The following is a 144179-nucleotide window of genomic DNA, read 5'->3' on the forward strand; positions in this document are numbered from 1 at the left end:
AAATGTTTACTATTTAAGGGGTCATACCACTTGCATATATATTAAAATAAGTAAAACATGCTAAACTTCATCTAAAACTACCTCGACCAAATTTTTTTTAATGAAGTGGGACAGGCGGACGAGACGGACGAACGGACGACCGAACAAACGAACGCACGGATGCACAGATAATGCCCATAATTGGGGCATGAAAATTTATTGTTAAAAGGGAAAATAGTGATTTGGCAAAAACGAAAGTTAGGTAGAGATTAAAGGAGGCAGAACCTTTTTCGGGGTGTCGGGATCGGGTGTTTTTAAGCGGGATTTGGGATTGATCCTTACGGGATCCAAGAATATATTTTTCAATTTCGGGATATGAATTTCTTTAAATTCTGCATCTCGGGATATCGGGATCAGGACCCCTCCGACAACCCCTCAAATTAGCCTTAGTCGGTATTAGTCATTTATGTATATACATGATTCAAATCCTACCATTGGCATGTTAATAAGGCTCTCAAAACAAAATCACTGATGGATTTTCATAGAAGCATATGTTTTAGACTAATAATGGTCTATATATAAGCAGTTACATTTATTTCATGTTTGAAACGGTGCAAATTTTTAATTTGATTTGACTTTTACCAAAAGAAGCAGTGTAGCAAAGGAAAAGAATAATTGTGGTCGTAGGCCAGAAACACGAATATAATTGAATTTAACAGAAGGAAACAAATATCGGACTTTGGATAAGGGAGAGGGCTTTTGATACCTTTTATGTTATTCTCCATGCATAATATCTTTTACAAAAAATCATCCTACAACAGTTCACAAGCTGTATATGCCCGCGATTTCGCGGGTGTCTTCTAGTAATACTAAAATTACGAGGTCCAATTTGTCAGCCGTCATCACGTAAAAACGACGAATCAAAGAATTCAGCTTTATATATAACTAATATAGTACAAAGGTGTAGATTCAAAATTTCACCACTCCAGGCCCTTTTGTTTTCCACGTAATTAATATTGCCAATAATTAAGAAGTTCCGGGTCGAGTCCGATACCGATACCAATAGTATATTCACCTGTTACCGATTACCTTATCTCTACGTTCCGCATCTGACAAGCGCACCACCAAACAATTAATATTATCAATACTTGATAAGTTCCAGTTCGACGGGTTCAAACAGAAAGATTTGAAAGCAGAGAAAACTGTCTATCTTATAATCGGCATGACTTTATCAGATGACAATACTAATACTAAAATAAGGCTTGCGCATAGTTATACACTTTAATTCAGTCACGGACCCGCGATATCATGGGTGTATTTTAGTACTTATTAAAGACACCAGGATGAAAAATGTATATGCCAGGCCCGTGCATGTCTACACAAGACTCATCAGTGACGCTCGAATAAAAAAAAGTTGAAAGGGTCAAATACAGTACGAATTTGGAGAGCATTGATTGTGGAACAAAACTGTAGAAAGGTTTTGCCAAAAACAATAAGGTCATCTTCTCCTGGGGAAGAAATTCTAATATTCGAAAATTTAAAGTTTTGTTAAACAGGTAAAAATAAGATAACAAAAATACAGAGGAAAAATGGCAAAATCAAAAGCCCAGCACATCAAATGAATGGAAAACAACTGTCATATTCCTAACTTGGTAGGAGCATTTCCTTATGTAGAAAATAGTGGATTAAACCTGGTTTTATAGCTAGCTAAACTTTTCACTTGTATTAATTTATAGTTATGATCATATCAGTAAAAATTCATATCAACACAAAAGTGCTGACTACTAATTTTATGTCATGATTTAATACATCCTAAAATTTCATGTTATTTCATCTCAACTAGTCATTCTTTTTTTCTTCATTTTCTTCTAAATATATCTATAATATATAAAATATTTCAACTCACCAGATACCAGAATCACGTGTACAGTTGAAGAAATTAAAATTAAACCAACACTTCCAAGCCTAACCATTTTCATATGAATTCATAAACAGTTTTTGATTAATTGCTATTTTCGGTAATCCGAATTATCTATGATGCGGTATTAGTTTAGGTACGCGTAATTTTGTTTCTATAGACATAGTGTAAAGATAACATCTTTATATTCGATCTTCACTTTTAATATACATACTGTTACTTCCGTGTTAATTTTATCTGCCTTGTCTTTAAATTGTATAATTTCATGGGATGTTTTGTTGGAATTCCCCAATCATGACTCAGATCCAATACAGTTTGGATTGGGCTTCCAACATGCATGTCTAACCCCGTCGCAGTAGTTCTTATATGCCTGTCCCAAATCAGTCTCTAATTTAGTACTTAAGTGGTTGTTGGTGATTTCATAAGTTTTTCCTTTATTCTGTTTTATATAATTCAGGTCTTTAGTTTTCTCATGTCATTGCGTGACCAAATTGTGTACTTCTTATATGGGGAAGATCCCTATAACTGGATAGTATACACATACGAAGATGTGGTATGAGTGCCAATGAGTGGAATCATAAGTTTTCATTCATTGAAGTGATTCACTTTTATTCAGGTGGTATCTTTTTTTTTTTAATCATGATGTCTTTGTGAGGAAGTTCACCTGTATATACATCGTGTCCACCAGAACAGCGAAAATTCTAAACATCCAAAATCAAATTTAAATCGGGCTATTGGTACTTTACGGAACGGAACGGAACGGAACGGAACGGAATTTCATTTAATGTATCCAAAGGGGGCATTTATCAAAATTTCGAAAAATCTTTAAAACAAAACAAACTTTAGAATTTCTGTGTTTTACGGTTTTCCATATACAAATAACACAAATGTATACTTAATCTCATCTTCACAGGTGAAATGTGTAATAATGTATAACATCGGGAAATATTCTGTAGATGAATATGTCGGATTGTCCTGATAAATTATCATGAAATTAACGCATTTTCAAGTCATGCATTATGATATCTAGACTGACCTTACGTCGTCCTTGATTCGTTCCGTTCCGTTCCGCAAAGTACCAATTACTCTGAGGAATTGGTATTTAACGGAAAAAACGGAAACAGACATCTTTAATGTAATTAAAGCAGTATGATAAAAAAAATTGTCTGACACCTCTTTTTGCATGAGTGGTATGTTTTTTAGATAGCATTTTCGACTTGATCAATAATAAAAAATTTAACACAAAGGCAGGTTACCCAAAAAGTCTTTCTCCTTCCATCGGTAATTATATTTTAAAAAAGAGGCCTTCAACAGCCCGTTCCGACGATGATTAGAGACAGTGATCAAGTTGAATCTGATGTAAACTTTTTAATTTATTTTTCCGTTCCGTTCCGTTCCGCAAAGTACCAATTGCTCTGAGGAATTGGTATTTAACGGAAAAAACGGAAACAGACATCTTTAATGTAATATTAAAGCAGTATGATAAAAAAAATTGTCTGACACCTTTTTTTGCAGGAGTGGTATGTGTTTTAGATAGCATTTTCGACTTGATCAATAATAAAAAATTTAACACAAAGGCAGGTTACACAAAAAGTCTTTCTCCTTCCATCGGTAATTATATTTTAAAAAAGAGGCCTTCAACAGCCCGTTCCGACGATGATTAGATACAGTGATCAAGTTGAATCTGATGTAAACTTTTTAATTTATTTTTCCGTTCCGTTCCGTTCCGCAAAGTACCAATTGCTCTGAGGAATTGGTATTTAACGGAAAAAACGGAAACAGACATCTTAAATGTAATTAAAGCAGTATGATAAAAAAAATATTGTCTGACACCTCTTTTTGAAGAAGAAATAAGTGTTTTAGATAGCATTCCCGACCAGATAAATAATTAAGAATTTAACACAAAGGCCGGATAGACAAAAAGTCTTACTTCTTCCATTGGTAATTATATTTTTTGGTAAACATATCTCATGTCAAGGACCTTTTTCGCTCCATAACCTTTTTACTTATATATATATATATACATATAGGATAACAAGTATTTGTTGAGTGACTGAAATTTCCCAAAATTATACAAATGTATATTTGAAATACAAATGTGGGGATCATTTAAGTTTAAGAAAATATTTATTCCATTAAAATCCATCAACAAGTTTTAAAGGTTTAAGGTGTACAGTGTGGTTTCTCCAATGATTCTCTACATATTTTTTTAATACATCAAGGATTATTAAGATGTTATCCTCCCTCTATATATGTCCTTGGACCAACTTAAAACATTTAAAGAAAAAAAAACGTAGAACCCATGTTTTTATTGCTTTTCTTTAAATTAATTTAAAAGTCACAATAAACTATAATGCTTTAAAACAACCTAAAATATACCTTTAATACATGTAGCTACATGTACATGTTTAAGACTGCCCCTAGCACAACTTATAGCAAATTTCAAAAGACAAAAAGAAATAATACATGTATTTCCGCTGGTATGCTGAAAAATAGGGTAAGTTGTGGGTAATATTATTTTATTTATATACAAACATTTTTAGCTAATAACTACTAGTTATAGGGAACCAGTCTGACTTTAATAGAGCTGAAGGGAATCTAAGACAAATGTATTGATTATTTAGGGAATCACGGAAGCATGACTAGATCTGGCTACCTCTTACGCAGCCAATGCCCCCCCCCCCCCCCCCCACCCCCAATTAGAAATTCTGGAATCACTGGGTATGCACTACAAATTAGGGTTAGCTGAAACATGCTGGTATGTATTTTTTTTGTATAATTGATTGGGTATTTAATGAAGGTACAATAACAATTAAGGGCATGCCTAGGCCTCATGAGGCATAATAAAGGTAGTTAGCCATTGAAATTTCAAATACAACTGCAAGAATTAACATCTACATGTTTGTTGCCTATTTGGTGCTAAAATATGGAGCTAGAATATTCATTTTCATATTTGCCTAAGCTAGCACATTTTTAATTAGCCATTGTTGTTCTCTTACATCGCTACCCTCTAACAGTGCACACACATTTTGATCTTTTTTTGTACTGAATCTGGTATTTCTGTCACTTTTGACTGAAGTTTAACCATTCCTTTTGAGAAAAAATAACAGATAGGGGTTAACACTGTCAAATGCCATTTCACTGATTATTCTAATTTACTATCCATACAGATCTGTGTCCACACTTGTAACAATGACAATAAATTCTTTTCATATTGAGTCTTGTGTATATATATATGTTACTCTCTCAAACGTATCCATCCCCCCAAACGTGTCCGATTCGCCAAAACGTGTCCATTTCGCCGTATCGTGTCCAATGTTGTCCTTCGCACAAAAGTGTCCAATTTTTATCTCGCCGAAACGTGTCCGATGAAGAACGTCCGCCGAAACGTGTCCATTTTATAACGCCAAAAACGTTCCAAAACTTTTAGTGCTAAAACATCCCCATGGACGCCAACAAGACAACAATCCATCGAAACCCAAATATTGTACACACAATACACTATAAAAGGACACCTCATCAAAAATATACAGTTTTCTTTGCAAGACATTTTGTTAATTTCTTAGGCAGCAACCATTTGATTTTCTGGGGGGGGGGGGGGGGGGGGGGGGGGGGGGGGGGGGGGGTGGGGGGGGCTATGGTTTTTTTTTCTGTGCAAACTTTTTTAGCATTACATATAGTGGCAGCTGAGGGTGAAACAAACAATTTTTTTTTCTCAGGGACCAAAACAAATTATTTTTTTCACCAAAACCTGGAAACAAAACTTTTTTTTCCAAAAAAAAACCATAGCCCCCCCCCCCCCCCCCCCCCCAGAAAATCAAATGGTTGCTGCCTTATCTTCCAGTGGCAAATATCTTATGCAGAAATAGTACTATCATCAGCCAAAAGATCACTGATATGATTTGGATTACACAAAGGCAAAAAATTAATGAATAATAAGAATAATATGGGACCTTAAAACGAACCCTTGAGGTACACCTGTTTTTACTTTTAATACACCTGAAAAAGTATTTGAAATGTATACAACCTGCTGTCTATCAGTTAGATATGAAGTAAGCCAGTGCAGTGAAGAATAAGAAAATCTGTATTTTTGTAATTTCTGGAGGAGCAGTTTATGATGAAGAACATCAGAAGCTTTACAAAGATCCAGAAATACTGCTCCTACTAATTCGCCTTCATCAATTGCTTTTAACCATTTATCTAACAAAGTTGTCATGGCAGTTTGACAGGAATGGTTCGAACGAAAACCTGATTGCAGGACATACAATAGATTATATGTGTCCGTATAGTTCATTAAATTAGTTTTTACGTGTCTCTCAAGTATTTTAGATACTAATTGTAAAAATGCAATTGGTCTGTAATTAAATACATCATTTTTTAACATTTATTTTCAAAAACTGGTATGACTTTAGCTAGTTTGAATAATGATGGATAAACTGATTTTTTAATGCTTGAATAAAATTTGACATAAGGGAACTGAAATAAGATGAGAAGTAATTTTAAAAACTTTGCACTGATATTATCAAGACTGCTTTTATTGCATTACAGATGCCTGTTTCCGTTCGATTCCGTTAAATACCAATTCCTCAGAGCAATTGGTATTTTGCGGAACGGAACGGAAATCAGATTCAACTTGATCACTGTTTCTAATCATCTTCGGAAGGCCCCTTTTTTAATTTATAATTACCAATGGAAGTAGAAAGACCTTTTGTCTAACCTGTCTTTGTGTTATTTTTTATACGTCCGTCAATTTGGACGGGACGTATTATGGTATACAAATGTCCAGTGTCCGTCCGTCCGTCTGTCCGTCTGTCCGGTGTAAACATGTCGCACCGTAACTTGAGAACGACTTATCCAAATTTCATGAAACTTAACATAGTTGTTTCTTATGATGGTAAAATGATCTGTATACTTTTTTGTGAAAATAAGATTACAACTTTTTGAGTTACGGCACTTTGTAACTAAAACAGGGGTGTGTTTTTTTCACATGTCGCACCGTATCTCAAAAACGATTCTTGATTATGGCTTAAAACTTTAAATACTTCTTATTTATATTAATCTTAATATCTGTATACTTTTTGGTGATGATTCAAAATTTCATTTTTGAGTTATTGAGTATTTTGTAAAAAAGAAAGGGGGGTTTACATGTCGCACCATATCTCAAAAACGATTTATGATTATTGCTTAAAACTTTACACACTTCTTTGTTATATTAATCTAAAGATCTGTGTACTTTTTGGTGATGATTCATTTTTATGTTTTCGAGTTATTGAGTTTTTTTGTAAAAAAAGAGTTTTTTTTCACATGTTGCGCTGTATCTCTATTGCTTAAAACTTAACAGGCTAATGTTGCGTCGGGTTTCCAAATACATCTTGTACAATCTTCCTATTGAGCGGGAATAAGGAATGAGTCAGGATATACTAAGCATGACATCCTGTACAACCCTGTGTAATTCAAAAAAGATTTATGTTTTTTTCACAAGACGACGGGCGTATCAAGCGCTCATGGCGCAGCTGTTTATTTAAATATTGATCAAGTCGAAATGCTATCTAAAACACTTACCACTCATTCAAAAAAGAAGGGTCTGACTTGTTTTTATCATACTGCTTTAATTACATAAAAGATGTCTGTTTCCGTTTTTTCCGTTAAATACCAATTCCTCAGAGCAATTGGTACTTTGCGGAACGGAACGGAACGGAAAAAGAAATTAAAAAGTTTACATCAGATTCAACTTGATCACTGTCTCTAATCATCGTCGGAACGGGCTGTTGAAGGCCTCTTTTTTAAAATATAATTACCGATGGAAGGAGAAAGACTTTTTGTGTAACCTGCCTTTGTGTTAAATTTTTTATTATTGATCAAGTCGAAAATGCTATCTAAAACACATACCACTCATGCAAAAAGAGGTGTCAGACAATTTTTTTTTATCATACTGCTTTAATTACATTAAAGATGTCTGTTTCCGTTTTTTCCGTTAAATACCAATTCCTCAGAGCAATTGGTACTTTGCGGAACGGAACAGAACGGAAAAATAAATTAAAAAGTTTACATCAGATTCAACTTGATCACTGTCTCTAATCATCGTCGGAACGGGCTGTTGAAGGCCTCTTTTTTAAAATATAATTACCGATGGAAGGAGAAAGACTTTTTGTGTAACCTGCCTTTGTGTTAAATTTTTTATTATTGATCAAGTCGAAAATGCTATCTAAAACACATACCACTCCTGCAAAAAGAGGTGTCAGGCAATTTTTTTTATCATACTGCTTTAATTACATTAAAGATGTCTGTTTCCGTTTTTTCCGTTAAATACCAATTCCTCAGAGCAATTGGTACTTTGCGGAACGGAACGGAACGGAAAAATAAATTAAAAAGTTTAAATCAGATTCAACTGGATCACTGTCTCTAATCATCGTCGGAACGGGCTGTTGAAGGCCCCTTTTTTAAAATATAATTACCGATGGAAGGAGAAAGACTTTTTGTGTAACCTGCCTTAAAATTTTTTTTATTGATCAAGTCGAAAATGCTATCTAAAACACATACCACTCCTGCAAAAAGAGGTGTCAGACAATTTTTTTGTATCATACTGCTTTAATTACATTAAAGATGTCTGTTTCCGTTTTTTCCGTTAAATACCAATTCCTCAGAGTAATTGGTACTTTGCGGAACGGAACGGAACGGAAAAATAAATTAAAAAGTTTACATCAGATTCATTTTGATCACTGTCTCCATGGTCTCTAATCAAGGACGACGTGAGGTCAGTCTAGATATCATAAATGCATGACTTGCAAATGCGTTAATTTCATGATAATTTATCAGGACAATCCGACATATTCATCTACAGAATATTTCCCGATGTTATACATTATTACACATTTCACCTGTGAAGATGAGATTAAGTATACATTTGTGTTATTTGTATATGGAAAACCGTAAAACACAGAAATTCTAAAGTTTGTTTTGTTTTAAAGATTTTTCGAAATTTTGATAAATGCCCCCTTTGGATACCTTAAATGAAATTCCGTTCCGTTCCGTTCCGTTCCGTAAAGTACCAATAGCCTTTAAATCGCTGTAAACCTTTGATTGATACCTTATTTGGGGTAATATATCAACAAAAGCAGAGGAGGGGACACCCCCATAATTTTATAAAACTAATGCAAATTAAAAATGAAAATGAGAGAACAACTTCTTAACTAATGATATGATGATTTCTAGATGTGTTGGTTTCAGCAAGGAATTGTATATTTATAATTCCTTGGTTTCAGTTAAAAATTGCATGTCTGTTTTAAAATAAGTTTGCCCCCTTCCCTCTATTTTCTACTCCTATGGCAGCCCAGACCCACACTATCATAAAAAAAGGGCAATTTCCAATTCGTAAGATGTGCGTATATATATTATGTCTATGATGAGAGTAAGAATGTGACATTGATTAAGTAAAAATCGTTTAATATATAGAGTTCCCAGCTCTGATGATAGTATATAGAGGGGCCTGAAGGGTTATTTTCGTTCTTCGTGATCGGGTGCATTTTCGCTATCGTGATTCGTTTATCTACAGATATTTTTTTTAAATATTTTCGTGATCCGTGATCATGGAAATTTATTTTCTGTGAATCATGATTGACAAAAAATCCTTGATATAAATACTAACAAACAATACATACATATGGATCAGTTAAAAAAGGGGGGCATTCCACAACCGCCTGCGAAAATGAGGGAAAACTACATTAGACAAAACGATGGTACACTATTTAGACTACTAGTACTTGTTTTTCATGACAACGCTGCAACAATTTGTTTGATAAGTTTTCATATTTCCGCGCTAAAATAGGCTACAGTTATCTCCCATTGTATAGTCATGTGACCCGGAACATCAACTTTCTCCATGTTGTAAAATAATAGCAAAAGAGGAATTGATAAAAAGAAAATCCTGTTTCCCCAACAATAAGGCTTCATGATTTGATAACACGCCACTAAACTTTATCAATGTCTAATAGCGGCACATTACAGGTACTTTTAACCAACAAACAAGTCAAAGAAGACGATAGATTTTACCATAAATGTCCTCAATATTTTTAGGAAAAGAAGTTTTGCCGACCAAAATAAACAAACTTGATAGTGGCAATGCACATTCACTTTTAAAAACAAGCAAACCCGGAACCCACTTGCCATAAGTGCAGAAAACTGATTCCATTCTAAAACCACAAAACGTCTAAAATGTACTCATGTGATCATGAGACATGACTAAGTAAAGGTGTGACTATGAACCATAAATAAACATTGTATTATCCCTTACTGTAAGTCACAAGAAAAATGGTTATGCAGGTAATGTAGTTGTCTTATTCCATATGAATTATAAATAGAACTATAGAGATAATTCTAAATAGAATATTCACATGACCATTTTAAATGAAAAGCCAACTGCATATATAAACAGATGGTGCCTCCATAAAAATCAGAAAAATTAAATAACTGTATAAAAGCGGAAGTGGTATACAATTGTATTGCTTGTATTCTATCTTAACTTTTATTTCATTACGAAGATGAACAGGGATCTTTTTAATTATCTGCCAAATCGAAGGGCCTATATACCTGGTATGGGTTTAATGGTAAGAGGAAACTTCTACACATTTATCTGTTATCCATTGTGACATATAATAATTTAACAAAATTATGCTTGCTAGGGTGTTATAATAAATCACCATTAGGAAATGCAGTTTAAGAAAAAATTTAATATTTCCAGATTATTGAAAGGGACACTAGTTTGTCAAAGTCATGTTCACCGATTTGACTCAATTTCTCATATTTGATTTATAACAAAGTATAAAATTTATCGAAGCTATAAAATTAAAAAGTATAAAATAAACAATATACAGGGCTTGAAGTTGAATGATAATATGAAGCTTCGTTTCCTGTGTATTTTAGTCTAGACGCCATCTAATTAACCATGGACTTGACCTCTGATGGTCATATAAGCAATACAAACATGAATATAGATATAAATAGATTAAGCGAACTGGTGCTACTGGATTTTTCGTGTTTTTTTTTATTCATTTTATAGATGAAAGATATGATTTATATATCATGTATATGTTAATTATTGTTTTTACTTGTATATGAATGATTTTTTAGTGGATCTAATCTGTAATCAGTCAATCAAGTTCCTTTTAATAACTGATCAGGTACAATTCATGTGTTATCCATCTCTACATGCTCTCCATGTAGCTAAGGGGTTGAATTGAAGTTCACATGAATTCAAATTCAATGAGGTTGAATTATTCACTTTCAATTTTTCTTAGCTTAGCCATTCTGGCTGCTTAAAGCAATTTAATGTTTCTCTATTTCATTTATTAATGACTGAACAAAAACTAAAAAAATCATATTTTAGGTTTTTATGACCCACCTACGATAGAAGAAGGGTATTATGTTTTCTAATCTGTCGTCTGTTCGTCCGTCTGTTCCGCTCCAGGTTGAAGTTTTTGGTCAAGGTAGTTTTTGATGAAGTTGCAGTCCGATAAACTTGAAACTTGGTACACATGTTCCCTATGATACATGTATGATCTTTCTTATTTTAATGTCAAATTAAAGTTTTGACCCCAAATTCACAGCCCACTGAACATAGAAAATGATAGTGCAAGTGGGGCATCTATGTAATATCAGTCAGGGGACTTACTTAAATGAGTGATTTTCTAAATCATTGATTCAAGTAACATTAATTCCATAAATGTTGGAAGTAAGAGTTGTTTTTATTTAATAATCACCTATTTAAGTACAAATGTAGTACACATTAATCACTTGAAGAAATTTTTATTGCGAACAGTAGAATTTTATTTCATAATCTGAAAGATGAAACCTTGAACTTTACAGGAAAAATACTCCCACTGCTGGGGAAAATCTGTGAAGAATTAAAGTATCAGTTCATCTAGTAAAGCCATTATTATAGCATTTTTCAAGTAAAATAGAATTTACAGCAAAATTATAGCATTAAAGGCATAAACCTTGCCACTTAAAGGAAGCAAAAAGTTCATTTTTTTCAATTTTACTAATGAAAAGATATTGATAAAACCTATATAGATGTGTTTAAAATTTTGGTAAAACTACAAAATCACAATTTGTGACAAAATTTCGAATTTGCTACTCAAATAAGTGATTTAAACATCACTTATTTTAGTAAGTCCCCTGACTGAATATGGACACATTCTTGTTTATTTCTCTCCTAGCTAGTGTCGCTTTAAGGCCTGTACTCATGGCTATGGGCCAATGTTCCAAAAAATAAAGTCGATTATTTTCACGAGATGATGGAATTTCTGAAACCTTTTCTACTGCGCAAGCCTCAGTATCTTTTTATACATTAAATTATGTTGGTGTTAGAAAAGATGAGGTTGCAACTCCTTTAGCATGTATAGTACATGTAGTATAAACATGTATATTAGTAAATTTACAGATTCAACATTGTTGTGCTGATATTGAGAGTAATTATGAATATAATACATGTGTATAATTATTCAGCCATGTATCACCTTCAATGGTGATCAAATGGATGGATCTGTTGTAAAGTTGTCACTTGTTTAGACTTATAATTTAAGTTCACTCTTAACAGTTTTTGAGGTTGTGTTTAAGCACTTCTAGTTTCTGTTATCTCAATCATTATTTTTAACATTTTTGACTTCCCAAAACTTGGTCTTTTGCACACCTATTAAAGGTTTTTAAAAAAATGGTTGCGACCAAAATTACTTTTAGTTATACACTTTATACATTATAAGACGTTATACACTTTATACATTTTAAGACATATGATTTGACTGAGTTAAATGACCATCAATTAGTTAAGTAATCTGCTAATCTTTGAAAATACCAGGTATTTTTTATGTCTTGTGACAATAATGCAATTTTTATTTATAGTAACACTGACATGACTGGTATCTTGTGATTCAAAACAAACAAAAATGTTTTTCTTGTTCCTTAGTTACAATTCCAGAACAATGATTCTATGGTATTGGAGTCTTGTGATTAATTACAAATTAAGCAATTTCAGTTCATAGTAAACAAAAATAATATGATTTTAAGCTCTTAATATAGATTTATAACAGCAGTTGTTTTTATGTTGAACAGTTCCATAGTATTGAAATGTGTCAAAGAAAACTTTTTTTTATGCCAAGTTAGCAATTTCTATTTATAATTTCAGTCATCACAGTCATATGATTTAAAAAAAATCTCTGTCATATGATTCTAAAATAAATGGTCATCAATAATGCAATTAGTTTACCTAATCTTTTGAAAATACAGGAATTGGTTTGGTTATTTTGTTCAGTAAGTGAAATGTTAAACTTGAAAATATGGGATTGATTACTTTTGAGGTAAATTCATTTTGACATATATACATGTAAGGGTATGCTTGAAATTTCACGTAATACATGCATGTGACATGGATTTACTTATATTCATGATATTCCATACCATATACATGTTTATTGTACATGTACCAATTTTTCATGAAGAAAAAAAAATATTTAAATGGATTTTTATTTTTTTTCTTGTTAACAAATTCTGCATGCAAATCTATACATTGATATTTTATAAGCTTTTAAGAAATTTTAAATGTGTAAAATTAAAGTTTGAACATTAAACACTTGAATTTGTGGATTATACTCACGCAAAATTCACAAAAAATTGTATGATACAAATCATAAAGCATCCAAATGAAATAGTTTTATTTATACCTTAGAAAATAAATGAGTTCAATAAACAATTTTGAATCTCACTGTAGTTTGATATATATATTGCAAGTTGAACATGTTGAAAAGAATTGAAAATGTTGCTAACTAAAAATAGATATATTTAATGTTGGTAATGGTAAGTCACAGTGATTGTTATTCTTGAAAATCAAACAAAAATATGTATTGATTTGAAAGGCAGCAACTTAAGGTTTTCATGAGTAAAGATAATGATCCAATCCAATCCAATGACTGTTCGTTTTAATTATACATGGTTTATCACTATACCATGTACATGCTGTATACCTGACCTACTTTATTTGAGATTTCAAAGTACCATTTCTTGGTCCCATGTATTTTTTTGATGGAACAACCCTTATAACTTTTAACCAAGAAAATTTATCATTAATTGTATTTATTCTTTTTTCTTTCATTAAAGGAAGTTTTATTTGTGTATATTTTTAGAAAGCTATTGACTTGGTGACAAAAGCAACAGAGGAAGATAAAAACAAGAATTATGAAGAAGCACTAAGATTATATGAACATGCTGTAGAGTATTTTCTACATGCTATGAAATGTAAGTAGTTTGTATACACATGTAGTTGTATGGAATCAAATTGTCAAAGATAGAAGTAGCCAAATAAAGGAATACTATAGATACAATGTAAACAAGGTGTTTAATAATGGACATGTAGTAGTGTGTAATATTTTATACCCTGCCTAGATATTAAAAGTTGCATCATGTTTATTATCTATTTGTCCCTGAAGGCCTACAAGAGGATTTAACATTGCCTAAATAAGACAAGTATATATAGTATGCTTGAATAGTTCTCAACTAGAAATTAAACATAACTTCTTGTTCTGAAATGATCTATCTCCCCAGACTGATATATTTTGAAACAGAGTTAAGAGTCCATTAAAAGCAAAACATTATACAAGTAACATTTACTTATCTTTTAATGTCCTTTCTAGACCATGCATGTTGTATGAAACATTTCAGTGCAACTATCAATTTGAGTCTTTGATCCTTTTTTTAAGATGAAGCACAAAGTGATAAAGCTAAAGACAGTATACGATCAAAATGTGCCCAGTACTTAGACAGAGCAGAAAAATTAAAACAATACCTTGCTAAAGGCAGCAAGAAAAAGGCTGTTCCTGATGGTGGTACACCTGGCTCAAGTAAAGGGTAGGTACAAGTTACACAAAGTTATGGTCAATTGACAGAAGACATTTATTTACTGAACATGCAAATTAAAAAAAAATACACGTCAGCAAAAAGAAATTTAGAAATAGCTGTAAATCTGAAAATGAATAAAAGTTTTTACACTTATTTGCAATTTTTACATCAAAAATCATCAGACTTGTATGAGGGTCAACGCTAAAAGTCATTGATTTCTGACATGAAACTGTGTGCGACTTAAGCAAATTGACTTTTACTCAAGTACTAACAGTAATTAAACCAAATATCTATAAATATTAAGTATCTCACCTGAAAAGGTGTTGTTTGTAAACTGCTTTCTTTACAAAGTGCAACCTGAAACTTTAATTGAACTTTTGATTTATATTAATTTTTATACAACTAGTACTCACATGATATTAATTGTATTCTTCAAATACAAATTGTTTGCAGAAAGAAAAACGGAGAGAAAAAGAATGAGAGTGACTCTGATTCAGAGGAGGATCCTGAGAAGAAAAAGTTCAGTGATCAAATTTCAGGTGAGTAATGCTGGAAGTAAGACCAGGGTTGGTCTCTAGAAAAATACAGTCAATTTATCAGATCTAGAGGTTCTTAGGTGTAAATTCTAGTTTCTTATTCCCTCCAGTCATGGATTACTAATTATCACTTGAACATTTTGAAGGACTAAAATGATCGCTAGGTTTGATAAGATAAAACAATATCAGTACATTTTTTAAGCTTCTTTTTTATTTAATTGTTTACCTAAAATAAAAAGAAAAACTTCTAGAATATTAAAACAAGCTTCATATCTCCAAAGTTAGGAACAGAAGGCATTTACAGTTGACATTTCAAAGAAGAAAATTAAAAGAAATGTTTTTGGATTTTTCAAGTTTTTAAAAATTTCATAATGAATCTCTGAAAGAGAAAGGTTTAGGATACATTTGTTTATCATATGTTTAGTACTAAATACAGCAATTTTGTATATTTAATAAAGGTTCTTTTTTTCAGTCTGTATCTCCTACCCTGTATCGCATAGCTAAACCCGTATCGCATAGCAAAACCCGTATCATATACCTGGCATGACGTCAACGTTTGATCTTTGACGTCCAGTTGCTGAATTTTCTAGCAAAGGAAAAAATGAGTTCCGACTAAAAAAATGTCCTATCATTTCAACTAAAATTGATAACTTTACGAGCAATTTATATATATATAAAAGACACAATAAGATGTATTATTTCAACTAAAATTAATATTTATCAAATAAATATAATAAGATGTAGAAATGTTTAAAGTTTTATTGTTTATTTGGTCATAATTTTCCTGAAGTTTGTTTTCATTACCTGATGGATTAAACACAAATGCAAACTTATACAATTTTAATTTGTTTAGAATAGATAGCAAACTTTTCAAGACATATTTTTCTTGCTGTTCACCTTGTCAGAAAATTAAAATGATCATGAATAATATCATCGCCCAATAAACTATAAAACTTTAAACATTTCTACATCTTATTATATTTATTTGATAAATATTAATTTTAGTTGAAATAATAGGACAGTATCGTTAGTAAATGCATTTTGGTCTTTAACATATATTGAGAATGTAATGAGGTTATAGCGAACATTACGATGTGGATATTAAGCAAATAAGGAAGTCTTTAAAAAAAAACAAGTCAGCAGGAAAAATACTGGAAAATCATAATGTTCTCTTCTAGCTTAGAATTTCGAACGATTTAAAAAAAATGGTATCCCATGAATCTGAATCTTTTAAAATATATGATAAACAGAAAAATACATGGCAAAATCCATATCGCATGCTGTATCACCACTCGACCAATATCAGCCCTCAGGACTGATATTGGTTTCTCGTGGTGATACAGCATGCGGTACGGATTTTGCCATGTATTATTCTATATATATTATATGAACTATAAGTTTCAAGTTTTTTAACATTAAGAAAATCATTATAGATTTTAGCAGATTTAACAGAGTTTTTATGTTTTATTTGTATTAGAGCTGGATATTTCAATGATTCCCAAGTTCAGATTTATGATAGTTAGGTTAATAAAAACATAAAATGAAAAACATAAATATTTACATAAACAATGATAAAGATTGAAAGAGTTTGTAATTATATTTGTAGGAGCTATTGTAATGGAGAGACCCAATGTTAAATGGGATGATGTAGCTGGATTATTTCAGGCCAAAGAAGCATTAAAGGAAGCTGTGATTTTACCTGTAAAATTTCCTCACTTATTCACAGGTATGATTCTATTGTCTGTCCATCCGTCAGTCTGGCAAATTAGTTTTCCACACTTTTTTTTATTAATTCTTGAAGATATTGATTTGATATTTGTTATTATATGTTATTCAGGTCTCAGACAGGGTATATACTGTGACATTCCCGGCTTAGAGTTTATATCCCCTGAGCCGAAGGCAAAGGGGATATAAGCCCTAAGCCGGGAATGTCACAGTATATACCCTTTCTGAGACCTGAATTACACATATATTACGGATTACCCCTGACTTAATGTTATTTTCCAGTGCAGGTATTTGTTCACAACACATATTGAAAAACCCAACCTGATATGTTCGGCATACGTGAAGGATTTTCTAATTTGCTGTGAACAGAATTTTATCGTGTATGTAATAATTTATAATAACACTTTTAACATTAAATTTAAGTATTAAAAGTGTAAATTGCGTGATTTTGTATCAAAAATGTATTATTGACTGAAGCACGTCATTATTTTCCCTTTGTGAGCCTCTGACAGTCTGATAGCTTTTGACTACGTCACATAGTAACCGGTGTTATGATGACGTTTTTGAGGTTCCAATTGGGGATAAAAACGTCGTATATACCCCGGCAGTTTCCTGAATATATACTGACATCTCTGTGTTGTTATCCAATCACAAACCTCGACACATTTGTAATCCGTAATATATAGTTATATCATGACAAGTTACAAGTCAAATTCAGATTTTGTTCCTGTCTAATGATATTGTGGAGAGTTATGGTCCTTGGACTTAAAAAATTCTCTTAAATAATCAGTTTTCATTCTTGAAGATATTGACTTGAAATTTGTTATATAGTTCATCATGAAAAGTTATAGATTAAGTTAGAATTTTGTTTCAATTCAAACACGTTTAACAAGAAGGGGACTATGTTTTGCCTTGCAATACTCACAGATGCTTGTTAATCTTGAAATACATTAAAGATGTGTTAAAAAATCTATATCCAGTGAACAAAACATCAATGATATAATTACCTATCAAAAGCAATGAGCAAGTTATATGGTTCATAAGCTTTAGGCAGGGGATTCGGCAATAAAAAATATTAATGCTTATGCAAAAAAAGAAATCGGCTATATTTTAAAGGAAGATTGAGGAATTTACTTTTACAGAAATATTTTTGTTTAATAGGAAAACGACGGCCTTGGCAAGGAATTCTACTGTATGGAGTAAGTATTTTATTTTAAAAACAAAAATTTCTTTTTCAAGTCAAAGTGTCAGGCAAAATGTTTTTGATTTTTATTGACTACATTATACATATTTGTAATACTTAAGGAATAATTCATGGCAGTTGTAGATTTGTTTTCATTTAACCATGGGTTGGGCATTTATATTCAATTATTATACCTTGAGTGTTAGCGAGGGGTAAAATATGAATATTAATGCTCAACCCATGGTTAAATTGGATTTTTATAGGTCTATTAAATTTTAAATTATAGATTAAAAATTTATGTTTATCGTTGTTTTTACCTTTATAAGAATGATTTTGTGTGGATGAAATCAGTTAAAATTAATCCAATTATTTACCTTTGTTTCACTTTCAATGTTGACATTCTTTTCCTTTAAATACCTGTACACGGACAATGCATGCGTAATTCTACCTCTTTCTACAGGGTTAAATTGGAGTTCAAATGAATACGGATTTAATGAGGTCGAATTATTCACTTGCAAGTGAATAATTCATTATCAATGTTTATTATCTTAATTTGACAAGATTGAACCATTTTAGCTGATAAAGGCAAATGATTATTTCCACTATTTCACTTTCATTAATGATTGAACAAAAAAAAAAAACTTTTGATTTTTTATATATCTCGTAGCTAGTGCCCCTTTAAAGTCATTGAAGGTTTAATATATAACTTTCAGAATATTATTTATATTTGTTCTTTCCTCTTGATATTAATTTTACATACATGTCAATATTTGTTTCCATAAATGTATATATTTAAATTACCACCCTTTTAAAAGCTGTGACTAGCTAACATTTCCATATTCTTGCTTTTAGCCTCCAGGTACAGGGAAATCTTATCTAGCCAAAGCTGTGATTAACAATTCAATTTCCTTGTTTTTAGCCTCCAGGTACAGGGAAATTTTATCTTGCCAAAGCTGTGATTAACAATTCCATTTCCTTGTTTTTAGCCTCCAGGTACAGGGAAATCTTATCTTGCCAAAGCTGTGGCAACAGAGGCTGATAACTCTACTTTCTTTTCCGTGTCATCAGCTGATTTAGTATCTAAATGGCTGGGAGAAAGTGAAAAGTAAGTCTGCCTAAGTCTACAATTAACCTGTTTAAAAACAAAATAATTCAACCAAAACAAGTGTATAAAACCAAAGGAAGTCTGAAAAGAAAATGGCAAATGCACTTATCTTCAAGGCATTAAAAAATCAATAGGCAAATATACAGTCTACTCTGAAAACCTTTTTAAATGAATAGAATAAGGAATGAATCTCCTGGCTTCGTGTGGACACTTTTAATTACTTAAAACAAAACATCCAAGTGTGTAGCAAGTCGTTTATGTTACCATTTACAAAGTTCAACTTAAGCATTGACCAAAAGGCATATGAATTTGGTCATTAAAGTCATGAAAAATAATTACTTCCTGAAATAAATTACTTAACAGTAATTATTTGTTATGAAATGTTACAGTTGTCTCAACAACCAGAATTTGATTCATTTTGTGAGAACCATTCAAATTTTTAAGTGCAAAAATACAGTTTTGTGATAATGGTGTTGGAATATATATAAATAATAGATCTATACATACACTTGAACTTTCAGACTTTCATGTAGGCTTCTTTATTTATTGAAATTAATTGAAAACTTTAAATCTATTTCAGATTAGTACGAACATTATTTGCTACAGCAAGAGAAAACAAACCAAGTATAATCTTTATAGATGAAGTAGATGCATTGTGCGGATCTCGTAGTGAAAATGAATCTGAGTCAGCCAGGAGAATAAAGACAGAATTCCTAGTCCAGATGCAGGGGGTGGGGGTAGATAATAAAAACGTCCTTGTATTAGGAGCTACAAATATACCATGGGTGTTAGACTCTGCTATTAGAAGAAGGTATATTTATCAAAAACTTTTTAAGTTCAATAAACATGTTATTTTTGTTTTGTTCACTATAATGGCTTTCTGCATTTTCAATCATTAAGTGGGAATGAGATGTTTTAAATGTTATAATTCTAAATTTTTTTACTTTTTAAAAGGTCATTTATACAAATGATCTGTACAAAAACAATACAAAAGGCTTGAAGCTCTAGATCTTGATTGCCATATTTTTTGAGCTCACCCCCTTTTAATATTGTGAGAGCAAAGAAAAAGTCAAAATTCATTCAAATACGATCGGAAGAAAAAAGTCACAAAGTAAAAAAGATATGTTTATCAAATTTATAGGTCTACTCGAAATAACTATAAAATCTTGTTTTGTAGATTTGAGAAGAGAATCCACATCCCACTACCAGAGGCTCCTGCCAGATCAGAAATGTTCAAATTACATTTGGGTAATACACCACACACTATATCAGAGGAGGACTTCAGAGAGTTAGGAAAAAGAACTGATGGGTAGGTTTATACTTATGTATGAAAAAAATTAAATTATTTTGAAAAATAAGAAGATGGAAATATAGTACACCAAGTAAAGATCATAGATCTATTTATTTTCGTATTTCTTTGATGAAAGTTCATTTTGTAAGAGTGTAATGTCATACTATTATTGTTGGTGTTGTTTAAAAAGCAAATGCCAACATAAACATGTCAAAATAATTAATTTAATATTGAGATTTGAAATTTATGACATAGACAAAATTATGCATCATTTATGATTTACCATGTATAGAAATACTTAGTCTATTAGTATTATTTGAATGTCAGAAGAAAAATCTATTAATTCACAGGATAAAGAACATTAATATTATTTTCCTGTGTTCAAATTCTCACACACAAAAAATATAAGTTTGCTTGTTAGAAATTTTAACAGCTAACTTGCATTACAAATCCTTCTTTCTTGATTTTCAGATTTTCTGGAGCTGATGTATCAATTGTTGTTAGGGATGCTTTAATGCAACCTGTCAGAAAAGTGCAAAATGCAACACATTTCAGACGGGTAAGAGTAAAATATTATCTTGATTCAGGTTTTACTATGCAAAATAAAAATACAAATGAATCAAGTTTATGGCAGTTGATCTTATATTTATTTATTTTAAAAGCAAATGACTAATAACTCAGTGGACACCTCACTTATGATTTTTTAAACACCTTTAGCTTTCTAGAATAGCGATTAAGAATTTAAACAGATTTGCAAATTCTTTAAAAATTTATAACAGATTAAATGGGGAAAAAATCTCCCGTATCCATGGTATGTGAAATAGAATTTCTATAACCCATCTATTATTAGGTAAAGATTGCATGAGATACAATCAAAACCTTATGGGACTGACTTGATATCTAAATGTAACAAGGTTTATCACTACCATATTTGAAACACAAAATATAGTGCATTGATCATAACATTCTATACATTCCTATCCATAAACATTTTCAGAAATTTATCAATGTAATATATTCTCAGATATATAAGGCACAGAATGATGTTACACTTGCCAAGAAAAATAAATAACTTTTGCAAGGTGCAGGATTCTAATATCTTTTCTAAAAATAGAATGATGTCATTGTTAAAATCATCTATGGAAAAATGGAGTTAACTTCCTTTGTCTAGAATTGCTGTTAAATTATCTACAACCAATGCCATCATTAATTTTACTTCCCACTTATATTACCTTTCAGTGTTTACAAGCACTTTGGTCACTTTTATTTTCAGTAATTTATCTAAAAATGCTGCACTCTGCATATCTGTTCTTGTATTAAAAAAAATCTTATTACTATGTTAAATATTGGTATAATTGGTAAAGCAGTTGTATTATTTCAATAGTGTTACTCCTAGAAACATAACTAAATTCAACATTCTTGTGTTTTATTTAACCTGTAGGTACGCGGCCCATGTAGAAAGGATCCAGATAATATAGTAGATGACCTGTTGACCCCTTGTTCCCCAGGAGCTCCAGGAGCCATTGAAATGAGTTGGATGGATGTACCAGGAGAAAAGTTATTAGAACCTATTGTGTCTATGGTAAGTCGATAGGTTTAATTGCCTTAAGAAGTGTTGGCGGGTTAAATGGAAACTTAAATACTTTTACTGCCATTGTAAAAGTTAAATTTTTTTGTGATTTTACTTTTTGTTGAGATCATCAATCAAAACTGGAATTTTATATTAAATTTGTATTGTACTCTTGATTAAGGAGATATGTATTTTTGATTCAATTCTATGGCACCAGTCACAAATAACAGGGGAACATAAAAAAAGATGTCAGACATTCTATCATTGTTTACATTAATTGATAGACCACAGAATTTCCACTGGAACCATTCCTTATCACATTAAAGCTTATGTCAGTTTAATTAGTAATAGATTCATTTCTTTAGTGTGAAGAAGCTGTGTTTTGGTGTTTTCACTAACGTTACGTGAATTTTTTCCTACTTAATTGAAAACAAAATGTATTCTTTAAATAGAGAAGATAGAAATAGGTAAAGTGGACTATTTAAAAAGTGTTGGGCTCCACATATTTTTATATGCATCTTTCTTGTGTTTCAGAATGACATGCTGGCATCACTAGCAAACAGTAAACCTACCGTTAATGACACTGATTTGAAGAAACTGGAAGAATTCACACATGATTTTGGTTCAGAAGGATAGTTGTTTGTGATAGTTGTTAAATTATTGACTTTTATTTGACAAATCTGTAATATCTTATCATACACCATTATTTATCTAGTATTATTTACTGTAAAAATTGTATGTAAAAAATAAAACTGCTGTTCAGTTTAGTACAAAGTTACTGAATATAGTCACATGGATATGGAATACAAGCCTTGTAACCTGATTGTCTTTATTTAAAAATAATTTGGTTTATGTGAATATCACAGTTCATGCAGTTTTCTCAATTTAACAATTGTTTCATATATTAGACCATTTTTCCTGACTTTTTCCTTTAAACACATATTCAAAGGATTTTAATTCCTTACTGTTTGCATGTCATGCATGTAGGAAGTTGATTTTTTGTGAAAATTTATCAGTTTTAAATAAAACATGAGTAGCAATCATGATGCTTTTTTCAATTCAAAAGCCAATTGCAATAAATAATACCGTTTAACAAAAAGGTTCAATGTTATTGCTGTTAAAAGGGAGATCATTCATCAAAGTGCTATTTACACACTGTTTTGTTTTAGTGCTGTAATGAAAAAAAAATGTACGTCTAGATTATATTTATTTGTATGTGAGCTATGAGTTAACCAATATTTAAAAACACTTGGGTTATTGATATTTTTATGTTTGTCTTCATTTTATAGCATTGTAAAACTTTTGTGACTGTTTTTGTTCTGTTGAGTTTCAATAGGTTTTTAAACATTCTAGAGTTGTTGGAATGTAACTGGGTGTTCTATTCATTATTTTTGAATCAGATGTGTAGATTTTCCAGAAATTAGATTGCCTACGGTGGCATATTTTTTTTAAGCAACAAAGACTGTTTTCATCTTAGAACTAACAGAAATTCCCAAATATGAATTAACCAATATATTGTAACGGTATTGTGTTTCATTTAACCTTTCAAAGCCTTCTTCATCATCTCCAAATGTTGCCTGTCAAATGCATGCAGTGTGTCTGGTCTTTATGACATTATCCATTTTCTAGAAGTAAAATTTCTACATCTAGTCGAATTTTTTCCCCCTTAAACATGGATCTTACAAGTGGATTGATACCCTGAGTTTGTCACTTTCAAACAATAAAGTGCAGGTTAAACCATGCATTCTTTAATGCCCATGTTCTAACTTATATTTTCTATTTCTTTTTCTGTCATTATTTAGTCTATCATTTCTTTTTGTCTGGTTTGTATGTACAACAATATAGTTTAAAGACTTATTTGTTTCATAATTTGTGTTCTCAGCAATTTTAAATACATGTACAATCATTGTTTTATGAATTTATGAAATGAAGTAAGAAATTTTACTTCTAAAATTTTTCAGTAATTTGATTACACTCATTAATTGGTTGTTTAATAAAACAATAATTGTAATTCTCTGTCATAATTTAAAGTTTAGGATCAATGTGATTAAAATATTTCATTGTTAGGACGATTTCTATTAGGTCAAGTCAAAAATTAGAGACACCATCAAACTCCATGAAGGGAGACAAAAAATAAACATTTGAAATGGTGGAAATGAACATGCAAAGCGGCAGTTAAGGGAGTGATGTTTTAGTTATATGGATATTTTTGAAGCATTTTAAGTTTTCTTTGATTAATGAATGGTTCTAAACACTCTCATCATACAAAGAATGAATTAGAAATATTTATTACAGTAAAATAATCCTACAATATTTAGACGGAAATTAAATGGGATGGTAGGTTGAAAAAGGACAATGTGTAAGATTGTGATATTTTGGCGGGCATGTAAATATCATTTATATATCTTCCAATTACTGAACCTGTTTTTCTAATCTTTGTAGACAGTTCAGATTATACTGTTGTTAATAAATTGATTCTGAAATATTTTATAGCGAACCCTATGATAGTTTTCCATAGATTCACCTGCAAGTTACCTGTCGATTTAAACTTTTCTAAGTTCTATTGTCCCATCTAACAAATACAACAGGTATTGTTCTCTGTATAGTTTATTCACCAGGACCTTTAAATTTCTTCCAAGAGAAATATATCACTCATTGATTAATTTACCTGAACAAAAAATTGAACTGTCAATGATGGAAATACATGTACAAATAAGTAATTATGAAACTGCATGTGATGTTGTATTTATTCAATCAAAAACACATTTTCAATTTGTTTGATATAAACACTGATTTAAAAATTTTAAGTTGATTTCTGATCAAATTTCAACATTTTACCTATTAAAATTTGCTTTTTTTTTAGTCTGTTCACAATTTAAAACTTGAAATGATAATGTTTAAATAATGTATTCTTTATAACTGAACAACCACAAAAAACATGCAAATTCTTTAAAACATAAACGCATGCAGTAGTTCAAAAAAATCAGAAATAAACTTTTTTTAATTAAATCAGTGCTTATATTGAACAGATTGAAAATATATTATTGATATTGAATAAATACTGTATCACATGCAGTTTATGTGAGTTTATACATGTATTTCAGTGAACAAAGAAGATATTTTTTTGGTCAGGCAAATTAATCAATGAGTGATAGATTTCTCTTGCAAGAAATTTAAAGGTCCCATCAAATAAACTATACAGAGAACAATACCTGTTGTATTTGTTCAATGGGACAATAGAACTTACAAAAGTTTAAATGGACAGGTAACTTGCAGGTGAATCTATGGAAAACTATAATAGGGTTCGCAATAAGTTATTCTATTAAACACGTCAAAACAATTGAAGGTTTGTACCATGTCCAGAAGGTTTTGATCAAAAACTTATTTAATAGTCTCCTGAGTGTTTGTTGATACCAATAGTCTGAATTAATTTTGAAGGCAGATAATTCACTCATTGGACAGCCAATTGGTATTGACCTCGAGCATCACTAATGAGACATTTATTGTTGAATTGTGCATCTGGTGCAAAAAAATTAACATCATTTATGACTTTACTACCTACACTGGGTGGATGCCTTTGCTGTTAGTCCATGAGGGTAACACCAGTCAAGTTCCCAGTACCGAAGTACATGCAAATACTGATACTGATTAATTAAAATTTGCTGTTTTAATATATTACATATTCTTATGTTGTCCAGTATCACTGAAGAGTAGTTTATTGCCGAAAGGCACATCTTGTCAGAATTTATGTTTTATCAAAAGGGGAACGAGGACCTACCTAAACAACTGGTAAAATTGTTTTGGTTTTAGTAGAAGCTAAAAGTGTATAGAATTGTTGATGGGATCCATTATTTGTGGATGAGAACAAATCATCTTCAGGTGTTACCAGTAATATATACAAAGGCAACAGTAGTACACCTGCCAGGCGCCCGTTTCGTCTTAAAAGGACTCAAGACTTGCGCATATATCAAAGATTTTTAAGGCAAAATCAATAATGAAAACGCCAAAAGTTTTGCAAAATACGTCTAAAGTAACTTTTGTCATATGGTAGACACACTTGGTGTTTAAGTTCGTTCTTGAGACAAACCTTATTAGATTTTTTTGTTTGTTTTTTGTCTCTAACGATTTATTAAACAATAATAAGAATTTGTTAAGCTATACGCACTTCACATTTTCTCCTGTAACACACATATTGTGATCAGAATGCGATGTTGAAAACATAGAACAAGGTTGATAGTAAAAAAACATTTGGAAACAAGAAATTCCGAAAAGTGCCAGTCTTATGCTATTTATGCTTGTGGGTAGAAATACCTTGCTGTTACTAATTTTTTCAATACTAAATTGATAACATTTAAAGCATTCGCACTTCACATTTTCTCCTGTAACACATACCTTGTGATCAGAATGAGATGCTGAAAACATATTGTTGATAGTAAGAAGTAAGGCAATAAAAATACCAAACTCTGAGGAAATTTCAAAGCGGAAAATCCCTTATAATATAGTAAAACCAACAGCTCAAACACATGAAACGAATGGATAACAACTGTCATATTCCTTACTAGCTATATGCATTTTCCTATGTAGAAAATAGTCGGTTAAACCTGGGTTTTTAGCTAGCTAAACAGCTTAATTATATGACAGTCGTCATATTTCATTATATTGATAAAAATGAGTGAACCGAAACAAACAGACATAATAGGTGAAAATGTCAAAAATAGGTGTACAGCAGTCAACGGTAAAATTATTTCTTCAATAGATTGTATTTGGATCCGCCCAAAATTGACATTATCCGAATTCAAAATGCAAATGGTTATGTTAATTTATGTTGCAATTGTCGTCACCTTAAAAAAAAGTTTCATTAATGATCTTCCTACTTTCCTAGTTCTAAAGTTGAAACCCTACTTTTTCATGAACAACAAGGAGAAACTTATTGGTTAAAAAGAACCGCTCACCGACACACTTGAGTTATTCGTATAGCATGGAGAAGATGTATTAAATATGGTGTTCATAAAATAACTTTTGCCATAAAGAATGTCAAACAATATTTAAGCATGTTTAATTTCAATGTACATTTTAACAGATATATAACATGAAACAGCTAAACCTCCGTCATGAAAACAATGTAAGGTAACAAGTTCTACTAATGCATTTGTAGTGTATATTTTTCCCTATCTAACATAAGTTGATATAAACAATGGAATAGTATTGCAACAAATATTCTTTTCGATTCGTGTTATGAGATTGAGCTTTTGATTTTGCCATTTGATAAGGGACCTTCCGTTTTTCAATTTTCTTCGGAGTTCAGTATTTTTCTAATTTTACTTTTTACCATTTTTTACGATATGAATCTACTAACTTAAAAGAATATTCCTTTCATTTATAAATACATTGTATTATATTAGGAGGGAACTTACAATACATGACTGGCATCACATGATCATAGAAATTGAAAAAAAACCTAAACAACAATAATACAACCGATTGCATATATATATAAATATATATATTTGTTTGTTTCATGAACATGAGACAGTTTCTAGACTAATTACTGCAAACGTCATATGATTCAACAAATATCATGTGATCCCAAATGAGATTGACATAATTCTTAAATACGAATATTATAAAGAATTTAAATGACTGAAATAATGCCAATAAGTAATATCTATTTTAAGTGAATCACGTGATCCTTCATGTGACTCGAAACAAAATTGTATCGATTGATCTAACATGTCTAACATGTCTAATGCATGAAACTTCCCAAGCTCAGTTGTAAGATTTCAAACCAGAAGCCCCTAATAGATTTACAACATCAGTTTTACCGAATATGTTGGTGATGTGTCCATAAAAAATACATGGCGATAGTTACTACCGGGTTCTCTAAATGAATACAATGTTTTTGTAAACAAGAAGGATTATAATATTTTTGTTAATAAAGGTATGTTGTGAGTATAGATTGTTATATCACCTGTCCAGTAATCAGCACTTCTGCTGTGATATGTCACGACTAAAGTTATTAATTATATAGTCATAGTAAAAAGTCTTTATATTTTTTTTCTCTCCGAAATATGAAGGAACTTCCTTCTAATAAGTAGATTTTCTTGAAGTATCTTTCGGAACTTTGGGTTCTCAATGCTTTTTAACTCTGTACTATAGCCTCTTCAGATTATTTCATTCGAGCGTCACTGGACGTGCATGTGGAGTTTTTAAATTTAGACGACACCAGCTTCTAACGTACAAAATTTCAATACAGCTGGAATATATAATGATTGATGGATTGATTGGTGATCGCTTTACGCTGCATCATCACAAAAAGGCTATATCCCGGCGAAGTATATATATTGAGTTTAAACTAAGAAAACACAATGAACAAAACATTGCTATTTTTAATTATTTATAACAAAATAATATGGTATCATTTATTGATTTTTTTTATCGGTTCATATCCATGCATGTACATTTTAATCCTTGGTTTTGAGTAGTTTTTCCTCAGTTGTTTATATAAATTTTATGTATCTTATGTATTCAAGTAGACAAGGCATAAATATTCATATTTATTAAACTAGTGTTTATTTGTACAAATATAATCAGTTTATACATTTATGCGAAAAAATGATGTAAACTAATATCCAGAATTGAAATAAAGTTATAGTTATCAAGAAAAGATTGCAATGAACACGGCACTGTTTTATGTTTTAAACCTCGGTCACACCTTACGGATAGCTCAAACGGATGCCTAAAGCCTCGGTCACACCTTACCGGATAGCACGAACGGAAGCCTAACGGATGAAAATAAAAGTTGTCCGTTGATAAAATTGTTATCCGTTAGGAGTCCGTTGATGTACTGACCAAATAAAACGGACGCGTGACGAATGCATAACGTACACACAACGGATATGCAACGTACGAGAAACGGAAACGTAACGGACAGAACGGATGTCGAACGTACATCCAACGGACGAGTACCGCAAAACCGGACACCTAACGGAAGCGTACCGGATAAAACGGATGAACAAGATATACGGAAAAATTAAAGGCGACAATTATAATAATACATGTAAATCGCATAAATATTCAAAATGTTTCTGTGTAACTGGGTTTGGTTTGTTCTTCAAAATGCCGCCAAAGGGCAGTGTCTTGCCTGAATAAGAGCTTCAAGATTGCGAGGACGTGCCCTTACTCTATGATCGACTATGAATAATAATGATAGATAGGTATTCTCATAATACTGGTAACATTCCCAAATTATTGCCCTAATGAGATGTAACCTACAGATCAGAACTAGGAATCAGTATGTAAACAAAATTAATTATCTATGAATATTCTATTTCTCCCAAAAAGAGGTGTGGTTTGAGAAACAGAAGTGCACAAAATAGAAGAATGCATTGCTCATATCAATTATCGTTACCATGCAATCGTTTGATAATGAAAACATCTTTGGTCTACTTTGAATAAACTATCACAGAATAATGTCTCATTATGAATAATTTATATGAAATGTTCTTAATGCACGCTTCTTCTTTGAATTAAAAAATACCACAAACAAATTGTTGAGAACTATATATTTCCTACTTATATATTATAATCTAAGATATGCTATAGTTTTATCATACTTATTTGTAGTTACATACATATTAGCATGGTTTTTGGTTTTACATGAAGAGCCATGACAGAGAAAACAATGGAGAAAAGCGATGTCAATTCAACAGAGCCAACAGGGGAAAACATCTTAAATGACCAAATGTCTGGTGAGTGGAACTCGTCATCAGTACAAAAACGATATGTCATACTTAAGATGTTCATAACTGTTTGAGCATAAGCGCCTCTTCTTGTTTTCAAGAAGCTCCCAAAAAAGTATTTACAGAAATTAAATCAGATATCTAAATAGAGGTGAAATAGGAGGAGGATTATATACCAAGTATGCATATTCATCGTTAAATGAGTAAAACACACCCTTTCAAATATAAACCTGGTGATGTTAAAGTCAATGCACAAAGAGAACAAAGTTGTGGATATGAAAAGTAAAGCATATACTTGGTTATTGTAGTATTTATATTCCAGTATGGTCAATTTAGTCATGAAATCCGAAGGGCTGTCAATAACTTGACTGTTTGAAAACATTGATTTCAAGTAATTGTTTAAAAACCTCCTGGTAAGAAGCAATCATATACCAAGAAAATATGATCGACAAGAAACGTAAAGTCTTAAAATATTTTTTTCGGCCTGGAAAAAAATGTACCTTAGTCTAAAGATATTTATTTATAGTGGATTGGGAAGCAAGTTTTTGCAACTTATTATAATTCCTTTCCACTTTGCGGGTGCGAGTGCTGCCTTGTAGCGGCATTAACCTACTCTTTTTCGAAATCTACAAGGGTGTCTTTAACGTCCAAGAGATATGACTCTCTTAACACAGGTCAGCCATGTATCGTCCCCTTCCGACGGACTATCATCGTTTCCTCAAGACCATACTCGCAAATGGTGTCAAGAGAGAGCCGAAAATTCATTCCCTGAAAATTTCATCCCGGAACGGGAATCGAACCAGGAACCTTTTTGTTATTAGTCCGATGCACTAACCACTTCACCAAATGTACTTTATATACATGCAGTGCAGGAATCTGTTTACAGACAATTGGAAGTACTCAATAGGAAATTTTCCATTTTAGTTAAATTTTTACCGAACATTAGAAAGATGATCTCTACGTTTTAGTCCAGACATGAAGATCATATGTATTTGTGGTATTCTTTATGTTTAGTTCAATATGATAGATTCAATTAACACTTCCTCAAACCTTTCATTTTTTCCAGCTTCTTTTCATGCCCAACAAGAATGTCCGTAAATTAAAACTTGTCACAGGAGAAATAAAATTGAGACCCAGATGACAGTCAGATATCATGCAAATCAAGCAAAAATTAGACTGGTTTTCGGGCTAACAAAAACAGATTTATAAGACTGGCAAATGCATGAATGTAGCTAAAGCTTTTACGCTAATCAAAATGCGATGAAACTGATTTCAGGTACACCGCATTGACAAACGATGAGATTCTTCGCATGTGACCCTTTTTGAAACTATCTTTAAACATGGTAATTGTGTTACAACTTAAAAAAAAAATGGATGAGTTGATCACCCTCGAACTAATCTTATAAACATAAAAGATGCCATTTTCGATTTGAATGTAAATATTGTTCCTTTTGCAGATGCTATTTTAATGGAAAGACCTAATGTGTCCTGGGATAATGTTGCTGGATTAGATTCAGCAAAAAAGACATTGATAGAAGGTGTTGTTTTACCTCTCAAATATCCAGATTTGTTTTCCGGTATGTATTTACTTTTATTCATAGTGGGAAAATGAGACGAGCATGATCAAGTCACTGTCATCTAGATGTTATCTGAAATAACTTTTGAATAACATCCGATGCAAAATAAAAAAAACGTTAAACTGATAAGTATGAATTTTTTTACCAACCATTATAATCAAAGGCGTTTTAGGCGTGATCCTCTTTTCCTGTTTCTATTTGTTTTACCGAGATGTAGCGTGTAAACGAGTCATAGCATAACTCATTTTAAAGTGTGAAAATGAAAAGAAGAAGAGATTTGCATGCATAAAGTCCTATGTTTCACAAGGAATGAAGAGGATTAAGTCAAGTCGCATGCATAAACTGCTGTTATCGTGATGTTTTATGTGTAAAGACATTTTAAATAAGAAAATAAATAGTTGAAAAACTAATGAATATCTACTTTAAAATTCCGATCTAGTAAAGTTTGGGTTCGCGCCTCATGCTCATGTGATATCGTTTAGCTATCGACTCCACCTTGTCTATTTGTACGAAGAATAAGGACGACAACGACAGACAAATAAATCCAGGCTACATTTATAAACTGTGCCAAACAGATCTGTGTTTGAAATAATGTAATGAATTAGATACATATGTTACACATAACATAAGTAAGTATATGAAAGTTAAAAATAAGCCAACAATCCACATTTGTAAAGCAGCATTGAGAAATATAAACATGTAGGATGCAGATCATATGTAAAGATACACATACAGTTGTTTAGTTTTTGATTGTAGATTATAATATGAAAACTTGCTTTATTTTAGGAAGAAAAGGACGTCCTTGGCAAGGAATACTGCTATATGGGGTATGTATTCCCTTAAACGAAAAATATGTCTTTTATTCATAGTAACATTTTCTTTTTTTTTTTAACTGAAAACAATTTTTTTTTTAAATTTCCTGTTACAAAACTTTGAATTTTTCCAAAAACTAAGTATTTTCTTATCCCAGGAATAGATTACCTCAGTCGTATTTGGCACAACATTTTGAAATTTTGGGCCCTCAAATGCTTTCATATTTGTACTTGTTTGAATTTACAACTATTTTGATCTGAGCGTCAATGATGAGTCTAACGTAGACGAAACGCACATCTGGCGTATGCAATTATAATCCTAGTATCTTTGATAACAATTTGATTAATTTTTGAATGGCAATACAACAACCAAATAACGTGATGAGAAATCCCAAACGTATATTTATAAGTAAGGGGAGAATGTTTTCGTCTGAAAATGATGACCAGCAAACCTTTTTCTAAAATTTTGTAACTGGCATTTGAAACTCCGAGAATTGTAGAGTTATTACAAGTCTGGATCAAATATCAAAATCAAAAGGTGCATATATGACTATACACTCATAGATATACAAGTCTTACAATTTTGTACATCACAAAAAAAAACTTACGACTAAGACTGATCATAGGTCAAGTCATTAACAATTAAATACTTACGATCAATCTTACTCATTTTTTTTAGAAACCGACTTAAGACTTTCATTTTGTATGCAAATTCATGAGGGACGATAGAATAAAAAAGTTAAATATTCCAAACAAAATGAAAAAACATTTTGGACCCAATATTCAAAAAGCTTAGATGAGCTGAGGTTATTTATATTTTTAGTAAAACATCCTAACTATTAAAAAAAACTAAATATGTGGCAACAGTGAACTCACAATTGAAACCATATCGATTAAAAGTCATGTCAACATGTCTTATAGGAGGAAAATATTTTAATTACACAACAACTGAACACAAATTAAAGCTTTTCGATAATGGCGCTTTCATAATTAGGGTTGGAATCCTAATTTTAAAACAGATATCTTTCTTTTCTTTGTCGAATTGCAAAGCAATGTAAAGTCCACATTAGAAAATAAACACTCTTGAATTACTTTTTTAAATATTTAATTAGTTTTTATGATATTCAAGTCGATTGGTAAAACATCAAACGGTACTATTTTGACTGCAACAGATGCCCCTTGACAACATATCGTCTTAGTGGTACTCGATTCAAAAGATGTATAAAATGTTGGCATGCTAATACAACAAAAAGGAACAAATGTATAACAAATGTATAACCATTTCTAAAACATGAAATTTGAAATTCATGTAAATAAGCTTCATGTAAAATGTACGTAGAATTAATTTAGATATTTCAAAGCAATTTTAAATTAATTTCATATTAATTAACTTGATTTTTTAGATAATTATATACAAAACATCTGATTAAACAGTTACGTTTAAGTCTATGAGCTTTGGCTAGCAATAAAACCAGGTTCAAATTACCTCTTAATATCCTGCACCAAGTCATGAATATGGCAGTTTTTATCAAATAGTCCGTTTCTCTGTATATTGGCGTTTGTTTCAGTGTTTCTGTCATTTTGTTGTTTTTCTCTCATAAGGTGATGTGTTTCCCCTCTGGTTTAGTTTGTAGCCCAGTTTCTGGAGAAAATTCTTAAATTTGTTCATATTTAGAAGAAGTTTACTTCATATGCATTGCTTCCGTCCAGGAAGCAATTCCCCGATATATTTTTCGTATGCAAAGTGACCTCAATGTGACCCATCTCGTAAAAATCCGGTGATCGCAATACGCATGGATGTCCTTAAAATAAACTATTATCTGATTGTACATGTTAACCACGTGCTCAATGTCCATACTTTTTGTTGGTTGTTGACAAACAGGGGTTACAATTGTTAAACTTCGGCTTCAAAACACGAACTTTAATTACCTGCCATGTTTTCACAACAACACTGACCGATTGACAAAAAATTGACGATTATATACGAAATTTAGGCGAAAAAATTGATAAAATCGTGCACAGAAGACTAAGTTTATGATGTTTGTATGCATTGGTTCAAGAATTGAAATAACATCATTTTTCACCGGTCACTCGTTTCTTATGACTTTGAATAAAAAAATAAAATCACAAATATACTGAACTTCGAGGAAAATTCAAAACGGAAAGTTCCTTATCAAATGACAGAATCAAATGATAAAACACATCAAACGAATGGAGAACAACTGTCGTATTTCTTTAATACACCACAGAATTACCTTCCGTTGGTGCTAATATTTTCCTGTGCTTTCAGATAAACATTTTTACATTTTTCAACATTACCTCTTCTTAATTTATTTCAGCCACCAGGTACTGGCAAATCCGATCTCACCAAAGCATTAGCCACGGAGACTACCAATACATCCTTCTTTTATGTGTCGTCACGCAAGATATCATCTAAATGGTCAGACGGTGAAAAGTAAGGGCCGAAGCGGATATTCTTTCAAATAAACTTTTAATGCTTGAGCAAAATGTTTTTTTTTTAAAGACCTGTTATTTTAGGAAAACAAACATACTTCAAATGAAACGCATTTTTTTATATATACTAGGAGAAACAAAGTAGAATATCAAGATTTTAAACAGAAAGGCATATATAAACATGACCAAAAAACTAAATATAAAAGGACAAAGAACAAAACACAAAACACTTACCCCATAAAAGCGTGGTAAATACAATTTGCCCTGGAAAATAATAACTTACTCTGACACCAATGCTGACACATTAATTTATTTTTGGGGATCAATAACATTCGAAGATGTTAACTGAAAGTTGTGACTATTTGCATTTGTTTTTCTTGTCTTATAAGATATTGTATATTCAAATCTGCAGAATGAAAAAATAAATTTGAATATACTTTTGTTTTTGAAAAAATAATTCAAAAGGTGAACGATTTGACTGGTGAACTACAATTGCACCGACGATAACTGTACCAATTTATGAGTTGGTTGGGTAAATGTAAGGCGTTTTATGAATTTTATGATTTTCAGATTACTTCAAACATTATTTACTACAGCAAGGGAACACAAAAATAGTATAATCTTTATTGATGAAGTTGATGCTTTATGTGGGGATTGTAGTGAATATGAATCATTAAGGAGAGTAAAAACGGAATTCCTAATCCAGATGGGTGGTGAAAATAAAAACGTGCAGGTATTAGGAGCTACAAATACACCCTGGATGTTAGACGCGACTACTCGCAAAAGGTATCTCAAAGTCCAATTGTTTAGCGCATGTCAAATATTTCAAAATTATTGCATTTTTCTAAATGAAATTACATCTTATGAACTAGTCGTTCGAAATTCGGAAAATTCTTGAATTGCGACAGACAAGTAAATAAACTCATCATAGATATCAGGAGTGCAATTTTATATTTACGCCAGACGCGCGTTTCGTCTACAAAAGACTCAGTGACGCTCGAATGAAAAAAAGTTAAAAAGGCTAAATAAAGTAAGAAGGTGAAGAGCATTGAGGACCAAAAATTCCTAAATGTTTTGCCAAATACAGCTATGGTAATCTAATCATCAGGTAGAAAAGCCTTAGTATTTCAAAAATTCAAAGTTTTGTTAACAGTTAGGTTGTATAGTATTATTAGTTGTATTACCTCAACATCAGATGACCTACGCTGATGTATATATATATATATATATATATATATATACCTTGCTCAATTGCAAATCACAGCAATTTACGTTATCTTTTAATAAAATAGTACAAATACCGAACTTAGATGAAAATTAAAGACGGGAATTGCTAATCAAATGGCAAAACCAAAAACTCAAACACATGAAACGGATGGAAAGCAACTGTAATGTTTCTGACATGGTACGAGCATTTCCAAATGCAGAAAAATGTTGGATTAAACCTGGATTTATAGCTAGCTTAACCTCTCAATTTTCTTCACTTTAACATTCTCTACTTGTCATATCTATATAAAACTAATTTCATGTTGTGTCAAATTTTAACTGCCACACTAGAAAAATACGTTTCGTCTCGGAAGATTTGCTAGTAAATTGTATTAATTTTCTTATACATTTGTTGATCCAAGATTTATTTGGTTCGACATAAAAAAAAAATCGGATTTGAAAAATAATACATGCATTAATATAATGATTTTTAGATTCGAGAAGAGAATATGCATCCCGTTACCAGAAGCCTCGGTCAGATCTGAAATATTTAAAATACACTTACGCAATGCTGTTCACTCTCTAGCAGAGGAAGACTTCACAGAATTAGGAAAAAGAACAAATGGGTAGGTTCAAATTGAAACAAAACTCCGAGGCATTGTAATTATTATAAATAGTAAATATTTTGGCTGACTGTACATTCTCTTTGATGCATGTAGTATGCAAAAAGAAATGTTAAAAAGATCAAACATCTTCATTGTGAGGAATATCAAAGCGCCGGGTAATCCGCCCAAAGAGTGTGACGGAAAGTTGAAATGGAGACACTAATAAAGCAAAAGTGTTGAAGCACACAAACATCATATCTAATCGTATTGCTGATTCTAGAAATCATTATTTGCATAAAAATCATATGTTATCAATATTTTCAAATAAGCACAAAAATGGACTGCTGATAATTGTATTTATGTTCAGACTAGAAACGCAACGCCCTTATAAATAAGAAGATCATATAACCTACAGATAGTATTAGTTTAAGAAACACCAAAAATCCTAAATAATATAATATCAATTAAATGCAGTTGAACGTTAAAGAATGTTTATTGATTAATGGTTAATAAAATGTAATAATTTATCGATTCCTTATTCAAATGTAATTTGTTCATAATGTGCAGATTTTCTGGATATGACATACCAGTCGTTGTGAAAGAGGCTTTGATGGTCCCTGTTCGAAAATTACAGACTGCAACACATTTCAGAAAGGTAAATGTATATTTAGAGAAAGTTTCACGCAGTTCGTGTACCAAGTCAGGAATATGACCGTTGTTATCCATACGTTTGATGTGTTGCCATTTCTTTAAGGACAGAATTTTCCTCAGAGTGCGGCATTTCGTGATTTTACTTTTACCTGTAAACACAAACTTTGTCGAGATAATTGAATCTGGAAGACTTATCAGAAAGGCATTGCAGGTGTACGTCCCGAATGTATCACCAGCAGATGTCCAGATTTTCTTAACAAGAATTCCTCGATTCTGTTATGTTCTGCAAATGAATGTTAAAACAAATCGTAACACCGATGTTTTTCTACCTCAGGCCAAAGATAGACTCCGTAGGATTTAACACAATTTTCCAATTATTGTTTTTTTTCTTCAATTTATGGTAATTTCGTCGTTGATTTTATTGGTCAAATATTTGGTGTTAGGTCTACTGGTTAGCCTTGTGTAGAAGAGAAAGGCTCACATACAGGTAAATATCACGTGCATTTAAATCCATGTGAATCTCGAATGATTCACGTGCATAGCACAACTTTCTGGATCGATATTGCTCATTTCTCCTAAATTGTGTTGTGGGTTGGGTGTTTGGAATACTTGATTATAAGACATGCATTTTGTAGTTTTAACAGTTATAGGTTACACCAAAATTCCAAAAAATTGACACCGATGTGGTGACACGAATTATCAATGGTAAAATCACTTTATATAATTTTACTGCTCATAACATTTTTTCATTCTTTCTAATTAGAATATAAATTCTAATATGCACACTTTGCTCTTGTAACATATTTTTAAATGTGATTCACGGAGCAGGCAAAAACCAGATGGTCCGCAGGGTGCATCTTTATACGACCGCAGAGTTCTAACCCTGAACACTTGGGGCAAGTATGGACACAACATTCAAGCTTGATACAGCTCTGAATTTGGATTGTGATTAAATAGTTGACACAACATAGGTTTCTGACACAGAATAAATGTGGTCTAAGAACTTAAACTTAAAAACTTAAAAAAAAATTAAATTGGACATTTACCTATTATGGTCCAATATCCAAAATCTAAATACATGGTTAGATTCAGCATATATCAAAGAACCCAATATATTGAATTTTTGTTGAAATCAAACAAAGTTTAATTTTGGAACCCGATTTGGACCAACTTGAAAACTGGGCCTATAATTAAAAATCTAAATACATGTTTAGATTCAGGATATCATAGAACTCCAAGGATTACATTTGTGTTGATATCAAACAAAGTTAATTTTGGACCCCGATTTGGACTAACATGAAAACTGGGTCCATAATCAAAAATCTAAGTACACGTTTAGATTCAGCATATCAAAGAACCCCAAGAATTCAACTTTTGTTGAAATCAAACAAAGTTGAATTTGACCCCGATTTGGACCAACTTGAAAAATGGGTCCATAATCAAAAATCTAAGTACATGTTTAGATTCAGCATATCAAAGAACCCCAAAAATTCAATTTTTGTTGAAATCAAACAAAGTTTAATTTTGGACCCGATTTGGATCAACTTGAAAACTGGGCCCATATTCAAAAATCTAAGTACATGTTTAGATCAGCATATCAAAGAACCCCAAGAATTCAATTTTTGTTGAAATCAAACAAAGTTTAATTTTGGACCCGATTTGGACCAACTTGAAAACTTGGCCCATAATCAAAAATCTAAGTACATCTTTAGATCAGCATATCAAAGAACCCCAAGAATTGAATTTTTGTTAAAATCAAACTAAGTTTAATTTTGGACCCTTTGGACCTTAATGTAGACCAATTTAAAAACGGGACCAAAAATTAAGAATCTATATACACAGTAAGATTCGGAATATCAAAGAACCCCAATTATTCAATTTTTGATGAAATCAAACAAAGTTTAATTTTGAACCCTTTGGGCCTCTTATTCCTAAACTGTTGGGACCAAAACTCCCCAAATCAATCTCAACCTTCCTTTTATGGTCATAAACCTTGTGTTTAAATTTCACATATTTTTATTTACTTATACTAAAGTTATTGTGCAAAAACCAAGAAAAATGCTTATTTGGGCCCTTTTTTTGGCCCCTAATTCCTAAATTGTTGGGAAAAAAACTCCCAAAATCAATCCCAACCTTCCTTTTGTGGTCATAAACCTTGTGTTTAAATTTCATAGATTTCTATTTACTTAAACTGAAGTTATAGTGCGAAAACCAATGTGTCTTCGGACCACGACGACGACACCAACGTCATACCAATATACCGCCGCAATTTTTTTTTGCGGTCGTATAAAAAAACACTGCCCAAAATATAACATATCTCCTGTTTGCACAAAAGGTAACCAGAGCATCTAAGATATGCCCGATTTTTGGAGGGTTCATGTTGCCCAGTCTTTTTATAAGTTGTGCTTTGTCTACTCTTGTTTGTCTTTTTTTTTGGCCTGGGCGTTGTCAGTTTATTTCTGATATATCGGTTTGATTATCGTCATTTTCATTTAGTTAGTTTCTATTAAATGAAGATAAATAAACTGGTTTTTTTTTTTATACATTTATAGGTTGAAGAGGTGTGTAATAAGGACCCATTGGTAAGCGATACAATGAATCACCTTTTGATCCCATGTTCTTCGGAAGCGCAAGGAGCTATTAAAATGAGCTGGGTAGATGTGCCTAAAGACAGATTGTTTGAAACGAACGTATCCATGGTGAGTTTATTTCAATGATTCTATATCAACAAGTCATCTGAACATATTTTAATAAATATACTTGTCTATTTTCATTGTATGTGTTTTGAAATGTATTAATACAAACTCATTTACAAAGCAAATTATCTGGTCTCCTTGCAATGCAGCAATTTTCCAATTACCTAAATAATTATTTGTGTCTGCAGTTTACAAATGTGCAGAATTGTTATGAAAATATGAAAACATACACACATTGTCACGGTCACATTATCATTGTTCTATCCAATGTCTACTGGAAAATTCCAATAAAGATTAAATCATTCTTCGAGATGTTGATGGTCTTACAGTAGGCATATAATCAAAATGTTAACAAAACATGTGCATCACAGGACGATCTAATTATCTGTAGTTATCAACTGCCTTTTCGTCTTTAAATTCTGACATACATGATGATTTGGTTTCAGGGTGATATGCTTGAATCTCTAGTCAACTATAAACCGACAGTAACTGAAGATGATCTGAGGAAACTAGAAGAATTCACAAGAGACTTTGTCGCCCCAGTATAAATATATATGGCGTTGTTTTGTTTTATTAGTTTTAACATCTTCATTTAGTTGAAATGACATGCTTGCAAATCAATCAAACATTAAATCTACAAAATCCGATGATGGCCTGCAGAATACGGAACAATTTAAATAAACTCATCATAGATACCAGGATTAAAAATTCATATTTGTGACGGACAAGCGTTTTGTCTACAAAAGACTCATCAGTAATGTTTGAATCTCAAAAAGTGAAGAAAGGCAAAAAAAAGTACGAAATTCAAGTGCATTTAAGAGTTTGATTTAATTTCAGTTATGTTTTTATCTATAATATATATTTTTGTTTTGTCTTTCTTAATGTATTGGTCATGGCTTTGGTACTTTTCCCCACACTGTTGTGATTAAAGGCAAGAGTTTACTTCTTGAGACATGATATAACACACGATTAAATCATAAAAGTTATAATTGACAAAGAAGGTTTTCACTGGTTGATATATAATTTATTATATAAATGTTATCAAAGCTATATAAAGGTTTATAAATAACAACATAATAGAAAAATAAATAACAAAGTAGGCTGACAAACATAACATACATGCTTCATAGAAAAAGTGAATACATTGATTTGATTAAAACTACATCAGTTCATAACTAAATAACATAAATTACAGTGTTCTATGTAGCCCAAAACAGAGGGGTGCAACTCCTCTGTTCCCTTTGCAACTGTTCGAAAAATCTCTTTACAACACTATAAATTCAGCAAAAACACATAACTTTATTCAATCATTTATTTTTCTATATCTAAAAACATAATCAATTCGTCTCTTGTCAGTCAAGATACAGCACTAAAGTGTCCATCATCAAAATACTGTGCCCCTTTGCCCTGAAATCCTAGCTAGAACACTATATATTTAAAGGCAAAATCAAGTTGTATACATAACAGACTTATCAAAGTGTGAAAATCACATGCAAATGGTAAAGTACTTTATATTTTTGAATCTATTTACAAATATAACAGAAATTAAATATAAATGAGTAGTATTAATGCTCATTAAAAGGAAGGTTGGGATTGATTTTGGAGGTGATGGTTTCTTGAATGAATTGTTGAATAAAATAATACATTTAGAATTCAAGTTTGAAATTGTATATACATTATGTTTTGTTATATAATAAATAATTTACATTTACTAACAAGATTTGCAGATTTGAAAGATAAAGCCATACCATATCAGACTTATTTTCCTCTCTTGTCCAAATCTGTTGAATTTTAGATCTCATAGTTTTGCACTAGCTCTAAAGAAGCTTATCATTTCTTGATCTCCATATTTACTAATGTAACAATGTTGATGTAGAATAGTTCTTGTATAAAACGAAAAATTTCTTACACTATAATTTCTTATCAAACTATGTCCATTTTGACGTGCAATTCTAGTTGTCTTTTCATTAAAAATAAACCAATACTTCTGTCTTAGGTCTACTTCATACTTGGATATATTTTATGAATTAAATGTGTTTTAATATGCAATACTGTAAATCATTTATCTTAAATTAGACAAAACTGTTGTAGTTATAGGTTTGAATTCCTTTAAACATTCTTTTTACAGCAAAACAATTTCAATTATCATTTTATTTGCTGAGGACATACAGTACAGTTCCTAACAAATCAATAACTTTAATTGGCAAGCATTTTTGTAAATTTGTTTCCTTTGGAAACCTGTGACTATATTGTTGGTTGAAAATAAAAATAAAGATCTTTTTGTTTTTCTATTTGTAACATTCATATTACACTGGGATTATGAAAAAACAATAAAATTACCTAATTAAATTTGGATGGTAAATTTACTTCATTTAAACAATACTATCTTATTTGGAAGGTTCAATGAAATAATTTCTATGACTGGCTACATATGTTAACTGTCTTCATTCCTTGGGTAGAGGTATTGCTTGTTCGATTGATTCTTACTGAGTATCAATCCATAATTTGATAACTTATTAACTATGACATATTATTATAAAAGACAATTCACTCCCATGTCTTTACAAAGTCATTTAATTTCTTCAGATAGTCTTCATCTATTGATGGTTTAGTTCCATTCAAAGATTTCAATATATCATCCTGAAAGCAAAAAAAGAATAAAGGTGTTATTCAACATGTACTAAATGTTACTCTTATCAATCTTTAAGAATTATTTGTAAAGTTATTTAGGTTTTCAGCCAAAGAACAATTAAGATGCCAATCAAGTAATGTTACTTTTTATAATATTTAAAAATCACTTAAAACACAAATTCCTCTCATTGTGACTGCAACCAGATACACATTATGTGATTTATCATTCAGAACAGATGGACAGTCAACCTCAATCAATACCCTTTACTTTAAAATTGAGGATTCATGAATAAAATTTCATTGCAAAACTTTTAATCAACTGAGAATATAACATTACAGAAATTGTAAGTACATGTACTATGATAGACTTACATTTGTTACTGTAGGTTCTGACAGTTTATCTTCTGATACATCAAACCAGGACATTTCTATAGCCATGGAGTCTTGTGAGGCACAGGGTGTCAAAAGGTCATCCACTACAACTTCAGGATCAGTCAAACTTGGTCCTTGTACCTATATAAACAAATACACAAGGGTTCAAAAGGTCATCTAATACAACACCAGGATCAGTCAAACTTTGTCCTTGTACCTATATAAACAAATACACAAGGGGTCAAAAGGTCATCTACTACAACATCAGGATCAGTCAAACTAGGTCCTTGTACCTATATAAACAAAAACACATACAAAAACTTCAAGTTAATGTCATTTTGAAACAACACTTATTTTGGGGTCAAAATTTATATTGGTTGCATCTTCTACAAATTTTTACTTTCTTTATATTTTTCTGCTTAACTTCATCTAAAATTGAGAATGGAAATGGGGAATGTGTCAAAGAGACAACAACCCGACCAAATAAAAAACAACAGCAGAGGGTCACCAACAGGTCTTCAATGTAGCGAGAAATTCCCGCACCCGGAGGCGTCCTTCAGCTGGCCCCTAAACAAATATATACTAGTCCAGTGATAATGAACGCCATACTAATTTCCAAATTGTACACAAGAAACTAAAATTAAAATAATACAAGACTAACAAAGGCCAGAGGCTCCTGACTTGGGACAGGCGCAAAAATGCGGCAATGTAGTAAAGTAAACGCCTAGCATTAATTCAGTCCAGAAATCATTTGTTACACAAAATTACAATAACTATTGGTTTCATAAGATTTGACATCATTTACGTTCATTAACTTATCATGTGGGTACCTATCCTCAAAGGCTGAACATAATAATTAATATCCTTTTTTTATGCCAGAGAAATTTTAGGGTACATATTCATCAATATTTCTTACCTTTTTGAAGTGTGTAGCATTTTGAATTTTGCGTATAGGTGCCATTGCAGCATCTCTTACTATAGAAGAAATATCTGCCCCTGTATATCTGGAAATTATAAATTAAAATTATAATAGGAATTTCTAAAAATACTGGACCAATCAACAAACCATATCAACCACCAACATTGTTTCTTAAAAAAATCTAAATCAGATATAAACAAAGAGAAACAACACACAGTACAGATACCCTGAATTGATAAAATTGGGTAGGTTAACCCTTTTTAAGTTTGCCCAAACTACAGCTTTTGAAAAAGATCTTATATTTTAAACTAAATATGCATCAAGGAAATGTTGCTGGTTGGCTGTACATACCTCGTCTTCAGCAAGTTAGTATTGGCAGGGTGTAGGACCATAACTGCTCATACTTGTATAGTTACTTATTATAGTGTGTTAAAACTGAATATGGAAATAAAACGTTTAAACTTATTTGTAGCCATAGCCATTTAACTGTTATATGGGTCATATTTCCTTCATCTTATGTGATATGATTAATCTCTCCAAGATGGATCTGAACAGAAAATTTGTAGGCTTTAATTTGTATGTCTTAAAACTTTGCTGTGGGCATTGCCATAGATGAGTTAAGGATGTTCCCTACTCTTTTTTTGATTTATGATGGATATTCAGAATCCTCTGGTTTTATGAATGAAGTGCATACAAATTTTGCCCACTAATCCTTACTTTCTCCTCATGTTATAGCATAATAGTTTTAAAAGCCATATTTGAAAATCCATAAAAGGTGCCAATGTTAAATCTATGAAAAATCTAGAGATAATCATTTCCAGCCAAAATATAAATGGCTAATATCTCCAAAACAAGCATCACTTTTTCATTCCTTTATTCAAGTACTATCAATTTGTAAGTCTTTTAATAAGCTTGTTATTTTTAAAGAGTAGCGACCATCCTCAACAGTGAAATCTGCCATGTGAACAAAACAAACACTTGACTTGAAAAGTAAAATAGTTTTTGGTTAATTATTTGACTAGATGTACATACTATTAGACTTACCCTTCAGTTTTATCAGCAAATATCAGGTAGTCCTCATCCTTCACATCATTTTTAAGAGGTTTTACGTTTTTAATAAAAATCTGTCTTCTAGCTTCCTGATCTGGCAATGACACAAGCATTCTTTTATCTAACCTAAATAATAATTTAATCTTTTAAGCTTTTTTTGTTAATACCATATACAAGTTTTATATCAATTGTAGACTAGTTCATTTATATACAAATGTTTGCATCATTTTCAAAAAGCCAGCAAATTCCCAATTCAAATTAGAACTGACTTTTTGTGTAGTGGGTTTGCTGTCTCAAGGACTTATATATCCTCTCTCCTTGTATACATGTGAAATTACGTAAAATAAACTTCTGACACAAAAATTCTAAAAATGACAGAATTCTGAGAAGTACTGTTAAATTCAGAAATTATTGGGAGGTTTTTATTAATGGGAATAATGGGACTGGATAGGGATCGCAATTATAACAAGCATTCTGAAATCTGATATGGAAATATTACTGGAATCGCAATAATTAATCCTACATTTTTTGTCCATTCTTCAAAAATCACAATAATAAATGCACGCAATAATTTCTGAATTTACAATATTGTCCTTTTCTATATTTATTATATGAAAGATTCCTTTTTCAGTGTTGATTACATTTTCTCAAATTGAATTTTTGTTCATGGATAATTTTTTGCAGATAATGTTCATAATAAGCTTGTTTTGCCTTTTAGACATCATTCCATTAGATTTAATTGTGGAACATTTTGGACCAGTTGTTCTAACATACTATTAAAAATTATTGAAAAATTAATATAGTGTTTAATTAGGTTTTGCGGACTTGCTTGTCTTTTCATAGTTTTTTTTGTTTTTTGCCTGTCATTGTCAGTTTCTCTTTAATGTATGTGTTTTAAATGTCCCCTTGGTATTTTCTGCCTCTTTTTAAAATCCATTGATATAGATATGAAGTGCGAATAGATAAAGAAAAATGTGATGTGAGTGCCAATGAGACAACTCTCCATCCAAATAACAATTTATAAAGTAAAGCATTATAGGTCAATATACGGCCTTCAACACGGAGCCTTGGCTCACATCGAACAAAAAGCTATAAAGCGCCCCAAAACTACTACTGTAAAACCATTCAAACGGGAAAACCAACGGTCTAATCTATATAAAAAACAAGAAACGAGAAACATGTATAAATTACAAAAACAAACGACAACTACTGTACATCAGATTCCTGACTAAGGACAGGTGCAAACATTTGCAGCGGGATTAAACGTTTTAATGGTACCAAACCTTCTCCCTTTTTCTGAAACAATAGCATAACATCACAACATAGAAAACCACATGATAAAATATTAATTGGAAGGCTTAACTCAATCAAAAAACGTAAATTAACACACTATGCACGAATAAATTTGATCTGCAATACCTGAATGCAAATGCACAGTTAATAAAATATTAGGGATGTATATTTCAGTCCATTGAAAGAGTAAACAAATTGTGGCTTTAAATGGTTGTTTTATTCATAATTTGAAAATTATTTTGTTGTTTTATTGAGAAGAAACAGGATAAAATAAGATTGATACACTATGTCTAATTTTAATAATATGTTCACTATAAATTAATCAATGAGTATATGTCTATCATCATGAAAACATTGTCAGATTTACACTCAATCTTCAAGAAAAATTCATTACAAAATATTTTGTCTTACATTTCTCAATATGGTTATGTTATTTAATGCTGTGCCCTATATGTGTCAACCTCAGAGGCCTTTTCAGTGGAAATCTGTCTGCCAGTGCCTCTCTGGGGATCATACAATAATCTCAATTGTGACGGGGTAAATCACAGGCCTAACTCACAAAAATAAGGGCATTTGACAAGTATGTGTAATTTATATTGAATTGTTCAAAGCAGGGGCAGATCCTAGGATTTTTGAAAAGGGGGGCCTAATTCTATAAAACATTTATAAGGTTCCATGTTGAAGGCGGTATTTTGACACTATAGTTGTTTACTTTTTACACATTGTGACTTGGATGGAGAGTTGTCTCATTGGCACTCACCATCTTATTTCTATAGATATAAAATTGGACAATGTTGTGCTAAAAATACATATAAATCGTGAAAAACATATGCACAAAAAAAATTGCAATCAAAAAGGGGGAGTTATACCCCCTATATGTCCCCTGCTGGATCAGCCACTGCAAACTTTTTATTTCACAAGAAGTTTGGTGAAAATGGCTAAATTTTTTTTAGTTGGGAAGAGAGGGCAGCAAGAAGCGAAAAAAATAATATTATGTGGCATCTTATGAATAGCATGCATAATGTATCACCTTTTCAGAAAAGTTGACTGAATTATCCAAGGTTTTAATGTTCCTGCCACTATATAAACATTCTCTGCACAGTGATCAATTTGATACAGAAGTTCTGTCTGAATTTTTGGTATACTAATATTTTCAGTCTCCTCATATTCAAACAATTGTTCAAAGTCATCTAAAAATAAAATACATGGCCCACTCTGACTCTTGGCCCTTTTAAATAAATATTGCACCATTCTGAAAATACAAAAAACACTTTAATTTTAAAATTTCTGACAATGTTTTCATCAGGTAAGGTATCTTGTCTTGCTTTTTGACTTATCTGTTCTTTTGTACTGACATAATTCAGTTAGATTGAGTCATTCATAACTAAAAAAGTAATTTGAAAAAGTTTTTTGTGGCATTGACCATATTAAGTTTAAGGAACACAATTGTTTCTTAAAATTCAAGCAATAATTGTAGAGAAGAAAAAATAAGTCAGCAAGGAAGACCAGATGTAAAATAAGTAAAACATTTGTAACACAAGTATAAGACTTGACTGCAGCTCATTAGTATTACAGTATAAAAACTTTCACTTGGAAGTACCGTCAAAGCAATGAGTGACAGAGCAGCTTTTAGCATAAAATTGAAAAAAATGTAATACTGGTAATAATAATTATTAATGATAGTCAATATTACCGATCTACAAATTATTTTTTTTCATGATTGATCAATAATCCATTTCAGAAATATATGAACAAGGGACAGGATTTAATAGGGTATAATTAAGCAGATATCATATATAATATTCAGGAGGATTGGTTTTGAAAATTATCCTTCCTCAACATGTAACACCTGTTCAAAATACTTGAATGAATTAGGGATATTCCATTTCAGTTTGAATAAATTTTATGCTGTTGTATTCAGAAGTTTTCAAAATGAAAGAGCTCTATAATATCATTCATGCATTTATGGTTAAACCAGTGATGAAGAATTTATAAAATATAACCTATTGAAGCTGCAGTGTCAATGACATATATTATATACTTCCTTTGTATCTATTACATGTTAATTTTAATAAGACAGTTCCAAAACGTCAACTTTCACTTAAAAACCAAGAATTGTAAACTTCCTATACAGATAGAAAACAAGAAAAAAATCATAAAAATCACATAAAATCTTTGAGTAATTTGAAGCAACAATGAAAAATGCCTTTAACAAAGGAAGCATAAAATATTGCCATACTAGAGTACCACAAGTTCTGTTGAATACCTCCTCAAAACACTCCTTTGAATGGTCCAAGGTTTGATAGCACTAAGTATTACATGAATGTCTTCATTATCAAGACCAATCCCCTGTATATGAACCATGAGTTCTGTCAGAACTATACGATTTATCACTAATTCATCTTCATTAAATAAACAATCAAAATCTTCTATGAAAACAATGCATGGTTTCAACCCTCCAGCCTTTCTAAATAATTGTTTAATTAATCTGAAAGATAAGCATTCAAATTTTGTGGATTTATTAATATTGGTGGGATGGTCGTTTGACATTTGCGCCGATTTTGAAAATTTTCATTCTTTCATTGGCGCCAATTTCATTTTTTCATTTGCGCCGATTTTATATTTGCTCCTAATTAGATTTACAGGTAAGTTAAAACTTGTACGTGTACTGTGCTATACCATTGGTAAAATCTGGTTATAATTGTTTTTCATCCATGTTTAAGTTAATTTTGATTCATATTGTTCTGGAACTTCGTTGTAACTTGATGGTCATATTGCACATTGAAACGGACCGAGAAGTTAATTCTTTAATCATCGAGGGCCATACATATCGGAAGGTCAGTGTTCTCAAAAGTCAGAGTTACCACGGATTCTATTGTCAAAACACAGATCGAGCATAACCATGTGGTAAATGTCCGAAAGACAGATGCTAAAGAACTACGGATACGGTCAACAAGGGAAAAAAGTCTGGAGATGTATCTTGTAGGCCTTCTTCCACCTCCCAGTGGTGAACAGGGGACAACAGTTATATACACGTTGTGATTGACAATTCATTACATTTGTACAAGTGGCAAATGGAAGAGGTCTATAATGATAAATGAAAAATAACATGACTTGGATGGAGAGTTCTCTCATTGACACTCACATCTTCTTATATCTATTCACCTGTAATTTACCTGTAATAAAATCGGCGCAAATGAAAACAAAAATCGGCGTAAATGAAAGAAAAAATCGGCGCAAATGAAATGCAGATCGGCGCAAATGCAAAACACTGGGTGGGATACCACTGTTTGTGGATTTCATGATTACAGCTAATCTACAAAATCAAACAAAAGACAAATTTTGTATAGATTTGTATGCAAACTTTGTAAAACCACAAAACTAAATATCCACAAAAATTACAATTTGTTCTTAATCCATAAAAATTAAATGAATCCACTATAAAACACAATATTTTCATGTGTGTGCCGTTGTATTTTGATTTTTTTAAATGTAAGGTTGCTTTAATGAAATTAGGAATTATGCCAGGATAACATTAAGCAGCTAAAATTGATCACTTTGGAAAAAATAAAATAATTATTTGCATGAAAATACAGTATGTCTATTAACAAGGAGGACATTGAGCTGCTTTCTTAATTACACTGTTGACACAAAGATATGTCTACCCTGCATTGCATCTACATCAAAAACAGTTTATGGACCACAAGTTCTGTCAAAACAAAAAATATAATTTATCTCTTGATACATTTTCCATTAAATAAACTCACTATGAATTTGTTTAAAGATTTTTGTCTGAATTTATTACATTTTAGTTAATTCCGTATATTTAAATGTTCATTTTAGAACAACTCTCCATTTTTTAAACCTTTCTGTGCAACCTGGCCATTTGAGTCCCAGATCTTAATTTTTATGCCCCACCTACGATAGTAGAGGGGCATTATGTTTTCTGGTCTGTGCGTCCGTCCGTCCGTCCGTTCGTTCGTCCGTCCGTCCGTCCGTCTGTCCCGCTTCAGGTTAAAGTTTTTGGTCGAGGTAGTTTTTGATGAAGTTGAAGTCCAATCGACTTCAAACTTGGTACACATGTTCCCTATGATATGATCTTTCTAATTTTAATGCCAAATTAGAGATTTTACCCCAATTTCACGGTCCACTGAACATAGAAAATGATAGTGCGAGTGGGGCATTCGTGTAAAAGACACATTCTTGTTTATTCATGTTATAGATACTGGATTTGAAATAATTGCATTTTTTTTTATTTCAAACAAGTCCTACAATAATTTGTTTTGTGTTGACATGATGTTAAACAATCAATCAAATATTCTATCAGTCGTCAATCAAGCCCTTCAGGAGCTATCACTGCTATAACCAACCATGTAATGATGTTATACATAGATATTATTTTTTTAATTTTTAGAATACTTACTTTTCTTGGTGTTCCAAGTATTTACAGACTAAATCGGAACAAACTATTCTGAGGTAAGCTACATCAGGATTTTGTCCAGCTAAAGCTTTCCCAATCATTGTCTTCCCAGAACCTGGAGCCTATTTAAATAAAAGAACCCTAATTTTAGTTATTACTATGAACAGCAATGATTTCAAAGAAATGTCATGTTTAAGATGTATTTAGTTATTATTGTGTGTTTGTTTGCTATCTTATTGAACTATAATTAATGCATTGCCAACATTTGTTTTAATTCATGACTATTTCAATGTTAATCATTTTATGTTTTACTGATGCCAAAAAAGAGAAACAAATATTTTTAAAATTTCTGAATGACACCTGTAGAGCAGGATCTGCTAACTATTCTGGTGCACATGCGATCACCCCTGTTTTAAGTGGGCTTCATGTTGCTCAGTCTTTAGTTTTTTATGATGTGTTTTGTATACTATTCTGTTGTTTGTCTTTTGATGTTTTTTTTCGTTTCTTGCCATGGCATTGTCAGTTTGTTTTTTAATTAAGTTTGAACATCCCTTTGGCATCTTTCCCCTTTCTTTTCTTAGAATATCAGGAATTTGAACCTGTTAAAAGACTTTGTATTTACAACATGTACAATATTAATATTCAAACTGAACTCATAACAAGAGTCAGACAAAATGACACCAAACCAGATTTTAATTACATTCATTGAATTTATTTATTTGCAAAAAGCATTTACATGCTATGGCAATCAAAACATATATTACATATATGACACGAAAATAAACAGCAGAAAACAACACATCGTACAAAGTTAAGTAAGAATTTGACATCTCATTTTCCATGCTGCCTTAATATAATTACATAATTTTATAGTTACAGTTTTATTGACAGCTTTTAACAATTGATCCAGTTTATAAATATTTGGCCAAGAACAAAAGTATTTTGGTAAATAATGTGACCTTACAGGTCTGTATACAGGACAAACTAAAACAAAATGATATTCGTCTTCAACAACGTTCATATTACAACAAAGACACAATCGTAATTCTCTTGGCGTATTGGTATATCTACCAACTTCGATATTTAATTGAAGTGTCCCACTACGTAGTTTCGTAAGTAATCGAACATCACAAAAGAAATTTAAGTAATTTTCAAGACAAAAATTTGTCTTGATTCTTCTATACATGCAAAGTTTTTCACAATCACATAAAGATGTGGACCACTCTTGTAAATATTGATCAGTAATACGTTTTTTAACAATATCAAAAACTACATTAGTTACATCCTGTGAAATCCACAAAAAGTTCAGGCCAAGATTAGACAATAAATCTCGTACAAAAGAAACCCAATTTGTTTTACCATTAATAACATCTTTATACAGAAGCATGTAAACATCGTAAACAACACTTGGTTTTTTCAATAAAATATGAAACCAATATTTTAAAATTCTAATACGCCTTGAAACATACATAGGCAAATGCCCAAGTTCACCACATAGAAAAATAATAGGTACATTTTTACCAACCTTTACAAGAAATCTACAAAAACGGTTAAAAATTAATTCAATATCACGAGCACGATGAAAGCCCCAAATTTCTGATGCGTAACTAAGAACGGAACCAACCATACTGTCAAATAAAATACAACATTGATCAGTTGAAATGTAAACGCTTTTGAGAGTATTCATTAGTGTTGATAAGGCCTTGGATCCTTGCTGAGCCAGACGTTTCTCTGTTTGTAGAAATTTGCCATTAGAATGCAGTAATATTCCGAGGTAAACATATGAATCAACTATTTGGAGTTCGTTGTTGTCATAGAAAAAATTATTCTTAACCCGCTGCCAGCCATTTCTAAATACAATCACTTTGGTTTTTTCAGTGTTTACTTCAATATTCCATTATAAACAATATCATATGTTGACAATTTATTAAGTAACTGTTGTAAAATTTCAGGTGATTTCCCAAACAAAACGGTATCGTCTGCGAATAAAATTAGGTATATCAAATATTCGTTCAGAGTTACGACATCATCAGTTGCATCAATAGACAAATCATTGACTATATCGTTTATGAAAAATAAAAATAACAGAGGAGATAACGGTTCTCCTTGTTTCACACCAAGCCGATTTTCAAATGAATCAGACAGCAAACCTCCAGATTTAACACAAAGTTGCACAGACGAATATATAGATTTCACCATAGCTACAAATTTAGTGCTTACTCCATTTCTTAATAATTTGTATATAAGAATTCTTCTACTGAGTTTATCAAACGCCTTACGAAAGTCCACAAATGCGCAATATAATCTTATTAGTGTCATTATTATAGCAATGAAGGGCAATAACTCTGAACAGCCAATGTGACAATTATCAAAATGGAACTTGACCTCAATTATGTATCAGTAACAACATACTGAAGTTTGAAAAGCATTCTTAGAACAGTTTCCAACTTAATGCTGGGAAACATACTTAAAATGCAAATTTTCAATCAATCAAGGACCTTAACTCCTTAATAGCAGCAGTGCAAATCATCAATGTCAAGCTTTACCTCAATTTTGTCCTCAGAAACAAAATATTAAAATGTGAAAGCCATTGTTGGAATACAGTTGAACCTCGATGTGTTGAACTCATTGTGTCGAAAACTTAGACGGGTCGAAGTAATATCTCGGTCCCAGTAAAGTTCCCGTTCGATCAAAGCATAATTACCTCTGATGAGTCGAACTTGGTTGATTCGAATACTCAGTTAAATCAAGTAAATTTTATAGTCTCTTCAATATAAAACTAATGTTGATTGACCCCGATGTCTCAAAGTTAGAAAGTAAAAATTTACGAAATATGCAGACCTAATGTTAATTTTCAAATTGGATGTATTTCTTAATTAACCTAATCACTTTTCAAAAGAGATTAAAGCTGAGTGAACATACTTGTTGGCATAACAGTTAAATTGACATGTTTATGGTGACACCTTTGTTGATTGTCCAAGCGGAATGTTAGTGTGTTGAACATATTTCACCTGACATAAAAACAAAACAAATTTAAATGACCCGACCGAGATTAAATGAATCGTTAGAATAAAAAGTCATTAATCAAAATAAATAAAAGGATTAAGACAAAAATGATAAATTTATAATAATTTAATGTAAAGCAGATGACCTAATCATAGACCTTCAGAACCTGTTTCGTTCCATTAGTGATTTCATAATTCATAGTGATTGACCTTTGTTAATATTTGTGTAGACTACTGATTTTATTTGTGCATGATTTGTATCTGTATTTGTGTGTTTAATTATTACGAAGGACCAAAAAATATGGAGATTGAGTACACAATCACAAAAATTTCATATCGAAAAAAGTGCACACTGTTCAAAGTATTTATTTTACAAAAATCTCATATCCTATTTTATGCATTTCAAATTTATGAGGACATCCTCGACCTCAGATAAGTTGAATACTTTAGTCTAGTCCCTTTGACTTCGACATAACGACATTCAACTGTAGTTCTTAGCTTATTACACGAAACAACTCAACCGGCAATTTTCCAATCAATCAAGGAACATAACTACTGAACAGCAAAAACAAAAATCATCAATATCCATTTATGAACTCCAATTTGTCCACAATAACAACATATTAAAAAAAAAAATGAACAGCATTGGTTGAACAGTTCCTAAGTTACTGCATGTGAGCATCTGGAGCAGCCCACCAAACAGCTGTACATGTATAACCAAAAATCTATAACTGAATTTCCATCTGAAAACCAGGTTAAATTTGGAAAATCAGTTTAGCCTTTGGATTTATTTTTACAAATTTTGATTCAAGAAGTGATGAAATAAGCTAAGAAGATTAGATAATGCAGAGATTAGAATGATATTTACCCCATATAAAAGTATTCCCTTCCAGGTGGGTCTTCTTCCTAAAATAAATCGCCAGAAAAAAACTGAAATTAAAATCTATGACAACATGCAAACTGCCAATGTTGGATTAAATTATTGGAGAACAAGAATGTGTCCTCAGTACACGAATGCCCCACTCGCACTATCATTTTCTATGTTCAGTGGACCGTGAAATTGGGGTAAAATCTCTAATTTGGCATTAAAATTAGAAAGATCATATCATAGGGAACATGTGTACCAAGTTTGAAGTCGATTGGACTTCAACTTCATCAAAAACTACCTCGACCAAAAACTTTAACCTGAAGCGGGACAGACGGACGAACGAACGGACGGACGAACGGACGCACAGACCAGAAAACATAATGCCCCTCTACTATCGTAGGTGGGGCATAAAAATGTCATGTAAAATTTGGTATCAGTATCTCCTGTGTTTAATATAAAATATTCTAAACACACTCGTTAACTTTTGACAAATTGTAAAACACTGTAAACTAAGTCATAGTCATATTATGAATGGTAAAACCCTTAACTTTAGGTAACTTTATTAACTTATAAGACAAACATATAAATTTTTCCTCAAAAAATCTGTTTGAATTATTGTAGAGATTATTCTATACTTTAGAAATAATTCATGGAAGCCATAGATTTGTTGGAAAATTACACATGGCCTGGGCGTGATATTCGAATTTTAACCTGAGCGTTAGCCATGTGTAAATTTACAACAAATCTATGGCTTCCATAAATTATTTCGATTCTAATATGACAAATATGGTCATTAAAAAACTGAAGCAAGGATGGTTATGCCGTGTGTGTGGCTGTTCTATTTTACCCCCTGTAATAAATCTGTAGCTTGCATGAATTTTTTCTTAAATAACCGCTAGAAAAAATGTGTTTAATTCTTTAAAAACTCAAACCCAACATTTGCAATTTTTAATTTACATTTTTTTCTCGTAAGTTATAGTCAAATCCACTGTTGACATTTTTTAACTAAGGAGCTGCCATGTTGACTTGCTGAAATCAGTATTTAAAATGTGCGAATAATGCAATAGAATAGAAAATAAAACAATACCTACCTCAAAACACCATTTTAATGCAGTATTATCTGAATTTGGAGGGTTCACGCAACAGAAAAACCTTCAGCTTTGAAGTTTTAATTCGTATGATGTCATGTTTAGAAATTACTTAAATGCGTCAAAAACATTAATGGAATTTCATGAAATTTTATTGTATTTTGCTTTAGTACATTTTTCCTAGCTCTATTGCATTAATTCTTTTTGATATGCCTCAGAATAAGAATAAAGGTTATGTAGTTTTTTTCCAATTGCAATTTTTAACACAGCGAAATCGGCATAGCATTTGCACATAGGTTACGATACATGTTGATTGAAGAAGGAGATATATTGTAACAGCCATTATTATGTACATCTCGGAGTCTACCCTAAGTATAGATATATCAAGAATTTTATCAAGGTGTTGTTTACAAAGCAAAAGAAGAACGTCATATTAGAATTCTGATTAATGCTACACGATGTTGGTATATATATATTTATCTTACCTCCTATACATTTCTAGGAATATGATTGGTTAAAAGCAACTGCATTGAGACCATGTATGTTTCATATGGGGTTAGTAGGTGTGGTTTATTTCAATACACAGTTAGTAATGGTGTTAAGTCCCTTTGTAAAAACAACACGTACTGTGTTGAGAAAAAATTTGAAATGTTTCAACAGACAAAAGAAATTGATGGTGAATGATTGAAATAAATTCATAAAACACTTTAAAAGCTAACAAGTTGTTATTGTTGCCATTTGTTTTTGTAAAGACCAATGGAAGTAAGTTCTTAACATGGAAGATTTTATTACATGTTAAGATAGTTGGTAAGAAGAATTCTTTACACAGTGTTCTAGTGACCTAATAAGATTAATATTGTAAATTCATATGGGGATTCCAGCATCGCTCTCACCCCATATGGAATTTTCTGACCGCCCCATATATATTGTATCGCTGCGATTAAGCCTTTTTGTGCTGATGGGGTGTGAAGCAATCACCAACCAATCAATCATATATATCGTATTAGGTCACTAATACATTATGTAACTAATAATATTTGCTAGTGAATGGCTTATTATTTTCAAGAAACCGTCATAACAAAATTTAATATTTAAATAGATAACCCAAGAGTAAATATAAGTTTCCAAATCTGTAAAAATCCATTCAAACCTTGAAATAATTGAGGGAACTTGATTGGCATGATTATACTTTCTTTAAGCTTATCTTTAACATCCTGACAACCACATACATCTTCCAAAGTTACATTAGGTGTCTCAGACTCAGTAATATCTGAAATAACAAAAAAAAGTGTACATTTCATAAAAGAAATGATCAAAAATTCAAGGTAAGCCAACATTTGACGAAAGACTCCTGTGAGATAGATGTTACAAAGATATTGGTCTTAAGAAACATTATCATTTCTTTAACATCAAACCTTGCCATAAACCATTACAAAACTCATATATTATTGCATGCAGTGTAAGTGTGAATCGTTCAGTACAAAAATTGCCAACAACCAAAGTTAATTAAGTGCTAATAAAAGGTTTACAATTATCCAAATGTGTTTGAACTGTGTACTTTTGTTTTTGCTTTTTCGCGATACATTTGCTCACAGCAGACAAAAAATAAATGCCCTTATCTTAAAAAATTGATTGATTTTTGGTGCTTAACAACACTACTTTCAGCACTCTTTGCAATATTTTGGTAAGTCTGTTTTCATTGATGGAGGAAGCCAGAGTGCTCAGAGAGAACCACCGACCTTCGGAAGGAAAACTGACAATTCTAGTCAATTAAGATCCGAGTCAAACTAACCTGCAACATGTGGGGTTTGAACTCACAACCTCAGTTTTGATAGGCTAGTGATACTGTAGATGAATTGACTACCTCAGTTTTGATAGGCTAGTGATACTGTAGATGAACTGACAACCTCAGTTTTGATCGGCTAGTGATACTGTAAATGAACTGACAACCTCAGTTTTGATAGGCTAGTGATACTGTAGATGAACTGACAACCTCAGTTTTGATAGGCTAGTGATACTGTAGATGAACTGACTACCTCAGTTTTGATCGGCTAGTGATACTGTAAATGAACTGACAACCTCAGTTTTGATAGGCTAGTGATACTGTAGATGAACTGACAACCTCAGTTTTGATAGGCTAGTGATACTGTAGATGAACTGACTACCTCAGTTTTGATCGGCTAGTGATACTGTAAATGAACTGACAACCTCAGTTTTGATAGGCTAGTGATACTGTAAATGAACTGACAACCTCAGTTTTGATAGGCTAGTGATACTGTAGATGAACTGACAACCTCAGTTTTGATAGGCTAGTGATACTGTAGATGAACTGACAACCTCAGTTTTGATAGGCTAGTGATACTGTAGATGAACTGACAACCTCAGTTTTGATAGGCTTGTGATACTGTAGATGAACTGACAACCTGTTTTGATAGGCTAGTGATACTGTAAATGAACTGACAACCTCAGTTTTGATAGGCTTGTGATACTGAAGATGAACTGACAACCTGTTTTGATAGGCTAGTGATACTGTAGATGAACTGACAACCTCAGTTTTGATAGGCTAGTGATACTGTAGATGAACTGACAACCTGTTTTGATAGGCTAGTGATACTGTAGATGAACTGACAACCTCAGTTTTGATCGGCTAGTGATACTGTAGATGAACTGACAACCTCAGTTTTGATCGGCTAGTGATACTGTAGATGAACTGACAACCTCAGTTTTGATAGGCTAGTGATACTGTAGATGAACTGACAACCTCAGTTTTGATAGGCTAGTGATACTGTAGATGAACTGACTACCTCAGTTTTGATAGGCTAGTGATACTGAAGATGAACTGACAACCTGTTTTGATAGGCTAGTGATACTGTAGATGAACTGACAACCTCAGTTTTGATAGGCTAGTGATACTGTAGATGAACTGACAACCTGTTTTGATAGGCTAGTGATACTGTAGATGAACTGACAACCTGTTTTGATAGGCTAGTGATACTGTAGATGAACGGACAACCTCAGTTTTGATAGGCTAGTGATACTGAAGATGAACTGACAACCTGTTTTGATAGGCTAGTGATACTGTAGATGAACTGACAACCTCAGTTTTGATAAGCTAGTGATACTGTAGATGAACTGACAACCTCAGTTTTGATAGGCTTGTGATACTGTAGATAAACTGACAACCTCAGTTTTGATAGGCTTGTGATACTATAGATGAACTACTTGAACATCTCTTTAATATAAATTTTCACTAAAGGCTCTCAAGAGCCTGTGTCGCTTACCTGTATTTATTGTGGTTTTGGAAAACATGTAATATAAGGTTAAAATCATAATAAATAGTATTAGATACCCTAATAATGATTGAGGCCAAGTTTGGTGTAGTCTTACACCAGTTACTGAAGACCCCTTGTCATTATTTAAATTAGTTTTCAAGTTGTGACCATTTGAAATTGTTTTTTTACAATTTTCACGTAGACTTCTATAGTAAACCTCTATGTTCTATTTTTAGCCATGGCGATCATGTTGGTTGGATGGCAGGGTCATGGGACACATTTTTCAATCAAGATACCCTATTGAAAATTGTGGCTAAGTTTAATACTATTTGGCCCAGTAGATTAAGTGGAGAAAATTTTTGTAAAAGATTACAAAAATTTAAGAAAAATTGTAAATAATTGACTATAAAGGCATGAAAGGGCAATAACTCCTTAAAGGGTCAATTGACAATTTTGGTCATCTTGTCTTATTTGTAAATTGTAATTTGCTGAACATTATTGCTGTTTACAGTTTACCTCTATCTATAATAATATTTAAGATAATAACCAAAACCTGCAAAATTTCCTTAAAATTACCAATTCAGGGGCAGCAACCTAACAACAGGATGTCTGATTCATCTGAAAATTTCAGCCCAGATAGATCTTAACCTGATGAATATTTTTACCCTCTTCAGATTTGCTCTAAATGCTTTAGTTTCAGAGATATAAGCTAAAAACTGTATTTTGCCCCCTATGTTCTATTTTTAGCCATGTCGGCCATGTTGGTTGGCAGGCGGGGTCATCTAACACATATTTTAAACTAGATACCCCAATGATGATTGTGCCCAAGTTTGGTTGAATTTTGACCAGTAGTTTCAGAGCAGAATAATTTGTAAAAGTTGGACGACGCCGCCGGATGCCAAGTGATGAGAAAAGCTCAGTTGGCCTTTCAGGTAAGGTGAGCTTAAAAGTGTAATGACTTGCAGGCACGCTGTGAATAACATATAACAACATTTTGATTCCACTTAAATTAATCTCTTTTTATGAACCTTCAAATACCAATATTTTATATAAAATATTCTCAGTTTGTGACAGTATAAAATGAAGCTTGCCTGATAAGGCATTAATAATATAAACAAACAGCTTTTTTGTATGAAAAAATTTGTAGTTTATTAATATTATTAAAATGCTTGTGGTAATTCAGTAGAATATAAAACCTTTACAGAGGAAAGAAATTATATTCTTCCTCAACACTTTGTGCTTCTAATGATATTAATTTTCAGCAAATGAGTTTTTGTAAAATGCTATCGATATTGTTCATAACATACCTCCCGCTTATCTTGAAATAAAGGGTGCCAAAGATACATTGAATTGCAACAAGTGATGGCTAATGGTGGCTAGTGGTAATGAAAATTTATAGAGAGCTTTCAAAAACCTAGTTTGAAGAACAAAATAAATTCTTGTTTCGAAATTCCAATAGGAAACACATATAATATTATTGTAGTTACTGAAAATAATAAAAGAAGGAAAAGAACAAAATAAAACATGGAACAATTATAAAGCTCTGTACAGGACAAATTTATACCATTGACTAATCTTTCTACTTGGTGATCCTCTGATTCTTTACAAGCTATTTCTTCTTCTTCTTCTTCATTCTCATCCTTTTCTCCGTCTCCATTTTTATCTTTCAGTTCTTTCTGCAATGTCTCAGCCTCAGAGAGATAAATGGAACACTGTCGTTTTAATTTATTTTTTACCTCTGCTACCATGGATTCATCTTGCAAAAAAAAGAACACATGTAAGTATAAAGAAGCATATGTTCACACATACCAAGTCTATAGTACTTAGCAAATGTGGTATGTAGAGAAGGATCTGTTTACCCTCTAAGTGCGCTTAAGTTCACCATGGGTTTTTACTATCCACTTCACCTCTAATAGAACTTGAATTCACCCCTAATTTTAAAATGGAGGGAAAATCTGTTCCTCACAAGGTGCACCTGGGTTCACCTCTAGTTTTAACTATATACATGATATATGGAGGGAAAATTTGTTCCTCTCAAGGAGCACAAGAGTTCATGTCTAGTTTTAACTATGGAGGGAAAATCTGTTCCTCTCAAGGAGCACAAGAGTTCACCTCTAGTTTTAACTATATACATGATATATGGAGGGAAAATTTGTTCCTCTCAAGGAGCACAAGAGTTCATGTCTAGTTTAAACTATGGAGGGAAAATCTGTTCCTCTCAAGGAGCACAAGAGTTCACCTCTAGTTTTAACTATGGAGGGAAAATCTGTTCCTCTCAAGGAGCACAAGAGTTCACCTCTAGTTTTAACTATGGAGGGAAAATCTGTTCCTTTCAAGGAGCACAAGAGTTCACCTCTAGTTTTAACTATGGAGGGAAAATCTGTTCCTTTCAAGGAGCACAAGAGTTCACCTCTAGTTTTAACTATGGAGGGAAAATCTGTCCTCTTTCAAGGAGCACAAGAGTTCACCTCTAGTTTTAACTATGGAGGGAAAATCTGTCCTCTTTCAAGGAGCACCAGACTTCATCCCTAGTTTTAACTATGGAGGGAAAATCTGTTCCTCTCAAGGAGCACAAGAGTTCATGTCTAGTTTTAACTATATACATGATATATGGAGGGAAAATTTGTTCCTCTCAAGGAGCACAAGAGTTCATGTCTAGTTTAAACTATGGAGGGAAAATCTGTTCCTCTCAAGGAGCACAAGAGTTCACCTCTAGTTTTAACTATGGAGGGAAAATCTGTTCCTCTCAAGGAGCACAAGAGTTCACCTCTAGTTTTAACTATGGAGGGAAAATCTGTTCCTTTCAAGGAGCACAAGAGTTCACCTCTAGTTTTAACTATGGAGGGAAAATCTGTCCTCTTTCAAGGAGCACAAGAGTTCACCTCTAGTTTTAACTATGGAGGGAAAATCTGTCCTCTTTCAAGGAGCACCAGACTTCATCCCTAGTTTTAACTATGGAGGGAAAATCTGTTCCTCTCAAGGAGCACCTGAGTTCACCTCTAGTTTGAACTTGGGAGGGAAAATCTGTTCCTTTCAAGGAGCATCTGAGTTCACCTCTAGTTTTAACTATATATGGAGGGAAACTTTGTTCCTCTCAAGGAGCACAAGAGTTCACCTCTAGTTTTAACTATATATGGAGGGAAAATTTGTTCCTCTCAAGGAGCACAAAGAGTTCACCTCTAGTTTGAACTTGGGAGGGAAAATCTGTTCCTTTCAAGGAGCATCTGAGATCACCTCTAGTTTTAACTATGGAGGGAAAATCTGCTCCTCTCAAGGAGCATCTGAGTTCACCTCTAGTTTGAACTTGGGATGGAAAATCTGTTCCTTTCAAGGAGCATCTGAGTTCACCTCTAGTTTTAACTATGGAGGGAAAATCTGCTCCTCTTAAGGAGCATCTGAGTTCACCTCTAGTTTGAACTTGGGAGGGAAAATCTGTTCCTTTCAAGGAGCATCTGAGTTCACCTCTAGTTTTAACTATATATGGAGGGGAAATTTGATCCTCTCAAGGAGCACAAGAGTTCACCTCTAGTTTTAACTATATATGAAGGGAAAATTTGTTCCTCTCAAGGAGCACAAGAGATCATGTCTAGTTTAAACTATGGAGGGAAAATCTGTTCCTCTCAAGGAGCACAAAAGTTCACCACTAGTTTTAACTATGGAGGTAAAATCTGTCCTCTTTCAAGGAGCACCAGACTTCATCCCTAGTTTTAACTATGGAAGTAAAATCTCCTCTCTTTCAAAAACCCTGAGTTCATCCCTAGTTTTAACTAAGGAGGGAAAATATGCTCACTATCAAGGAGCACCTGAGATCATACCTAGTTTTAATTACCATGAGGGAAAATCTGCTCTCTTTCAAGAAACCTGTGTTCATACCTAGTTATAACTATGGAGGGAAAATCTGCTCTCTCACAAGGAGCACATCAGTTCATACCTAGTTTTAACTATGGAGGGAAAATTTGCTCTCTCACAAGGAGCACATCAGTTCATACCTAGTTTTAACTATGGAGGGAAAATCTGCTCTCTCACAAGGAGCACATCAGTTCATACCTAGTTTTAACTATGGAGGGAAAATTTGCTCTCTCACAAGGAGCACATCAGTTCATACCTAGTTTTAATTACCATGAGGGAAAATCTGCTCTCTTTCAAGAAACCTGAGTTCATACCTAGTTATAACTATGGAGGGAAAATCTGCTCTCTCACAAGGAGCACATCAGTTCATACCTAGTTTTAACTATGGAGGGAAAATCTGCTCTCTCACAAGGAGCACATCAGTTCATACCTAGTTTTAACTATGGAGGGAAAATCTGCTCTCTCACAAGGAGCACATCAGTTCATACCTAGTTATAACTACGGAGGGAAAATCTGCTCTCTCACAAGGAGCACATCAGTTCATACCTAGTTATAACTATGGAGGGAAAATCTGCTCTCTCACAAGGAGCACATCAGTTCATACCTAGTTTCAACTATGGAGGGGAAATTTGCTCTCTTTCAAGAAACCTGTGATCATACCTAGTTTAAACTATGAGGGAAAATCTACTCTCTCACAAGGTGCATCTGAGTTCATCTCTAGTTTTAACTATGAGGGAAATTCTGTTTGCTCTCAAGGAGCACCGGACTTCATCACTGCTAACTGCTTGTTCTCCAGAAGAACCCTGATTAACCCCTGGTTTTAACTGTTGAGGAAGGATCTGCTTACAAAAGTACCAGGGTAATCCCTTGTTATGATTCTGGGAAAATTATGCTGGTGCATATATATGCAAGTTTGTCTTTATCTGTGGTTATTTGATTCTAGTATTTAACCAAAATTAATTTTATAGTAAATAAGGCTTACTTCTCATTTTTTAAGGTTTATAGAACCTACTTATCCTTTGATCCAAAATATTATTGGGTAAATTGTGGGAATTTCTTACTTGACATTCCTCTACAAAAGGTGTACTATATTTGTCAATAACACTAAGTTGCTAAAACAAAGGAGCAGAAATCCTGGTAAGGGGAATACTAAATACAAGGGAATAATTCCTGCAGGAATTTCCAGCAGTTTTGTATTGTTTAATTACTGATGAAACTGTACATAGTAAATTATATTACCTTTGATTTCCTGAATCAAATGTTGTATCTCCTTTTTATACAGCTCTAATGCTTCTGCTGTTCTGTTTTCCTCCCTGGCTTTTTTGGCTTTATCAATATTACTATGTCCCTGCTTTAAAACAGATTTATACGCTGTATAATAATTATTTCTAACAAATACAAAATAACATTTTTTTTATAGACAGATACAGCTATTTATAATGTTGCTGTATGAAATCTGTTGTGAAGTACAGAAACTACTATTAGACTGTGGAATATATAACAAGATTTCATATCAGCTGGTTAAAAACTTTGGAGCTTGCTTTCAACAACCATAATTGTAAGCATTCTTTTTTATGGTATAATACTGTTTGTTATATTTTTGTTTGTAAAATGTACTGGTTTTATTATCTTATATATATATATTGATTTAAGATAAATGCTTTTCCTGTGCTGATTTTTATTGTGTAATACATGTACACACATTATATAAGCAGATCTTCACAAATTGGCATTTCCCAAAATTATATCACTGTATCCAGTATGATACAATATTTCTACACTGGTCAAAGACAGTTAAATTTTCAAATTTAAAATGTAACATGTGTAAGGATTGCCAAGCTTTTTAAAATACTTAATATTTAACTTAAATTTTGTTTTGTATAAAAAAAAATCAACAGGTCAGGAAAAGTATAAATCAGGTAGAATTAGAGAAAAATGTTTTTTTTTTTTTTTTCAACAGATAATAATGTTTTTTCCGACCAATGAAATTCGAATTCAGCCTTTTGATGACAGATACATGGATTACTTGAAAAATTAACCTTTCTACCTATCAATATCCAAAGTTGCTTAGAGGTTAAAATCAATTAAATTAATAGTCAGAGTTCATATATACAATATATAGATATCATATATTAAAATACATCACGAAAAATAATATTGATTTTTGAAAAAATGGATTTTTAAGAATTGTTTTCTGCAAACTATATATAGAACTCAAACATGACTTTATAATTCCCTTGCAGTTTGAAACAGATTCAGAAAGAGCTGACCTTGGGGAACACTTCAGCCAATCGTCTTCCTGCTTCCTCACTTTTTTCTGTTTCAATTTGTTCTTTTACCTCTTCGCTCTTCTTCGACTCTTTATTCTTATTTTGGTCCTCTGAATCCTTTCTGTCTCCATCCATCAGTTAACTTTCAGTCTCTGTCACAAAAACAATAGTCTGTAAAAACAACCATGATACATATATATTTTATAGAAAGAATATTCTTTTTCACATAGATTTTTAATTAATATATTTATAGCAATGATTATTACAGTATATTTACAGTACAATGTAGTTATTCTAGTCATTAGTGGGATTTCTATTTTAGCTGAACTAGTATACAATTTTTTAAGGCGCCAGCTGAAGCCTGCCTCTGTGTGCAGGATTTTCTCACTGTGTTAAAGACAAATTGGTGGCCTTCAGCTGTTTTCTGCTCTTCGGTCGGGTTGTTGTCTCTTTGACACATTCCCCTTTTCCATTCTCAATTTAATATATTTCTATTTTATTGGCTACAAGAAAAATCAACTGATTATGTAATGTTTTCAATTTATGTTAAAGCAGAGTCTAAGAATATAATCATAAGCTTCACCCACTATTTTTACACACCAAGGCAATGTTAGGAGTTAACAGCATAGTCAAATAAAACAAAGAATTTATGATCAATGCTTGCAAAATCAACTAGAGACTCCAAGGAGCCTGTGTCGCTCACCTGATATTTTTGTTTTCAATTGATGCATGAAACAATGCAACAATAATACTTTGATAAAGGTCTGTGAGGATCAAAATCTAATCTTTCATTTGATTTTAACTGCTTTCAACCAATTTATCATATTAAAAAATTGAATTTGTCTATGTAGTTCATTTGTAGTTTCAGAGGAGAATATTTTTGTAAAAGATTACAAAAATTTAAGAAAAAATTGTTAAAAATTGACTATAAAGGCTAATAACTCCTTAAGGGGTCAATTGACTATTTTGGTCAGGTTGACTTAATTGTAGATCTTACTTTGCTGAACATTATTGCTGTTTACAGTTTATCTCTATCTATAATAGTATTCAAGATAAACAAAAAATGCAAAATTTCCTTAAAATTACTCTTTCAGGGGCAGCAATGCAACAACGGGTTGTCTTATTCATCTGAAAATTTCACGGTAGATAGATCTAAACCTGATGAACATTTTTACCCCCATATCTTATTTGCTCTAAATGCTTTAGTTTCAGAGAGATAAGCCAAAAACTGCATTTTACCCCTATGTTCTATTTCTAGCCATGTCGGCCATGTTGGTTGGGAGGCGGGGTCATTGGACACATTTTTTTAACTAGATACCCTAATGATGATTGTGGCCAAGTTTGGTTGAATTTATTTATGAAATTTCAGAGGAGAAGATTTTTGTAAAAGATTACAATAATTTACAAAAAATTTTTAAAAATTGACTATAAAGGGCAATAACTTCTTAAGGGGTCAATTGACAATTTTGGTCATGACTACTCATTTGTAGATCTAACTTTTCTGAACATTATTGATGCTTACAGTTTATCTCTATCTATAATAATAGTCAAGATAATAACATTTCCTTAAAATTACTAGTTCAGGGCAGCAACCCAACAATGGATTGTCTGATTCATTTGAAAGTTTTTAAAACTAGATACCCTGATAATGATTGTGGCCAAGTTTGGTTAAATTTGGCCCAGTAGTTTCAGAGGAGAAGAATTTTGTAAAAGATAACAGAAGATGATGACGACAACGGACTCCAAGTAATGAGAAAAGCTCACGTGGCCTTTAAGGCCAGGTGAGCTAAAAATGCAAACATACAGAAATCTTCTAAAATTAGTTTCTTTCATAAAGTGTACATAATGGGTCAAAAAGCATCTTATGTTGATTTGTTTAACAATCAGCAATGCAAATTATGAATAAGTGCAAATTCTTTAATGATTGAAAGGGAAAGACATCTTATTGAACCAAGAAGTGAAATTTGGTCTTTCTGTTATAATGAGCTGATTGAAAATACTGGGTATCATTAATTAGTCACAAGGCGAGAAAAGAAAACAAATGCAGCGGCAAGAAGACTAATTATTTTATTTACTAATCCTGCAAGAAAACTAATGTAGCGACAAGAAGACTAATGTAGCGACAAGAAGGTTTATTTGGCAGACTAATTCAGTCAAGAAAAAGGTTTTAGCATCAATAAATCTAACAATTACCAGGGTACTTATTTCAAGTCATAAATATACAAATATGCATTTAAACGTTGTTTTTTTTAATATGCTTGTTTTAAAGTAATTTCCATTATTTCATTATATTGATAAAGAAGTTTGTTAAAAAGAAAATAGGGATTGTTTTTATTTATTATAAAGAATATGTATGGTGCTTTATAACTACATGTATATGATCCTATACATGTATGTTTGACATTTCTATTGTATTATTTATATCTACTAATACTGAAAACATAAACCCATTTCTTATTAATAAAAGAAAGTTATGCATTAAGTAAACACCTTGACTCACAAGGAGTTTACACATGTCTACATTTATCAAAGGTTCTACACAAGAAATGAACATTAATATAAACGAGTCTAAATTGAAAACTACGTTCAAACCTATGATTGCGTTGGACTAAAAACCGCAATTTTTATATGTGTGCATGTAAAACAAATTTCGTTGTAGAAAGGTCTAAATACAGCACAAACAACATTTTCCAAAAGACCCAAAAAGTGAAATAGGACGAAAGGATCATGAATATAAACCGGAGGGAAAATATGATACAAGCCCAAACGAAAAATATAAACGAGTCTAAATTGAAAACTATGTTCAAACCTATGATTGCGTTGGATAAAAACTGCAATTTTTTTTGTGTGCATGTAAAACAAATTTTGCGTAGAAGGGTCTAAAAACAGCACAAACAACATTTTCAAAAAGACCAAAAAAGTGAAAAAGTATATTTAAACAAAACGCATTTGACTATCAGGTCAAACAACTGATGTTCTTTAACCCTGCTGACTGCCATTGGCGATTGCCAAATAAAATTGATCACAAGATGTAAGTTTTGTAACAAAATGGATCTTAATATAACTTTAATACTAAACAGAAAACAATAAATGTGTGGCCAAGATGTTATGCCACAAACATAAGGTGTAAATAATTTTTTTTTAGTGTGTACACACCAAATCCGGATTTCGACAATAAATGTCTCTTCAGTTTTGTTAGGGGTCGAAACGGTATTTGGAAGGCCATATAATTTACCCTCAATTTAAGATAGACTCTTGAATTTTAAGAGTCAATATAGGATGAACGGATCATATAAACCAGAGGGAAAATATGACATGTATAATACAAGTCCAAACGAAAAAATTTAAAAAACAAGTCTAAATTGAAAACTACGTTCAAACCTATGATTGCGTTGGGATAAAAACCGCAATTTTTATACGTGTGCATGTATAACAAATTTCATCGTAGAAGGGTCTAAAAACAGCACAAACAACATTTTCAAAAAGACCAAAAGAGTGAAAAAGTACAGTACTGTATATATATATATACATGATATATACAAAAAAATAGTTTCCTGTAAAAATATGAACAGCATGAAAGAACTAAAGATTTGGATTAAGAATATTTCAACCAACTTTTATTCAGAATTACTGGAAAATAATCTTAACAGTTAAAACAAATATAACAAACTTTTTCTAAAAAGCATTCAAGACAAACTAGACAATGAATTTTATCTTAGATATCCAAGTTTGGAAACTTGCCATTTATTTAAAAAAAAATAAGAATCAGTGACTATAATTTACTTATAGAAAAGGGCAGATATCTGCATATATACCATGACGTATACCTTGAAACCAAAGAACATGTCTAGCTTGTAAAACCATAGAAGATGAATACCACTTTCTCCTCTACTGTCAAAATGATATAATATTTCACATTAAACTTTCTAACATCTAATGACATTGAAATTGGATATCGTATAACCAAGGCCAGTACATTGCACGTTCCTGACCTGGTTATTCATCTTGCTAGGTTGGGGGAACTAGCTGGTAGGTTTGATATGAATACATGTCAACGTAACACAGATTCAAAGTTCAATATATAATGTTTATTAATCAGCATTCAGTAAAGTTATCAATTACAATTAAATCACATCATAAGTTCATGAGACATATTAAAACAGCATGTCTAATATCAATTCAATACAACTGTCTAAATCCAAGTATAAAACACAAGTGTCCAATATGTGACTGTCAAACAAGTGTCCCTAACTACATGGTCAACTGATATATATTGTTTCATTATTCAATTTACATAACATTAATACTCAAATAGCTAATTTACATAATAATGCTTATTTATCTATATTCCCAAATATCAAGTCTTTGTGACATAACTTAAATCATCTTAAAAAGTAAGAAATCCTTTTTGTATATATATAACACTTCTTTAATCCTTAATTCTCTATTGTCATTTAGGCCTCAGGGGATTACATAATAATTTGCTTTACACTTATCTAAAATTGTGAAGATTTATATTAACTATTTATCAAGTAAATTATTTCTTAAGCTAGTGCTAAATATCTTAACTATAATACTAAATTATAACAATGATTTGAATTCCACATTTTAACATTCTGACATCTAAAATATACTGGTTGTAAAAACTATAGCAGTAGAAGTTATTCCCCCACACTGTGAAATGATTATACCCGTTAGGCTTTCTGTAAGGCATCGCAATAACAGTACAGTAATTCTCGAACCAAACTTTTCAAATGATATTAAAAATTTGGTTGGTTCAAAAGTGGTAGTTAATGTACAAAATGGAAAGGCTTTGTACAGAATTCTAAATCCTACTGGATTAAGCATAACATTATATAGGAATAAGAAAGTAGCCAAGGCTTTTGAAGTAGACAAAAATGGTATTTTTGCCTTAAATGATAATAATTCAAAAGAAAAATCTATTAAAGTTAATAAATATCAGAATGTTGAAAAAGAGTTGGGAATAAAAATAAATGAAAACTTAAATGCAAATCAAAGGAAACAGTTAACTGAGCTTCTATCAAGGAATAGAAACGTTTTTGCTAAAGACATTACAGAGTTAGGTAAAACTAGTTACCACTACCACAGAATTGATACAGGAAATGCACCACCTGTACAATCAATGCCCTACAGGCAAACACCACAAATGAGGCAAGAAACAGAAAAACATATTGATATAATGTTAAAAAATGACATTATAGAGGAATCAAACTCTCCATGGTCATCCCCAATTGTATTAGTTCGCAAAAAGAAAAGTAATATGGATGCAAAACAAGAGTATAGGTTCGCGGTAGACTATCGTAGGCTTAACAAATGCACATTAAGGGCAAAATTTAGTATTCCTAGGATAGATGATGTTTTTGACACAGTTGCTAATTCAAAAGCTGTAATATATTCAGTACTGGATCTCATGAGTGGATTTTTTCAGACACCCTTAGATCCAGAAACAAAACACAAATCTGCATTTGTAACACATCAAGGTATTTACCAATTCAAAAGAATGAGTTTCGGGTTAACAAATGCACCAATGGCTTTTCAAATGCTCATGACAAACGTTTTAAAAGAATTGAACTGGAAAGTTGCTTTAGTATACATAGACGACATTTTGATTTTTAGTAAAAATTTTGAAGAACATTTAAAACATTTACAATTAGTTTTTGACAAACTAAAACAAGCAAATCTTACACTAAATCCAACAAAATGTCATTTTGCAAAAGAAGAAGTACATTATTTAGGTCATATTTTGTCCAAAAATGGTATTAAAGTAAACCCTGAAAAAACATCTGCTGTGCAAACATACCCAATACCTAAAAATATCAAACAATTAGGTAGTTTCTTAGGATTATGCAATTACTACAGAAAATTTGTGCACAATTACTCAAAAATTGTAACTCCACTTACACAATTAACTCAGAAAAATAAGAAATACATCTGGACACAAGATTGTCAAGCAGCTTTCGAAACATTGAAGCACAGCCTTGTCTCAGCTCCAATCTTAGTGTTCCCAGACTTTGAGAAACCATTTGTGTTGTCAGTGGACGCTTCTGATTATGCTATTGGCTATGTCCTGGGACAATTAAATCCAAACACAAAACTTGAACATGTCGTAGCCTATGGTGGTAGATCACTGAATAAAAATGAACAAAAATGGCACATAAACGAAAAAGAAGGGTTAGCACTTAAAGAGGGAATAAAACATTTTAATCCATATTTGGCCTCACACAAATTTACAGTTTATACAGATAATATAACTGTTCGTTGGATAGATACAATTAAAAATATACAAGGGAGACTAGGTAGATGGGCACTTGAACTTCAAGGATATGACTTCGAAATAATGCATAGACCTGGGAAGAAAAATAATGCAGATGCCCTGTCAAGAAGAGAGTATGAAAAGATAGGTCCAGAATATTTTCCGCAGAATGAAATTGAACAAACAGTTGCAGCCATGAGCAATAAGAAGTACGAAATCATAACATTTGATTACAAAGGAGATGACGAACAGCAACCCAACATTCTTACAATAACAGATACTGGTAATGAGGATGATGAAACATTAGAAAACATTGACCCAGAACAGTTTAAGAAGCGTAAAACATTTCGGCACCTTCAAAGACATTGCCCAGATTTTGTTGAAATTTTTAATTACAAATTAGATGGCCAAGTACCTGAGGAAAGACAGAAAGCTAGACAAATGGATGCGAAAGCCTTCCATTACGAAATTGATAATGGTATACTTTATCATTTTTTTAATGCAAGATCTAGAAGCCTACCAAAAGGACAAAACATGGTTAAGCAGCTAGCAATACCAAGAACCCTACGGAAGGAGGTTTTAGAAGCTTTCCATGACAATATTGTTGGATGTCACCAAGGAGAAGAAAGGACATATGAAGCTGTACGTCAACGATATTACTGGCCAAACATGTATACAGATATCAAGACATACATTAAGACCTGTGAAATCTGCCAAAGATCTAAAAGAAATACACACAGCCATCCATTGCCATTGAAACCAATGCCAATAGAAGAACTTTTTTCAAGATGGCACATGGATATTTTAGAACTCACAGAGACTCCAGAAAAATATCGCTAATTATTGTTGGTGGTTGATAGCGGATCCAAATGGTGTGAAGCTTTTCCCATGAGAACACAAGAAGCAACAGAAGTAGCCAACATCCTGTTTAGAGAGATAATTGCCCGTTTTGGTGCACCACGCTGTATTGTATCTGATCAAGGTGCCAATTTTCTTTCAAAGCTTGTTGCAGCTTTATGTGAGCTTCTCCAAATCAAACGCCACTATACAAGTGCATATCATCCACAAACAAATGCAGCATGTGAACGGATGAACTCATTCATTGTCCAATCTTTGAGAGCTCAACTGGAAAAACAGACAGATTGGCCAAACTATATAGCACCTATAATGATGGCTTATAGAATGACACCAGCTACTCAGTCTACTCAATACTCACCTTTTCACCTTCTCTTTGGACAAGAAATGAGAGCACCTATTGATGTTGCCTTAATTCCAAAGTCAACATTGCCTAAAAACCATAGAGAATACCTCAATAAATTTATTAAGGACCTCCTATTAACAAGGGATGTTGCTGCAGAAAACACAAAAAGAGCACAAGCAAAATACAAAACACAGCATGACAAAAGAGCAGTGAAACCCACATATTTACCTGGTGACAAACATGACAAAGTAATGCTATTTTGTAAAAAGGTTAAAAAAGGTCAAAGTCCAAAATTAAAAGTTAGGTGGACAGGCCCATTCACAATAACAAACCTTGGACCCCCCGACTGTAATACTTTTAAACTAAGAAGGGACAGCGATAACAAAATCTCAAAGAAATTAGTTAATGCAAGTCGTCTGAAAGTATTTAACAGTAAAACAGACCGCCCTGACTACCTCCTAGATGATAATGATGATCTATTTGAAGAAGATGAGGATGATGAAGATGAAAATCAACAAGTCCAGAATGAAAACACAGAGAATCAAACACAAGACACAATGTCTAATTCTCAACCCAAAAATGCACCCAGGAATAATCAAAACAAAAATAATCAATCTAAAAATTCAAAGCAAAGTAAAAAAGTGCTTCCTGACAATTTAAATGAAAAGCAAAATACAAATAAAACTGCTCAACAAGCTACAACAGAAATACAAATTACACCTGATGATGTTGAAAAGATTATATCATCGGCATGGGTAAACAAGAAACTATGCTACAAAATAAAAATTAAAAACATGTCAAAAACAGAATGGGTACACCAAGATAAAATCCCAGAGAATATGAGAAGAGAATTTCATGAAAACAGAACACATACTGGTAAAAAGAGAAAAAGACCATTACTAGAAAACAAACATAAATTTTTTGAACCTTCAAATGAACCACAAAATGTAACTGCAATAGACCAAAACAATGATGTTAAATATAAACAAAGACCAAAAATAAATTGGGATAAATTTCCAGTGGAAGCTGTAAAACTAGAAAATAACAGATTTTTCGTCAAAACCATATTGAGAAATAATAGGATATCACATTATCAACCCTTACACAGAGTAAATGGAGAAGATCAGCATGCTTTTACAAACTTGCTTGATTATTTTTATGGTGACCAGTTTTATAACATTATGCTGACCCTTACAGGCAATTCACAAACAAAAGATATGGGACCAGCATGTTTTGTTACAGGCTCTCACATTACACATTTTAAAATAGAAAATAATGTCCCAAAATGTTTCATACACTATGAGGAAAAACATATTTATGATCCAGAGTGGGTACCGTTTGAAACTTGTCCCCCAGGACTTCTTAAAATTTTACAAAATAAATATGAAAATGAGTGGTTGAGATGTTATAACTAGATATTCAAGTAGTATTATACATGTTATGAGCATACATAAATGCATTGTGACATATTCTTTTGTATCATTGAAAAAATGTTATTTTTGTTCTGAATTTCTGGTTAAAGTACACAATATTCAGATTAGTTATAGTGTCTGTTAATTTAATCCTGCTGGACAAATGTATTGATTACATTAGTAGTTCTTACTATTAGATCCTTAAATATTGCAGGTGGACGGCACATCTACTGATGTACTTTTAAACCAAATTTACTTCAGATTATACAAAATGTACTTTATCAATGATACAAATAGAACTATCAAGTGTTCCCTATACATACATTGTGTATATGCATCACTGTTTTGAGCTGTGTTTTTTTTTATTATGACTTAAAAGATTTTTAGCTAAAAAGATAAAATAATTAAGGAGTACTTAATAAGGAAGTACAAAATAAACTGGCATACAGTTGCTAAATATATAAATTAGAAATAAGAAGAGAAAGTATAGGAAATTAAGGAAAAATATAAAGGGAAGAGAATTAGACATTCTTACATGTAGTATGTTATTTATTGTAATATTTATAAATAGGTAGTTCAGTTACTGGCCTAAAACTGTGGTATTCTAGTGAATATTTAAGAGATAAATAAATAAAAAATCCCTCGATTCAAATGAATTAATTATAATAAGAGATAAGGGTTAATTGGTGTCATGTATGATTATGATATTGGTTGCACTTACATTCATGAAGTAACCTTCCAATTGTGGACCCACACAATGATGGAATGGTGGACCCACAAAATGATGAAATGGTGGACCCACACAATGATGAAATGGTGGACCCACAAAATGATGAAATGGTGGACCCACACAATGATGAAATGGTGGACCCACAAAATGATGAATTGGTGGACCCACAAAATGATGAAATGGTGGACCCACAAAATGATGAAATGGTGGACCCATAGAAGTGACCATATTGTGCTTTTAAAAGTTAATGAAGACAAACAATGATGCACATATAATATTTTTCTAGTGAAAATTTATTTAATATTATAGGAACTAATTAGCAGAGATTTGTGATATATAATATATATATAGTGACATTTTTATAACCGTGCATGAATAGTGATGAAGATGAAGAGACAATGAGATGTTAAAGTTAAAACTTGAACCAGAAATATATGAACATTCATCCGTAAAAAACTATCAACCATGTGTTTCCCCAAAATGATGTTAACATGGAATATGACGATTGTGCTCAAGAACAAATATATTGCCTATATATATGTATTGAATATGTTTTTAATACAAAAACAGTTATTATTGCTTATGATATATTATTGATAGTGTTTTGTGTTTCAGTTATATTAATTAGATAATTCTTTGATATATTACATACTTATGGGTTAGGCATAAGTAATTTAATTTTTAAGGATAATATTTATGATATGATTACTAATATTTTTAACTTGTAGCTGATGACCGATATGGACAAAACATGATGGATAAAACATTGATAATCTTATCTTTCAGCTGTATTGTATATATTGCTATTTTTATGCCCCCTTATGCACCCAAAAATACTTCATGAAGTATGCAATGAGCTCATTGTCATTAATTATGTGAGAGTTGGACTTGTCAATATTAGTGAACTTCAGAGACCTTCCCTGATATGGACAACCTAAACTTGATCATTCCCCATCCAGGAACATGTATACATATATATATTTAGTAATGTTTTATACGTCGTATAACCAAGGCCAGTACATTGCACGTTCCTGACCTGGTTATTCATCTTGCTAGGTTGGGGGATCTAGCTGGTTGCTTGATATGAATACATGTCAACGTAACACAGATTCAAAGTTCAATATATAATGTTTATTAATCAGCATTCAGTAAAGTTATCAATCACAATTAAATCACATCATAAGTTCATGAGACATATTAAAACAGCATGTCTAATATCAATTCAATACAACTGTCTAAATCCAAGTATAAAACACAAGTGTCCAATATGTGACTGTCAAACAAGTGTCCCTAACTACATGGTCAACTGATATATATTGTTTCATTATTCAATTTACATAACATTAATACTCAAATAGCTAATTTACATAATAATGCTTATTTATCTATATTCCCAAATATCAAGTCTTTGTGACATAACTTAAATCATCTTAAAAAGTAAGAAATCCTTTTTGTATATATATAACACTTCTTTAATCCTTAATTCTCTATTGTCATTTAGGCCTCAGGGGATTACATAATAATTTGCTTTACACTTATCTAAAATTGTGAAGATTTATATTAACTATTTATCAAGTAAATTATTTCTTAAGCTAGTTCTAAATATCTTAACTATAATACTAAATTATAACAATGATTTGAATTCCACATTTTAACATTCTGACATCTAAAATATACTGGTTATAATAATCCGATATTTCCAAATCTGTCTGACACTGAAAAACTAGTAGTCCTGCTATATCCTTCAATTACAAGAGGGTATGAATGCCCTTTACTGTCATTTTCAGATACCTTTAGCGTCAAATTGGTTAAAATTTAATCGTGATTCGTCAAAATATCCTTATCATATTTCGTCAGAGGTCTCAAATAATTATCTTTACAGTTATTATTGGAAAAATTTAACGTGATTCGTTAAATCAATCGAATTTTTTTTATCGTCTAAAAGAAAGTGTACATATTTTATCGTCTGACATGCACCAAAAATTACCGTTAACATCATTTGGCCAAAATTTTTACCATTATTCTTCATGGAGATAACCCCATTACGACTCTGTTACAAACTGAAAAAAACAGGTTCCTTTAGGCAGCAACCATCAGTCAGGGGACTTACTGAAATAAGTGATTTTTAAATCACTTATTTGAGTTGCAAATTCGAGGTTTTGTCACAAATTGGGATTTTGTAGTTTTTTCAAAATTTTAAACTCATAGGTTTAAATAATATCTTTTAATTAGTAAAATTAAAAAATATGAACTTTTTGATTCTTTTAAGTAGCAAGGTTTATGCCTTTGATGCTATCATTTAGCTGAAAATTATATTTTAGTTGAAAAAATGCTATAATAATGGCTTTACATAATGAACTGATACTTTCTTAAAAGATTTTTCACAGCAGTGGGAGTATTTTTCCTGTGAAGTTCAAGGTTTCATCTTTCAGATTATGTAATAAAATTCTACTGTTCGCGATAAAAATTTCACTGTTCGGGGGTGTTGAAATTAGTGGGGGTAATTAACAGAATGATACTTAAAGAAGTGATTTTTGGGAAGGAAATTGAGGTCTGATACTTAAACAAGTGATTTTTATGTCATTATCCTAGATTCAGTACAATGTCATCACCTGATATGACCTGGTCATCCTAGACAACACAGATGTTGGTTCTGATAAGTTTAGAAACATAATTAGTCCTTGGATCATTAGTATTCTATATTTAAAGCTACAATAAAATTAAATCACTTCTTCTAGTGATTAATTTGTACTACTTAAATAGGTGATTATTAAAGAAAGACAACTCTAACTTCCAACCTTTATGGAAATAATGTTACTTGAATCAGTGATTTATAAAATCACTTGTTTAAGTAAGTCCCCTGACTGACCATTTGATTTTCTGGGGGGGGGGCTATGGTTTTTTTATTAATCTATTTTTTTCGCGACAAGTCGAAAACAATTTTTTTCTATCAATTTTAGCATTACATATAGTGGCAGCTGAGGGTGAAACAAACAATTTTTTTTTCTCAGAATCAAAAACAAATTATTTTTTTCTCCAAAAACTGGAAACAAACTTTTTTTTCCAAAAAAACCATAGCCCCCCCAGAAAATCAAATAGTTGCTGCCTTATAGTCTTTATAAACCAGTCTTTAGAGCTGAGGACAGGGGACTCTTAGATTTTTTTGCTTGTATATTATATATTTTAGAGAGTCAGGTCATAAACTTAATAACTTTAACCGCATGAAAATCCTAGTGATTGAACAGAACATTCACTGGAGTGATGCCCAGCGACAGGTTTGGGAAGCTTTTGGATAAAGGAATTAAATGTACATCATCTAAACGGCATCAATAAGAAATACTAGCAGTTTTATTTTAAACTTATTTTTGGATGTATATATTCACTGTCACGTCTATCATTGTCTATTGAGTATCGAGTTTTGTTTTATTTTATCATGATTGTGATGTTCAAGATTTGGGATTAAATCAATAGGCCAAATCTTACCTGAATTATTGAGCTATTTTACACGTACAATTAGTAATTGTTTAAATTACTGACGCTGACAAGCATTATTTGTTTAGCCAAATTATTTGTCAACACGATTTTATAACATCATCCTTGTATAATACCATCTTATATTAGTACTGTTGTGCAAATCTATACTTATATATTTTTTTCCTTATCTGCACAGTATAGTCTATTCTAGATTTCGGTACATACAATGTATTAAACATGTTAAATTTGCTGGTTGGTCCTTTTTATAGACTTGTATATATATATTTGTATTTGTCACATGTATCATAATCATGTTTTACTAATTGACAATAAAGAATTATTACTTTAAACAAAAACCCTGTATTATTTACAGAAAATCAGGGATCGCCTGAACTTGACGATCACAATACTGGTATGTTGACAATACTGCTATAAAATAATATTCCAGTATTGTGTTTGCTTTCCTAAAAAATACTACAATACTAGACTATGCATGAGCATGATCATAATGAGTGAGGGTTTGGATGGGGTTAAATGAATAAAGAATAATGCTCTTAAAAATTGAAAATTAGAGAATAACGGGAAAAAATGAAGATTAGAGGAGGGTGGTAAAGGGTTATTTTCGTGCAACGTGATCGCCGATTTTTATTTCACGTTCAACATGTTTTTACTTTTTTATTTGACGTTCAGTCGTGCAAGACGGGTGCCTCGTTCAGCGTGTTCTGCTTATTTAATTTTACGTGCATCGTGATTTTCAAAGTCTTATTTTGCGTGCTCGCGGTATTTTTCAAATAAAATTCAAACACTTGGCAGGGATCGTCAAGAAATACTTTTTTAAAAGCCGTAAACCAATTATATCATAAATGTGTATACTAAATCAGGAATATCAAGTAAAACAAAGAGTTAATATACAAGAAGACAGTGACTCAGTCACACAAGGTTCAAATAAAAGTATTTATTTTTCGTGCAACGTTCATTACAGAAATTATTTCACGTTCAACGTGAAATTATGTCTTATTTCACGTTTTTTTCGTGCAAGCACCCCCCCTTTACCACCCTCTTAGAGAAAAAAGGGGTTAATTTTTTGAAGATTAGAGAAAAAAGGGGTTATTTTTTTTAAAGATTAGAGAAAAAAGGGGTGAAAATTAAATGTTTACAGAATAACAGACCCCCCCCCCCCCTATCCAGACCCTCATGAGTGCATACAAGTATTGTTAGAAGTAAATATCTAATATATGATTCGGTGATGTTTATATAAGCAGGATAATTGTTTATCAACAAGGAATTTAGAGAAGTTTAATTAGCATGATTAGTATAAAGAATATATAATTGTAATCATTATTACAGCAGATTTCAGTGAGTATGTAGCTAAAGGTAATATCTTTGGTTAGCTTGCTTGTTAGCTAAACCGTGAAGTCATTGTTAGGTGAGGTAAACTACCCTCCTTTATTAGTAGACTAGCCCAACAGATAACCAATCTATCTCTCTGTAGGACTAAGTTACTTTAAAAGGAGGGTAGTATACCTTACCTAACAATGACTTCACGGTTCAGCTAACAAGCAAGCTAACCAAAGATATTACCATTAGCTACATACTGACTGAAATCTGCTGTAATATTCACTGAGATCAAAGGACATATACATGTATAGTCCAAATAATTATGAAGTCTGACTAATACAAAAAAAGTCATGTACATCACAACTTCCACAATTTCATTTAAACCAGGTAGTTGAGCATGTTGAGAGCTCCCTTATGAAACTGAATTGTTTGCCGCAAACTTGCAGCAGACTTGCTGCAAGCTTGCGGCAAACAAAAAGTTTGCAGGAACACAGAAAATAGTGTTTGCAGATGTTTGCCGCTAGCTGCAAACTTCCGGCAAACATTGCTGCAAGCTTGCGGCAAGTTTGCAGAAACATCAATGTATGCCGAAAGATTGCCAGAAAGTTTAAAATAATAAAGAATGTTTGCCGCAAGATTGCAGAAAACTTTGACCATTCAATATGTTTGCCGCAAGATTGCAGAAAACTTTGACCATTCTATATGTTTGCCAGAACATTGCAGGAATTACACAATATTGACTGGGCATGCCTAGTTGGCACTTCCTGGATGCTAACAATTTGAAAGTGTGGCTAGGTCATGTTGGTTGTGTTTGGAAATGCATTTCACATATAAGAGATCAAGGAGGCATTTTGGTTCAATAATATGGGATAATCAGTATGTAATAAATGATTCATAGAACTGCATGTTTTGATAAAATAATTAATGTTATCATTATACATAATTAAGTAAGCAACTATATATACATGTATGTGTGGTTGAAAAACTTAAGCTATTATAAATTTGAATTTGTTACTGATGTACTGCACCATGTAATGCAGTTATACCTAGCTTTATACTCAATACATCTTGAGATTTTACCTTTTTTAGTTTTTAATACAGGTATATTATATATAATTATGTCATTTAATTGAGAATGACTCCATCCACTTTTTCAAAACTCAAATGCATGTATGTATTTCCTCACATCTCACATGAGTTTGCAATAATTCTTTCAATGACTGTTTGTATAAAGACAGGAATTGACTTTTTAAAAATGTTGCTGTGTAATTTGAATTAGATAAAGTGAATGTGTCTACACACATGACATTGGTATATGTGTAGTTCCTGCAAGTTTGCCGCAAAATTGCAACAAACAATTGCCGCAAGCTTGCAGCAAATCTAATTTGCATAATTATGTTTGCCGCAAACTTCATTTGCATGGTAAAATAGTTGCGGCAAGTTTGCAGCAAACGTTTGCTGCAAGCTTGCGGCAATGTTTGCTGCAAACTTGTGGCAAATGTTTGCCGCAGGGCTTATTTTTCGGTAAGGGAGTTCATTGAAGGCACTGGCTACGGTTACATGGAAATGTAACAATAATAAAAATATTATTGTTACATTGGAGTCTAATTGCCGGAATGCAAAGTTGGGTGAGGAACCGATTAATTACAAATGTAACAATAATTACTGAGGCTACGGTTACATTACGTTATTGTTACATGAAAATCAGCAATGTACGCTAGATTGATTAAACTTAAATCTTCTATAGTTGTATTGCTTCATTCTTTCATATGTACTAAACAATAATTGTAATTTAATACTGATAAATAATAAAATATTATTATTCAACAAATGGTGTACAACTTGAATAGTTTTACTACGTATTAATGGTTTTGATGTTCTTAAAGATACTACTCAAGATTAGGAGTGTGACTGTCAAAGGCGAAAAATAAAGTTCAATGGTTTCACTTTTTTTAAAGTATTTAACTGCACACCTACTCTTATTACTGTCATCATACTTTGAACCAATTTTGTTTATGGTGAAAAAAAATAAAACTTGGGATGCGTTTTAAACGAAACTGAAACAATATCAAGACATACATTTCATACAGCTTTATAACTTGACGCAAATTGACAATCAGAAGCAAAGTTTGCTAACTGTAACTTAAATACTAAGAAATTCTGTATGTACACGTATCCGCGGAGGACGTAATTTCGTTCATCAAAAGTGTGTCAGACTTTAAAAACAACTTACTGGATTTGTAGAAATTGTCATTGTAAATAAAAAAATTACAGTAAATAAATTGTATGTTATAAATGTATGTAATAAATGTCCTCAACTTTTATTATTTAGTACATATTACTAGTCCCATCGTACATTGCTTTTTTTCATGTAACAATAACGCAATGTAACCGTAGCCTCAATAATTATTGTTACATTCGTAATTAAACAGGTCCTTACCCAACCATGCATTCCGGCATTTAGTCTCTAATGTAACAATAATATTTTTATTATTGTTACATTTCCATGTAACCGTAGCCAGTGCCTTCATTGAAATTGAGTGAATATTTTCTGTCAGTGCTGAACTTTTATTTTTATTAGATATCAAATCCGATGAGAAATTGAGACAGGACAATAATTTTTATAAGATTTTTCTAGTTAATATTAGCACCAAGAAAAAGTATAATTTTAAAGTTGTTCAAATGTTAGATTTCTTAATTATCTTTTTATCATTTTTTATTTTAACAATAGTTTTATCTTATTTTTCCTTCTACCATGTCTATCATTTCTATTAAATATACAATAAATTGATTAAAATTTCCTAAACCAATGCATTATTTATATTTTTTTGCATGTAAATATGATTGTTATTTGTATTATTAAAATATTTGTGATTTAAACCGTGTGACACGGGTGCTCCGTTGAGGAGGAATTTACTTAGAGAAGAAGATTTATAAACAATCAAATACGAAAAAAATGTATTTAAGATCGAAGTGATCATAATTTATATAAATAAGCTTGACAGATGATACCAAAAACTATACATATGATAGAAGATTTGTACTTATTGCTTTTTCTCCAACGAAACGACTGTGCCCTCGAGAATTGTTGATGAAACGGTTGCGGTTTTTTGTAAGACCGGGAACCATGAAAGATTTTACTAAAAACCGGCTAAAAGTGGAATGAAAAGACCAAATATAAAGTTTATTTACAATCACTGGGTCGATGCCACTGCTGGGGAGATTTATTTCCCCGAGGGTATCACAAGCCCAGTAGTTAGCACTTTTTGTATATATAAATTTACTGTTAACAAATTTTTGAATTTTTTGAAATTCTGAGGCTAGGATGAAAAATTTTGTCCTGCTTTTTTTTAGTTGTAATCCCTGTCCTGCCTTTTTATTTTTTACTCTATTTGGTCCTGCCTTTTTTTTACTAGTTTATCCTGACTTTTTTTACACACATTGTCATCCTGCCTTTTTTTTTACCAAGTTGCTCATCCTGCCTTTTTTTTTACTCAAAACTCCTATCCTGCCACTTTTTTTTCAAATTTCATCCTAGCCCCCCCCCCCCCCCCCCATAGAAATCAAATGGTAGCTCCCTTACTGATGAGTCTTTTGTAGACGAAACGAGGCGCGTCTGGCGTATAAACTAAATTTAATCCTGGTATCTATGACATTGTATGACGAGTTTATCGTGACATAGTCATCTGATAGTAGTGTTATGTTAGTAGCAAGGTTCCCATACTTTTTACCGGCTTTGGGTAAGCGGAAGCCATTTTTGATAGTAGAAAATAGGCACTGGCTACGGTTACATGGAAATGTAACAATAATAAAAATATTATTGTTACATTGGAGACTAATTTCCGGAATGCAAAGTTGGGAGAGGAACCGAATAATTACGAATGTAACAATAATTACTGAGGCTACAGTTACATTACGTTATTGAAATGAAAACCAGCAATGTACGCTAGATTTATTAAACTTAAATTTTCTATAGTTGTATTGCTTAATTCTTTCATCTGTACTAAACAATACTTGTAATACTGATAACTAATAAACATTATTATTTAACAAATGGTGTTTAGGGTGAAAAAAAATAAAACTTGGGATGCGTTTTAAACGAAACTGAAACAATATCAAGACATAAATTTCATACACTATACAACTTGACGCAAATTGATACACCAAAAGCAAAGTTTGCTAACTGTAACTTAAATACTATTCTGTATATATATATATGTACATGTATCCGTGGAGGACGTAATTTTCGTTCTTCAAAAATGTGTCGGACTTTAAAAACCATGAAAACCATCTAATGGATTTGTAGAAATTGTCATTGTAAATAAAAAGTTACAGTAAATAAATTGTATGTAATAAATGTATGTATTGTAAATATAAAATAAATGTCTTCAACTTTTATTATTTGGTACATATTACTAGCCCCATCGTACATTGCTGTTTTTCATGTAACAATAACGCAATGTAACCGTAATTATTGTTACATTCGTAATTAAACAGGTCCTTACCCAACCATGCATTCCGGCATTTAGTCTCCAATGTAACAATAATATTTTTATTATTGTTACATTTCCATGTAACCGTAGCCAGTGCCTAGAAAATATCCAAGCAAAATATTAAAGCTTTTTGATGCTTGTGTTAAACCTATACTTCTTTTATACTGTAGTGAAGTTTGGTCTCTGTATATGATAAAAGATATTACAAATATCCAAGCAAAATATTAAAGCTTTTTGATGCTTGTGTTAAACCTATACTTCTTTACTGTAGTGAAGTTTGGTCTCTGTATATGATAAAAGATATTACAAATATCCAAGCAAAATATTAAAGCTTTTTGATGCTTGTGTTAAACCTATACTTCTTTACTGTAGTGAAGTTTGGTCTCTGTATATGATAAAAGATATTACAAATATCCAAGCAAAAATATTAAAGCTTTTTGATGCTTGTGTTAAACCTCTACTTCTTTACTGTAGTGAAGTTTGGTCTCTGTATATGATAAAAGATATTACAAATATCCAAGCAAAATATTAAAGCTTTTTGATGCTTGTGTTAAACCTATACTTCTTTACTGTAGTGAAGTTTGGTCTCTGTATATGATAAAAGATATTACAAATCTAGAGTCAAAATATTGGTCATTGGCTACCATCAAAGTCCAAATTAAATTTGCAAAAACTTTAATTGGAGTAAATAAATCAGCTGTCAACTTAGCAGTACTAGCTGAACTTGGTATGTATCCAGTTTTTATAGAAGCTATAAAACTGTCAATTGGCTTCTGGTTGCATGTGATCAAATCTGATAACAATTGTTTACTAAAAGATGTATATTGTTCCAACCTGCAATTAACCAATGGATTTGCTAAAAAGATTGAACAGTTACTTGCTACATTAAACTTTTCACATGTTTGGAAAAATCATGATACTATTTCAAAAAGGCGTTTATTATATGCAATTCATACCAAACTTAATGATAGATATCTTAATTATTGGAAAGAAAATATATTTTGTAATAATAAATCAGTACATGGTAATAAGCTGAGAACATATAAACAGCTTAAAGAAAATTATAAATTGGAAAACTATTTATTGTTAAATATAGACAAAAAAGTAATAGGGCATTTTGCTAAAATTCGTATTAGTAATAGTGTTCTTAGAATTAAACAAGGGCGTCACACTAAAACCCCTGTAGAAGAAAGAATTTGTCCTTTGTGCCTCTTAGAAGTTGAAGATGAATTTCATTTCACTTTAAAATGTACAGAACTAAATATAATTAGAGACCAACTGTTTTCCAAAATTAGTGAAATAGTTCCCTCTTTTTTAAATATGACTAATGAAGCAAGATTTAAATTTTTATATACGTGTGTTGAGACTAATATAATTAAAATTATTGTTAAATTTATAAGCGACATGTACATTTCTAGAAATGCTTTATTAAGCATTAAATAACTTTGTGATACCACCTCCTCATATAATGTTTATGAAATTGGTATGATATATATATATATATATATATATATGTTTGTATGTTTGTGTATAACAAATTTGTATTGTCTTGGTATCAATCCTGTAATTTTGGATTTTAAACCAAAAAAAATTACTTACTTACTTACTGCTAATTATTTCAAAAGCAAATTTCATCAAATTTGAACATTTTTTTTTATTTCAGTTGAAGCTTTTGTTTAATGATCTTTAATTATAATAGCTTATAATATTTTCTCTAATTCGTCAATTTATCCCTATCTGCACCCATTGTATAGAAAAAAATAATAAAAAAAAACGTGTGGTTCGTTTGATCTCAGTTCTTCATTGGTTAACATCCGATTATGACGTCGAATTTTCTTGCTTTCCTCATAATTTCCTATTGTGACGGCACGAAAAAGGCGACCATGCCTGATGACGTCACATAGAAAGAACACATCTTTATGCAGAACACTTTTTTTTTCTCTGCACTCTAAGACATTTGGAGTCAATACTATAGATCATAAACTAAAATTAAAATTTTTTGATACTCTTATAAAACCCATAAGTACTTATGGATCTGAAATATGGATAAGTGATACAATATAAAAGACTTAAATATTGATAAATTACCTTTTGAAAAAATTCATAATAAATTTTGTAAAAATATTTTAGGAGTTCACAAGAGAAGTTCAAATATGGCAGTAAAGTGTGAATTAGGAAGACAACCTACTTTGAATCATATACTAATCCTAGCCCTTAAATATTATGATCGACTTAAACAGCTTCCATCTGACAGATTGCTTAGTGAAACATATAAATTAGATCATTCATTATATACTGGCGGACACAGATCTTGGCACAAATTTATCTCGAACTCCATTGAAAAATATAATTTAACAGACAATAATCTCAATTTAAAGAACTTAAAGGAAAATATTAATAACCAACATTCTAATAACACTTTGCATAATCTAGAAAAATTACGTTCAATAGTGAACAAGACAATAAATTACATTTATACGCCAATATTTATCCAGAAAAATTTAAATTGCAAAACTATCTATCTTATAAATGTTCTCCTAATATAACAAGAAATCTTACAAAATTAAGAATTAGTTCCCACCCTCTTTTGATTGAAAAGGGTAGATATTTCAGACCAAAAATTAAGAGAGAAAACAGAATATGCTTGAACTGCAATCAAATAGAGGATGAAAGACATTTCCTTATTTATTGCAAAAAGTTTGAAAATTATAGAAAACAACTATTTAATAAACTAAATTTTAATTCACAAGATCTGTGACCTGAAAAGTTATGAAAACCATTATTAGTTTACTTAACCCACAAAATATTGATGATACAAAAAAATATATGCCATTACATACAATTATGCTTTGAATCTTTGTAATTTTATTCATTTAACCTTGATTTGATATTTTGTCATACATATTAATATATATTTATTTATGTGATGTAATATCATGTTAATGTGGGGGAAGACATCATTATACTTGTATTGATTTTCCTGATTTAATAAAAACTTGAAACTTGAGAACAGTCACAAAGAAGCAATAAGTTTGCCTGCGTATTGTTTGAAAATCATAGAGAAACAGATTCCACCACCAAATCTTGTGTAATACCATGATAAAGCGGCGTCTGTAATTTCCGATATACAAATTAAGGTGGTTGTATATCGGAAATCAGGTATGCGTTTTATAAAAATGAGCTTTAGGGCAAAGGAAGCAATTTGATATTATAAAAACATAAATATCATCTATAGAGTATAAGTTCCAAGATGTACACCAACACGATATTCCTGAAGCTAATGATCTTCAGTTAACGTTATAATTATATGAACTTAAAATCAGTAATGGACGGAAATGAAATCATATTGAAAGACAACATGAAACAACCTCATATGCTTCCAACAAAAGTATTGGGCGAACATATAAACATTGCTAGAGTAAACAGTATGCCATACAGACGTGCACAATGCCGCATCACTGGTTTATGAGTGCCTAAATTAAACTGGTAGTGTCATACATGTACATTATGCATGTAAGAAGTATATTCCGTAGTTTCGACCTGTATAGAGCTGTTTGATTAGATCTTGGTCAATTAAACACATAAAAAATACATTGCATAAAAGAAAGTAAACTTCCCGGAGAAAATATTAACAAAATTATCCAACTATAAGTTTAATTTTAAAAAGGGATGTCTATATAACCTGACAAAATGAACGCTCGACTTTATCAACCAATAGAACGGACGGAAGACAAATGTCATATTCCTGGCTGGGTATAAGAATTTTTCTGAAGAAAATCGTGGGTTAAACCAGATTTAGTATCTAGCTAATCCTCTCACTCTCACTCGTATGACAGTTGTTTATTGTACCGTTATATTGACAAAATTGGGTGAACAACCCAAACAGAAATAATTGGTTTGCGTGCCAATAATTGGAATTTTAAAAGTTGACACACTGATTATGTACACATACATCACAAACATACAAACACAACTGAATTAAAAATTTTAACCGGATTTTTGTGACAAATATACAAATAAATCTGTAAAAGATGTATGCCAACAAAAAAAGTTTTTGTAGTTGAAAGAACAAACAGTTTTCATAAATTTGACAGTCATCCATGCTATAACAACATTGTAATGATAGTGCCCGGATCTTGATAGTCATCAATCTTATATACATCAATATTGTAATGTAAGCACCAGGTACTTGACTGTTACATTAAGAAAACTGTTTGTTCTTTCAACTACGGATCTTGATAGTCACTCATCTTATTCCACAACACTGTAATGTAAGCACAAGGATCTTAACAGTCACCCATCTTATATTACACTATTGTAATGTAATCACCAGGATCTTGACAGTCTTCAATCTTATAACACACTATTTTAATGTAAGCACCAGGATATTGACAGTCACCAATCTTTTATACCACTACACTATAATGTAAGCACCAGGATCTCAACGGTCACCCATTTTATAACACAACATGGTAATGTAAGCAACCCAATGTTGACAAATACCTATATTGAAATAAAACTTCGTTGGCCTAGTTGACGGCTTCATATCGACTCGATCAATGTCGAGGAAGAACCTTCCAAAACCTTCATGTACAAATTCAATCCACAGCATTCTTGCCAAATGGATGGAGCCTTGGAGAGGACGATAGATTGCACAAGGAGAAAATGTGACTCCCTGCTCGTCAGGAACCTTACATGTGACGTTCTTAGAAGTATCAGCAATAATGAAACCCACCACTCTGAGACGATATCGACAGATCCGGAGAATGGGTTATTCTTAACTTCAACTATATCATTATGACCTATGATCTATGACATATTCACTTGAAATCTACATCTGCTATGAGAATGCAACAAAAGGCATTTATAGCTAGCCAAATTGAGACATGTATTTCTCTGACCAGTGTCTTCTGGTCACATCGGAGGAAGGAATACCTGTCGTTACTACAACAATGAACAAAATGGAAGATTACTTTCATCTCGTCGAGGAAGACTTCTTTCTTCTAAAGGAAAACATCTATATCGTAACTCGTCGGAAAGCTGAATTATAAAAAAATCGTAAACAGAAAACTAACCTTCTACAAAAGATCAATTTTGAACATGATGGCTTCTTTCAGAGACGATTATATATAATTCAGTGTTAATAGTGATACTATAATCTTTAAATAGAAACACTTCGTCTTCTTTAAGTGATACCGTAGATTGTGTATTGCATAATCATTCGTGTTTAACATTTGAAATAGTGATACCAGAAAGATATTAAACGGAGAATATGCTGCATCACATCAATCGATTTCACGATTTATGTACTAAGTAAAGTTTGGACCTTACCTTTCAATTTTATATTTGAACCGTAGCCTTTCACATGTCCAGTACATCCCACGAGAAAGCAGTTTCGTGGAAATCGTCTACTTGGACATAATTTGTAGATAACCAAAGCGTTAGTTGCTATTGAATCATTGTATTTAGTGCCTTTAATCAATTATAAAGCATTCAAACAATTTATCCGTTTCTTTTCATGGATTTTCACCGTTTGTATAAGGGTTTGCTCTATATCCCATTTTCCAGACTGTATCATTTTTCGTGTCTTATATACCTATATGGAGTTATTTTCTTTGAGAACGATAGGTTATTCTTTTAAAATATTAACCCGGACGATACCAAGTTGCAATGAAATGTGCCCCAAGGCATTAAACATTGATCTGTGTCAGTTATCCTGATTAAACTACTACACTGTGACTGTTTGTTAACAGATTTTATTCATTTTATTTTACATGAATTAATCATAACGAAAAATTGAAAGAAAAGTTGCAAGTCACAGTTTTTTTGTCACTCTCGTCTGTTGAACATTCAACCGAAGCAATACCAACTGGTGCACCGGCTGCTGCGGATAATTTTGCCTTTTTACTTCCATCTGACGGTCTTACTCCATACAAGATGTTCAATACTTCTATTTGTTGATCGGCGGAAGTCCTTTTGTAAACTCTTACTGCTTTACTACGATGACCTGCAATACATAGCTTTATTATTTTTGTGTTTACGTAAGCACCTTTTTGTATTTAACTGCATATTCATAAAGCACATAAAGCACAATAAATGGAATTAAACTCAAAATTTGACCAGTGACTTAAGCATGATGGACACACAGACGAGCGGACGGGTAATGTCGGTAATGTTAAATCTGATTACCCAAAACATTCATGATCTGGACAAATAAAATCTTAATACGTTTCATGAAGTCTCTGTCAAAGCATGCAAAGATAATAATACATTTTTGTTACCATCATCAGTAACAGATATTGGGTAATATCATACAGACAAGGAAAACTCTCTTGTTTTTTTCATGCCATTTTTGTGTGTGCTAAATAAGAATATTAAAATTAAAACGTTTCATTTTTACTATTATATTACCTGTAGTTTCGGCCACACGTTGTTCTTCTTTGCAAGCATTATAAAAACGTGTATCTGTTGATGCTCGGAGGCTATGGTTTGTGCATTTTCCAGTTAGTCCAATACTTGTGCACAACCGTTTCACAGTGCCTTGTAAAGTGGTGTGTCCAATAGGAGTTTACTATCCTAATGTCCATCTTTGACATGATTTAAAGGTGTAAGGTAAAAACAATCCTTTCCTCTGTTTGTTGGACTGAAATACCAGAAAACGTAATGTAAAATCTTACTTCAAACACACATAATGTAATAATGTAAAGTTGATTTTTAAAAATTATAGGTAAATTAAGTCTGGCGTATATACTAAATTTAGTCCTGGTATCTATGATGAGTTTATTTAAAAGGACATTACGTTAGATTAGATCAACCACGAAAAACTGTTCAAAACACTTTTAAAACAAATATTTAAGATTTTATCATATTCAAGCATGAGAAAAATATTAAAAAAAAACCGGTATGAAATATTGTGTACTCGTATTGGAAATATGTAATGCGACCTTTGGATGTCTGTTTTTGTTTTTTGTTCTGTTTTGTTACATGCATATTTACGGAAGCCGTAAGGGGACACACAAAAAAAATAAGAAAATATTTTTTTTAATTCGAGATCACGATAAAACATAACGGTTTTACCAAGATCTCGATAAAAAATATCTCGTTATCTCGATAAAACGAAATTGTTATATCGTTATCTCGATTTATTTTATCGAGAGATCTCGGATTATTATATCATTATCTCGAATTATTATATCGTTATCTCGATTAAACGAAACTGTTATATCGAGATCTCAGATTACCATATCGTTATCTCGATTTATGAGATCGAGATCTCGGATTATTAAATCGTTATCTCGGTTGAATATATCGAGATCTCGATAAAAATATATCGTTATCTCGATAAAACGAAACTGTATTTCTGAATTCTTCATTTTGATGTTATCAGAAAAAAAATCAAAGCACTCTTAACATTTTCAACTTAATTCATTCATTTATTTAGTTTCGGAGAATAAACCTTTTGTTTCTCTATCAATAGGCTTTCGAATGAGGTATAATGTATATCTGTAAGTAGGGGCTGAAGGGTCGCAGCAGTCCATTTCAATATTCCAAATATCCATTCCATTATTCAAAATTGACTATTTTCACAATTTTCACGCGTATTTTGGTATTTAGGTCATCCGTTATCCATCTAATAGCCAATAGCCATTGTGGCACAATGGACATGTTATATCTAAAAATATGGGATGACTAACAGCAAAGGTAACGTGAAAAAAGTTAACGTTGAGTATTTCAATATTTATATATAAGTTTTGGTATCCAGGTCGTCCATACATTGAACCAACGAATTTCTGTCAAAAATAGTTAGGAAAATCTACTAGTTTATTCTCCGAAATGAATGAATTAAGTTAAAAAATTGAAAGAGTGCTTTGAATTTTTTTTCTGATATTAATTTGAAAATTGGTTTTATAACATCAAAATGACGAATGCAGAAATACAGTTTCGTTATATCGAGTTAACGATATATTTTTATCGAGATTTCCATATATTCAATCGAGATAACGATTTAATAATCCGAGATCTCGTTTTAATAAATGGAGATAACGATATTATAATAATCCGAAATCTCGATATAACAGTTTAGTTTTATCGAGATAACGATATGATAATCGATATAACGATATAATAATCCAAGATATCGATATAATTAATCGAGATAACGATATCATAATCCGATATATCGATATAACAGTTTCGTTTTATCGAGATAACGATATAATAAATCGAGATTAAGATGTATTTTTTATCGAGATATCGGTAAAACGGTAATGTTTTATCGTGATCTCGAATTAAAAAAAATATTTTCTATTTTTTTGTGTGTCCCCTTACGGCTTCCGTACATATTAGACGTTTTTCTGCTGCCTTCGTTTTTTAAAGTTCTATATATTCTTTACGCATTTCAATTTTCATATTCTCTCATGCTCTATACATTTATGAGGGAATCGGCACAGAGAGGGATAATATACTATTAGATTCATATTTTAAAATTTGGGGAGGGGGATACCACTATTGTCATTTTCACGTATTCGGAATACCATTTGTCAGGTTTTTTTTGTAAGTGCAATCTGCGTTAACACGGTAAATAAAAAAGTCCCCCTATCCCACCACCCCCAATTTTACAAAGTTATTTATAAATAATAAGCTACTTACCAAAGTAACTTGTACTTTTCAAATACTGTAACAATACATTTATTCCTATTTTCTGGGTTTTCAAATGCTCAGACACATTTTGGAGCAACTTTTCTGTTCTTAAGGCCACCCGCATTAGCTTTTGAAACGTCCTCTTTGTACAGCAGGTATCTTAGTTTAGCATCCTTATCTTGAAACGGGCCAGTTATTTGCGGATTAAGATTAAGTCTGAGTCGTCGGTGTTCATTGCCTCCTCTTAATGCAAAATGCAAACCACACAAATAAAGCAACGTGTCTAGATAAAGGCAACAGTAGTATACCGCTGTTCAAAACTCATAAATCCATGGACAAAAAACAAAATCGGGGTAACAAACTAAAACCGAGGGAAACGCATTAAATATAAGAAGGGAACAACGACATAACACCGAAACGTAACACACACAGAAACGGACCAAGCATCAGACAAAACACCACGAGAATAACAAATATAACATGAAAACCAAATACATGAATTTGGGATAGACAAGTACCGTGCCACGTCTTATCTCAATATCTCAAAAATAAGAGAAAACACAAACGACTCAACGTTAAAATGCAACACACACATAAACGAACAATAATATAACAATGGCCATCTTCCTGACTTGGTACAGGACACTTTTAAAGGGGAATATCCATGCCAATGATATCCTTATCATATAATGCCGTTTCTTCATCTACCGATATCCCACCAGCCTGCTTGTGCGTATTCGCACCGAGACCTTCAGTGGCCCTTTCTTTTATGATAGCATCTAACACTTGTCTAGCCCGAAGAAATTCGGGATCTGTGAAGAAGTTTACACTAGATAATTTTTTCCAAAACAGGTCATGAATACTGTATACTGATATTTACCTCCATCTTTTTTTTATGGCTTCGGCAATGAAACATTCTAACGAAGTTGACAGTTCTGTTTTGTCCATGCGTACCAAATCTTTTTATAAACAACTTGGAGGAATGCCTAAATTATCCAATATCGAACGTAAACGGCACTCTGCTTGATAACTATTGAAAAAATTATAACCCCATGTATATTTTGTTATTGAATTTTGCGCCCCCGATTCCTCAATCTTGTTTTGCAGTGATTTTGCTGCCTCTGGTTGACCATGTCTAAATTGATTACGGGTCATTTCCAAATCATTATCAATTGGTTTTCAATCAAAAGAACTTAGAATATCAATTTCTTTTTCTCCACTTACTTCAGAATACAAACATTGCGTAAGAAAAATCGGGTCCCACTCTAACCTATCTATATCATCCATAGTTGTAATGCAGTTTTAAAAAAAATATAACTGGACAGTGATTACACACTTTTATATCTTGACTAGTTAGTTTTATTTTAGTGAATTAATTTTACCTTATTAATAATTTGCATATACATTATAATTGAAATGTTGGGCGTGGTTATAAACAAACTCATTTGAGCAGAATCTCCCACTTTGATGATCGGTAAAGTGGGATAGAATCTTCTGCAAAATCGTAAAAAAAACCAGAAGATTTTTCGACGGTATATAAGTCAGATAATGCATATTTTAAGGTTTTTCTTGTCGTAGAACACACCTCGGGGTGTCATGATTGCCCAAAGAAAAACCTCCCTGCGGTCGGTCTTTCATTTAATCAATCCTGACACCCCTTGGTGTGTTCTACGGCAAGAAAAATCTTAAATATGCATTATCTATAACGGATTCGTTTTTTTGTGTTCAAATGAAAGTTGAATGAAAATATACAATAATTTCTTCACCTCATTTGTCGGATATGTTGATGAAAATGATGACTGTTAAACATACAATATACATTATGTATGTGCCTGTCTCAAGTCCGGTAATTCAGTGGTTGTCGGTTGTTGCTGTGTTACAGATTTGTTTTTCATTTATTATTTTGTACTTAAATTGGCTGTTGGTTTTCTCGTTTGAATTGTTTTACATTTGTCATTTCGGTGTCTTTTATAGCTTACTATGCGGTATAGGCTTTGCTCATTGTTGAAGGCCGTACGGTGACCTATTATTCTTAATTTCTGAATTTCTGTTATCTATAAAGTATTTTTTTGCATGACAGTTTTCAAATGTTGAAATTTCACCAGATGCAAAACCAAACGCCTAACAATGATTTGCTTTCTTAACCATGTTAACATAAAACTTTTTTTCAGTAATCACTTTTAATTATTTTTCTATGTTCTGTAAGCTATAACAATGCTAGTGATACCTTTATTTTGAAAATTGGATTGGTAGTATATAACGCGAAGGTTACCAGGTGTTAATGAAACGCGTCGTTCATAGAACCCTCTCAAGTAAATACCGTTCGGTGACCTATATTTTTGTATTTTTCATTCGAACTATGATGGATAATTGTCTCATTGACAATCACACCGCAGCTTTTTGTTTTTATACAAGAAAGAAAGAAGATCGAATTCTGTTACATTTTCGTAGAACAAGTTTTGCGTAGGTTGATACAATAAGCATTGTCATCATCCAAGGATTGCAATCAGATATTATTATTATCTATATATTAGTATTTCTTATTTTCAAAATTGACGCATGCTCAAGAAAAAAAAATAATTGGAAGACAGTAAGAAACAAATTACCTTGACAACTTTTCATGTGTTTATAGTTTTTTGTGTATATATATGTGTATATATTGGATGAAGAGTTGTCTCATTGGCACTCATACCACATCTTATTATTTCTATATATTGCTAGCCTAGGACACAGTGTTGCTTGTCTTATACGAAATCGGAGTAAGTTTCTTTTATTTTATTTATATGTTGAAGTTGAGAAATATTTAGATGTTTTACAGTGGTCATTTGTAAGTTTTAAGTTTCAACAAAGGAACTTTGTTAAACAACCAATAACACCTGCTTTGTTGCAGGCAAAGTTAACGTGTGGATATTACATTTGTTATTTGATTTTCTGAATTTTGCAATTTATGAAAAATCTAATTGTCTCTTTCGCGTACGGCCTTATCCTTGCCTCGAAATAATCTTTTTTATTTTCAAAGACTGATTGTGTATGTGTGTTTTGTGGAGGGAAAGATGTCAATGAAGCGCACTAAATTCATAAGTACAAAATACATGTTTGTGTCTGTGTGTGTTGTGGAGAAAAGCATGCAAATACAGCGCACTAATTACTAAAGAAGTACTGCATAAAATACATGTTCGTGTCAGTGTCTTTGTGTGTTGTGGTACAAAATACATGTTTTATATGTGTCAATGTTTGTTGTGGATCGAACCATGGCAATGCACCGCACTTATTTCAGAAAAAGTACAAACAGCATGTTTGTTGTTTTGTGTCTGTGTGTGTTCTGGAAGGAAAAAATGTGGACACAACGCACTTATCACAGAAGTACAAAATACATTTGTTTTTGATTCTATGTGTGTTGTGTATGAAATGGCACACGCTGGTCCATTTCTGTAAACTTCAAATTGTTTATTCATGTAAAACTTGTGGTTTGTTTAGTGAATAAAAGAGATGTTCAACACAAAAACTTCTGAAGAAATCATCATTTCTCAAAAAAGATACAGACAACTTTTGTGCTTGATTTAAAATAAAGTTCATCGGAAGATACCTATACCGTGTTGATAAATATTCGGTATCAACTTCACAAATAATACATGATGGTCTTGAAGTATAGATTCTAGGTACTGACGTTGTTAATTACGTGTTATAGTGTTCTTTGCATTTGTCCTTGTATATCTTAAACTTTTACTATTTAGTCAATTTTTGGTAATATCGTTTTTGGCGTTGATCGTGTACCAAGAATATGATTGTTGTTTTCCATTCGTTTGATTTGGTTGAGCTATTGATTTTGACATTTGATAAGGGACTTTCCGTGGAGTTCGGTAGTATTGTTATTTTACTTTTATTATACTATATTCATCTGGTATTGAACTGTTTCTCGTATGATGGGATTTCATGTTATTAACCTATTTTTACGTTTAATGACTGACGCATTCGGATGAAGATTTGTAATCTAGTAAGCCATGATTTCCTCAGTTTATTATTTTTTTCCAATAGATTCTAATGCCTGATAAAAAATCAGGCCAAACTAAATATTATGATTTACAGCAACGACTCATATATGGTTAATAGTTTGGCGAAATTACCGGAATTTTATTTAAGGGCCACAAGTACCAGTCATTTTATGAAAAAATAGAATAAAAGCTACTGTGATGATAACATAGCTTTGTGAATTTTTGTATATAACAAACAATATGAAAATATGTAAATATTACAGCAGTTCCATTCTCGATAATACATTTTGATTATTGACTTCTAATAATGATAAGTCAATATTCGTAAATACTATTTGTTACGGGCTTGTCTATCCTATAAGTGCTATTTGATTGCTCTTAAACGTTTACATGAGATTATGGATATTACAAATATTTTGTCCTCTATAATCACTTAAAGAGATATGTTGCATCGATATGAGCAGTAAAATAAGTACCGTCAGTAGTCAGTACTTTAGTATTGACAGGATTTATATAAATCCTTTCTAAAATTGTCCGTTTATGAATTTTAAATAATAAAGGAGCTAAGTTTCGACACCGTCAGGCAAAGTTAGCCTTAAATGGATTTGGCTATTTTAAAAGGTGTATGTTGGTCATAAAGCTCTTCAATTGTTATAGTTCTTATAAAATCCAAGCTTTCAAATATTTGGCTTCGAGCGTCCTGGTAAAGGTAACGCATGAAACTTATATAACATGTTGTTTTCATTTTTCAATCTGAATACTTGCTTTCCCTTTATGATTCTCTGATCTGAATGATACAATAAGAATCATAGCTGTTTACCACTTACAAATGTAAGTCCTACCGTGCAACTCCAGCCTCGAGGGGTCTAAAGGCCTAGTTAATTATACTTTAATCAGTGCATCAAAAATGCCAAAAAAATTTAAAAGTTCACGAGATTTTTCTACCAATAGATTTAATATCTTCTATTGTCACGTACTCGGGGTAGTGACTTCTGGGTATCGTACCAAAGTTTACCCCTGGATATTGGAAGCTGCACCGTTTCTTATATTTTTATCTTTAATTTGTTAACTTTTGCCTCTGACACACAATAACAATTTGTGGGACGTGTTGCTGTCTTTGAACAGACCTTGTGTTAAGCAACAACCAGTGCTAACCTGTGCACTATTCCAAACCTTGCTAATGTCTACCTATGCGCTACTATCCTGTGCACCGCTATCCTGTGCACTATCTGGCTTATTCAGCCTGTGCACTGCCTAACCAGTGCACGTATTTCCGCACAGTCGCCTATGCACCTATTACCCGGTGCGTAAATACAACTTTAATACTCCTGCAACCTTATTCAGGTACGCAGATAGATTCTTATTCAGATTCTATTAATTCTTTTATAAAGTGTAAATAATTACCTTTTCCCTTCTTTAAGGCGTCTAGATTATCCATCAAGCGACCCTTGTTCTGACAGCACATCAGCTTATATACTAAGGTTTTGGACCATACCATTTAATTTGGACGATACCATATATCTTATTCATATGAGTGTTTATAATTACCTAACCCTTAATGCTAAAACGTTTGAATGACGGCCCTTATGTTTAAGACAACGGATCGGAATATTTCCGGGTATGTTAATCACAACCTGTCCGTTCCTGATTCTAAATATTATAAATTTCCATAGCAATGTAAACAAAAGAAAATCGAAAGTAGACAACCGTTCAATTTTCAAACTTAACGAATTCGTACAACAATGTTTCAGCTTGATAAAATAAATAAGAAGATGAACTTTAGTAAAATAAAACTGATGAACCATGTTCATCATATTACCCACGCCTCCAGGAAATGCGTCCCCGCATTTATCGAAATCAATTGAGCACATCTACATCAAGTGGACATTTTTCAGTCCCCAAACTCTATCCGGGTATTGCCTCGAGCCATGCCATTTAAAAACCACAATTATAACCGTTACTTCTTCAGTAGCTAACCACTAGAACAACTCGTAGATGTATGATCTACCCGACATGACAAGATTCCCACTCAACTGTTTACTATTGTCTTTACACTGGAGGAAACGTTAAACATGGACATCAACTTAAACACGTCAACTTAATCATAAGTACCCTTACATCGTTTTACATCTTTATTTGAAACATGTATGCTGACATATTTTAGAGCCACCAATTTTTAACCTTTAAAACCAACAAGCCAAATGTTACATTTGAAAACCACTGAAAATATCAAAGCCAAAACCGGTATGAAATAATTTTGCCTAACAACCGGCCACTTATGGACCACTCAAAGAGCTTGTTGAGAGGGATCTTTAACGTGCACAAAGCGTGGTACTCCTTGAACACGGGACCTCGGATTTAACGTCCCCATCCGACGGACATACATATTAAAATATACAATAAAATAACATTTAGATAGTGATTCCTTCACTTCTCCATTACTATTTTTTTTTATATTTATATACATGATAGGTTATACACGTATATACAACAATGAGATCCAAATTATCGAACAAAATCATGAAGCCATGCCGGCTGTTTGGTAACCCTACGTGGACGCCCTGCGTAGCCTGACTCATCCCTTGAATCACTTCGATCAACAATGTTGTCAGCACTATCAAGCTCCTCATTGAAAATTTCGGGCAACACACTTTCCGGCTCAAAAGTATCATCATTATTTTCGTTCCTCTCTGTTTCTCCTCTCAGTAGTTGGCCCTTGCACAACCTCATTCTATCTACATGTATGACCTGTGGTCGGCCACGCCTACCACAGTTAATGAGATAGTTAACATCCGAGTATTCTTTAAGAACTCGAAAAGGACCACGCCAGTAAGATGTGAATTTTGGAGAATGACCAGCTTTTCGAATGGGAAAGAATACATATACTTGGTCGTCTTTCCTAAATTTGCACCAGTTTAACTGTTTGTCATAATACTTTTTCTGACGCACCATTTCCTGTCCTACGTGTTTTCTAACAAAGTGGTGAGCTTCTTCCATTCGTTCTTGAAGTTCCCATGCCCATCTGTTTTGTGGAATTTTCTTTAAATAATCAGGTACATCGTACATGAGGTCCACAGGTGTAGCAACTTCGCGACCTAACATCATGCGATTAGGCGTACATCCTGTGGTCTCATGTTGAGCTGATCTATATGCCATCATAACGTAGGGCAATAAACAATCCCAATTCGAATGGTGTTCGTCAACATAAGCCGTCAACATTTTGGCCAATGTTCCATTAAATCTCTCTACCATTCCGTCACACTGCGGATGGTAGGGTGTGGTTCTAGTCTTGTCTATCTGTAATAAGTGACACATTTCCTGAAATAATTCGCTCTCAAACTGCGAGCCTTGGTCAGAGTGAACTACAGTAGGCACGCCGAAACGCGTAATAACCTCTGCTACTAATATATTGGCTACAGTTGATGCAAGCATGTTAGGCATTGGAAAGCTTTCCGTCCATTTGCTGTAATAATCGCTAATGACTAGGATATACTTGTGCCCTCTCTCGGTTTCGGGTAGTTCTCCCAATATATCCATAGCAATTCTTTCCATTGGGTAACCCGATTTTTGCAACTGCATAGGAGCCCTTTGCCGTTTATTCGGACCTTTTCTCTTGGCACAGATTTCACAACCGGCTATATAGGCTACTATGTCATGTCGTACACCAGGCCAGTAGAACCTATCTTTGATTCTAGATTGCGTTTTCTTGATGCCAAGGTGGCCTGACGTCTTGTTATCATGGCACTGCTGAAGTATTCGACGTCTTTCTGTAAGGGGCACTATCACTCTACTTTTGTGGTTGTCTCTGTGCACTTTGCAAAGTACTCCATCCTGAATCTTCAGGTCATCAAACTGCGACCATAAGCTTTTAATAACATAATTGTACTCTCCTAGATTTTTCAAGTTAGGCTTGTGCCCATCCTGTACCCATTGTCTTACAATTTGCAAATTTTTGTCATTGTCTTGAAGATGTTTGAGGGATATTTCTGTGTCGTCCTCCTTGTCTCTTTCACATTCATCGGGCTTTGATGACACTGTCTGTACAAGTTGTTGTGCCTTCCAATGAGAGCTATATCCACACTGTCTACAAGGTATCCTACTTAACGCGTCTGCATTCTGGTGCTGACTTCCTGGCCTGTGTTTAATTTTCATGTCATATGTACTCAACACTTCAAGCCATCTTGCTAATTGTCCTTCTGCGTTTTTGAAGTTTAACAACCATTGCAATGAGCTGTGGTCCGTTCGAACGATGAATGCTCGGCCATACAGAAAATGACGAAAACTTTTGACGAAGTGTACTACTGATAAGAGTTCCTTCCTAGTGACACAATATTTCCGTTCTGTTTTTGATAATGTTCTGCTTCCAAAAGCAATGACTCTCTCTTTACCATCAATTTCCTGTGATAGCACAGCTCCGATAGCGTTATTACTTGCGTCAGTGTCTAGGATGAATAGTCTAGATAAGTCTGGATGTGCAAGAATGGGTGCTTTAGTTAGTTTTCCTTTCAAGGTTTGAAAAGCTTCCTGACATTCTTCTGTCCATAAGTACTTTCGTCCTTTTTCTGTTAGTTGATGGAGACATTTGGCGATTTTTGCAAAATGTTCTATGTACCTCCGGTAATATCCACAGAGACCCAAGAATGAACGTAATTCGCTCGCATCAACTGGAATGGGCCAATCCTTTATGCTCTTTATCTTTTCTGGATCCGTGGCTACACCTTCCTCAGTGACGACATGTCCAAGAAAGTTAACTTTCTTTGAAAATAGTGTGCACTTCTTGGGTTTGAGCTTAAGGCCAGCTCCCTTTAGTCGATCAAAAACTGATCGCAGATTTTCGAGCATTTCCGCAAACGATTTTCCAACCACAATTATATCGTCCAGATAAACTAGACATATACTCCACTGCAGTCCCGCCAATACTCTCTCCATTAATCTTTCAAAGGTTGCTGGTGCACAGGCAAGGCCGAATGGCATCTGTCGAAATTGAAACAGTCCCCTTCGGCTGGCAAATGCAGTTTTCGGGCGATCTTTCTCTGCCATTTCCACCTGCCAGTATCCCGAACAAAGGTCTAAAGTAGAGAACCATTTATTTCCGGACAATTGCTCCAATGAGTCGTCGATGCGGGGTAATGGATATGCGTCTTTTACTGTTAAATCGTTGACCTTGCGATAATCAACGCAAAAGCGTGTAGTACCATCCTTTTTCTTTACCAGTACTATCCCAGACGACCATGGACCGTCGGCTGGCTCAATTACTCCGCGTTCAAGCATGTCATCGATATGTCTATCGACTTCCTCTCTCATATGAATGGGGGTGCGGCGAGGCGGTTGTTTTACTGGTGCCTTATTTCCTGTATTTATGGTGTGGTGCACCAAATTAGTTCTACCTAAGTCCCTGTCGGATGCTGCAAAAAGATCTTTGTATTCATTGAGAAGATTTTCAACTCCACGTTTTTGCTCCTGGCTAAGATTTTCGCTGCAATTACTCAGTAATTTTTGCAATTCAATTCTTAGGTTCCGATCCTTATGTATATCAGTAATATTTTTGTCGTCGCTTATCACGTCCTGAATAGGGCTTATATTTCCTACAATTGTCCCAGCTCTTATTATCTTCACTACATTCGATACATTCATAAAGCGCAGTGGTACGGTTTCTGAGGCTTCAACTAAAGTTCTTGCATTAAGGCACTGTCCTTTGCTACAAATTTGTCACAGGGTTCAATGATTCCTAAGCCTACTTCATTCTTTGTTGACGGATATTCGTTAATGTGACCCCGGACCAAAGCTTCTGTGCCTGGCTGTATGCATGTATCTTCAACTACAGACACTCTATAGCAACCAAGCTGTCCAGTGAAGTTCAGTGGTATCACCTGGTTATTGCAAACCATATGTTCTTCTTGTAAATTAATCAGACATCTATTTTTCTTGAGAAAATCTAAACCAATTATGCCATCTAAAGCAAGATCCGCTACTACTGCCTCTGCTAAATATACGTTATGATCAATCCAGATGTGAAATTCACCTTTTCCCGTAACGTTTAGTTCAGAGCCGTTTGCTGACATAATAGTTTGAACCACTTGATTGAGGTTTGGCATCTCTTCTTTTCTCAAACTATTGAATAGTTTATTTGATATAAGAGTGACAGTTGCGCCTGTGTCAACGAGAAAACTGGCTTTTATATTTCCTATAGCTACGTCTATATATGCCCCTGCTTCTTTCGTCGAGTTATTTTGAACATTGAGCTTGATTTGTTTTCTCCGCTGTCTTCTTGTTCGAGAATGTACTGGCCTTGCAGAACCATTCTCGTGGTTCCTGTATTGACCGTTCCCGTTGCCACCTTGCTTTCGTAGCCTACATTCTCGCTTAAAATGTCCATATTTACCGCAATTGTAACATTGCTGATTCCGTTTCCATTCCGGATCGGCAGTGTTTCTGTGTCCGCTGTTTTTAAATTCATTTAACTCCATTCGAAGTGATTCTAATTGCTTAGTAAACGAATCCATCATTTCTGTAAACTTATCGTCCTTAGATAATTCTTCTGTAATATTATCTGCATGCGTAGCCCGCATCTGAGGTTTTACAAAATCTTGTCTTTTCTCTGCTTTGTAGAACGCCTCAAGTTCGACAGCTAAACAGATTGCTTGGTTTAAGTTTTGCAGTCTGGATTGTTTAATTTTTATCCTCATCTCACTATCGTGCAATGCATCTAAGAAATAATCCTTTGATAATGTTTCTTTTACTTCAGTGGGTGCTAGTGGGTATGCTCTGTTTACTAATCGCCGTATAGTTTGTCCTAGTTCTGGCAAGGTTTCACTCGCGCGCTGGCGTCTCTCCTTTAATTGAACTCTGTATAGTTCGTTCTGATTTGGCGGAGCAAAACGCTCTTCTAATGATTTCACTAAGGTCTCATAATTCATTTTCTTATCAGTTGGTAAATCGCTGAAGACACTCTGTGCGTGTCCGCGAAGGGCAGCGGCAAGGTAAAGCCCCTGCTCATATTCGTCCCAATTATTGATGATAGAACATGCTTCAAAGTGCGATTTAAAATCAACCCATTCGCCAGACCCATCATAATTGGCCAGTTTGATTTCTCTTCTCGTATTCTTTCCAGGCGTGCGTACTTTTTCCTGGTTATTAACAGCCTGTTTTGCATTCCTTTGGCTAGGTCTTAAGATAGGAGAAATCTCCACTGAACCTCCGCTACTGGTACCGGCCGTTGCGCTAGTTGTTTTGTAATGCCCTTGCTTAGAGCGGGCTCCCTGTTCGTGCTCACTTACGTAGGGTCCAAACAATGTTGGTGCATCATCAGCTCGTTGAAGCTGTGTTTGGACTGTGCGCTCTGTGACATCGCCGAAATCCGTGCGCCTCGTCTGAGCAATACCAGAATCTGTCAGGTTTCTAGGTTGCTCTTTTCGGGTAAAGTGTTGTGGTGTCAAAAACCTAGGATTTTGAGTTTGTCTCAACTTTTCTATCTTTTGCTTTACATCTTCCTCTAACGTACTTATATGCTGTTGTAAATCATCCATGTTTAATCAAGTATAGGTGCACTTGCCAATATCCCACCGCTGCCACCAAAATTATGTCACGTACTCGGGGTAGTGACTTCTGGGTATCGTACCAAAGTTTACCCCTGGATATTGGAAGCTGCACCGTTTCTTATATTTTTATCTTTAATTTGTTAACTTTTGCCTCTGACACACAATAACAATTTGTGGGACGTGTTGCTGTCTTTGAACAGACCTTGTGTTAAGCAACAACCAGTGCTAACCTGTGCACTATTCCAAACCTTGCTAATGTCTACCTATGCGCTACTATCCTGTGCACCGCTATCCTGTGCACTATCTGGCTTATTCAGCCTGTGCACTGCCTAATCAGTGCACGTATTTCCGCACAGTCGCCTATTCTAAATATTATAAATTTCCATAGCAATGTAAACAAAAGAAAATCGAAAGTAGACAACCGTTCAATTTTCAAACTTAACGAATTCGTACAACAATGTTTCAGCTTGATAAAATAAATAAGAAGATGAACTTTAGTAAAATAAAACTGATGAACCATGTTCATCACACTATTTCCAAGAAAAAAAACTCCACCACTACGGCAAACAACCTAAAGATGTCATCCATCTAAAAAGCCTATATGATCAAAGCTAGTCAATTTTATGATTTAAAAGCCTCTATAAGTTTTCAACCGGATTCTTTATTTTTCAATGGTTAAAATATGCTTTTTTGTATGTTTAAACACTAAGAAATACTTTATAGTATACGGCATTTTGTCATTTTGTCATTTTGTTCAGGAAAAAATAGAATATATGATATGGCTTTTTTGGTTACCTTTCCGCATCCATTTGTATTACATGATATGACCTACACCTAATACAACAATGGATTTGATAGAACCACTACTTTTGTGACTGAAATCGATATGAATACGGATGGCTGATATAGCATGATTACCTCTGTATTTAATTAATATACAATATGATATGATTTTTCAATATTACACCCGTATCAACCTGAGACTGCAATATAATCCCAAAAGCTTCCCTCGGGGATTTATATAAAGGAGATACAAGGGTTTAGCATATGTTCATTAAAAAGATACCAAGAACTGGAGATTGTTTTTATGATTCAACGCTTATCCATTGTGTCTCTTATTTGTACTATTTTTATGACGCCTTTTCAAAACAACAGGTTTTTAATAAATTAGGCCCTATTCTTAGGCAGTTCAAATAACCATCCAATTATCTCGAATGGTTCACAGGAAAGAACCATTTAGTAGAAGTATACAGGTAGTGAATTTAAATCATGAAAATCTTTTGCACGCACTTTCAGTAAAGTGTACTGAAATTTCCATTGAATTATTATAAATCTGAAATATTATCCGTAATTTTTAAAAATAAGGCATTTTCGAACTAGCTTCTAAGTTTATATACCATGTATGTTACTATATTTTTAAGGAGACTGCTAATTTGAGAATCATGACGATTTACACTTATAGTAATTTACGAATATGCATTAAAAAATATATAAATTCAGTTCAACAGATGAAATCAAAATAAAAACAATAATGGACATATTGAATGTTAAAGCCCCGGTCACACCTTACCGGATAGCGCCAACGGACGCCAACAGGATAACCCTTTTTTCAATCTGTTAATATCCGTAAGTTGTCCGTACTTATCCGTTTGACGTCCGTCCATATCCGTTTCCGTTTCATGTCCGTTCAGCGTATATTTATCCGTCGACGTCCGTTCTATCCAGTGGAAAAAAAACTTTGAACAGACGTCCAACGGATGAAGTGTCCGTTGAACGTACGGTAGGCGTCCGTGTTTAAGGAACTCGTCAATTCCGTTTCCTTTTTGTATCCGTTACTTGTCCGTTATACATCCGTTGGAAGTCCGGTAGATCAATTTACCAAACGGACTTCTACCGGACGTTTAACGGATAAAACAGATGATAAACGGATGTGAAACGGACATGCACGTAATGATAACCGATAAAACAGATTCATTCCAATTGAAAATTTCGCGTCAGAAATGTCAATTATTGGTATGTTAGATTCCTTGAGTGTCATGAATGTTATTCGGCGTTATTGGCATTTTTCTCTTATATGTTTCCAACCTTACCCTTTGGCGACATTTGGAATGATAAACTAAAACCAGTTACTCGGAAACTTTTAATTATTCTAGGGTCACGTGTATGTGATTTACATAACACATGTATTATTATTGCCGCTTTTAATTTCCCCTTATCTTGTTCATTCGTTTTATTCGGTACGCTTCCGTTAGGTGTCCGTTTTATGCGGTACTCGTCCGCTGGATGTACGTTCAACTTCCGTTCTGTCCGGTACGTTTCCGTTTCTCGTACGTTGCATATCCTGTGTGTTTCCGTTAGGCATTCGTAACACGTCCGTTTTATTTGGTCAGTACACCAACGAATACAATTTGTTTTCATCCGCTCGGCGTCCGTTCGAGCTATCCGGTAAGGTGTGACCTAGCTTAACATTATCAAAGCAATGCAAAAGGAAAGAAAGAAAGAAAGAAAGAAAAAAAACCCCTTTAATTTAGGTATAACTTTCACAAAATGAAACTTCTTAACAGTTTACGTATTACATACATCACGTCCTCCAATAAGATTGCGTTGAAATGGAATACAGTCTTTTCTATAATCTTCTTAAACATTGTACCTATCTAATAATTTATTTTAATTGGAATCCAAAATGGTTATAAGAAAACGAAATATAATGATATTTTGTTTACCTTGGATGATAGTGACGGTCTAGGTCATTATCTGAACTGATGCTTATGAAGTCAAATGAGGTATTTAGTTTACATAGCCCATTATTGTTTACATACGATATTTGTTTCACATGATGTTTATTTAAATATTCATAATGTATCATTACGATTTGATCATTGCTTTTAATGTGTTTTATTAATTCACATCGGTTATCACTTATTTTCAATAAATGTTGGTACAAAAAAAAGTAAAATAACAAAAATACCGACCCCCCAGGGAAAATTGTAAACGGAAAGTCCCTAAGCAAATGGAAAAACCAATAGCTCAAACACATCAAACAAATGGATAGCAACTGTCATATTCAAAATGATGTAAAAAAAAACAACCCAGCAAAGTACTTGACCAGAGGTTATAGGTAGATATAATTATCTACAACAATAGTGCGCAATTAATGTTCTTGATTTGGAAAAGGGACATATGCTTTGGTGTGATTGACGACACTCGTTTTTGTTAAAATAGTGAAAATCCAACATTTAAAAGAAATCACAGTAATAACGTATGACCATCCTTGATTTTTTAACACTTGTTGGTTTTTATCATATAGCGCTTCCAGTGTTTTATACAATTTTCCAAATGTACCGTAGAAAATATATGGAAGGTTTAGAGCGTGATCACATTTTACATTACCTTTTTAGGTGAAGATATAAAACTGCAGTGAAAAGAACAGATGATGAATGTAAGTTAAAATGATATTGATAACTGAAATACACACAACGCAGTTTTTATGAAAAGTATCCAGGAATGTGTGGTGTAGAACTTTAAATTACACAAAACAAGCCTTGAACAGTACAGTTCAATACACATGATTATCCAATTTGCCAACAATACATCAGGGATTAGGGGAGAAAAGATGCCAAAGCATATAAAAAAAAAACCTTTACGCTCGTTATAGATACCAAGATTAAAATTTTGAACGCAAGACGTGGACTAAAACCAGTCTTGTGAACAAATCGTATTACTTATAATAAAGAATAATAAATATTACTGTACATTTAAAATTTGTAACATGTGCTTTTCTAAACATGGTTATGTTCATATAAAAATGCGGGTTTATTTTTCGCAGTCTTTTGTATGTTTTTTATTTCACACATTTCATAATTATCTTAGCAAGGAATTTCTAATTCATTTTAACGGATGTCAAGTGATCTTTCATAATGGTTTGCTATATGTCAGAATAATGATGAAGCAAGATTTTCTGAATCCTATTCAATCTTTTACTCGATATCGACACGAATGGACATCTTTAAACTAAAATCTATGATAAACGTGAAGTTTTCAACTCTTCAATTCCCATCACTCAACATACCCTCTGTCCCATCTTTTGACATTTACATTTCTCAAGTAGTACTTTACCAACTGTGCATGTTCACATTAACACATCTATTTAATTATGGTGTGCTAACACCTTCACGATACCAAAATAGTCGTCTTATCTGTAAATTTACTTTTTGTGTCCTATTCGAGTTTGTGACATTTTTACTGAGTGCAGATTCAATTGTCGAATGCTGCATGTATATTGGGAAACCCTACTGGTCTAGCTGATTTAATTAGTTTTTGTAACCTTGATTTGTTTAATCTGATTCGAATTATTTGCATGGGAACAGAATAAGAAAAAATAAAGAATATTCCATTTAAGCTATGTTCGAGCAAGGTACCGTATAAGTAAAAATACTAAGATTAAAAAAAAAATATCTTCGGTAAATGCAAGCCAACAAAAAAAAAAAAAAATTGTAGGCAAAAAGTAACTCAGTGCCATGTTTATATATATTTTTTCATTGACTTAAAACATCACTTTTTCCATTTTATAAATAATCCTTGTCACAAGTGTATGTCCGTCCTCTAAGAAATTGACAAAACAATCAATGATGAAAAAGCATGACATTCCTGACTTTTCTGTCACTGGAAACACAAAATTATAAAATATTATTATTCTCCTTTTTGCCGCCATTCGAAAACTGTAAAGACTACTCATTTTAGTTTAATAACATAGACATTTACTTAATATATGACAAAATGTTATACAAAGGTATTGTCACCTAAAATATATATGCATCGTAAATGCTTTAGCATTATTCAAAATTGGAATTAAGGTACAACAACAATACTTAAAAAACACAAGGAAGATAAAAAGTTGATATACCAGTAAAAGACAATATGAGAAAAATGTCAATGTAACAACAAATATTATCTTAAGGCTAGCGCACGGGTTTCAACAACAGGCAAGTATCTATACCACGTGTTACCCTAAATGATACAGTATTTGTATACAAAATATATGAATTCTGTAGTTTATTTAAAACAAAGGGAGAAAAAATATTACAAATTTTAATATGTTAAAATATATATTAGAACAATTTAGTACTTTGTTAATCTTCACAAAATAAACATTCACATATGACCTTCATACTAGAAAGGATTTAGCTTCTTGGTAGCTTCGATGTAAGGTGTGCATCTTGAAAATCGTACTTTTTGAAAAAAAATGATGATACTAATCTTGTCTTCACCGACTTTTACTAATCAATTTTGTTTTAAAATACTCCCAAAAAAATCTTCTAATTTTTTAAAATCACTGTAAAATTCGTTTTTGACAAAAATTTAAAAAACAAAATTACTTTAAAAAATCAATATTGAAGTTAACTGAAAAAATTGCAGGTGTTTAGAAAAAAGAAAATTGGAAGTTTCCTATTTTTGTTTACAGGTTACAGGAACTGAAACACAGACAACAGATTCAAGTTACGTCACCAATGTTTTTTGTATTATCGTTGCTGCCATTGCTGTCCTCATCAACATCAGCTACATAATTGTTTGTTTTAAAGCTCTGAAGAATACATTCCAAAATCTTACAATCCTGGTTCTTTGTTTTAGTAACGCATTTTTGGCAGGACCAACAACATTTACTGCCGTACTGTCTACAGGAAATTTAGGAATCGAGTTCTGTCTTTTCAAAATATTCATCCTTTCCTATTCAATATTCTTGAACTTCAACCTTATATTTCTTCTATGTCTACAAAGGTATTTGACTGTAAGGACAAACAATTTTGGAATTGTTGAAAGATTTGACAGGAAAAAGTTTTACTATATTGGAGGAACTGTACTCTCTTCGTTTATATTTGTACTTTGCACAATTTTATTAACACCTCACGAAAGGAGAATATCAGAGTGCAGAGGATTTGTTTTGTATCGAAAAAACTATCCTGTGTATGCTACTCTTGTATTTTTTCCGATAACAGTGATTATAATCCTTTTAGTATTTATGTCTTTAGCTACAGGAGTCTATTTATGGAAAGTATTTTTTGCTAACAGGAAAGTTGGACCTTCTCGCGAAAAAAATACACCAAGGAGAATCAGTTCACGGACCGAATTACATGAATTTAGACACACACCAACAAATTTATTTCTGTCAAGAAGTGGTGTCAATGTAAAAAGTAACAATGGAAATGAAAAGAATAAGCATACACTCACACACGAATTCACTGAGCAACAATTCCATGTAGATGCAGACTCAAAAAACTTTTCATTTGGAAGAAAAAGAGATGGAAGCATCAAAAGGGAAAGAAATGACGACAATAGTCCTGACGTATCCATTGCGGATATATTCGCTCAAGTTAGTGACACCAGACGGCACCATGACAAGGGCATCCAAGGATCAAAAGATGACATCATTACTACTACAAATATAAAAGCCTCAGTAGAAAATCTACAGACAAAACACCCAGATCTAAATCCTCAGAAACAAACGCCTGGGTCATCTGAATGCAACATGATAGATTTAAAATGTTACTCTAAAACCAGCAGAAATACCACCATCATTTCAAAAACGACTGACAGTCACTTAAGAAAGTCGTGGGAAATCCAAGCATTCATTACTTGTATTATAATTTCTTTACATACAATCATTTGTACAGGACCTGTGGTATGTTCCATTTGGGTAGAGGTTTTCCAAGGGTCCACCGTAGGATATCAAGCAAGAGTAATAACTTTTATCTTCTTTCTCACTAATTCGTTATCTAATCCATTTATATATGCTTGGAGAATACCAGAAATTCGTCAAGAATTTAGGAGACTTTTTAGATTAAACAATTAGGAATTGCTTTCGTCAGTATTCAAAATTCAAGAAAGACACTGTCATCAGCATGTGATGTGTTAACCTGTAATTCTTATCAAACAATTTTACCCATATACATCCCTTAACGTTATCTTTAAAAGTAGATATGTATATATGTTAGTTTGTGGGGCAGATCTTTCTCCCAACATTTGTTATTCTATGTCACTTATTCAATTTACATGATATTAGTTTATGTAATTTCGTATCAATTATGTATTATTATTTCATATCATATAAAAACTTTTATGTAAAATGTTTTATTTGCAAATTTTTGTTTTGCATTGTATTATTTTGAATTAATGACCTTTTTTTCAGTTTAGTTTTCACTTCACAAAGCAAATTAAGCTCAGATTCTGGCCTGTGTATACTCCGTATGCTGTCTTTTAAAAAAATGTTACTTAAAGCAATTGAAACTCATTTTTCAATTTCAGTGCCGTAAAAAAATGTATATGAACATTTCTTCCAAATTGTGTTAAAATGGTCATTCTTTTAAATCAAACCTATGTTCATCTAATGTTTTGTTCATATTCTTATAAAAACCAGAAAATTTAGCATTTTCTGAGAATACAATTAGAAAAAATGTAAATCATGTGTATATCCCTAATTGCTATTTGGTATACTAGTATCAAAATTGTTACTTTAAAGTTCCATATGAGTATGAGTATTGAGTTGATATAAAGCATTGAGCAAAAACTCCAAATCTAGGAAACTCTTAGAATATACTAATAATATATAATTAAGATTAAAATGTGCATGACACATTATTCGACAACATTCTACATCAGACACGTTCGGACAAAAACATTTAAGAAGCCAAACATCTTCACAATATTTTCCATACATCGATTTCAAAGAAAATGAAATTCCCTAACTAGTCTTCAATATTTTTATACGTTGATGGTTCATATGTCATTCCAATTTAACCGTCCACAAGCGTGGTGTCTCCATGTTCTTTCTCCAACTTTCCTTCTGAATTTTATCATATCTGTCTTATTTGTCTTTTTTATTTCAACTTAAACAATATTTTAGCTGTTGTGAAATGCTACTTTGTCAGTATTCTTCAATTTCGGGATAGGAAGCAGAGAAACAACCAATCACAAATTTAGGGACATTTGTATAATAACAATTGTATATATTCTTGATGTTCATGTGTTTTGCGTTTTATCTATGGATTGTATTGTAGTCTTTGCATTTTCATGATGGTAATTCAATTGGCATAAGATTATATTAAAGAGGTCATATGCGCCATTGTTAAGCGGATTAGGGAAATTTATGTTTATAAGCTAGTCAACTTTTAAACTAGTCATTAACTTGTTCTAAAACATCAAAATTATATAAAGATACATTTTTTGGATTAAGTTAAGCCTTCCAATTGATATTTTATCATGTGTTTTTCTATGTTATGATGTTATACTATTGTTTCAGAAAAGGGAGAAGGTATGGTACCATTAAAACGTTTAATCCCGCTGCAAATGTTTGCACCTGTCCTAAGTCAGGAATCTGATATACAGTAGTTGTCGTTTGTTTATGTAATTTTTACGTGTTTCGTTTTTTCGGTTTTTTATATAGATTAGATCCTTGGTTTTCCCGTTTGAATGGTTTTACACTACTAATATTTGGGGCCCTTTAAAGTTTGTTGTTCGTGTTGAAGGCCGTACGTTGACCTATAATGGTTTACTTTATAACTTGTTACTTGGATGGAGAGTTGTCTCATTGGCACTCATACCACATATTTCTATATATATATGAATAAATAATTTTAAAATGTGTTTCTCTGTCCTATATGTTTTTCCATTTATTTGTATTGTAATCCTGTCATGTAATGTTGTCATTTTAAAGTTATATTTAACATTGTCATTAATGCCACAAACCAGGTTCAACCCACCCTTTTTTTCTTAAAATGTCCTCTACCAAGTCAGGAAAATGGGTATTATTATATTTTAGGTCGTTTCTGTGTGTGTTATATTTTAATGTTGTGTTTTTGTTGTGTCGTAGTTTTCCTCTTATATTTGATGCGTTTCCCTCAGTTTTAGTTTGTAATCCGGATTTAATTTTGATCTCAATCGATTTATGAATTTCGAACAGCGGTATACTACTGTTGCCTTTATTTGGTCAATCCGTTAATTATTTTTATAGATTAAGACAACATTTTTCTCTCTGTTTTTGTTTGTAAACCGATAAAACAAAAGGAAGGATGTAAAAGTTCTGATCCACACCGCTAGGATATAATAAAACATTGCTAAACAGTAAAGTTACCTAGACTATAATTTCGAGACCTTCATGTATTATTTGTGAAGTTATACGGAATATTTATCGACACGATCTTGGTTTCTTCCAATGAGCTTTTTAGAAACAGGACGATAAGTTCATTGGCATAACCTTGATTGCTCATAAATTTTTGCTCAGACACTGGTAAGATGTTTTATAAAATCTGAGTTGCAGCTGCTATATCTTGAATACCGAATGAGTATTGAAATGTACATCCCATATGCAAGTAAAGTTGGTATATTGCTGTTAATGAGATAAACATTTATAGTTTCAAAATTTAAATCGTCTCGATGTTCACAAATTCTTGTATTGAGATTATCGCTTATATGAAATTCGAAATATAAGTGTCCTGTATCTGTACAAATTTGTAAACTTTTTCATATAATTATTGTTAATAAAAGAAAAAAAACGCTTTTGATACGCTGTTCAAGATTCATCTTCATCAAACCTTAACATTCATAAATGTGCAGGACAACACAATTTATAATCAAATACACATGGTTAGTCCTGTAGTAATTCTAGTGTTTATCTTTGAGTGAAAGGAGAGTGCAAGTTTTTTTTTTTTACAATTGTTACCTATCAAAGTCAGACTAGTTTTTCCACCACATACAGGAACAAAAATTGATGTTTGTATCTATTGTATCTTAATTAATTTTGTCCTTAGTTTCAATCAAAATATACGATTTTGCACTTTCCTTCCGAAAAAAGTATTGTAAAAAAAATATGAAAAAACCCTAATTATTTCAAACAAATAGAAAATAATGTAATTGCAACAGAATTTGACGAAGAAATATTTAGGTTAAACATATATAAAGTTCATTTAAATTACCACTATTTTTTTCGGGTTCTGATGTGCAGATAAAATAGATATCAAAGGTACAAGGATTATAATTAAATACGCAAGACGCGCGTTTCGTCTACATAAAACTCATCAGTGACGCTCATATCAAAACAGTTAAAAAGCCAAACAAGTACAAAGTTGAAGAGCATTGAGTACCCAAAATTCAAAAAAGTTTTGCCAAATACGGCTAAGGTAATCTACCCCATGGATAAGAAAATCCAAGCGTACAGATGAGAACAATTTTTTTCGTACATAAAACAAATTTTTAGCAGGTTACTATCTTGCAACGCTGTGTATGAATACGACTTATTTCGTTTCCTTTTGTTTTTTGTCTTTTTGCTTATCAATAGAGCCTTTCTAAGGATCTACTATCCCATTTGTGAAAAACTGAAACCAGAGCATCGTATATACGAACACATTAAAACATGTTTATTTGTGGTAACTAAGTTCTCGGCCTACGGATTTGAATTCATGAACAGGTGAAGATTATTGAAATATAACACATCACAACAGACATGTACATAGACAACGAAATATTATTAATTTATTATTCCAATTATGGCCAGTGACATCTAGATACATTTCAATATTGGCAATAAAAAGGTTGTACTATAATGACCATATAACTTTTTTTTAAAGAAAAAAGTTCAAAGATATTGTGAACAATATAAACGTCTAGATATTAGGGCAATGGATCTGTATGAAAACGATACTTCGCACAATAGTAAATTATGGATATGCATAAAAAGTGTATAAAACGACAAAAATACTAAAAAATTTTACAAGTAAATAAAAGTATCAAAAATTATCTAGGATAACAGATATCCTTTATCAGTATCGTGTAAGATGAATCTGATCAATATAGTCTGATTCCAATAAGAGTTAGTATTCTGATTATATATATATATATATATTCATTAAATAAAATAATAAAATAAGTAAAAAGTTAACAGTTCCATTCTATCGATTTCATCCTTCCATTGGGACTCTTCAGGATAACTGATGTAGTGTCGCTATAGGCGACGTCGTTAAGGAGGTTTATGACGTTCCGTCATTGTTCGTTATTAAAAGTTCTCGGGATTTAATTTTGATCGGAACGTTGTTATGAAATAACGTTCCATCTCTTTTCTATATGCTTCATCCCGTCTACATTTAAAAATAGGCATTATTTGAAAATGTTTTTTACCACAAATGGGTAAAATGAAATCATTTAAAGATGGCAAAAAATTTCATGTGAACGCCAATATGACATGTAAGACAACAAACCTTATTTACTGCGTCACATGTCCTGGTTGCCACGAAAATTATATTGGACAGACCGGGAATAGCCTCTGTGAACGGGTGCGAGTTCACAAAGAACAAATAAAACACCCACAATACAGAAATTCGCCAATTAGTGCCCATCTTGACATTTGTGGTAAAAAACATTTTCAAATAATGCCTATTTTTAAATGTAGACGGGATGAAGCATATAGAAAAGAGATGGAACGTTATTTCATAACAACGTTAAGGAGGTTTATGACGTTCCGTCATTGTTCGTTATTAAAAGTTCTCGGGATTTAATTTTGATCGGAACGTTGTATGAAATAACGTTCCATCTCTTTTCTATATGCTTCATCCCGTCTACATTTAAAAATAGGCATTATTTGAAAATGTTTTTTTACCACAAATGGGTAAAATGAAATCATTTAAAGATGGCAAAAAATTTCATGTGAACGCCAATATGACATGTAAGACAACAAACCTTATTTACTGCGTCACATGTCCTGGTTGCCACGAAAATTATATTGGACAGACCGGGAATAGCCTCTGTGAACGGGTGCGAGTTCACAAAGAACAAATAAAACACCCACAATACAGAAATTCGCCAATTAGTGCCCATCTTGACATTTGTGGTAAAAAACATTTTCAAATAATGCCTATTTTTAAATGTAGACGAGATGAAGCATATAGAAAAGAGATGGAACGTTATTTCATAACAACGTTCCGATCAAAATTAAATCCCGAGAACTTTTGATAACGAACAATGACGGAACGTCATAAACCTCCTTAACGACGTCGCCTATAGCGACACTACATCAGTTATCCTGAAGAGTCCCAATGGAAGGATGAAATCGATAGAATGGAACTGTTAACTTTTTACTTATTTTATTATTTTATTTAATGAATATATATATCTGCACATGTGAAAATTTTATTTTTTACGCCTATATATATATATATATACAACTCGTCTAAACATCAACACAACAATGTTAGATCTGTAAATTTGCTTTCGAAAATATATATACATATGTTTGTGACTATCTATTTCAATTTGTAGATCATAGACATTGTTTATAATTTTTCATTTGGGCAATTTTGACCCGAACATTGTTAAAAGATAGGTAAACACATGATTTGTTTGTTTGAAAAAGTATATACTTTGTCATATTGTTGTTATGCAGTTTCATGCCTTAAATAAAGGCAACAGTAGTATACCGCTGTTCAAAACTCATAAATCCATGGACAAAAAACAAAATCGGGGTAACAAACCAAAACCGAGCGAAACGCATTAAATATAAGAGGAGAACAACGACACAACATCGAAACGCAACACACACAGAAACAGACCAATCATCAGACAAAACACCACGAGAATAACAAATGTAACATGAAAACCAAATACATGAATTTGGGATAGACAAGTACCATGCCACGTCTTATCTCAATATCTCAAAAATAAGAGAAAACACAAACGACTCAACGTTAAAATGCAACACAAAGAGAAACGAACAATATATAACAATGACCATCTTCCTGACTTGGTACAGGACACTTTTAAAGGGGAATAAAAGTGGTGGGTTGAACCTGGTTTTAAGGCATGCCAAACCTCGCACTTTAATGGCAAAGTTAAATATAACATTGAAATGACAACATAATATTACAGGACTACAATACAAATAAATAGGAGAACATATTAGACACAGAAAAACATGATTAATAGATAACAAAAAGCATCAGGTTTAAAATTCAATACGCCAAAAACGCGCCTTGCCCACGCAAGACTCACCAGTGACGCCCAGATATAAAAGATCGAAAGTGAAAAAAGTACAAAGTTGTACAGCACTGAAGATCAAAAGTTGAAAAGGTTTCGCAAAATACGGCATTGTTTTTAAGCCCGGGATAAGAACATTCTTATTATATAGAACAATTCATGCTATTGCAAACAGTAAATTTTATCAAATGAATATGAAAGAGATATACACAAAGAAACTAAAGTATTAACTAATTACAGAAAACTAAACCTGAATACATAACGCCTAGATATAAAAGATCGAACGTGAAAAAGGTACAAAGTTGTACAGCACTGAAGATTAAAAGTTGAAAAGGTTTTGACAAATACGGCATTGTTTTTATGCACGGGATAAGAACATCCTTATTATATAGAATACTTAATGCTATTGCAAACAGTAAATGTTAACAAATGAATATGAAAGAGATATACATAATGAAACTGAAATATTAACTAATTACAGAAAACTAAACCCAAGTTTATCACAAAATAGACACACATCCGAATCAGTCCAAGCGTCAACGTAATTAAAAAAATTGTGACGTCACATACGATGGCGAAAAGGCAGAAACGTTATGCCACATTTGAATTTATGAAATTTAGAAACAGCATGACGTCACATATGAAAAACTATCATTCAAAAATGAGATAGAATTAGGATTGATTTAGAACTAAATACTGATAATTCATTTAAACAAAATGCATATTGCAATACTTATTAATAGCAATTAACTGTAATATATATATGTCCAGTTTGTTATGAATCCAACTTCAAACGTAAATAATCGTACACAATTTAATATAATTAATAAAGAGGAGGTGGTTAATTTTTCTATACGTCATACCTAAATATATAATAAGAAGACGTCAACACATTTGACAAAATCTGATGAGAATTACAAATATAACATTAAACATGTAAACTAAATACATGAATTTGGGATAAACAAGTACAGAAACACGTCTTATAGTAATGCGAATTCACATTCAGCAAAACGGTCACAATCGGGAATAAGTCACGTTTGGTAATTAAAAGATTAGACGACATAATGACAAACCACAATCTACCATGTGGTAAAAATGTCCTTAGCTAGTTTGGTTAAAGAGACATTATATGGATCAACCAATTCGTGATGGTGTCCGTAAAATTTACGGAGTGTCAATTTTAATCTGTCCTCCTCATAACTTTGTTGGAGCAGTTTCTGCGTAAGGAGCACACTCCTGTATATGAAGTCCGTATAGTGTGAACAAGCACGTGAATAACGTATCAATTGTGATAAGTAAACACCATACGAAGGGGCAGAGGGTATGTTACTGCTGAGAAATTGGAAATTGATAATTGGGAAGTTGAAATCGTCCCGTTTATCATAGATTTTTGTATGAAGTCGTCCATCTACGTCAATATTGAGGAAAAGATCAAGGTATGAAGCAGTCCTTCTAGTATCAGTAGTATCCTTAATTTCAAGTTCACTGGGATATATGAGATGTAAGTATTGGCTGAAGTATGGGTTGTTCAACGATAAAACATCATCAATATATCGAAAAGTAAAATTAAAGAATTTCGCAAGGTGCTTTTTCTTTTTGTCTTTTAGAAGGTTCTGAATAAATTCTGCTTCATACGAATACAAAAACAAATCAGCCAGCAGGGGTGCACAATTAGTACCCATTGGAATACCGACTGTCTGTTGAAATATAAATCCTCCAAACTCAACAAATATATTGTCGATCAAAAAGTCCAGCATTTTAATAATGGTTAAAATGTGATAAGTTTTTCCTAATGATATTCCTCAACCAAATAAATGATAGAGACATGTAAAATTAACTAAATTTTTAAATTTTTAATTGCTTATTTTAAAAGATTTGATAGACTCAGATTCTTTATAAAACCAAGTTAATGGTACAAAGAAAGACATTTGTATATATATTTACATATATATCAAATTATGCGCATGAAATGTTTGTACAAAACTAGCAATTTTTCTTTATATATCTTTGTTATTTCCAAATCATACACAATTATATTAATTCATACATAATTCATTTCCGTATCACTTAATCAATGTTTAAAATTGCTTTCTAATTGTGATAAACTGCAAGCCACTATCTTTTAGAATGTTGTCTCTCAAACATTTATTCACACGATTGTTGTGGTCAAAAATGGCAAAAGAAGAACATTTGACTAATATTTTTTCAACTGAACTCTTGCTTTGTTGACATCCTTTCTTTTAGAAACTCTCTTGTAAATATTTGTTACTACGACAAAATATTTTGGCACATCAAAACTAATAATAATAACCAATGGAATCAACAACAGAGCGACACCTACATAACCTACGGATACAGCAGACGGCCTGTCATCACGTGCACATATGCGTTTTCTGATAGTAGCAGATATGTTTTTCGAGTCGATGGTTAAGTTTTTTTTCAGTTCATCTAACTCTTCCTTCATAAGTTCTTTAAGATCAGCCCTTGTTAGGTTCAGCTCTTTCAAATGTCCCCATTTATAAGCTAAATAAAATAGAAATTTTGTTAAATTGATTTTGGGATAGTTGGAATAATAGTTAACAATCTTAGGTCATGCATTCGATCAAATGTACACTATTATAATCTTCTTTCATTGAGCCAAGCATCTGCTATAACATAAATTTATCAGGGAGAAATTTTCGTAACGTTTTGGTGCACCAATACAAGCACGTAATCTACGAAAGCTGTTTTGTTATTCTCCCGAATTTTTTTTTCGAAGGAACAAATAATGACAATATAAGTTACATATAGCTTTTCAACGGTTTTGGTACTTATACATCTTCGGATTTTAAATGTTTGGCTTTGAGCGTTCCTGATGAAGGCAAATCCAGAAAAAGCGCTTCGGCCGCAAGAAATAATAAAACGTGTTGTTTTCAATTTTTTACATCACTGGTTCGACACCTCCGCTGGTGGACTATCAGTCCCCGAAGGTATCATCGACTCAGTAGTCAGTACTTTGGCACTGACATGACTTAACAAACTTTACTAAAATTGCCCGTTTATAAATTTTGAAATTATCTAGAAACTAAGGTTTCAACTCCCTCATGCAAAGTTGGCTTTATATGAATTTGGCTATTTATTTTAGGTATTTTTGACATATAGCTCTTCAATGGTATCGGTACTTATACACCTTCGAATATCAATGTATGGCTTTGGGCGTTCCTGATGAAGGTAAATATAGAAAAGTGCTTCGGACGCAAGAAATTATTAAACGTCTTGTTTTTCAATTTTTTACGTCACTGGGTCGATATCTCTGCTGGTGGACTATCAGTCCCCGAGGGTAGCATCAGCTCAGTAGTCAGTACTTTGGTACTGACATGAATTAACAAACTTTACTAAATTTGCCCGTTTATAAATTTTGAAATTATCTAGAAACTAAGGTTTCAACTCCCTCATGTAAAGTTGGCTTTAGATGAATTTGGCTATTTATTTTAGGTATTTTTGACATATAGCTCTTCAACGGTTTGGGTACTAATACATCTTCGGATTTCAAATGTTTGGCTTCGAGCATTCCTGATGAAGGTAAATCCAGAAAAGCGCTTCGGACGCAAACAATTATTAAACGTGTTGTTTTCAATTTTGTACACAGTTTACAAATGCCCTAGTACAAGAATTCATTTGGTCAATATAATTCTTATCGGGTGAGGCGAAATAAAATCCGATATGAATTTTATTCAACTGATAAATTCCGTACAACACTTGTTATATAATCGGTTTGTAATGTCCCCTTGTTTTCTTGAACCTTTTGTGTGTAAGAGCTTTAAATCTCTTTACTTGTCACATTTAAAGCTATAGAAGAGTAGAAATAGGAAACAGTACTACAATATATGAAGTTGACGTAAGAAATTACAGATTGAGTTTCAGCTCCGTTACAGTTGACCTACTTTTTACCGAGGTTTTGTTCATAAGAAAGCAAAAATGTATTAAATACAAAACGTTTTCTGCATTTATTCTGTAATACAAAGATCAATAACTGAGATACTATGAAACACGTCTTTCATGAAAAATTACAGATCGAGTTAGATTTTTGATTCTGTTAACGTGTTTTGGCGAAGTTATTGCGCTTGTTGGAAATCTCAGTTATCCATACATGTTTAGGTAATATATAAACATGAATCAATAGATAACTAAAGCAGCTTTTCCGTATATTATCATGATTAAAAAAAGTTGAAGATCGGATTTACATTATTTACAGTTGAATGAATTTTTCTGAAGCTGTTGTTTTACAACATGAATGACTACTTAATTGGATGTATGATCATAGGGTAGGTTAAGTTATTATTTAAACATATATTCTGGCTTAACTTAAAATAAAATGTAAACTCCCTTCTACATCAGTAGCAACGTAATGCTTGTCTCATATAAGTGTAATACACAACATAAACATTTCAACATTAAAACAATCAAATCTTTTATAGATATGTGTGTAGGGTTTAAAACTACTGATATACAAAAGATATTGGTTAAAAATATTTAAAAAAAAATAGTTTCACTTTCAGATTGTATTAAACACCGCTCTAGGGATCCTTAAGTTTGTAAAGTTACACAGTTTCATTAGATGCTAACACTTCTGATTTTGAGTATAATGAAGCTTCATACCTTGACATCTACCTAGATTGCAGACTTCATATTTGACGTGGCTGCCAACACAATTAGTAAAAACAGGTCTTGGTGTCGTAGAATTGCACCATCTTTTTAACACTTTTTGGCCGTCGTTACATGTTGTAGAACACGGGCCAAAAGTTTCCCAGGTACTCCAATTATCTTGAATATATTTCAAACAGTCATTTTCATCTTCTTTTAATGTAATATATATGTATTCCTCAATGTTTTATGAAAAATCATCTAAACTTGTTAAAATCAAACTTTAAACGTATATGTACATTGCGAAATAAAATGTAGGTGTCTTCTTACTCATTGATTTAATTTGTTATATAGGAAAATGTGTATGAGATGAGATGCACATAACATAGCATTCTATAGACATAAAAGATGAAATACAACCGTTTTCACTTCGAATATATTAGAAAATAATCAAATTACAAAATTACCAAACATAAAAAATGAAGCATCATTTTAGTGCATTTTGCGATACTTCTCCTTTCAGTTGGCTAAAGAATAGTTTCTGACACCCTCTTTCTCCTCTTTTACCCTAGTTGATAACCATACATCTATTTGCAAATATAACCAATTTGAAATTCGTCAGATATTTGTTTGGGTAAAGTTACAAATAAATACTCTTATATTGACTACAGTTTGGTAATACCAATACGGCAAGATTAATTTTTATTTTGAATAGGTTGAAGAAATTAAATGGACAATAACAAATCAGAGGCGGTGGAAAACCGACATAATGTAACGTCACTACAATAACTGGAAGCAGGATAAGAATGTTTGGTCGGAAACGGACGGTGATAACATATATAAACAATGTTATATAAACATTCGCGTAAATATTAGTTTGCCCATCGTATGAGTGCCAATGAGACAGCTCTCCATCCAAGTCACAATTTATAAAAGTGACTTAATAAGTCAAGGCACGGTCTTCAACACTGTGCCTTGTTTCACACCGAACAGCAAGATATAAACGGCACAATTAAATACTAGTGAAAGAACATTCTAACGGGGAAGCCAATGGTTTAATGATTATAAAAACAATATACGACAAAAAAAAGGTACAAGGATCATAATTTAATACGCCAGACGCGCGTTTCGTCTATATACAAATAATCAATGACGTTCATATCAAAATAGTTTAATAGCCAAATAAGTACAAAGTTTAAGAGCATTGAGGACCCAAAAATCCTACAAGTTGTGTCAAATATGGTTAAGGTATTCTCATCCTGGGATAAGACAATTCTTATTTTGTTTTAAGAAATTTTAAGTTTTGTAAACAGGAAATTGATAGAAATGACCATATAATTGATATTCATGTCAACACCGATGTGCTGAATACTGGGCTGGTCATACCCTCAACGTTCTTATGGTACAAAACCTTCTGCCTGATTTGAAACAATAGTATAACATCACAGAAAGACAAACTATAAAATATCAATTGGAATGGCTTAACTCAATACAAAAACCAAACATAGTAACACAAATGAACATATACCGAACGAGTTGATTTGACCTATGATAGAATTTAAATAAAAAGTTAATAAAATTAAGGGATGAATGATTACATGAAAAGTATTATACAGCTGTTAAGGAGTTTCGCTACTCAGTTTCAAAATAACAAGCTATTCATTACACTAGTATAATTTAAAAGGGGATTAATAAAGGAACCCAAAAAAGCAAAAAAAAAAAAATGTGAAGGTCAATGTGTTTATTTTACAGATATTAGCCATTGGAATTTTGGCGGGAAAATATTCTCTCTTGATGTTTCATAGATTTATCAAAGACAAGTTTAAGTTCTCAAAAAAAATAAAAAAAAATAACAAGGATTTTTTAATACTTTTACAGATGGCTTATAATTATACAAGTGAAAGATTTATAAACAGGAAAATGGGGGTGAATGGGCCAATTTTTTTAAGGCATTCAAATGGATAAGACCAGAGGATTCCGAAAATCTGACAAAAATCCCAAAAATCATGACAAGCGAAAATCCTTAAATGATTAACAATTTCAGAACAAACAGCAACTTTGAAAAGAACAATATGTCTCATTTTACACAGGTAAATGAAAAAACTTGTGTTGTATACTTCATTTTCTGTCTGTATTATATAGTTAGCAAGGGTACCAGGATTATATGCCTTTTTGTTGTTTTTCTCTGTAAACATATCTCTTTGTTTTAAGATTATAACACAATGATGACTGCTGTATCCGTATTCCATTTTTACCTCTTATGTCTGTTTATTTTGTTTATAAATCGTTAAGCTAGCTATAAAACAAGGTTTGATCTACAATTTTCTACATTCGAAAATACCTGTACCAAGTCAGAAATATGACAGTTGTTATCCATTCGTTTGATATGTTCGAGCTTTAATTTTCATATTTTCTTATGGACTATCTGTACATCTTTATCTAAAAGTGAAAAGAAAATTCAGCAATTTTTTCAGTCTGCCTGAAGATTAGACATTTTCTTTAAAAAAAAAAACGAACCGACAAATCACCAGGAAATTTAATTAGTAATGAATTAATTTAAACATTACAATCGAGAATGGAAATGTAGAATATGTCAAAGAGACAACAACCCGACAATAGAACAGACAACAGCAGACGGTCACCAATAGGTCTTCAATACAGCGAGAAATTCCCGCACCCGAAGGTGTCCTTCAGCTGGCCCCTAAACATATATATATATATATATATACTAGTTCAGTGATAATGAACGCCATAATTATACACAAGAAACTAAAATAAAAAAATAAAACAAGACTAACAAAGGCCAGAGGCTCCTGACTTGGGACAGGCTTAAAAATGCGTCGGGATTAAACATGTTTATGAAATCTCAATTGTATTCATATACCTGAACATCCTGAATAGTTTACACATGGGAATGTAAAACTCTGCTCATATGACAGCCATTTTCCATGGAACGTTTGATTTCCTTGCCCACAATCATTTGTGCATGATTCTTGTAGCAGTTCAACTACTACAAATAAAGTAAAATAAAAACACCACATAATGCAGTTGTTTTAGGATGTACTTAGGTGAGGTTTTGGAAAAAATGTTTAAATGTTCAGACTCCTTTGTGTTTTCCCTTCCGATACAAGGTAATATATTGTGCCCCATAACACTTATTTATCTGTTATCTGTTATCTTAAGACCTAATAGCTCATAACAGGTAATTTGACAAAATCTAAGCAGATTCTTGATTTTTTTCTTTTGATTTGTGGTCGTAGTCAGCCTTTTCCCGCCATATCTTATTAATCAAATATCTTGAAAAAAAAACTCCATGACCTATCAATATCTTTAGCTTATTTTGTTCCATAACTAAACCTTTTTCAGCTTATAGTATCAATTTTGAATTCTTGATTTAATTGATTTTACCTTTGATCACCTAACATGCCTTAGTGCATTCTTTAGAGTGTTTCGTATTAACACATTTTAGTTGATAATTGTTGATTAAATCATGAATTCTATTACAGTATATCAAATGAACAATGTATTAATATGAATATAAGTATTGTTTTAATGTATCTCTACATCCTGTCTATCTTATTTACAGTGATATGCAATCTTGCTTGTTAATGAATAATAAAGAGTATTCTTTATGTCATTGTTTTATTTTCTAGCGATACTGTTACGTAAAAATTTGAATTTAAGCACAAGAACATGTAGTAATCCATAAGTTTAGGTTTTTTCCGGCTGTTGTTCAGTTTGTTTTTATTAGTTTTGAAGTATTCAGTCAACTTAAAGTTTCTTTTTTTTACTATATTTTATGTTCTTTTTAACGCAAGCCGTTACTGTCAAATAATCTTACACATTGATATACAGTTTGGCTTGCAACAATTGTTAAGAGACATTTGACCCTTAATGGCGATTAACTTGTGAGAAGTAACTAATTAAAACACACATTAATAGAGTGGTCAGCGCCTACCATACATTGCGATTCAGAGAGTGGTCATCACCTACCTACTTTGCGGTTTATAGAGTGGTCAGCGCTTACCTTATATTGCGATCTATAGAGTGGTTAGCGACTATCCTTTTACATAAATTAACAGTGTGGGCAGCCCCTTCATTACATTACATGCAAATTATAGAGTGGTAAGCGATAACTTTACACCGGGATTTATAGTATGGTCAGCTATTATCTTACAAAAACTAATTATATGCTAGTATACTGCGATTTGTCGTATCAACAGCGATAACTCTACACTGTAATTATGAGTGTGGTAGCGGCCATCTTACACAGCGATTTATAATGGGATCATTGACTATACTCCTGCAATTTACAGTTTAGTCAACAAATACTTAATAGTGTGGTCTGCGAATATATTAAACTGAGATTTACAGTGCAACCAGCGACTATCTTACACAGAAAACCACTGTGTGATCAATGACTATCTTCCTCTGCGATTTACATTGTAACCAGTGACCATCTTACTCCATTATTTACAGTGTGACCAGCGACTATCTTGCTCTGCGTTTTACAATGTGACCAGCGACTATTTTATTTACAGTGTGACAAGCGAAATTTATCTTAAACTGTGATGATCGAGGTTGTTATGTTTAATGTATACGTACTTAATTCAATAGTATAAAAACATAGTTTTAAAATCTAAAATACTTACATTCCACTATTTTAGAATTAACAAACAATATAGAAAAAATAAAAACTACTTTTCCTTGTTTTCTAAATTCCATTCTGAATCAATGCATTCCTGCAGCTTGCTAAATCGCAACTGATATATAAGTTAGTTAGTAAAATGTTATAGCCCATTAGTTAGTTGCACTTATTTGTATATCGAATGATTCAAAGTTCAATGAATCTTAAAATGAATAATTCAATACAGTGTCCTTTTGAAATTCTAAATGTTGAGTTTAGCATAAACATAAACTTGATTTCAAGGAAATTCTACTGAAACATTAAAAGTATCCTTTATTAGAATGCAAGGTTTATATTGATTTAAACAATCCTATATCCTGAGTTACTTTACAGTTTTTGGATTATTTATTCAATATATCGGGTCTTTTCCGCCCGCTCTCAAAACATAAAGTTGTACTTGATGACTTAACAACTTCCGTGTTCGTTTGATTTGATTTGAATAATGTACCTGCATCTTTATGTACTCTATAATGAAAATAAACTTTTTTTAAAAATTCAACTTTCCAGCGTATCTGATAATAATTATCTAGGAAATTACGCGTTGAACACCAGGTTTTAATTATTACTAACAGGTGGATACTTTATACAATTACTGTGCTTTAATCAATTCATATGTATATTGACAAACTTATATTCACGGAGGCTGTTGGAAATTATAAAGTCGATTGAACAACATATCAATCGAAGCAAACACATAGCTATTGTTTTTTTTATATATTCAGATAGAAAGTTTTAATGAAAAATATAAATCATGCATTAGTTTGGCACAATAGACTTTTGTCATTATGTTAGGTATCATTTTATCAGAAACACACTGCACCGTCCCAAAAGTTAGCATGTTACTGTCCTTATCTAGTAATACTAGCGTAACATCTTTTGTTTTACCTGCATGAAATTTGTCAATATGTTGTGCTGCAAAACCAATCTCATAGAATAGGGGAGTGTTAAGCGTGCATAAACATGATTAATTCTGCCATATTCTTTTTGCCTGTCGTAAGTTCGGAGTCTGTAGTTCATTGGTTGTCGTTGCTCCTGTCAGTCTTATTTGTTTTTGTAAATTGGTGTGTTATCAAGTATGCTATCAGGTTTATCAATTGAATTGTTTCATAATTTCATTTCAGGGTCTTTCATAAACGACTGCACAGTATGGAATTTCACATTGTAAAAGGTAGAACGGTTGCCTATAATTGCTATCATCCACTTCGTTTGAACTTTTGTTGATTATGGTTGTCTCATAGTCGATAATATTACATCTCCTGATTTTTATATAATAGTTATCATAGGTACCAGACTGATGATTTAATACACCAGACGCGCGTTTCGTCTTCTCAAGACTCACCAATGACGCTCACATAAAAAAGTTAGAAAACAAAACAATTACAAAATTAAAGAGCATTGATGACACAAAATTCTAAAAAGATGTGCCAAATACGGCTAAGGTTATCTATGGCTGGAATAAGAAAATCCTTAGTATTTCGAATAATTCATACTTTTGCAAATAGAAAATTTATAAAAATTACAATGTAATTGATATTTATGTTAACATCGAAGTGCTTACCACTGGGCTAGTGATACCCTAGGGGACGAACCGTCCACCAGTCGTGGCATCGAACTAGTGGTGTAAGTATGATATCAAAACTGAATTATATTTTAGTATGTACAATATAGTTTATTCATAAGTTTGAATTTAGCTATTAATTGTAAAATTCTCAAAATTTTCACTACTTTCATCTTTGCAATTTGAATGTACTTGCAGGTAATCTGATATTCATTTGATAAGTCAAATCCCGTCCAATCTTTTTTTTCAACAACAATATTTGTTGACTTTGTACTGTAATAGGAGTTCCCATGTAAAGTACTGACAAATATGTTCAACTCTACAAAATTTCTATTTTCTATGTTAAGGCTGAACCAGGAGTCTGCACACCACTATATGTTGATAGTCGCTATCATTTGTAATTGTTGATGTTTACCAATATTATGAAAGGTTATTTGTATTTTGTTGTATTATTTCTCATTCCTGCAGGCTTTTTTCAGCCTTTCATATATTCAAGGCTTTACCCTTTTGAAGACGGTGCTGCGTAGTTGATTGCATCTTTGTTTTAGTGTTGGGTTTGTGATGGATATATGACCTAACCATATTTACTTATATATATGGAGTAAAAACAGAGCTGTATGTGTGGCACTGGAACTGTTAGTTTTATAGTCATTCCTAATCATAAGTAAAATTATATATGTATTGTAGTCTATACTCTTAAAACATGTATAATCTAAAGGGAGTAGGATATTGTTTATCTAATAAGTGTAAATAATGCTTTCTGTTTTTTGTTTTATACTAAGCGATGTTTAGTTTTAGGTGCATGTGTTTTTAAAAATTGTGGTGATGTAAGTTCATTTTAAAAGTAACCGTGTCCACACTTGCTTGTTTAAAATGTACTTACAATTTATCTTCGGCAATATTGGATGATGTGAAATTCCGTATAGAAAATTGAAAAGATAAAAGATAGAAATTTTAATTATTTCACATCCTGTGCGGATTTAACAATACTAATCGACAAACAACATCTTCATGTCAAGCTTGCAGTTTGAATTCGTTCTAATGGAATAACCTAAGGAAAATAATTGAATAGCAGGAGATTAGTTTTAAAGTTATAAGTATATAGCAAGTGCAATATAAAATGAAACCTTTTTTATCATCCTATTTTAATGACAAGTTGTCTAATATGCCATCTTGATAATAGCAATTGGTAAAGGAAATGGCACGGGAACAAAAGTATTACTGTAAAACTGTTGGAATTTCGGAATTTAAATATCTGTCTGAAAGCAAAGTCTTCGTTTATCATTGATTTTCTTCAAGATAATTGGACATTGTCGATAAATATACCGTATCAACTTCATCAATAATACATGAGGGTTTTGAAATATATATTATGTGTACTGACGTTGTTTATCATCTGAATAACGTGTTATATTATTATTTTATTTGTCTTTTCCAATTTGACTTTTAATCTTTGGTCTATTTTTGGTGTTTAATTGTGCTTTTGTAAATTTTTGTATTGTTGTATTTCGTTTTTGCTGATATGCTTTGTCTACATGTCTTTTAGTGTCTTTTTGTTATATATAACATGGCTCTTTCCTTTGTTTACGTTATTGTGTTATCGTGCGTAGTAAAATTAATTAATCTAGTCTTTCATTATTTCTTATGTGCTTTGTCTATATGCCTTTTTGTGTTTCTTTGTTATATATTTGTTTGTTTTATAGTGATTAAAATAATCACATAATGTTGACTGCTGTAACACATTTTTGACATTTTTACCCATTGCGTCTGTTTGTTTAGTTCAGATCGTGGTCAATATAATCGAAAATGAGCTTTTGATTTTGCCATTTGATTAGGGACTTTCCGTTTATACTTTTCCTTGAAATTCGGTATTTTGTGAAAAGTTTATGTTGGATTACTGGCTTATAATTTAATGGAATATTGTCTAGTTGGACTTTTTTTATAAACATATTAATTTAAGATGTCATTGAAATTACTGTAAATATTTTCTTTAATTTTGTTAAAACCTTCACGAGCTGTATACCTATAAAAGAGGGGCGAAAGATACCAGAGAAACAGTCAAACTCATAAATCGAACATAAACTGACAACGCCATGGCAAAAAATTAAAAAGAAAAACAGACAAATACAATTACACCTTTAACTGAATCACCAATAGTTGTGTATGGTATTTAATGTCTTTCATTGTCCATCAATGCAAATTTAGAGAATGAATCTCAAACATAGTAACAAAAATAAGAGAAATGCCTAGCAAATTCCAAAAAGAATACATCTATCTGAAACCTTAAATACCTTTATTTCCTATTTAAATTGTAGATTTACATGTGATAAACAAATACAATGTTTGTTTATCACATGTTTTTGTCTTGTTTTCTTGAAGTTGATTTTAACAAATCAACAACTATGGCTGCTTTAACACATTTAAAATTCACATTAAGAACAGACAACTTTGCACAGTAAGAAATGGCATTGCATCTAGATAAATAAAGTAAAATGCATTTTGTATTTTCTGAAAAGTTAAAGTAAAATCTTTCTTTTCTTGGCCTTTGTTGTGTCACTGCAGATGATGTTAAAATAAAGAAACAAATTACATTGCATATTGACCGATCAATTACACTTTTTACTGAATCACCAATAATTCTGTATGGTATTTATTGTCTACTATTGTCTATCAATGTAACTTTACACAATGAATCTCAAAAACAGTAACAAACAAATAAAAATGCCTAGCAAATTCCAAAAAGAATATTTCTTTCTAAAACCTTAAATCCCTTCATTTTGTATTTAGATAGAAAATGATATGCCTTAGAATATTTTAACTACACAGACAGGGTAAATTTTAAGTTGTGAACACAGCCATGTTTTTCAATTTGTTTAGATGAACCTAAAGGGAAATGTTTTATTGGCAATATTACCAATAAACTCCCTATTTTTGTATAATAACATGGATCCATGACATATTGCCCAAAATATTGGCTCCAAAATATTGAATGCTAAAACAAGGTGGGTGATAGTCTAAACAAGTTGTGAAAAAAATTACAAGTGACAATGACTGTCAACAACATTCCCTGTAATATGAAGACAATCACTGACACGATTTTTGACTCTATAATGGAAACTAACGGATCTTCCGAGATATTGCGCAGAATATTTTTAGATGAACAAATCAAAAAAGATTAAGTTTAATAGTTTATTTCAAACCAAAAGTAAGGTCGTTATATTTCATATTCAGATATATTGATGATGTTCTTTTCATTAACAATTCAAACGTGTCTAATTTGGTTTCCATTAATATACAACCCATATCTAGAAATTTAAAAACAACAGACATGGCTTCCTCTGTCACATTTTAAGACTTATACCTCGATGTTGACATACACGTTCATCTCAGTATAAAAATCAATGACATAAGAGACGATCTTAATTCTTGTCTTTCATTTTTCCGTATATGCCTTGTCTGTGTCGGTATGCCTTTTAGTGTTTCTTTGTTATATATTTGTTTGTTTTTATATTGATGAAGATTATAACACAATATTGACTGCTGTACCCAATTTGTTTTAAATACATCAAATAAAACGGACAGTCCCTGACGGTTTTAGTTTGTAACCCGGTTTTTTCCATCTCAATCAATTTATGACGTCTTGACAGCGGTATACTACTGTTGCCTTTATTTATTCCATATCTTCCGGAATCTTTATACAAAAAGAAAATATATCCCATTAGAAAACATCAATCCATTCATAGTTCATCTTGTAGAATTGTTTACAATCAGGTGGCCTACTAAAAACATCCATTTCACAAATAGGAAAAAGGTGCAATCCTTAATCATGAAAATAGCTACAAGCACATTCATCATGAATCAAAAACTTTGAAATTAAAATATGTCCCTTAATAAAATAACCATGAAAACACATTATATCTACATTAAAGTTTTCTGTAAACTATTATGAGTCTGGTGGCTGAACATGCATGTTTTGCTAGTATGCATGCGAATAATAATATGGATTCAATCGATAATACCATGGATAAAATCCATATGGATTTTGACTCTGTTGTCTTTACATAGAGATTATATTCTGATTTTGATTTGTTGTTGAAGTGTACCTAAAAACTGTTGGTGTCATTTGCTGATTACTGGGAAACGGAATGTGGATGTTACATACTAAAAGGTGAGGAGCATGTGATAGTTGCAGATAAATTTATCGTTTTTGTAGACTTTTTTCAGTGGAGATTGATCAGTTTCAGATATACTAGTATATCCTCGTAAAAAGAGGACACTTAGGCACCTGGTATTCTGTAGTTGATTTACTTAGAATCATAGAAAACTCGAATGATATGGAAAGGTATTTCATTCTTTCTTAATATGACACTTAAGAGCTATAACATCCCTAATCAAGATGTTTGTTTTATGTATTTCAGTTTTTCTGTAGCCCTTAAACGTTCCGTTACTAGTGAAAGATGCTCCTGTTGTTCAACAAATGATGATATTCTGACTAATGTTGTTGTGAGGTCCTTATTTTCTTTGCCGTTTTGGAATCTACCTCTGTAAGTCTCTGGTTCAAAATGTCCCCCTCATCACCGTCCTAACATACACCCCTACGTTGTTTTTCAATCCTAGTTGCATAGTCTATTAACTCCCTCAAAATATGTCCATTACACGATAATACAAATACTACCTATCCCCACCCCCGAATGTATCATGTTCGAAAAAAAGAAGAAGCAAACAACCGTTTAACGTCGTATTAATCAGTTCTTCTTCACTATAGGTGCGAATCTAGGTGAGTATATTTACTGTAAAACGAAAAAGATGCGAATGAGATAAAAATATTTTTTACAGTACATGCTATCGTTTCATAAGGAATCGTACGATTTAAGTTTACGATTAAACTTACGTTCAGCGTAAGATTTTACCTAAGAGTGTTTCACAAAGGTGATCGTAAACGTAACGTAAACGTAACGTAAACGTAACGTAAACGTAACGTAAACGTAACGTAAACTTACGATTACAAAGAAAATGTGTGCTTTCTTTGACAGCCGCGTTCATGTCTAAAAAAGGAATCTTTCTTTCAAAACCAGGACGAAAATTCATATCATCGTAGTTTGAAATGGTTATAAGTTGATTTTTGTTTGTATGGTCAGAAGGTTATGTGAGGTAAGCATTGTTAGTGTCTTGTTCTGTATCAAATACATTCAACATTTATAGTAAAAATAAAATATGCAATAATAAACAAACGTTGAATGTAAATGAAAGGAATATCTATGAACCTCCGAAGTCTTATATCATAGCTGGACTAGTGTCTCGTCTATAATATATTTTTTTGCTTTCGTTTTATTAGAAAAATTAGCTAGGGTTGGGGTTTTATTTTATTTTTTATGTTTTATTATACGTATCTTCTTATATGTTTGTTATGAACTGGTAAACAATTTGTTAAGGATTGTCACAGTGATAGTTTTAAATGCGTGTCCAGGCGGGTTTCTTTTTTTAAAGAGCATGGCAATCCAACATTAGGGCTAGCTTGGACATGTAAGAAGTATATGCATATTTTCATTTCATATGCATAGTCATTTGCTACGGTGTCATCCAAACTATTATAATGGCCATCGGAAGATTGTATAATAATAGAAACAGCAGAAATGTCAACGTATCTTTTATTTTATTTGGGGGAGGGGGCATCTGAGGAAGGGGGCGGTAGTTTTCCCATGTTAATGACAAAAAATCAATTCATATAAAGGGCGAATCTTAAATCCCGCTGATTAACATGCACCCCTTTGCCTCAATTTCTTAACGAATGCGCTATGGTCGTGAATTCAATATGTACAGGTAAGTATAAAAAGAGATAACAAGAATATAAGAGCATCTTGGCAGGGTTTCCTTTTAATATGTGTTCTCTAATTGTTTTGATTATTTTTCAATATTTTTTATAAATTTTGCACATTATTCTTTATGCTTACCATTTCTTTGAGCCATTTTCTGTAGTGTTAGCCACCTTACAGTATCTACTATCTTACAAGCTCGTACTATTAGGGATGACATCAAAAGTTCAATGTAGGATAAAAAAACTGAACTCGTATAGTTTTTTCACTGACCATTTACTCCCCTCTCTTAACTTAATTTGGGAAAATTTGATTGACCAACAAGAATCTATGTCTATTAAACAAAATAAAGCAATTTTGACCCTACACCCCCAAACTATTTAAATTAAGTGTTTTTTATTGATTTTTTGATGTCCCTAATACGAATCCATGTTAATTTTACATATTTGTTAAACAGTTCTCTGTAAATGGACATGCGCACAAAGTTTCATTTTGATCTGACCTCAAAATAACTTAATCAAAATTGTAACCTCACACGCTTTATTTGACATTAATTTTCATTAAAAAATTACCATTGAAATCTTGCATAAATATGCGTTTAACTATTACACAAACTTTCGTGAATACTTTTTTTTGGCAATTGATTTTATATTCTAATTGTGAGAATTTTCGAATTTTACAAATGTTAGTTGATAAATGTGGTAAATATACTAAACTCGAGGAAAAATGTCAAAAATATACAAAAATCTTAATGTTATCAGCAAACAAAAGTATTGATCATGAATAACTCGTATTCAAGATAATTATCAATATGTAACGTAATAGGGGCATAGGACAACTAGCCTTTTCTAAATTTTGTATTAGGTTGTCGGAGTAGTTGTAGTATTTGTATCCATCTATTAATAAGCATGTGTATCTCCAAGGAACTGAGACAAATATCCAGCAAATATCCGACATGAGGCGAATAATGGGAATAAAAACGGACAAATACAAATAATGTGGAGAATGGAGTAGGTCATTTTAGAGAAACTTAACCCATAAAGTTATGGCAGATGCATTGTCGGTAAAATGAGCTTCGGAATAATGAGCTGTCGTAGTAATGAGTTGTCGGAATAATTGGATGTCGGAGTAATAGTTGTAGGCCTAACGCGACGTCGCCTTGCCGGCTCCTATCAGGCAAAATATAATGCAAGGTTACACGGATGTTTTAAAGTTAAAATTTCGTTTTCGAGTTATATTGTCCGAAGTGTGGACGACGGACGGACGGACAACGGTTATACAACAATACCGTTATAGTTTTTTTTTAAAACGCACATATACAAATATTTGATCCTTTAAAATCTAATTTCTTCAATTTCTTTCCTATTGAAATCTTTCATCGCTTTTGTGGAATCTAAATTTTACATTTTTGAAGATATATTTAAAAAATTCTGATACATGTATAAAATACCTATTTGGTATTGATACTCTTATGGTCCAGCTGGTAAATGTCCTAACGTACGTGTATGACCCGGCTTTAATTAATATACAGACCGACTATGACAACATACAACTGTGTAAAGTCGGAACTAATAAAACAATGCATTCTCAAGACGCATTGCGACATGTGAAATAATAAAATTTCACCCAAAAGTCTGCAGACCTTAATATCACAATAACAACTGTGTAAAGTGTTAAACCAATTATAAGAGTCATTTTCAAAATACAACGCGATATGTGCGAAATATATTCCCCCTTTAAATATTTTTATTAAAAGGAAGTCCGTATCTCTTCCTAAATAAAAATGTCATAAAAAATCAAACAGACCATAAGACTATATATAATAACAAAGAATTGTGTAAAGTTTAAAGCCAATCAGATATGGCAATTTAAAGATATACATGTGAAAAAATACCTTCCCTTTTTTTAACTAATAAAAAAAATCCCATAGTTCTGGAACGAACAATCATAATTTCACCAAAACGTATACAGATTGTTTGACCGTGCCCTGATCACTGTACCGGATAACGCGCACGGATGAGTAACGCTTACGGAAAGCATCTCAATTAATTTTGTTACTTTAAACAATTTGTTCGTGTCCGTTCATATCCGTTAAAATCCGTTATAGGCGAGTGTAATATTTGAAAAAGACGTCTAGTTAAGGACTTTAATGCACCCACTTAACACACGGCTAATTTTTTTTAACGAAAGAATAATGGTTTAACTTTGATTTTTGCCCGGTCGTCACAAAATCGTACGGTGCAGTTTTTGTAAAATTGACTTTTATTTCAGAAATTAGTTGAAAATTATAAAATTACGACATGTTTTTCAAGCAAAGGAAACAACAAATAGAAGTTTTTAATGACCTTGACTGGCTATACAGCCCTTGCACGGTCGGCTAAGCAAAGGAAATTAGTCGTATCTCTTCTTTTAGACAGAATAATTAAGTGAATTAGATTCTTAAAATAATGAAATACAATATTTACAACTATAAGTCCGCATGCTTTTGCATTCCTTCTAAATATTTGACATTTTGTACGAAAATTTTCATAATCCTGACCTTTTCTGATCTACAATTAAATTTTTATTAAATGCTTTTGCACTCTATCCGTTTCAGAACAAACCAAGTTACTCATCAGTTAACTTTTTTTCATTCAAGATGAAGACTTTATCTCAACATTTCTTAAAATCACGAATTTCTGTAATTTTATGATGTTGTGTAAAATCACTATAGTTTCCGGAATCCTTTATCTATTTCGTTATCGTATTTTTAACGAATATATTAAAATTGAGAATGGAGATGGGGAATGTGTCAAAGAGACAACAACCCGCCCAAATAAAAAACAACAGCAGAGGGTCACCAACAGGTCTTCAATGTAGCGAGAAATTCCCGCACCCGGTGGCGTCCTTCAGCTGGCCCCTAAACAAATATATACTAGTCCAGTGATAATGAACGCCATACTAATTTCCAAATTGTACACAAGAAATTAAAATTAAAATAATACAAGACTAACAAAGGCCAGAGGCTCCTGACTTGGGACAGGCGCAAAAATGCGGCGGGGTTAAACATGTTTGTGAGATCTCAACCCTCCCCCTATACCTCTAACCAATGTAGTAAAGTAAACGCATAACAATACGCACATTAAAATTCAGTTCAAGAGAAATCCGAGTCTGATGTCAGAAGATGTCAGAAGATTAGTCGATTTCCGTGTACTTAATAGTGATATTAGAGTACGATAAATCATATTTAAACGGTTCTATTTCTATCGTTAACTTTAGTGTAGCTTAAATAGATATAAAATCGTCCGAAATTAAGATCAAATCAAAGTAAAACATAGTTTTTGAGTTCTGTAAAATTCACCCCTTTCTAAATAAGGAATCGTATCGGAAAATTGTAGAAAATCTTCCGAGTCGTGTCAAATTTTCACAGTCCAGTTTACAATGAAACCATTCCTATGCTAAAAAGCAAAAAACTATCCATTGATTGACACAGATATGCATAGTCTGTCATGTATTTACTGCATAGAAACACTTAAATGAAGATACAGTTGTATTACCGCAGTGGGAAAACGAAAAGATGAATTTCAAGTTACAGAAGACAGGTCGATGAATATGAAAAAAATGAAAACATCCCATTTGAAAATACAAAATATCATAAGAGTTGCTATAAATATTTCAAAAGTGAGCACAACCTATCATCTTCTGTTTTGTCTATACAAAGACTTTGTACTACATGTACCAATTCCACCGACCAGTCTCTTCTCATGTATCAACGAGGGCATGTATCAACGAGGGCAGTAGATCTACAACTCATTCTGATTTATCTGTTTGTATATTTTGTAAACAATTTCATCACGTAATGTATCCTCTGAGGAGCAAACTCAAGCTGTATTGTGTGTTACTACATAATTAAATGTATCCTACAATGATCGATTTACAAAATAACTCATGATAATTTTACTATTAAATCTTTATACCATCGAGCTTGCATCGCTAAATATTTGCTACAAAATTTGAAATCAGAAAGTAAAGAGCTATTTAATTCTGAACATAAAACAGCTTTTACTTACATTTCGACGATTAAAGATGACGTGCCTGTACACAAGGAAGTATTCTGGTTAACAACTTTAATTACTCGATCAGTTAACCGGGCTTAATTTCTGCCCGAGGATCGCAGCCGAGAAGACTACACAACATATTATCAGCTTCAACAAAAACTAAAAAGATATGGTCAATTTATTGTTACATGTATTATACAGCCTCAAAAAGGCGAAGGTACATCCAATATTGTATACAGTAGCTCTATAATTAAGTCTTATGCCGTAATGACGGAAAATTACCCGTTTAAAATGACTGTGAAGTACGATCTGTCAAATTTAAAGATCTGAGCAGTGACTGCGAAACTGGTTGCAAGCACTTTATGCAGCTCCTAGTATTTTACGGAAGCAGATATAGGGTAAATTTGTAATCCAATCAGATGAATATCCATTATCTAAAAACATTTCACTGGATTATTCAATTGAAATTATGCCACCTGCTTTAAAAACATTTCTGTATTGCCTTTTGGATGATGGCGCATCTGCGGCAGTTAATAAAGCGTACGATATTCCTATTGACAAAGTTCTTAGATGTATGGCTTTAGTTGAATGTATATTATCTATAAATATTTCTTTTAACTCTTTTTCATGTAGGTTTATCATTACAAATGCAACGTATTTATGGACACACCTTTGATAACTATTAACAAGTTTGACTACTCAGGAGATTATAAAAATTGAAAATGGGGCATACATTCTACATGGCATTATTTTTCTTCTGGGGGTCAAAATTTCATCCAAGACAATGTCGACCTAACTACAGAAACAATAAAAGTTCTCCGTATGACTTTGGTTGGCTAAAAGACGACATCGGTCCGGTATGATGTCACTCAACTTTCTACAAGATCTGTACACGCATTGGTATAGGTATAGGGCGAGGGTTGATATTTACCAAAACATATTTAACCCCGCCGCAATTTTGCGCCTGTCCCAAATCAGGAGCCTCTGGCCTTTCTTAGTTTTGTATGATTTTTTATTTTAATTTCGAAGCTTAGTATGACGTCCATTATTATTTCAAAACTAGTACATTTTTGTTTAGGGGCCAGCTGAAGAACGCCTTCGGGTTTGGGAGTTTCTTGCTGCATTGATGACCCATTGGTGGTCTTCGGTCGTTGCCTGCTTTTTGAACGGGTTGGTGTCTCGTTGATAAATCCCTAATGTCCATTCCCAAATTTTAATTCAATCTGTATAAAGTGATCTTGTGTCCGCTTTGAGCAAAACCTCTGCTGTACTGATATATGCCCATGCCAAGGAAGTTGTCTTTGTATGGATATGCTGACCGATAAGAATGATGAGATTGCAAGTTGAAATTAAGCTATAATATTCCGATATCGCAATATTCCGACACCTAAATGGTCCAACATCCCATTGGTCAGACGTTTCGATCATTTAGGTTATACGATACGGAATTTTAACATAAGAAAGCCAAATAAAAGGTTCAATATTAAGATAACGTTGTCCTCCGTTTGAAGCGGTGAAACAAGATATAAAAAAGTAAAACTTAGTGATAAAGTAGCCGAATGTCATCACTATCGTAATTTTAAAAAGTACAAACTACTTTGTCAAGTGTTGTTTGATTAATTAGACATCTCAAGATACACGGCGGCCGACTAAAGTAAAATCAAACACAGTTTGACGTACAATGAGTGATCATATTTTCCTTGTGATGTTTCATATTAAAATTGTCAATTTGTATATACTAGTAGCACTTTACTCATTTTAGTAATGTTAGTTAGTACTCTTTTCATATCTGATTTAGTGATGTAAATGAAATTGCGGTATGATCCAGACTCAACATATTGCTCTACAATAATAAAAAAAAAATATCTGCTGTCTGATCTTGAAGCGGTTGGCAGGCTTTCAAACTAACTGGAGACCATATGCTTCCTCAATTTTAATGTACAGCTCATCATGGGACTTTTCTAAACAATTAAAAATACGTCATATGTTATATTTTCCCCTTGCTTCAAATATTTTGTTTCGGATTATTTATATCAAATTTGCAGATATATGTTTGTAAATTACGTGCAATCAAATGATATGGAGGTATTTTAAGATTTAGATAATGCAAGGGCGACTACAGATACTCCGAGAGAAAACGTTACGTAACATGCGTTACCGTTAAAGCCAACCAAAATTAATTAATACTATGCTAGAAAGATATTTTCTCAACAGTAATACAGCATTCCTATAAAATTGTTTCGTTTTTGCATTTGTTTTGACTTGATTTTTCTACTGGAAGTATCCGTGAATTGAAATTGCACCCATGACCTTTGACCTCGATTTAAAAAGAAATGCACCATTATGTCTTTTGACGACCGGGACATTTAGAAAGTACACATTCTTAGCTTTCAAGTGATATATAATTTACACGTGTGTTATGCAGGTGCATTAAAAATGTAAATTTGGCTCTCTTATCACTCGCCTATAACTCATCTGGTGTACCCCAAGTATATATTGACGGCCGGTGGAGTCCGTCCTGCCAGGTTGACAATTTGGAGCATGTTCAAACAAAATTATTTATTACAAAACTTGGCCAACTTTTTCTATATGTCTCTTTTTTTTATTAAGTGAAATATAGTCAAGTCAAAGTTTTAAGATACGTGATGTGGAAAATGAAAATTATCATCGCATGTGTTACTGTATGTCAATCAACTGTTACAAATAAACATTTCCCGCGCGTGCCTCCTACACACTCGTCATTAACTACAGTATCATAAATTGAAGTACTAGAACAAATAATAATGGTTATATTTAAAAAGATTTTAACTATTTATTATCAATTATGAGTTCCAAAAAAAAAAGACATCTTTATATACAATATAAAAAAGAAGATGCGGTATGATTGCCAATGAGACAACTATCCACAAAAGACCAAAATGACACAGACATTTACAACTATAGGTCACCGTACGGACTTCAACAATGAGCAAAGCCCATACCGCATAGTCAGCTATAAAAGGCCCCGATAAGACAATGTAAAACAATTCAAACGAGAAACCTAACGGCCTTATTTATTTACAAGTCTGAGTAATAAATTAGATGTATAATTTATTTTTCCTTTTCTACAGACAATCATTTATATATATGTTGTGTACAAGTTGTAATGTTGTACAAATTATAATTTGTAGAGAATTTTTGTACAAATTATCAGTGTTTTATGACCTGCTGAACAAAAATGGATGATGCAAGCACACAGTCTTTTGCTCCGCATATTTCTGTCAATTTTTCACAACTTCGTGATACAGTCTAATACTGAGCATTGATGCAAAAACATTATAAGACCTCACAAAGATTTTGTATAGATATGAATATGGTATAAGGAAAAAAATAAAATTAGAATTTAAACCATTCAGGTATCCTCATTTCCAGTTAGAAGGCAAGGAGAATAGCACTAAATGTTAGGTTGACGTATATTATTTTGAATTTAAAACATTACACTGGTACATTTTATAAGTTAAACCTGTATCACCTGTTGCAAGAAGGTAGGTGTCAAAAAACTTATAACTTATAAATTATAATTTGTACAGGGTTTTTGTACAAATTATAATTTGTACAAACTTACATCTTGTACACAACATATATAAAGCATGATATGTTCAAAGACAGTAATATCTATAATATGTGTTCTGTATTATTTTTGTGAGGGTCTCAAGGTAGATTAGTGAATGCTAATTGAGTCACATTCTTTAAATACAGTAATTATTATTATTATAAGAGCTAACTTTCAACTGCGACCGACTTCAAATTAAATACAAGATAAAGATAAAGATAGGAATACACAGGTTATTTACTTGTCAGATTATAGTATTAGAAACTTGAGAATTTGCTGGCTTAAGATAAACATACATAATGAGTTTAATAGTTCTGTAATTGATAGTCTATGATGATCGGTCATTGCTTACCGTTTGTATAGTGAGTGTCATTTAAAACGCAACAACAAATGGAACATTATTTTGTCTAAAGATTGAAACAATTTATCTCCCATGAAATATAACAGTAGCTATGTAAATAACAGGGCTTTATAAAAAATATTTTTATTCAGGGAAGAATATATTATAATACCATGGAAGTAATATTTAAACATCCATGATTATACTAAACAAACTAGATGGTCTCGTTGGTAGCATGCTTGTCTGAGTACAGAATGTCGTAAGTTCGAACCTTTGTCCGCTAGATCAATCAAAAGTCTTTGAAACTGGTATCCGGCTCAACATATCGGACAAAAACAAAGCAGAGTTTATTCATCATTTATTCACATGTTCACATCAGGAATATGCATATAGTTTATTTGCTTCTGTACGTTTTAAGTAGAATTCATTCACTTACTCGTTAAACTATTATGATCGATCCAAATGAATTAAGAGACACATGCAATACCCCAGGTTATTATTTGTTTTGTTGCTTTTATTATAGTAGATAATGGAGTAAATGTAATAAAAGTTTCAAACATGTTGTGTTACGTTTTTGTATGTACTTAGTATTGTGTAGGTTTACTTTCACCGCACTAAAAATCGCTGGAAATTGATATCGCCTTTCTCAGCAAGATATGTACACGTTCTTATCGCGTCAGTGGAAAGGGGATTGCAAATAAATATAGGATATAATATATCTTTGAACTTTTTTTTTACAATCAAACATCTTTCCAAGAAAACGTTTCAAGGAACTAGTAAAGTCCCTTCAGAAACATGCGTTTATACAAGGGCAAATGACAAAAAAGGGATTGTAGTTAGACTCATAGGCATGTAATATAGTACTAGTGTTGAGAGAGAGCAAGCCCAAAGCTAGAAAAGTGCTAAAATCCGCGTCACCTGTTTGTCGCCTTGCTTTTTCCCATTAAATAATCCCTTCCAAATTATAGATATAAACTATATGGAGGTCCGTGTCTACATGTCAAAATACGGATAATTGAGAATACTTTTTTTACAAAGTTTTTCAAGAGAAATTATCTTTTGATCATGAAAAAGCTTTTACTACCTAAGTTTGATGTAATTGTATATTTGATTTTAACGCTAATCGGGTTTTCGCTTTTTGTTTGAAATAAGATATTTTGGGGGTTTCATGAACATGCTTGTTTTTAGAGAGTAAATAAAGACGAGGAATATAAACAGCGTAGTGGTATTTGTTGGGGTGGTGGTAAGGTTGGAAGTTAAAACCATAGGATTACAGGGGTTAATTTCAAACCAGTAAACACACAAAGATGAAATGAAAGCAAACCCTCCTATATAGATTATGCCATGGACAAATAAATAGAATTTCTTTATTTAAGAAGCAGTAGATGATATAAAGACAGGTATTAAATTTTCATATCACAGTGAAAACAAATAGTAATTATTACAATAATAACTAAGTTTATAACATTATAAAACAAATATTTCCGAATTCTGAATTCCGAATTCTGAATTGTGAATGCTGAATTCCGAATGTTGAATTCCGAATTATAGGTGAGCCTTCTCGGCTTTCGTATATTTCCATTAGCCTTGTGACCACATAGACTGAAATGTACACACATGAACCAAGATGATCAGGAACAACTACTTTTATATCCAGATCTCTTACTTTAGCATTCAAGTCCGCTTGTGCACTCTTTTAGTTTGATATCGCAGAAGATCTTTTCTCTTCCCCCCCCCCCGTTGTGATGTTGCTCTTTGATGACAATGTACTACCACACTAGTAAGATAAAACGCTGTTGCAGTTTTCTAATAGTTTCTTCAATTTGTATATTTCCTTTTCTACTTTATGGTAATGGCGACTAAAAAACAAAATTGAATCTTAATCACTATCTATAACCATTGCAGGAAGAGCACTATTATTCCTTTATAGATAAAACAGTAGTATACCGCTGTTTAAAAGTCATTAATCGATTGACAGAGAACAAATCAGGGGTTACAAACTAAAACCGAGGGATGGATACACGTTAGTTAAAAGAGGAAAACATCGAAAAAAAAAAAAAAAAAAACACAACAAAACCCACAAAAAAAAGACAATGCAAAAAACATAGAAACGAACTATTAGATAACAATTGCCATATTCCTGATTTTGTACCTTGTGTTGTGGCTATCCAAACCCCACGCGTTATCATGGTTATGGCAATGTTAAATATACATCAAAAATGAAATTATTACATGACAAAAATACAATACAAATGAATGCACAAATAAATAATATAATAGTACATTTGACATGAATAACAACGAATACCTTAAATTGATTTAGGCCAGGACACAAAATAAGCATAATAAAATTACGAACTGTGTCACACGAATGTATCATTATAACAAAAAGTAAAGTCACAGAATGAATATAATTCGGGATAAGGTTTGCAATTATGTCATGTATGTTAT

At 32.2% G+C, this 144179-nt stretch overlaps 4 protein-coding genes and 1 long non-coding RNA gene across 16 annotated transcripts in view; 2 read left to right on the forward strand and 3 right to left on the reverse strand.

The window, feature by feature from the left end:
- LOC139523127 (uncharacterized) overlaps positions 1-2082 on the reverse strand; it is a 19933-nt gene extending 17851 nt beyond the window's left edge. Inside the window, exon 1 of the mRNA XM_071316912.1 lies at positions 1886-2082. Within this exon, the coding sequence (XP_071173013.1) occupies positions 1886-1958 (73 nt within the window). The 5' untranslated portion in view covers positions 1959-2082. The remainder of the gene's footprint in view (positions 1-1885) is intronic.
- A 7638-nt stretch (positions 2083-9720) lies between these two features.
- LOC139523128 (vacuolar protein sorting-associated protein 4B-like) lies at positions 9721-24677 on the forward strand. Of its 3 annotated transcripts, none has more exons than XM_071316914.1 (12): positions 9721-9901; positions 14071-14182; positions 14644-14791; positions 15236-15321; positions 16925-17044; positions 18205-18242; positions 19213-19331; positions 19912-20142; positions 20509-20640; positions 21094-21181; positions 22064-22204; positions 22727-24677. In XM_071316914.1, exons 1-12 carry the CDS (start codon positions 9878-9880, stop codon positions 22826-22828), a joined length of 1341 nt encoding a protein of 446 aa, XP_071173015.1. In that variant the 5' UTR covers positions 9721-9877; the 3' UTR covers positions 22829-24677. The 3 variants fall into 3 exon arrangements, with proteins under 3 accessions (XP_071173015.1, XP_071173014.1, XP_071173016.1); XM_071316913.1 differs by lacking the exon at positions 9721-9901 and adding an exon at positions 10294-10500; XM_071316915.1 differs by lacking the exon at positions 9721-9901 and adding an exon at positions 13213-13248.
- Positions 24678-27908: 3231 nt separating this feature from the next.
- Positions 27909-41179, forward strand: LOC139523130 (vacuolar protein sorting-associated protein 4B-like). The gene is made up of 10 exons (XM_071316927.1): positions 27909-28130; positions 29816-29940; positions 31389-31508; positions 32295-32335; positions 34660-34775; positions 35345-35560; positions 36475-36606; positions 37153-37240; positions 39789-39935; positions 40379-41179. The coding sequence occupies exons 2-10, from the start codon at positions 29859-29861 to the stop codon at positions 40478-40480; spliced, it is 1044 nt and encodes a 347-aa protein (XP_071173028.1). The 5' UTR covers positions 27909-28130; positions 29816-29858; the 3' UTR covers positions 40481-41179.
- LOC139523129 (vacuolar protein sorting-associated protein 4B-like) lies at positions 40935-82531 on the reverse strand. 10 transcript variants are annotated; one of them, XM_071316923.1, is made up of 12 exons: positions 82443-82531; positions 65039-65140; positions 63939-64047; positions 60415-60606; positions 56729-56848; positions 54491-54528; positions 50621-50739; positions 47228-47449; positions 44899-45030; positions 43852-43939; positions 42936-43076; positions 40935-42572 (listed from the first exon to the last, which is right to left on the reverse strand). In XM_071316923.1, exons 2-12 carry the CDS (start codon positions 65102-65104, stop codon positions 42480-42482), a joined length of 1320 nt encoding a protein of 439 aa, XP_071173024.1. In that variant the 5' UTR covers positions 65105-65140; positions 82443-82531; the 3' UTR covers positions 40935-42479. The 10 variants fall into 10 exon arrangements, with proteins under 10 accessions (XP_071173024.1, XP_071173017.1, XP_071173022.1 ...); XM_071316916.1 differs by having other exon boundaries at positions 63939-64050; XM_071316921.1 differs by having other exon boundaries at positions 63939-64050; positions 65039-65121; positions 82443-82482.
- Positions 82532-89630: 7099 nt separating this feature from the next.
- LOC139522307 (uncharacterized) lies at positions 89631-90627 on the reverse strand. Its single transcript, XR_011664379.1, has 2 exons — positions 90303-90627; positions 89631-89898 (listed from the first exon to the last, which is right to left on the reverse strand). It is a non-coding gene; the product is annotated as an uncharacterized lncRNA (long non-coding RNA).
- Between the last annotated feature and the right edge of the window lie 53552 nt (positions 90628-144179).

Source organism: Mytilus edulis, chromosome 5 (assembly GCF_963676685.1).
Source record: "Mytilus edulis chromosome 5, xbMytEdul2.2, whole genome shotgun sequence".
Classification (NCBI taxonomy): domain Eukaryota; kingdom Metazoa; phylum Mollusca; class Bivalvia; order Mytilida; family Mytilidae; genus Mytilus; species Mytilus edulis.

What these genes read in the sequence shown, in the direction of transcription:
- LOC139523130 (XM_071316927.1), top strand. Translation starts at nt 29,859, where the DNA reads ATGACAGAGAAAACAATGGAGAAAAGCGATGTCAATTCAACAGAGCCA. An exon ending in AAGGAATACTGCTATATGGG is followed by an intron (nt 32,336 to 34,659) that starts GTATGTATTCCC and finishes AATTTATTTCAG; the next exon opens with CCACCAGGTACTGGCAAATC. An exon ending in AAATGGTCAGACGGTGAAAA is followed by an intron (nt 34,776 to 35,344) that starts GTAAGGGCCGAA and finishes TATGATTTTCAG; the next exon opens with ATTACTTCAAACATTATTTA.
- LOC139523128 (XM_071316913.1), top strand. Translation starts at nt 10,435, where the DNA reads ATGAACAGGGATCTTTTTAATTATCTGCCAAATCGAAGGGCCTATATA. An exon ending in AAGGAATTCTACTGTATGGA is followed by an intron (nt 18,243 to 19,212) that starts GTAAGTATTTTA and finishes CCTTGTTTTTAG; the next exon opens with CCTCCAGGTACAGGGAAATC. An exon ending in TAGAACCTATTGTGTCTATG is followed by an intron (nt 22,205 to 22,726) that starts GTAAGTCGATAG and finishes CTTGTGTTTCAG; the next exon opens with AATGACATGCTGGCATCACT.
- LOC139523129 (XM_071316916.1), bottom strand. Translation starts at nt 65,104, where the DNA reads ATGGATGGAGACAGAAAGGATTCAGAGGACCAAAATAAGAATAAAGAG. An exon ending in TTTGATTCAGGAAATCAAAG is followed by an intron (nt 60,607 to 63,938) that starts GTAATATAATTT and finishes TTTTTTTGCAAG; the next exon opens with ATGAATCCATGGTAGCAGAG. An exon ending in CAGTCAACTTTTCTGAAAAG is followed by an intron (nt 45,031 to 47,227) that starts GTGATACATTAT and finishes ATTATTATTTAG; the next exon opens with GTTAGATAAAAGAATGCTTG.